General features: G+C 43.6%; 3 protein-coding genes and 1 long non-coding RNA gene across 7 annotated transcripts; 3 read left to right on the top strand and 1 right to left on the bottom strand.

Annotated features, from left to right (window-relative positions):
* Nucleotides 1-2390: 2390 nt before the first annotated feature.
* On the top strand, nt 2391-52175 carry METAP1D (methionyl aminopeptidase type 1D, mitochondrial). 3 transcript variants are annotated; one of them, XM_075756661.1, is made up of 10 exons: nt 2391-2505; nt 30205-30368; nt 32908-33057; nt 36476-36624; nt 37300-37342; nt 41165-41328; nt 49966-50063; nt 50733-50780; nt 51676-51754; nt 51887-52175. In XM_075756661.1, exons 1-10 carry the CDS (start codon nt 2457-2459, stop codon nt 51963-51965), a joined length of 1023 nt encoding a protein of 340 aa, XP_075612776.1. In that variant the 5' UTR covers nt 2391-2456; the 3' UTR covers nt 51966-52175. The 3 variants fall into 3 exon arrangements, with proteins under 3 accessions (XP_075612776.1, XP_075612777.1, XP_075612775.1); XM_075756662.1 differs by lacking the exon at nt 2391-2505 and adding an exon at nt 5266-5286; XM_075756660.1 differs by lacking the exon at nt 2391-2505 and adding an exon at nt 24831-24964.
* A 3414-nt stretch (nt 52176-55589) lies between these two features.
* DLX1 (distal-less homeobox 1) lies at nt 55590-59313 on the top strand. Its single transcript, XM_075756659.1, has 3 exons — nt 55590-56329; nt 56848-57047; nt 57463-59313. The coding sequence occupies exons 1-3, from the start codon at nt 56017-56019 to the stop codon at nt 57715-57717; spliced, it is 768 nt and encodes a 255-aa protein (XP_075612774.1). The 5' UTR covers nt 55590-56016; the 3' UTR covers nt 57718-59313.
* A 6286-nt stretch (nt 59314-65599) lies between these two features.
* DLX2 (distal-less homeobox 2) lies at nt 65600-67861 on the bottom strand. Of its 2 annotated transcripts, none has more exons than XM_075756658.1 (3): nt 67360-67861; nt 66934-67118; nt 65600-66661 (listed from the first exon to the last, which is right to left on the bottom strand). In XM_075756658.1, exons 1-3 carry the CDS (start codon nt 67679-67681, stop codon nt 66347-66349), a joined length of 822 nt encoding a protein of 273 aa, XP_075612773.1. In that variant the 5' UTR covers nt 67682-67861; the 3' UTR covers nt 65600-66346. The 2 variants fall into 2 exon arrangements, with proteins under 2 accessions (XP_075612773.1, XP_075612772.1); XM_075756657.1 differs by having other exon boundaries at nt 66934-67121; nt 67360-67850.
* A 458-nt stretch (nt 67862-68319) lies between these two features.
* Nucleotides 68320-74875, top strand: LOC142602264 (uncharacterized). The gene is made up of 3 exons (XR_012835929.1): nt 68320-68489; nt 71214-71260; nt 74805-74875. It is a non-coding gene; the product is annotated as an uncharacterized LOC142602264 (long non-coding RNA).
* The last annotated feature ends 47021 nt before the right edge of the window (nt 74876-121896 follow it).

The following is a 121896-nucleotide window of genomic DNA, read 5'->3' as shown; positions in this document are numbered from 1 at the left end:
CTCTCACTGAATAACAACGATGAAACATGTCAGTTGGTGCAGAATGTGGCTATAAGAAGTGGATTGTTTTCTTTTTGGAGGCAGTTCAAGGTATTGTATTGATCTTTAAACTACTATGTGGTCTGGATATGAGCTATAAGATAGGCTGCCTATTGCACTGTGGCAGCTGATTAACTGATGCACTTTTGCTAGCGATGCCTGTATAAGGCCACTGAGAGGATCACAGCACATTTTTTTTTTAATCAGAGAACTCTTGGAATTTGCTCCTTAAAGGCAGAAATACTCACAGTGTAACTTTAAAGTTCATACATTTTTTTTGGCTTTTTCCAGAGTACAGGGAGGTAAATAACATCAGCATTCCCATCTGCCTGGGGTATTCTTGTTAATTAAATTATAAAATTTGCAATGTGAAGTTAAAAACTGCTAACAGCAATACCAGGAGATAAATAAATCTAGAGATAAACAGTCAGCATCTCTTCTCATTTGAAAATTTTCTCACTTATCCCACAGGTTACCAGCGTGTGTGTACATGTGCATGTGCATAAAGATGCAAAGGTCATGATGTGTGTGAGGATGTAAGAAAGGATACTTACATTACTTCTACATTTTGGTTTCTTCCCTCTACTCTTGCAACCACTAACCTAATGCTTTCCATTCATTCTTTCATTTGGCAATTTGATTCCTTTAGGTTTAGTATTTGCGTGCCAGCTGTTGGCTCTATGTCCTGTAATGGTATTTCTCAAACCCTGACTAGACATAAGAACATAATTTCAAAATGTGTTTGATTGTTCATATAAGGAAGCCAAATGCAGGGAAGGAAACAAAAAACCCAATAAATGGACATTAGAAGTTTATTTTGGTTTCTATTTGACTGCAAATGAAACCTACTACACCAATACTGTGTAAGATGGTGATATTTCTTTAAAGTACAGTAATACCTGTACCACAAAAAGGTTGGAAAGGTACTGCTCTACTGAAAAGTTTGCTCTTTTAGATCTTTTCTAAATGCATGAAATTTGGCTGTGCAGATGAAATTATTAGAAAACCTAGTGCACTGGTGAGGCTGTAACTCGAGTACTGTGTTCAGTTTTGGGCCCCTCACTACAAGAGGGACATTGAGGTGCTGGGGCATGTCCAGAGAAGGGCAATGAAGGTGGTGAAGGGTCTGGAGCACAAGTCTGATGAGGAGCAGCTGAGGAAACTGGAGTTGTTTAGCCTGGAGAAGGGGAGTCTGAGGGGAGACTTTATTGCTCCCTGCAACTACCTGAAAGGAGGTTGTAGCCAGGTGGGTGTTGGTCTCTTCTCCCAAGTAAGAAGCAATAGGACAAGAGGAAACGGCCTCAAGTTGCACCAGGGGAGGTTTAGGTTGTCTATTAGGAAAAATTTCTTTACCAAAAGGATTGTCAAGCGTTGGAACGGGAAATGGTTGAGTCACCATCCCTGGAGGTATTTAAAAGATGTGTAGATGTGGTGCTTAGGGACATGGTTTAGACTATTTAATCTTTTTATTCACAAAAGTACAAAAAACATTGTTTGCTGTTTGGGTTTTTTTTAAAAGAGGGAAAATTATGAGGTAGCTCCACCACTCATGGAACAGCACGGCTGCAACTCTCCTGAGACTGAGTGCCACTTTGGGAAGTGCTGTCTCTCTGCCATGTTTCTGGTGGAAAGCGTACAGTCCCCAGGCCTGCCAGGCACGTATGTTATAAGGCTGAGCAGGATGGAGCCTACAGAGAAGGGCACTTCAGCAGAACCTCAGGGGAACAACAGCCTGAAAACCGCCAGACGTCCCATCGTACGACAGGCCGAGGCCGCCACTAACAGCGGCGCGGACCAGCACGGACACTTGAAACCTGTCACTCGCAAAGTCCGCCCCACTGGGCCCGCGGCAGAGCCCACCATACCCCACGCCGCCCGCCCCACCGCCTCGCTTAAAACCCCGCAGCTCCCCGCCGCGGAAGGGCGGGAAGGGGGCGCTCCCGCCCCGCCGCCACAGCTGAGGAGCAGCCGGGCTCCGAGCCCGCCGGCGGACGAGCTGCGCCCTGCGAGGGCTGGGGGGCAGTGAGGGAGGGCTGCGGGGGGTGTCTCTGTGTGTGTGTGGGGGGGGTGTCTGTGTGTGTGTGTGTGTGTGTCTGTAGCTGCCGGCTCCGGGGCGCCGCCCGGCTCGGGCACGGTGCGGGCGGTCCCGAGGGGATCGACTTGTCACGCACCTGCTCCACACCCGCGGGCGGGGCGGGGCGGGGCGGGACTTACCTGCCGGCACCCGCCTCCGCCTCAGGTGGCGCGCGCACAACGCTGCCCCCAACAGCCGCCGGTGCGGCCGCCACGCGCGAGGTGGCCCCGCGCTCTCACATCCCGCGCGCGCCCAGCGCGAGGCAGCCAAGGCTTCCCCCAGTCCCGCCCGCCGGCCCGGCCCGGCTCATCTGTCCACCCGCGGCCACGTGATCCCGCCTCACATGGGCAAGATGGCGGCGCCCAGAGCTGTCAACGTGCTGCGGAGCGGAGGTGAGTGCGCGCCGCCGCGGGGGAGGGGGAGGCGCGGGCCCGGCGCGGCGGTTTGCCCTTCCCGCCGGTCGCCGCGGCGCCGCTGTTGAGTTGGGGCTTAGCTTTGAAATCAGTGAGCAAAAGGTCCCGCCGCCGCCCTAGCGGGTAGACCGCCGCGCCTGCCGGGGGTGGCCAGAGACCCTCCGCCAGTCGGAGCGCTAGGGGTGCGGGAAGGCGTCCCGGGCCGAGGAAGGGGTGTCGGCGGGGCTTGGGGAGCCGCAGCGGGGTCCCGCAGCAGCGGCCGCAACTGTCAAGTCTCGACTTTTTTTAATGCGCGTTCCCTTGGCGCTCTGCTGGAGTCTGGGGCCGGCCTGGCCTGCTCACCTGGGCGGCACCTGCCGTCGTAGTAGTGACGGGTGCGGGTAGGCCGCAGGGGTATTTTGCTCTAGTTGTACTGTGGTGATTTTTGCTGTTACAATGTAAGCGTTTGACAGAAAAGTAATCTGACAGAAGTACACGTTTCTTCTGCCGACCCGTTCAACCACAGAACTTTTTACAGGCTGGCGCTTGGGTGCGGTCCCATCCTCCCTCATACTCTGAGCCCCTCCTAAAAGCACCTTTTCTACCACATACCCTTTCACAAGTGAATCACTCCCGTGTGTCTTACTGGCTTATTAACACATAAGAACAATTGTACAAGATGCTGTACAATTGTTGTTGGCTGAAAAATGTGTTATCTCATTGGCGTACAGTTACTTGCCTCTCATTCCTTCCCCTTGGTGTTTTATTGTCTCATGTTAAATAAGATTGGAAGCTCTTTGGGGCATACCGTTCTGTGAGTGTTTCTTTTTAGCTCCTGTTGTAAAATCTTGAATGTGTGAACAGAAGGAAATACCTCACAATGATCTTGATGAAAGACTTGTATGACTAATTTTTTTTTAAGACTGTTAAATATTTAGTAGAGTAATAGGGGATAGAGTGTTCCCAGATTAATTTTAACTTAAACGTTAAACTGAATGCTGTGTGCTTTCAGCTAAAGCATAATATTGCAATACTTTACAGCTGGCATAACAAAATTTCAATCCCTTTTCTCACATTATTGATCCTGATCTTCTACTGTACTTCTGTTTTTTTCATTCTATCCAACCGTCTTGAAAAACATTAAAATATATAAATGCCTTTTCTTCATGGTTAATCCTGAATTTTGCAGGGCAGAAGTGCCACATCATTTTTTTTCTCTAGTGGTGAAGGCTCATAGCCATAAGGAAATTTTGGTTTGACTGGTCTCTTGGGATCTGAGCATCAGCTGAACTCTGGGAAAAGCTGCAACATTTGGCCTTCAGAGTCTCTTATTTGTTTAATTTCTGATGGGTGTCAAAACCTTCACTCTTTCACATGCGTGGAACAGAATCACATTTTTTAGTATATAATACCATACAAACAATGGTTTCTTTGTTTGAATCTCAAGTTAATTGAAATTTAGCATGCAGCTTCTTCACTATTTGCTTCAGCAGTTCTGTGTCTGCAACCTTTTTGTTCTGGATGTTGTTTTGGTCATGTGTCCATGCCCTACCACTGCCTCCAGCCCCCTCGACACCCAATGTCTGTCATCCAGTTAAAAGAGCCAAACCATTTAAATTTGTTAAGCCATCATACCTTCCCTTCAGGCATCAAACCTTGTTCAGCTCCCCTAGTGGATATGCATTTCCAGAAGTTGAAAAAGCAAAACTGTCATAGTTCAGACAAGACTGATTAAACTAAATCCAATTTTCTCTGAATTGGACAGTTCAGTATAATTTAATTTGCAAATACTGAAAGACAGAAGTAATTTAAATTAGATTGCTGTTCACCTGAGGGAATCTATTCTACCTAAATTGAATGAAAATTACTTTTTTATAGCCTCTTGTGTGATATTTTTTCATATTTCTTATGTTTTTATAAATGATGAAAAGAAAGTTCTCTTTATTATGGAACTGTTTCTAGATAAGTGCATTTGAACAGCGTAGATCTTGAAAGTTTTTATACCGATTAAATACTTCCTCCACATATCAGAAAGACTTTGGCTAGCCTAAAAAATCTTTATTATATTTGAAAAAAGAAAATAAATTGAATGAAAGATTGTAGAAAGTTAAAAAGACAGTTTGTGCCTTTTCAGTAGGTATATAGGGAATTTATTTGAATAGTCTCTGCCTTGCTGTGAAAGAATCACAACATTGTCAACCCAAGGAGAAGGTACGCAGCTTTGTAAGAGTGTGAGCAGCTTGCACAAACCTTTGTGAAATTCTGTATGCTTAAACGCTGCATTTCAGAGTGGCCTTGCAGTGGGTTGAACTGCATTTTAGTTGCCAGCCTTTGTTGAAGAGTATTTGAAAAGAATTTTACAGGTGATGCATAGAAGTACAAACTGTGTTTATAATTTTGTAAAAGAAAGCTAAGAAACATCCAGAACATGGACACATCGAATCAGTGTGTCATGTCACAGTTTGTGCTTATAAATAGTACAGATTATATGGTGATTCAGTGGCTTGTAAATGGTCTCATTACACATTATTACAGTTTCAGGTATTACAATAATTGCATCTGTGATACTTCATTGGTAATAAAATAAAGTAGAAGACATCAAAGAACTGCATGTCTACAAATACAACTTAGATGGTTTAAGGCATAGTAGTCTCTTACTGATTTACTCATTTTAGGCAAGTAAATTACTGTAGAGTAGAAGCTCCTAATTTCTTGTAATGAAGTTTCAGGACTTTGAGCCACAGGAAAATAATTCATGAGAAGACATCCCTTGTAAAATGAGTGAGTTACTGTGTTAAATACTGATATAACTGATTTCTGATCTTGCTTCCTTATCTCTAACAATGAATAAGTATTCTGTAATAATCTATGCGGTGTATTACTGGCCAGACTTTTAAAGTTAAGTCACTGTAGACTGATGGGGTGTGATACATCTCCTAGATATGTAGTCTGTGTTCCCAGGCTGTCCATTTGGTTGTACACTGCCTTGTTAAGCCCCTTGTGGAACTGGGAATTTGTATGCAGGCTCCTAAACAGGTGCTGATAAACCTGGAAGCTGCTCTCGGGTAGAAGCACAGTATGTGAGATGTTGTGAGATGCTTTTCTTCTGCAGATGCAGAGCCTTTTAGAAATTATTGTCTTCAAAATTTTTCTAAGAATGTTACTCTTTTCCCCTCCCTTAGTAAAATAAAGAGGAGATACATAAACATGTTTTTAAACCTTTTTTAAAAAAAAAAAAAGAGTGAGGGGGCATAGCTGGAATTTGATTTTGTTGCAATACAGCTTCAAAGCCTCGCACTTCCAAGTTTGCCTGGAAATGCTCAGTCTCATTAGAAAACAGTCTTCTTTTTTTTTTTTTTTTTTTTTTTTTTTTTTTTAATGTTACTGAGCATTCTTATTTAGGCCATAGAGATCACAAGTTTGGTTCATGGGTCTTGTCAGTAATGTGTGGTTGAGTATTGTCTATATTTCATAGTTAGTCTAGGCAAAAATGAGTATTTCAAAGGAATAATAATCTCTTCTTCAGCAGGGTATTTTTATGAAAATCATCAAACTATTCTGAAGCATTACAGAAGTTAGAAATATTAGTTCAGACCCTGCAGAGAGTGGACTAATAGAAGATGTGGTGAGTGACTGGGGCAATATGAAGTGATTTGGTTTATGTCCTTTAGATAAAGTGCATATATGTAATTTTACATAGTGTTTTTCTTTGTGGTCAGACATGGCTTTGTCATTTAGGATGGTTAAACTGGTAGTCAACTTCTAAACTACCATTATATGTTGAATTCTGCATGTCGATGTAGAGAAGCGTGCTGTGGAGTCTCCAGCTGGGAGGTAGTTAAATAAATAAATAAAGTGCCTGCTGTAACTATCTTCAAATCTCCATTTCCATGGCTTTTTGATTTCCAGAAACATGGTCAAGATCAAATCAGTTACCTTACTGAATAATATCTCTCCAAAACTGTTGCAGATTCCACCACCTGCAAGGGGAGAGGACTGTCTTCACTCTCTGGGAATCTGTTTTGCAGCAGTTTCTGGTCTCCTACTGCCATTGTTAACCCACTTCTTCCATAGGCGGGACCCTGGACTTGCCAGCATGTCACCTCCTCACCCACACAGCCTACTACAGAGAATTTAGCCGCTTTCTGAATAGTTAGCAGAGCCAGTATCACAACTGAGTTGAGGCATCCTTCCCCCAGTGTGCTTGGTTTCCTTTCCTTTTATATTTCTTTTACTTTTATTCATGAAATATTTATTCATTATCCAGAATTCATCAAACACGTGTGGTCAGCTTTGTTTCATGAGACACCCCTGTGAAAAATAAGGTACTGAACTGTATATTAGGGACATGTAATTTTCATTACCTTAACCTTAATTTGGAGTTGATCTTTATCATTATGGATATTTAGCCAGTTTGTGCATTCTATCCAGATGGGAACCTGTTTTTTTTTTTTCACTCCCACATTGGAATTGGAGTTGACATGAAGCATTCAACCAAACCTAAGAAACTGAGTGAATTTGAGTTAGAAGGTGGAGCATTAATGACTGTCTCATACAGGACTCCTGTCTCTTCATTTATCTGTAAAAACTTCACTGAATCTTTTACCAAGCAGTATTTTTGATACACACAGTCTATATCTTGCGTTTTGTTAGTCTGCAGCCCTTGATAACACTCGTGGTCTCATGAAATACAAATTTTTCAATATTTTTAAGAGGAAGTGAAAGAAGGGCTCAAAATAAGGCAGTTTTCTTTTTTTTGCTGAAATAAAAGCATGCTTGCCAGATTCTTTAACAGCTATATGCCCCTGAATCAATCTGTTTCCGTCTTTTTGATTATGCGTTTTGAAATAGGAGTTAAATTTATTTTTTAAAAAATTGTTGTAGCTTGCCCATTGATAATTGTATTTAACCATAAACATCAACATATATGAGATTATTCTCATGTTAAGAATGAATCACAAAAATCTTCTTAGCACTATTAATATTCAATGCTGAAAGTATTTCTTCATCCCCATTAAAAAGAAACTTAGAAATTTACAACTCAAAAAATTAATCCTCACCTATGGTAACTTTCAATACTTTGAAGCTAATGCCTTTTATAAAATTAACCATAGCATGTACAGATAACAGTTTTGGGGAGACTTGACTAAATGTTTCCTGGTATTCCAGACTGATAATGAAATATGTCCTATAATTCTGAGGGTTTTTGGCAGATGAGAAAAAGTGATTGAAAACTTTTGCTAGAGAGTTTTCAAAATCAAGTGATGCTTGGCTGCACTGTGCAATATATGAGCTGGGCAATTAGCTGGAAGAAAGTATTAATTCACATTTTCCATTAATTTGTAGACAGACTCATGTCTCCAGAATTTAACATTAGCATTATCAGCTGCAAATGATGCACGGTGGAAGTTCAAACCATTTGATTGTAGTACACTTTTAACATTTTTCAAATGATCCTAAGGTAGTTTCATCCCTGTCTTGAAAATAATCAGGCAGACGAAGAATTATTCCCATTTCAACAGTGCAGCAATGAGTAACTCTAGGGGAGACATGCACTTTCATGGTTTGATGCACAAGAGGAAAAAATATTCCCCTTTCAATAACGTGTTTAATTGTTCTCCTCTTTCAGTTGAGAGGTAATGTATTGTTGGCAGCACACAGCGCCTTTGTTCTGACAAGACCTATCACTTCTGGCTGTGGGTGGATTTGTAGGGTGTGGTTTCTCCGTGACCTTAGGTTTCTCAATCAGCCTTAGCTAAGATTGCCTTTAAGCGGAGGAAAGTCATTAGCAGATGTCCAGCCGTGGCATGAATTGGATCAGCTTGTTGATCTACCTGAAAACCAGCCGCTGTGGTGATGGCTGTGTTGGGGTTGGCAGCTCCCCAGTCCGGTTTGATGCAGGAAGGAGGACAGCTTATAAAGCAGCAGCATTTTCATTTGCAGTTTCATTTAAGTCATCTGTATGAGTGACATTAGGCATTACCAGAGTGTTTTTAACTATTGGCTAGCTGCTGAAACTCAACATTTTCTGCCACATCAATAACTTTACTGACCCACGCCTACTCACGTAGCCATTCATTCCAGTACGTAAAGTCTTTTCTCCTTTGTAGGAAGGCGCCCATTGACCTGGTGCTGGAGCGTCACTGTTGCAGTTACAACTAAAATTCACATAGAGACAAAATTCATTACAAGTTCCTGAAGAGTGCTTAGTTTCAGCCTTTTGTGAATGCTTTCTCTGCTCTGCATGCCTTGTATCTTGGGTGGCCCGGTCCCAGGCAGTGTCCTATATCTGCCAGTACTTAGTCTGATAAATATATTGGACGGGTACATATTTAGATACCAGAAGCTAAGTGAGGTAAGCCTAGCTGTAATCCTTCAGACAAAATTGAATTGGAAATGTATTTTACATGTATCACTTTTCATTTTGCAGAGTTTTCCTTAAAGCTCACCTGGACCTTTTCCTAAGCAGAAATCTGCTGCTTTCTCTTTCCATTCCCATTGCAGAGCTCTGAAACTTTTGCACTGTCTGCCGTGGCTCACTGCCCTGGTGCGGTGATTCACTGTAAGGGCTGGTGTCCAGCTGCGGGTGTAGGCTACTGACCCTGAAGGAAAATAGCAGAAAGCTCTGGGAAAGCCTCTACCAAGAAAGTGGGATGCCCCATCACAGGGACTTGGCATGCTGCCGTGTTTCCAAAGTGGGTTTTACAATGCTCTCTCAGTCTTCAGAGTTAGACATGGGGATGTCCGTGAGCAAGGAGCACTCCCTGTTTGCATGGACAACTTCTGCGTCACCTGCCAGAGGCTGTCGTCCTCGTCTGGTGTTTCCTTACCTGGCTTCAGGTATAGAAGCAAAGGTTCAACATTCTACCATGTGATAGGGTGTAATAAAGTCTGAAATAGAAAGTCACATCTGTGATCCGTATTCCAGGTGCACAGTTCAGTGCTGGCTTTGGGCAGCACAAAGGCAAACTTTATCTTTTACTGAAGGGGTAGGTCTTCAGGCTCGCAAATGCAGTGTTAACCAACACACAAATTTTAGTGTTGCTCTGCAAAGAACCAAATGACTGATTTAACCTCCTTTATATTCATACAGCAAATCAATGAAATACAGGATACCACTTCACAATCTCTAGGGATTAAATTAAATTAAAAAAAAATTTACAGGCTCTTAAAATCTACACCAGAAGATGACCCTGCTGAGCCTATGTACAGGATCGAACTGCAAGTGAAGTCTCTGTCTTATTGGTCCTTGCATGTTCTATTACTTAAAACATCAGGAATAGTGGTAGAGTGTATCACAGGTCTCTAAGCTTGTTTGCTGCAATAGACAGTATTTGAAGAGAAAGAATGAAGGACTGAATCATCCCTTAAGAAATTCTGGACCTCAAATTGTGAATTATATTGTATTTTAGAGCAGATAGCTCCGCTATCCAAAATCACAGCATCAAATGCCCTATGAGCATATAGTATAACATTTTTTTGTCTCCCAGATCTCACAGCACAGAGCTGTGGCAGACAGAAGGGACTGAAATCGTGAGCTCTAGCTGATGGATGGAGAAACTGTAGTGCTGAGGGAGTAATTTGTGGAGGGTCTTGTGGCAGCGTGGTATCAGCAGGATGAAACAGGGCCTGGGGCTACCCTAATGCCTGCTGCTCCTAAGCTACCAGGCTAACACACAGTTTAACAGTGGACGTATGTGAAGTAGCTTTCTAGATTGAGGTAACATATTCCTTTTACTCAAGCTTTTGCACTGAATTACTCTACGTAGACCAGAAGCTGGATTTAAGGCATACATAGAAACAATATACCACACGTCTGTAAAGTCTGGGAATTGTGTGCTGTGGGTGTTCTCTAGCTGTGCAGGGGAAACTGAACTGAGCTGCTCTGGCATGCTTCCCCTCATTTCGTGCATGGTTTTCTATGTATAGCTAGAGTTGTAGTGTAAGAGTGAGGCTACCAAAAATATTTCTATAGTGTCATGGTATTTTCTTTCTTTACTCTGAAGACCTGGGTTTCTGCTGAAGTCACATTTAAGACAGGCTACTTCTGGTTTTGAACCTGTTCTGGTACTAAAGCTGCAGCAGAGGTCTGTGTCATGACATCTAAGTTGGTTTTCCTTTCCACGATATTCAGGCATACTAGACATGATGTTCTGGTTGTGACAGTTGTGAATCATGAGGAAATTTAAGCAAAAGCTTTTTGAGCAGTCTTCAGTGACAGTTCTACTGGTCCCCTGCAAACTATGATTTCAAAGTAGTGATTGATTGTACATGCAGTATGTAAAAAGCCTTTTTGTGCTAAAACCACCTGAAGGATCCCTAGTTACAATGATCTTCTCAATTCGTGATTGTATAATTTCCTCTCTCTTCCCCCCCCCCGCCCCTTCCTTCTCTGCTCCCAAACAACCACATTCCTACAGCACTTGGAAATGCACCTCTGGCAAGATGAACTCGCTGCCTCTTCTTCTCTTTGAGAGTTTGACGTGGTGATGTGCCAACCCTGGATAGCTTGCAGTACTTCTAGGGACCACATCCCAGTGCTGTCGATCTAGCAATATTTACTAGCATTAAAATTTAATTTGAAAATATTTTGAAGTAATGAAGTGGGAGGGGGAGTGGGTTACAGGGCGTGTTTTTTGTTTTTTTTTTTTTTGATGCTGTGCCTGTTCAGGCTGTGTGCATTTGTCCCAGTGGTTTCTTTCCTAACTATTTCTAATTAAATCAGTGTTTGTTAAAATATACTTGTATGCTTGGTCTAACTTTGATATTACATATGTGAAAAAGCAAGAGAAAGTATACCAGGAGCAGTCAGTAGGTTGTGTGCTCTCTGCTTTGCAGTTATCGCATCCTGTGGAAAGAGGCTGTTTGGCTACAGCAGTGTTTTAATTTCATTTTTTAGTTTTTAGTTACACATTTCTGGAGTCTCCTTGACCACTACTGTTACCTGATGGCGCCTATATTTCATCAAGTTTAGACAAGCAGTCTACCTGGACTTAGGCCCAGAGGAGCTGCTCTAAGTGATGAACATGATCCCCTCTGCCCAGGAATCTAAGACCCGTAGTACCAGGATTCCCAAGGGAATTGAAAGAAAACTGTTCAAGCCTTGCCTCCTGCTTTTATTATTTTCTTTGTTGTTTTTAGGTAGTATCGCCTTGTACTGATGAGTAGTGTACCTCTCTACCACTGAAATCTGATTTCAGTTTGTTGGTAATTAGGAGAAAAGATTCTTTTTAACCTAGACTGAAAACAGAAGCAGGGAAGAGCACAGGCAGCGACAGAAGTTACTCTGACATCTCTTGATTCCTGCTTACAAATAAAGTGACAAGTTATTAAAGAAAAAGTGTTGCAGCACTAGTATTATCAGGTTTGGGTTTGTTGGGGTTTTTTACTACACTATCACTTTTATGCTTCCAGTGTTTAGTGGATACAATTGCATATTTTAATTTTGTTCTTGCATGTTTCTCTTTATTTCATTCTGTTAGAAAAGCTGCATTATATAAACATTGTATATTATTTTAGCTGCAGAATATTATCATGGTGGATTTTTTTATTTAGAAAATGTTTTTAGGTTTTTTTTATGATTGAGAGTGAGTGTTAGTGTTCAATCTAATTAAATTTAATTGCATTTCCTATATGTTTTATTCTTAGTTTGCTGTTATATGGCTTTATTTTCATGAGGAGTTGTAAATTTGACTTTTTTTAAAAAAAAAAAAGCTTGGAGTTGGCAGTCAGACACAAGCCCACTTTAAAGCAATGAAATAATTATCTTAAAATTCTTCTAAATGTGGGGAACATGTAGTTTCTGCTTAATGATCAAGAGCTGTTTCTTCATGTTGTTTTGGATTGTGCGACCTTGTTAGGTTTTTTTCTTTTGTAAATTTAAAAAATTAAGGTGGGGAAGAATAATTAAAAGCTGCTTCTTCCTATTCTAGTTCTTATGTCCAGGTTGGCTGGACAGGCAGGCAGACCATGTTAATTACTCTTTTAGCTACATACATTTTTGCTGTTGTTCATTTATCTTTTACTGCTCCTGTAAAAGATACCAACTAACAGGTTATACCATTACTTGTAGAGAGAACTTCTTCCTTGATATCTTAAGAAAAAGTGTGGAAAAATTTACCTTCAACTATTGTTTGTTTTTCTGTTATTGTAACAGCTTGTCTGACTTATTTTTCTAAACATAAGCTGTTTACCCTGGGAGGAACTACAGTGGCTGGAGAACTTGTAAAGTTCTGGGATCGCGAATGGGAAGACTGAACAGATAAGGATTTTCAGATTTACTTATTTAAATGTAGTGACTAAAAACATCTGAAATAAAGATGTCATTACTAAAAATTCATTATTATTTTTCTCTGGGTAAGGGAGCATAAGGTCTACTGTAGCACAGTACAGGTATTGTATTACAGTTCACATCTTGGCTTCTTGTCTACTCCAAGTTTGACATTCCTGGTATTTCTGGGGGTTAAAAAAAAAGCATGAAAAAAAATCATATCAGATCTTTTTAAACCACAAAAATGTAAAAGTACAATCATGTGGCATATTCACATGAAGATTTTTTTATCTGTCACCAGCAAGGGGGAGAGTTACTGTTCTTGCTAGACAAAGTTCTGTCCAAGTTTTTGATAGTTAGAGGACACCTGAGGAGTGAAGCTGAAGTTGTTTTCTTGCATAGTGGCTGTGCTTGGAGGCCACAGGCTTGAGGTTTCTATTGTCTGTTGTAGGAATCTCCTGCCCCAGACACTGTGCAGCAGTTTACGAAATAAATAAATGAGAGAGGCAGCGGCTTTTGCTAACACAGAGGTTTTCTCAGCTCACTGCTTGGTGGCAAATCAGTTTGAGAACCTATGTCATGAGTCTCCCCCTGGTGTCTCATGGACTTCCCACTTCCTGGGATCAGTGGTCCTGGTGGGAGCTACCAGTCCTTGGGAGATCACCCACTTCAGAGCAAGAGGCTCTCCTGCTACTCTGCCACCACCCTTCTCACAGTAAGACAAATTCTACAGCTGCATGGTTGAACAGAAGGCATGATCTCAACACAGGATGGGGTTCAGGTCCTTCATGGTAGTAGGAGCCAGGAGCTAGGGCTTTTGGGGCTGGTGGTGTCCGTGGACTTGGATAAGCCATTGTACTTTCTGTGTCTTTCTACACCTATAATGCAGATATTTATCTACCTTGCAGGTGCGTTGGTTGAGATTAATGAGTTGTTTGTAAAGCACTCTGAAGATGAAAAGCACTATAAAAATGCTAAGTATTATTATGTATGAGCTCTTGAGTGCATAATGGCTGTTTGCCTGCCAGTATTTAAAGTAATTTGTTGCACACTAAGTATGAAAGGCACTGTATGAAGTCAAATTCTAGTTTCCATTTAAGAAAAGTCACTCGTATTTTGTGTTCAGCAGTTCAGGTCACACCATTGGTCTTCAGTGTTACCTACAGTGAAAACAAACTCTAGAAGATTTTTTAAGAGGAACTGTTTCAAAACTTTTAAAACCAGGTTATTATATAATAAGAGTTTGTTCTTAATTGGTCATTTCTTACCCTATCTATATGTCTTGGGGTTTTTTTTGCCAAATTTCCAGCTTCTGTCTGACCTGCCTGACATAACTTTTCTTTCCCTGACCTGTCCATCTCCACAGTTGTCACCAAAGCTCCTGTTCTTTGCACCGCTTGTGCTCAGTGGCTCTTGCCACGTTGCGCAGGTTTCCTCAGGCCTTCATGTGCTGTTGGTTGAGTGATCTTCAAGCTTTTTGAGCATGGGTTTTTCTAAGCATCCTCCAGTGGCGATGCGCACTCCCATGTAGGGACCTGAAACAAAGTGATAATGAACTTGCTTTCTAAAAAAGTCTTTTCATGGTCTTTGGATGTGGCCATCAAATTCCCAGATTTCCTTGAAGCACAAGTTGCAAACAACTGCATCTTGTTTATTATGTATCAGCACCATATAGTTTGTCCAGCTTGGATAATAAAATACTTAGTTTGGCCCCAATCTTGCTTTACTGCATCGGGTTAGAGATGTGAAAGAAACAAATGTCCCATTTTAAAAACGTTCACACTCATATATAATTACTTAAGTGCAGTGGCCTTCACTTCATAACGCGTGTCACATAACCAGAATAGTGCGTGTTTTAATTATAGGAGTAAAATGTGATAGAGTAAGTAAGCATGAAAATTCATATACCACAGATTAAGGTCCTGTAGTTTACTGGATACAATTCAGGCAGGAAAATATAGTATTTGGCTATGTTTAGTATGATAAGAAGTGACAGAGTTCTCTATTTTGTCTTAGTTATTGCATTATCTTACTATATTTTTAAAAGGATCTAGAAGAAGTCTTTTAAGGTAATATTTACAAGCTGCACTGTTCATTGGCAGAGGGCTTTCTCTGTATGATAACTGGCTGTTCCTCGGAGGTAGTTACTACAGATGTTCCTGGACAGGGCAAGTTTGAATTTTTTATTTTTTTTAATTCTCTTACGATAGTTCATATTAAAAACATTATTTGAATGGAAAACAATCTGGAAATGTTTTATGACATAGAAGAAAAAGCATGGAAAGTTTGTTTTGTTAAATGATCGATTCCCTGGGGAGTTCTCCTTTTAGAGCTCTTGTCCTTTCCAAATCAGTAGATGTCTTTCCCTTTACTTCATAATTTCTGAACAAAGAGGAAAATGTTGGAAACCAAGTGTTCAACAAACTGCCCTGCTGCATGGAAGCCTTAGAAAAAGGGAATAAAGGGCTCTTCAGAGCTCCTCAGAGGTCTTTTGGCAGGGGTACTCCGTAGTGTGCAGCCTGAGAAAACTTTCATGAGTGTTTTTGAAAGTCACACTGTTCTCCTTCTGGTTTAGATGATAACCAGCCACTCTAACCAGCTATATAAAGCCTCCAACTTTCACATTTTAAAGATGTTTACTTTCAGGTGTTTATGGTTAAAATACTGTTTAAAGCTATGTTTCAATTTTGGATCAAGCTTATTTTGAACCATGAAGGACTACTGCAGTAATGAACACAGTCTAAATTTATACATTAATACTTACAGCATATCACATGGTCTATAAAGGAACATGTACACTTCTCAGATTATCTGTTTCATGTTTAGTTGTGCATAAACTTAAATCAGGTCCTGCCTTATGTATTTTTTAAATTATGAAAATCAACAGACTTGGCATAACATCATTGAAAGAAAATGACAAAGAAATTGTTTGTTTCTCACATCAACTGTTCAGTCTCAGATTTTCTGATAGAGGTGAAGATAGAGGTGGAAGAAAGCAACAGCGAGCTCCTAGCCTTCTTCCACAAGCCATAAAAATGAAGCGCCGTCACTACAGATCTGCTTGTATGCTGCTTGGGTTTGTAGCTCTTGAATGTGCTTATAAACTCATCTAGAGTTGCTGAGTTGAGGTTCTTCTCCACTGAACAAAGTGGAGAGTCATCGTGCAAAGACATCCTGGTTTGACACTGAGATGAGGTGTTGCCCACAGTCATTTGTGCAGGTCTGAGAATCGAGTCACACTCTTGCATCATGGATGAAATGGTAGGCGGTGACAAGGCTTAATTTTATTGCCTTGCACTTTCTGAACTAACACTTGTGAGGTGACTAGGCAGGTCTTACCTCTCAGAACTATTTCTGGTTGTTCTGCACTGATTATTATTAACATACTTCTTATGGCTCATGACAGGGACTTAAAGGAAATGGATGTTCTTTAAAGAAATAAAGTAGTAGAACTTGTCTGGGTTTATATAGATTAGTTCATGCTCTGGCAGACCCTACTAATTCAGCAGAAGGTCAGCTCCTGAGAAGAGTTCTCTTCTGGGAAAGCCTAAATGGGTTCCTCAAGAAGATCAAGTTGTACCAGCAAGATTTATTTTGCTGGTGTAGCTCTCTACCAGTGTTCTTCTGAAAAGTATTGTTACATTGTCTAGGAGTTTTGGGTTGTAGAGTACTCTCTTTAACTACTACGTGTTTTCTGGCAAAACTTTAATTGCGGAACAATCCAAAGACTGCAGGAGAAGTAGCTGTTTCTAAAAGCTGCTTGATGAAGACAGTCTTGCTTTTGTTCATTTGGGGTCTATTTTGTCCAAATAACTCTTTTTTAAAAAACTGTTTCACAAAATCAGGTGTAGAATAAGGTAACTGGTAGACAAACTTTGGCAGCTTTTGCTGCAACAGTATCCCCTGCTGTGGGACCCAGCTGGAGGTTGGAAATGGATTGGTGGGAGGCTGCCATCTGGACGTTCAGCCAGCTGAAAATAATCTTTTGGGGTGACTGAGATAAAGGCATTGCTTCTCTCCTGTCCCCTCTGGTGTGACAAGTGGCGATGATGAACTACCGACACATTGCGCTGCAAGCAGGCACAGCAGAGGCGCGGACACGTTGCTTCTGCTGACTCTGCTGTTGCAGCCGGAGCAGCCAAGTCAGAGTCCACTACACAGTAGCCATTTGCTCAGTGAATGCGAATTGGGACCCCTGATGTTTATGAAGTTGTGGCCAGGGCCATAAAATTTGAATTCACAGTCGCATCACTTTGCAGCAGGCCATGCAGGTGGATTTAGATGAACTTCACGTTTTCCATGATTAAAATATGCAGCAGGATTCTTAGCTCATAATTGACTGAATTTGCTGATTTGGGGGTGACTTTAGAATCAAAAGGAGTTGAGACCTCCTTCCGTACATGTCTCGGCTATGATTTTGTCAATACACATAACTTCTGTTATCACATCTTTCATATATTTTACAGCCAAAGCTTCTCACTCAGAATTTATCCAGGCATTAGACCAAAGTCTTCCAAGAGACAGACCGAAGATACAAGTCAAACACAGAAGGTGCCTGGTTCTCCAGCTGGGCTTCTGCAGAAAGTTGTGGGAGCACCAGCGCTTGCTCCAGACTTGAGGCTTTTATACTCTGTTTTATAATTCTCAGAATAATTTATGACTCATCATGCATCACATCTGGATAGAGGTTTAAAGAACAACTTAACTGATCTGATTTTTAATGAGAAAAATAGTGCCTTTGCAGGTGAAATCACCAGTAAAATTGAGACATCAATGTTTCCCCATGCAGATCTGCAAGTTTAGTGCAAACCCGTCTTGACAGTGTTTGACTATCACCGGGGCCTGCCAGGATCACTGGCCCTTCTTAATAGCACTGATCTGTACTTCTTGCCACATGAATGGCTTTACTACTAGCCCATTTTTTATTTGTTTTTTCAGTCCTCCCCATGAGGAATGCAATATGTGCCTGTCTCTTGCATGACACACAGACAGCTCTGCAGCCTTCTCTTCCAGTCATGTTAAATTTTACTTAGAATTAAAAATGCTCTTTTTCTGTATCAAATTGATTGGGAAACCTTTGCAATTTTTTTTTTTCTTTTTATGCAATTATCTTTACAAATTTTGTCTCTTGTGTCAGTTCTGGCTCTGGAGCTCTATCTAACCAAAGCTCCAAATAAACATGAGTGACCTGTGTTCTGGTTGAAATTTTTCCTCACTTGCAAGCAGCTGGCTCCTGTCAGAGCAACTGGGAGATCCAGCTGTGGGCTCAGGTTGCTGCCCACACTGGTCTGTGTCTCCAGTGGGCAATACTATTGCAAATCAGTGTATTTAAACCACAAGCCTGTAACAACAACGACAAAAAAAAAGACGGCTGAGGTGGATGTTTGACAAATCACGCAAGCCAATCTAAAAGTTCTGAGTTGAGTTTGCAAATTAGTAATTGGTTAAGTGGGATGTCCCTCTGGGGAATTTCGTGGATTGTTGCCCAGCTTTGCAGACAAGGTAGCTAAGCCTGCTCTGAAGAAATGCCTGTCGTGTTTATCTGGCAAGTTAGATTATTGTCATCTTATGGAAAGCAAAACGTTTGTAGCTTCTTTTAGATTTACTATCTGTGCAGAGAAGAGCTGTGTAATTCCTTTTCAGTCTAGAAAAAGGAGTCGGAGACCTAACCTCTTGTGAAAACCCTTTGCTTACTCTGACTATCTTAGAAAATCAGACGGTGGATTAGTCCAATAAATGTTCAAAGTGAGTGAATAGCCCAGTGAAGATAGTTTAGAACTGAAGTATTCTTTTTTTGTTAAGTCTGCCTGCGTGGGGAGTGGCTGTCGTGGGCCTTGCCATACCCATCCTTGGAGCACCGTGTGCGGTAGAGAGGTGTTGTGTGGTGACTGGTACCTGTGAAGTGTGCATCAGGAGAAGTGACTGGGAGCAAGGTCAAGATTTGGAGATGAGAGGCACTGCCTAAAGGGCAACTGGACAGCATGATCCCCTCTCTAGGGATTAAGCAGCTGATGTAATTTGTGATTTATTTTCTTTGTTTTAGCAAGACAAGAGCTGCTTGCAGTTCCTCCAGGAAATCTCTCATGGCAGTAGCTGGGGTGTTGATTCTGGGGTATGGGGCACTGGAGAAACCCAGAGGTCCTCCTTTACCGCTCAGGGCTCCCAGCTAGCTCTTGAGATCCAAAGGTGATGTTTTCTCACTAGAAAACAAGGGGCCAGATGGGCAGGGCTGGAGCTAGTCCCAAAGACAAGCTTTAGAAGCTCACAGACATTGAATGTCAGTTGTATTAACTCCTCCTGATGTGCATTACGTGGGACAGGGCAGAGGGGAAATGAGTGTGCCAGATACTGACCTGAATGTGGGTTGTCACACCATGAAATATGCTGACCTCTCCTCCATGTTCTGGAAACCTAGAAAAGGTCATGATGAAGACTGAACCTTAGTCTTCATGGTGGTGGTTATTGTTTAATTTATTGTTAAATCAGCCACCAGGTCAGTGCCCACGGATGCCTTAGCTCTTTGCACTGAACAGTTACTGCATCCAGTTAAGGTGCCTGCTGTACCCAGATGTTTATTAGGTACTGGTGAAACACTGGTCCAGGGCATGAGGGTTGCAAATGAAGTCTTGTGAGGTTGGAATAGTTGGAAACCTCCTGCTTTGCCATATGTAGATTAGTTTACTTTAAAAGCTGAAGCTCAGTTCCTACTCCTCTGCATTTACAACCATGGATTGGAAGAGGAAGCACAGTGAAGGCTGTCAGAGAAAGCTGATAGCCAGTCCCCAAGCCATATTTTTGGTTTTCATATCTCAAAATCAGAAATTTGGGATTGCATTGGCAAGTGAGTGGCCAACATAGCTTCTGGAGAAGAGATGTTATGTGTGCTGTATCACTGACACCTGTTTAGCAAATTACAACTACTTTCAATGGTAGCCAAAGTTTCAGGGGTTTAAGTTTTTGTTACTGCAAAATAAACTGAAATATCAATGTCTGTGCAGATATCAGCGTGTCTAAATAGGGATGGATGCAGAGAGTGATCTCTGGTAAAGCCACTGTCCAGCCGCAATAAGGGAGGAGGTAAGGAGTCCCACTGCCCGCCTGCCTGGGGCCTTACAGCCTTCATATCACGTCTCCGAGAAGCTCGGACGTCCCGTGTGTTGTCCAGCAGGATCTGGCCTGTGGTATGGACAGGGCAGGGTTTCCCAGGCAAGCTCTGCTGGCTCTGTTACGCCGTAATATAATCAAACGTGTCATCTCTGCCTTTAGAGATTTTGTGCCATGTCAGTACTTTGTGTTTGAGGGAATTTTGATCAGTTCTTTTTTATAATCCTGATTTTGTATTAATTGAATAAATTAGTCTGAATGTTTGGCAGCTGCTCCTCCTGTTACTTTCTGCCTGTTTTGTACTTACTTTCTTTACCTTTTGCATTTATTAGAGCAGCTCCCCTTTCTGCAGAAGCACTATGTTGTTTATAAATTACCATTTTATTTCCAATCTGCTGTATATGAAATGGGCCATAGATGATGGTTACATGGCTTGAGAATAGAGCCCTTAATTTTAATGTGTTTTATAAACAATTGGCAATAAATGGCCTGATCCTGTGTCCTTTGACTTTAGTGGGAGTTTTCCGACAAGTGTATTTACGCAAGAACAGTCCAGCTGCCAGCGCAGCGTCAGCGGGCAGCACGCCTTTGCATTCAGTGCAGTTGCGTGTCCCCGTGCCAAGAACGAATTTTGCCGATTCAAATTTGCTCAGTTTGTCAACACACAAGCTCCCATTGAACTTGGCGGGACGAGAATCATTCTTGGCACGGGGCCGCGGGCAGCCCAGGGGTGCTGCCCGCTGCCGGCACTGGCTGTATCGAGAGCTGTGCACCGGCAAGAGGAGCAGCGCCCAGCCTTGGCTCCCTGGTTTGCAAGGCTCCCGTCTCCTGTCGCCTGTGTTTGCTGTTGTTTGACTAGCAGGAAGAGTCAGTGATAAAAAGAGGTTTCCTAGGTTAGTTTTCAAGGCGCTTTTTTTTTTTTTTTTTTTTCCTCTTTTGGTCGCTGTCAGGGTGATTAATGTGAATAGGAAAATACTGTTGACCCATTTAAATCATGTTAGACGACAGCCATTGCTCATCTGCATAATGAAATACACACTGAACATTACAGCTTAAGTATAAGAGCCATGAACTACAAAAATAATATTTTACTCATTTAGATTATGAAGTAAAATATAGGACATTAGTACTAATCATAGTATTAAATTTTAAGCCATGCAAATTGTAATTGTCAGTGAAAAAGAACTATAAGTTGAAAAGGCTATTAGCATTTCAGCTTTAACAGTTAATTTGAGTAATCTTTTTTTGTTGTTGTTTTTGCTAGTGTGCAGCTTAGAAAAGTCTATATGCAAAACATTTAATAGTAATGCAGTAGTCTTTGTTTTATATCATTATTTAACTTCGATCATTAAAGAAATGTTAGAAATATTAATTTGCAGTATTACAATGTATTGACATTTTATATTACAAAGAATAAACTGTAATCTTTACTTGGATAAAACCACATCTAAAAGGCAAATTATTAGTAACAGAGAGATGAAATAATTTTAAGCATTTATTTAAGTACCAAAGCAAAAACTGAAGCCTTTTAAAATATGGATTTTTGTCAAATAGAAACATCATTTTCAGCATTTTAAACTAAATACAAATTTTAAAGTACTGAATTTAGGCTGTCAGGTTTCTATGGTTACCTGCCTTTCCAGCAGTTTGGTGAGATGTGTAAATAGGCCTATGAGTCACTTGTAATTATTTGTTTTTTGTTTGTTATAGTTGTAATTCTGTGTTCAGTTTGAATCTAATATAGTTCACACCACATGCTTTGGTTTATGTATATTTTAGTGCATATGATTGACAGTGATTGAGCATTTCTTATGGAGTGCTTGGGGTTTTTTGTCATAAGTGATGTATGTTGGTACTTCTGAAAAGGTAAACAACTTCTTCCTGTATCACTGTTTATCAAACAGGGACTTTTATGATAAGAAAGAGGTCTTTGTAAATGTTAAGCAAGGAGTTAAGTGAAAGGTATTTAAAAAAAAAAAAAAAGAAAACAGCTCCCAAACATTATGCTGTACTCTTCCAAATTTGATCCATAATCCTATCATTATAATTCATTCAGTGACCCAAATGTCGCATATTTATGAATAAGCTTCCAAGTTATGCATTAATAGTACATACTAATGACTGACAGGTTTAAAAATAAATTTTTAATAAGGATGCTACAAGTTATCTGCAGCGAGCTCTTGATTGGAACATCTTCCCTGTGCCGAACATCTTCTTGAAAAAAAGAGTAAGAGCTTGTTTGCACCACCACCGCAACAGTTTAGTAGAAACAGCTGTAAACTCTTACACTTCTCTGCTTGAAGTCCGGGTTACAGGATATAATTCCCCAACCTTACACTCTTCGCTCTGGCGACAGAAACATACGTGTTTTTTCAGTAAAGACTTGCTGTCCTAATATAACTTGTTTTCATGTGCGAACAGGACAATACAAGTGATTAACAACATTTAATACAAGGCAAGAAACACTGCTGGCTGTCATTTTTACCAAATTAGTAGTAATGTAATCTTATTTTATTAAGGTATTCGTCCCAAAATCACTAGCAGTGTACACTTTTTCTAAAATTTTGAGATAAGACTGGCTTACGATTCAGGAATCATTTTGTATCCTTAGAGATTCAGCTGCAGGTGCATTGAAAATAATTATTGCAATGAGTCTTATATTTTGTGCAGGGAAAAGACTCATGACTGCCCATTCTCTTCCCATGTCTCAAGCTATGCAGAAAATCCTGATACAACACTCAGGAGTACTCCTAAATTTTCTACGCAAAGATTACTTTTATTTCAGCAGCGTTGCTCACCCACTGAAAGGGTTTCTGTGGGAAACGTTTTTTGTGGTGATTCAGACATGTTTTTTCCTTTTCAGGTGGAAATTTAACAGTTTAAAGTAGGATTTATTTTTAATATTTAACGCTGTATCAGACGTACACATAGGACATAAACATGCCAGTTGAAAAATGGTTGTTATACAGACCACCTGAAAAGATTTTATCCCAGTAGGATTCAATGAATGTTAAAGCTGTGGGTGGGTGCGTATTAACAACAAAATTAGGTATTGTGTGTGTGTGTGTAAGGATTATTTGAGTAGCTTATTATTTTAGTCTGAAACAACTGCTATTTTTTAAACTAAGTAACTTGTTCCAACAGTTGTTGCTTCCCTACAAAATCAAAATAATGAATACAATAACCAATCTTTCAAGCAGAAGTAATTTCCTTGATCTTTTAAAAAAACCTAAAGATAGATAGAAAGTGATTGAAAGATGTATTTAAATATGCAAACCTGAGTGGATATGTTTCTCATTCTAATTTATTCACTTTATGATAAATTAATTTACTCAATACAGGAATGCAGTAACATAAGAGGAATGTTTCTCCTGCTAGTCACAGAAGTTGAAACTTGCCAGATGCTGTGATCTGGAGCCTAAATTCCCCTGATATTAACTGTGTGTGAAACTCTTAATATTGCTTTGTTCAGCTTTTGTACCTGACTTCTTTCATTTTGCTGTGATACTGCTTTAGGCAACACTTTCTTTTTATTTTCTACTTGTGTTATTCTATCAGAGAGAGAAAATGTAGTAGAAATAACACTGGGATGGAAGGCTCTATTGGAGAGCTATAATGCTCTCTTCCCAAAGTTAAGCCTGTACAGCCCAGTCCCATTTTCTGTAATAGACAATTAATTTCCTTTGGTATATGAATGAATGTCATTCAGTTATACTTAGATGGTACTCTATATTATTTAATACCCTATAGTAAAATGAGGAAGTGCTGTTTAATAATGCCAGAATTTTACTGAGTCAGTGAATTTATTCCTTATACTGGCTTGGTGTGACTCTGTGTATATACGTATACAACTGCTCAGTTGGTCAAAGGGGTTTTTAAGGATATAAAATTATTTTTTTCTTTTCTTCTTGTTTGTTAAAGTTGCACTTTTGGTTGCTGCTGATAAAAGGTGGCACCGAGCCAGCTTCCTGAAGGAGCTATGGGGAGGGTCATGGCTTGTCATGACCTGGGCACCATTACTTGAATGTTGTTATTATTGGGATGAAGTACCCTTAGGCTGTCATCCTTCCTGTAAATAGAAGAGGTTCTGATTCTCTGTGGTTTCCCAGTTTACCAACTTGTAGAACAGCTATTTTGTTGGCTCTAAGTTTGACTGAATAGTGAATTAGGAGAACAGCACTATTCCAGAAGGCACTGATTCATCATTTTAGTGTGCTGGTCTAGACTAAGTCATAATAAGTAAATCCAAACAAGAATATGATTCTATATAGTTTATAAATTTGCACCCAATTAAAAAAGTAATTTGTATTAGCATACAGCAAACAAATTCCCTGGTTCCACTCTCCGTGAAGTAAGGGCAAAATTTTAATTAGCAGGGAGCATAACCAGCCCTGGGGGCCAAACTTGACTTTTCAGTGTCATTGAGGAGTCCCAGAACTGTCAGCAGAAGGGCTGACTCTGCTCCCTTGGAGTTGGTCGGCGTTTGGCCATTGCCTTGCTTTGTTGGCTCTTACGAGAGTATCAAGAACAGCAATTCTGTTAATGCCTTTATTAACTAAACAACTTTTGTCATTAATTTCCAGTTAATTTCAATAATTAAATAAAACAATGCCAATTAGAATATAATGTTTGCAAGATACTGGTCTATGTTTCAGTTTATCAGGGTACAGTCATAAGCGTGCAGTTGTCGAGGTTTTCACCAACGTGTTGCTGTTGTAACTGAAGTCACATCTATCCTGATGAATATTTCATTTCCCCAATCATGCTATTAAAACCAGAGTGTTTTTACCCTTTCATTTCTGTTTTCTCTTTTCCAGTACCATCATGACAGCTGTGGCTGCGTCCTGTTTACAAATTGCTACTAGTCACATTTTCAGTAGTCCTTGTGGGTTTTGCTTTCCCCTAATATGGGCAATTAGGAGGAAGTATTTCTCACGAGCATGGACTTGCTCTTCTTGTAATGACATAGTCCTGCAATCCAGGAAACAGTGCTGCCTGGTGTCCATGTCCACGATTTCCTGATGTGGGAAAAAAGTGTGGAAAGCATCTGGAGAGGAGGAGACCCCCTTTACCAGCTTGTTTCCTGTAAGCGAAATTGGAAGACCTTGTCTGTGCAAATAGATTTCAAAATAGAGTCTGCCCTTTGACTGTCTCCATAATTACACAGTGCTCTCTGTATTTTATTTGGCTGCCAGAGCAGTTAACCCCTGGAAGTAAGGGGCTGATGATGGCGTGCCAGCACGGGTATGCAGACATGACCATGTGAATACACTCTTGTTTGGAGAAGCCTGTCCTTAAGACCTCGTTACAATATACTTTTACCAAATTTAAAAATTATTATGTCTTGGATTATGTTGATTAAGATATGTTATATCCTTAATGTACAGAAAATGTGGAGGTATTAGTTGCAAAAAAGGAAAAAAAAGAAACAGAAAAAAGTTATTTTGTGGCTTTGATGTAATCAACATCTGTCAACAGAATGAATTTGCTTTTGTTTAATTTCAAGGGCTCTTGTCCTTCTACTTTGCCCAATCAGTTTCAACTTCTGCCTCAGGCATTTCCCTGTGTTGTTCTTTTTTTTTCTTTTCTTTTCCCTTTTTTTCTTAGCAAGTGCACAGGTTATTGCTTGTGAAATGTGAGCTGCTCTTCTGCTACACAGGTTACACAGAGTTGGAGAGAACCTTTAATCTTTCCCATCCTATTTTTGAAGCCTGGACATACCTTTGCAACACGGGGATTACAAAATCAGTGTTATATTAAGACGGTTAAAATTACAATGACAAGTAAAGATCTTTCAAAGTACAGCCATTATATTCGATTGAAAATTTGGAACATTTGGTAATTAACAGTAAAAAGCTATATATTCTTACCTAGTTGCATTGGTTGGATTTCACATATTATTACTCATACTGATTTTTAGTACCTCACTTTAAACTTTATTCCTCTGAAGTTTCAGCAAAATTAATATTTGCCCAAGAAGCAAAAATATGATATAATATTAAAATGACCTGAGAAGCCAAATTAAAAATTTCTAGTGTTTTACCCTCAAACGCATATATACTAGGAAAATCTCCACAATCATTCTTTCTTTAAGTTTAAAAAATATATATAGAATCACATATTTAAAAATGAGTTATCTGAACAATGCTTTTGATGTTGTTAATTGTTCATATATATGAAGTAAGATTTACTTTATCAAGAGCAAGTTGATTTTATTTCCTAAATCAGTTGGATGTTAATTCTTGTAATCCTAAATAATTTTGGTACTGTGCTTCCGTTGATACTATGACTAAATTACTCTAAAATATGTTAAATTTATTTTTGGCTCTTTTAAGATGTACCCGTGTATTTAGAACTTAGAACTGTCGTGAAGTTTATCCTTTGGTAACATTTTTGCTAATTGATTGGGAATTTGAAATCTTTCATAAATAAATACCAAAAAATGGTTGCTAACAGTCACATTTGATGAATTATATAGATGAACAGTTTTTTGCATGGCTACCCCACACCTCGTTCATTGAAAGCATAGCTGATAAATTGCTGTAACTGTTAAACAAGAAGCATTAGAAAAAGGCTTATGTGAGAGTTCATTTCTAACATATCCCTTTAAAAATACTTCCTGACCAGAGGAAAATCACATTTAAATTACTAAAATCAACTTAATTAAAGGTCATTAATAGAGATACACATAAAAAACTCTCTACTCTGAGTGAAATGGGAGCATTTCATTAGATAGTGTAGCATGCATGAACAGATAACAATTAAAATAGACCTAGAGTAAAAGGCTAATAAATATAGGGCACATTGTGCTGCAAAATCAGTCACTTAAAATGCTCCCACCCATCATGATACTCGAATTCTGTATTCAGCCCCTTTGGCTGACTCGTTTAAAAGAAAAAGAAAAGGTAATTTCCACACAAGATAAATTCATCTGGTAATTCGCAAAAGCTCTCAGTGCATATTTATATTATTAATACAAATTAAGGTATGCTGAGGAATCCAGCGGCTCCGGCAGGACATGCATGCATACAGTGTGCACACAGTGTGATTCACTGTCGAGTTAGAGGAGCAGTTGTGTCTAATTTTCTGTGCTTGGTACATCGTATCTGCTGATGTGATTCAGTAACAGTGGTAATAATTCTCCTTATTGCAGCTGATGATAGTAAATATTCTGTTATTTGTGGCAAGTGATGTAGCCTTACTGTTGGGGGAGAGAAGAAACACGTAAAGGGTCAACTTTGCATCCTCGCTGTGCTGGTGTGTTATAAGGCTACCCAGCTTCGAACTCTGGGCTCCTTCCGACGGCTGCAGCTTCCACTGGAAGCTGCAAAAATCCCACATTTATGAGCTATCTTGCAGTAATTAATATACACCGAAAGCTTAACAGAAAGGATGTGCTTGAGCGCCAGCGTTGCAGAAGTAAATAAGGCACTGAGAAAAGCCTTGATAGGTGTAAGGGGTGGGGAGGAGGGAATATCTGAGCCAGACTTGGAGAATACAGCCAGTTGTTCCTGTCTCCGGTGATTGATGATGTTGCTATATCAAATTAGCTGTGAATATGGGAGCTCAAAAAATAAAAGGAGCTGCGGAGACATTAGGAAGGCCTTCTTAAGGAAGGAAGTGTGTGGATGGAGTCCAGATTTTCATTATCAAACAGTAACTTCATTACATTTTAATGCCACTTTATTTCATTTTATTTTTCCTTTGTAGGAGAATATTTTCTGATGTAATTTTTTATATTTCAAATAAAGGTTTAGTTGTCCTGTGTTTATAATTCTTGTGATGTATTTTAGGAGCTGTATTATACTATGGTGATATTTATTTGGTTGTCGCATTTCACCTGTTCAAGTAGTAGATATTTTTATGTGTGTCTGGTTTATAATGAGTAGTTAGTAGAATAAAATCAAACTACAGTACCTTATTATCCTGTTATCTTGTGACAACACTTACAGTGTATCTTTGGGAGAATAGAGGTAAAAATTTCATTCCAAATAAAAAGGTATCCTTTCTGAATGTGGGATAGTTGATAGGCATGCACCCGTGAATAGAAACTGGTTTAATGTATTTAAGAGTGTGTATTTGGAACATTTGGGACTGTTATTGTTGAGTAATTGACAAACACACTTGCACCATTTCTTCCCCAATTAAACTTTTATGGAGTAAATAAGGTGCCCGAGCAGCATGCGAGCATTTGAAATACACGTTCACATATTGATGTCCGCATGGACTGTAGCTGACCACATCAGTGAGCGTGGGTTTTCAATATATTTAGAACACCTTCAGCTGTGATAAAAGCAAGGTACTTCCACTGCAGTCTATAAAAGAGCTACCTTAGCTTACGCTGGCGGACTGATTGCTAGTTACAAAACAACCAAAAGTTGCTGCCTCAGCAGATTCTGTGCTTCCGGCTTCCAGAAACGGGTACAAACCAGCCAGGGAGTTTGTAGGATGCCCTGGGCTCTTTGGATGCAATTAATACGTTGTGCAAGTTAGATGGCTTGGATTTTACTTTTTTTTTTTTTTTTTTTTAATTGGACAATGATTTTTTTCTTGTGAAGGAGACTGTAGGAAAGCAGTAGATTATGAGGTCGTTGATTCAATTATAATTGAAACACCACCAAACCAATCCAGTCGTCTGTTAACTGGGCAGCTCCGCTTCCATGTAAACACTCTCTTCCCTTTTGAAGCAGACAACTTCCATGGGGCTTCCTAGGTTATACTGAGAACTTGATCTGAGCCTCACTCTCCAAGTCTACCTTGTTACTTACCAACAATTTAAAAAAAAACAGTAAAAATTTTCTTGCATTGAGTAAAAGTCTCTATAACCTCTCAGATACCGGTAACTAAACGTAGCACTGATCAGTGTGCAAAGAGACCGTCAGGAACACTTCTAAAGCAAACCACATGCGACTATTTCATTCGTTTCAGAGCTCCAAAAAAGGTGCATAACTTGAATCTCCTGTATATCATGCAGTGCTGTAAAAGGGCTGTCTGTGAAGCCAAGTGTGCATGTGGAAGGATAATTTCTGCATCTGGACATGGTAAATGCATAAATGATAAAGGAAGGAAGGAAGGTACAATAAAATAAAAACATACTGATCTGGAAAAAATGCTTCTTCTAAGAAAAAAATAATTTTTACATAGTTACAAAATATGCAATAGATTAATTTCTTAATTTCTGTGATATAAAAATGTTTAGTTACTTCTATTAAAACAAAGAAACCTTCCTTTTTACTAAAGAGTAATTATTCATAATATGGGTTACTTGCCACAAAAGATTGCTCTTGTGTTTGTATACGTATGACATTTTTCAGAAGCAGATTAACTATTATGTGAAACTTATGTTTCAAAAAAACCCTCTGTTTAGATTGTAGAATGTTTGAGTAATGGAAATACGCACTACGTGTAATTGTGGTTTAATTGGGCAGTGTCAATAATCCTTTTGAATTTAGTATATTTCCCAGGTTTGATGCTAGCGTTGTCTTTTGTGATGCATTATTTTGGTTTTGATATCGCTGACAACCTTTGGGCCTCACAGCCCTTTTTTTTTTTTTTTTCCTTTTTAATTTTCTTTTTGAGGGGGGCAAAATGTGTCATTGCCCGACAACTAAGTTTGAGCAATGAATACTGTGATGAGCTGTCATCCTGAATTCCCATGTGAATTAAATGGAAATCTGATTCGAATATTCCAAGTCAGTTACAAATTTTAATCCCTTCAATTGCCTTTGGTCAAGATTAAAAATATTCCTTGAGGTTTGTTCTGTTGCCTGGCTAGGCAGGACAAATTAAGCCCGTTCCTTGTGTCTTGGCACAAATGATAAGACCGACATTAACTTGGTTATGCTCAAATCTATGACCAATTCTGCAAAAAAAACAGGTGAAAATATTGCCTGAAATCAACATTAAATAATTTTTTTTCTCTCCTATTTTCTTGCTATTGTCCCTTATTCACTGTTTCCCCAAACCTTGAACAGTGCAGCTCATAGCTGTGCAAATTGCTCTGAGCAGGGGCCGGTAGGAGCGTCACTCCTGTCTGTAAACTTTGGGGGGACTTTACCCACGTTACTTTTTAATGCATCGAACCAAAACAGATCTGGTATTTTATAACACTCTGAAGTATTGTTTGGGGAGATTTTTTATTGTATTGCTTCTTGGTGTTAATGCTCTTTCTCTAACGCTACAAGTTTGGACAATTTGAACTACCCTTGGGTACTACATGAGTTCTGTGGTTTGTTTGACATGATGCCCTTCTTCTTGCATACTTTCCATTTTGTAATGTGGTAGTAGAAAAAAATGTTAACCATTTTTAACTTTTCTGTTAACAGGTTCTATGACTGGCCATGTAATCTTTTCTTCGTGCAATCATATCTACCTGCACAGGCAGTCAAGCAATCAGCAGCGAAGATGCTTCTTTTTTCTGGGACAAAGAAATACTGCTTACAGTATAGTTTGGCCAGCCACGGTTTCTCCAGCTCACCCGGTTCCTGAGGTATTGCAATTTCTATTATCTAACCTGTTCTTCAGTCAATAGAGTTCGACTGCAGGCATGATCGAGTGTATTCGTTGTCCAACAGCTGGGGGTTTGGGTCACCATCTTGTTGCTTGGTCTGGTATTTGAAATAGGAGCACTGGTGAGAGAAGTTTTCAGCTGCCTACCATGTTAAACACAGTGGTGTATCTAGTTATTAGGGAGTTTAAACCTGGGGCTTGTTCAGTTAGGGTAGTATAAACGTGGAATATTATAAACATCTGCCAACACTTAACACTTCTGGGTCCAGATTCTCATTTTGGACAATTATAGATGGTCCTACCAGAAGTCAGTAGGAATCATTCATGATCATCCAAGTCCTTTTCTGTATAAATCTTTAGCAAGCTAATTATAAAAACGTTTATATTTTGCTGAAGGCTTTGTTAATTGGTTATGTCAGCTTTTGGAAGAAAACCTGCTGGTAGCTCTCCCACAACCCCACTGCACGTTCTAAACTTGTCTTTACTGTGCCTGAGTGGTTTTTTTTCTTGCAACATATTTTAGAGCCAAAAGGCACTTTTTCATGCAATTTTAACATGTGTTCCACTTCTGGTTTCCTTTTTTTTTTTTCTTTTTTTCCCCATTTAATTACAACTTACAGATTAACCATTTAGTATCTTTCCTTTAGCCAAAAGAAAACCAAACTACCCTTTCCAAACAGTGCTTTTCAGGATGTGTATTAGTACTTTTTTTATTTTTATATTTCATTTTATTATAGATTTCTTATGCAAAATATAGAGTATTTTCATGGGCCAGAAATACTAAAAAGTTAGAATCATAGAATCTTTAAGGTTGGAAAAGACTTCTAAGATCATCAAGTCCAACTGTGGAGTTGTTAGATAGGAAAGCAGATAAGGATGCTGGACGTAGGGCTCTTACACCTCAGAGGCTGTGGAAGCTCTGTGTGCAGGGAGAACATAGTTACATGTTTTGTATGTTTTCAAAGGTTTAAATATTGTAGAACTTACAAACTTTTTCTTCCTGTATTTAGAGGCTTCTTGTAGGATAGAGGGAGAAATATATTGTCATACTGAAAAGTTGTCTTCAGAGATCAGAGTTCTTAGACTGTTGACGTTCTTCAACTCTGAAAACTCGAGGGCAAAGTTATCACTTTATACAGAGTATGCCAGAAATCGCATTGAAATAACATGTTTTTTTTCCAGATGTTGGGGTGAAACTGTATATATAGACTTGTATGTTCACTCCATTGGGCTTCTCCCTTAACAGATCTTGCAGGTCAGCAGAGTCAGGTCTCAGCAATTACTAGATAAGTGCCCTCCAAGGGGAAAGCAAGGGTGCTGCTGTGTATGGACTTGCTAATACAGCAATTTATCTTTTCTTTTTCCTTCTAAATTAAGTCCCAAACTGCTGCAATAGGATGTTGTTAGGGTTGATATGCCATTAATTTGAACAAAATGTAAATCTGAAATTCTGTTGACTTGAATCCACTAAAGATAGTTTCACTTTTTATCAGACTAGGAATGAAATACGCATAGAAGTAACAATAGTCTTCCTTTTTAAAGTCCCACTAGAGCTAATTGGTTGCATCACTCTACTCCTACACCCTGATGTTGTGTGGCCTTGTGTACAGCCGAAGTGCCCACTTTTTTGCCTGCCAGCTTGAGTCTGTATTTTGTGAAGTCAGTGCGAAACTTGCCCCATGGCCAACATGGCAAAGAGTCAGCCTGGCTGTGGTGAGTGAAGGGAATCTTCCCCAGCCAGTGAAACAGCCCGTGACCCTCCAAGAGAAAGCACATTTCCACCTCTGTGCAAGATGTTACTGTTATTATTCATTTGTTGTGTTCATATACTTGTCAAGAAATTGTGGATTTAAAAAAATCAAAGTGAAATTTCATCTCTATATGATGGCTGAAACTTTCTGTGCAAAAAAAAAGTTTGTTACGCTTTCCTTGACACAGTGAATTGGGATACCCTTGGGATACCTATTATAGATGGGCAGCATATGAACTAGATTAACAAGTAAAAACTCTAAATTAAAGTAAGTTAAATCTTAAGGTTCTTAGTCAAAAAACAATCTCATGGAAGTTAACAGGAGTTTGGTCTGAGTGAGAAACTAAGGATTTGATCAGTTTTATATTTGAGCCTAATTCTGTATGTTTGTCCTGTCAGTTCCAGTGTTTAGATGCCTTTCGCAGAAAATGTGCCTCTCTGCAAAAGAAAGTAAAGAGTTTTTAAGTCTCTTTCTCACAGTTTTAAAAAACTTGCGACTGTCTGTGCTGGAAGTTGGCTGCGGTATCTGGGGTTTCAGCACTGGAAGGTTAACAGACTGTATAAGTCAGTAGTAACAGGCAATGTTAAGTTCAAAAGGGCAGTGGAAGAAATACTGAGGCAGCCTTGAGGGTTTGCCCTGATGGCTTAGGAAGGTCGATACTACGACAGAAAGGGCAAGCTGCCATGAAGCAGGAGGCAGTATCTGAGAAAATGATCCCATTGTCGTGCTCAGTTTTCTGATCTTCATTTTCAATCCTTTTTCTCCAAGCACATAAAGAAGCCAGACTATGTGACGACAGGCATTATACCAGACTGGGGAGACGACATAGAAATTAAGAATGAAGATCAGATTCAAGGACTTCGTCAAGCTTGTCAATTGGCCCGTCGTGTCCTGCTTCTGGCTGGAAAGGGCTTAAAGGTAACAATTACAGAAGTCTCATAACAGCTTGGATGTCTTTTATGCTTTCACTTGTTTGGCGGGGTTTTTTCTACTTTTTTTTTTTTACTTTCCCTTAGTGTGCATCCAACTTTAAGTTACATCCTGAAAAAAGAAGGATTTGTTAATTTTTGATTCAGTCCATGATATGGCTGTTTAATTATTTCTGTATTTTGGACTTATGTAGTACTTAGAGTGAGTTGCTGGCTGAGGCGTAGTGTCGCTCTGTAATCTCCCTCTGTTCAGATTGTGCCAAATCATATGAGTTTCTCGTAAGGCCCACACTACATTTTTCCCTTTCATTTCATGGCCCATATTCCTCATGCATCCTGCTTTCCAGCTCTGCATGTGTGCAAGTCCAAAGGGCTGGGCTGCCTCCTCCATTCCTGTCCATCCTTCAGCCCCTCGCTGTCCCGCAGGGTCCAGCACGACACAAATCGTAGAGCTGCTGTTGGGGAGAAAACAGCTGCCAAATTCTACACAATTTTCCAGAATGCATTGACAATAAAGGCTCATGGTTTCCAGTAATGTTTCTACAGTATGCTTTTTGGGATACCTCCCAAGTTAAAATGTACTGGGAGGAACCTTCTAGCAGGTTTTTGCAGATGAAGGAGTGCTTCTTTAGCCTTGCCTTGGTATTTCATGTAATAGCATACTGGATAGCGTAAAATGGGTTGAGTAGCTATGAGATGCAGAGATAGATGGGGACTGTAGGTCAATGCCATTGACTTAAAAGGGGAAAAAGTTATCAGTGTACTGTGCATTTTTCTTTCAGCTATCATCACGCTTTCCCAGAGGTTTAATTCTGGAGCTGGGGTAGCCAATAACAAAACTACCTGAAGCTTTAATCTTACATATGCTCGTGCATGTTCAATTTCTTTACGTGCGATTATTTCTCAGTACAGTAAAACTTACTCGTGTAAAGTTAAGAGCATATACATGTTTCTGAAGGGTCAGGGTGCAGTTTGGGTTATGAATGAGAGCAGTTTTTCACTAATAAACTTTGGTGGTTGTTATATGCAAAATATATGTATACGCAGCACAGTGTAGCTTATGATGCAGTTCATAGTATGTGCCAAGTCATACATAATATCAAAATGTTACATATATGTAATGAACATTTTGGAGAAAAGCAAATAAGGTAAGAATTGCATGCCCATAAGCTGTGGGACTGGGAAGGAGGTGGCACTTGGAGTTGCAGTGCTGAGACCACTGCCCTGGTCAGCCGCAGACAAGGGGTGAGCTCCCTTTTACACCTGTAAGTGTTTGGCCAAGACTGGGAGGATGCTCCAAAACCCTCCCTCATCAACAAGGAGCATCTTCTGCTTTCCAGCCTGACACTGCACATGGCCAGTTTATATCCATTTGTTCTTGTGCCAGCACTGCTCTTTCATTTAAACAGCTTCCTGCCTTTCCTTGAGTCTGTCCCCTTCACACAGTAATAGAGCTATTACAGCTTTCAGTGCGCCAGACTAAACAAACCAAGCTCTTTTAGGCTATTTTCATAAGGTAAACTCTACATTCGTATTTTATCTGAAGAGCCCCATCCCTCCACCTGTTCCTGTTGTCTTCCTGAACCCACCTTGCACACAGCCCTCCAAACCAGCTCTCGCCTGTGCTTTCACTAATAGCAGTAACTACCCCCAGTATAACAAAGGTGCGTTATGATGCATGGATGCAGAGGGACAAAGTTTGGGCTGAGCCTGGGTTTGATATTACCATTTACTGCCTGTGGGACTTAAAACCACAATATGGTATTATATATGATAGCATTTCCTGGGTTTGAGCTTAAAGATTTGGGAATAAAGCAGCAAATTCTGTGACACGGAAGTATTTTGTTAGATACCATCAGATTGCCCCATCCCAAATAAGAGATGAGGTGCACAGTAGGTGCATCCCCAACATTGCCCAGCTAGCAAAAACTCTTTTAAAAAAGTAAAGCAGATAGTGTTAAAAGGAGAACTTTTTGGTGTGTAAGCCTGCCACGCAGAAAGCACAGATCTGTCTGCTGAGTGTCCAAAAGCCACGTCAAATTCCTTGAGCAGAGCAGCAGCAGACAGCACCCAATCTGGTACATAGCAGTTCAGATTGTCTATGGGCTGAAGATGATAGATGGGTGAGTGAAGGCAGTAGCAACAAACCTGTATTTATCCAGAACCGATGGCTGCAGTATCCAATACAGACAGCACACCGGGGCTGCAATGACTACTGCAAAGCAGGGGGGTTGCACAGTAACCCCAAACCCTGGTCTTGAGTGGGTTCATCGCTCCTCATCTGCCCAACCACGTTTTCGTGCTGAACAAGATGCAAATAGATTTTATCCTCAACATAGTAGACAAGTGCACTCCGCTGTATTCACTGTGCATGATCACTGAATATTTCAATATATGGATAAGTATGCCTCCAGCGCCACAGCCTGCCTATATTCCACGTGTTACTAAAAAGTCCTCCAAAATCACAGCCGCTGTAGTGTATGTGTACGAAGTATGATTTTCAAAGGCTCAAAACTCATTCAAATCAAAATCAATTTGCAGAGGAACCCTCAAAGGCACTTCTTCTCAATGAGGGAGGTTTCCCTACCAAATTTCAAATTTCAGCTCTAACCATTCCAGACACAGAGTCGATCCAAAAAGAAAAGCGAGAAGAATGTTATTTTAAGCGTGTACGTTTTCCACTCCATGGATACTCAGAAATGGCTGAATGATTTATGAGAGGGTTTTTTTAATATGTAAAATCATGAGAAACAGATGAATCTAGAAAATGCCAAGCATAAAAATGAAGATTTCTAAAAATGATGGGTAAGCGCTTGTAGATTCACTGTGATCATCCAGGCTATGGTAACTTTAAATAAAATATCCTCAAGATACAAAGCCAAATATTTAACTATTTTATACAATTAAAGAATACTTGGAAAACAATTCCATAAAATGCACAAGTACATTATGATAAATGTACTGGGCAGTTACAAGAATTAAGATCCTTTTTTTTTTTTTTTTTTTTTTTTTAATAAAAAGGGAAAGTAATGTTGTGTTTTGAAGGACTGAAAGCATTGAAACCAGACATTTCTATAGCAGCTACTGAAACAAAATGCCATGGAAAATTGGTGTCTCTGAGAAAGCAAATGTGGGAAAAAGAACGGAAAGGAAGTAGGCAGTATTTTAGGTTTTCTAGGAACCTTTGAGTGCTCGTTTCTACTGCATGCTTTATTCAAAACCTTTTTCCCTTTAAAATAAAGGTCTAGTATATCAATAAAGTGTATCAGACAGTTTAGTGTTTTGTATCAAAACAATGTATTCGAAACATCCAAGATTTCATTGAAACGCTTGGCTGCAATCACATTCGGTGAGTATGAGAAACTTATCTTTGCTTTTTTAACGGGATGTTATGTTTGATATTTTAGGTTGGCATGACAACTGAAGAAATAGATTCCATTGTTCATCATGAAATAATCAGACAGAATGCCTATCCTTCACCTCTGGGCTATGGAGGTTTTCCAAAATCTGTTTGTACTTCTGTAAACAACGTGGTATGTCATGGTATTCCTGACAGGTATTTCCCCAATAATATACATTTTACCACCAGGGATGAAAATGTTAAACTGGCATTAATAAATTGTGTTTAATATTGAACATACTTCAGCTTAACTAAATGTCATATGTAAACCTATTGCAGATGCATATCATGTTACCATATAATGTTGATAGATGTTATAGAAATGTATGTGAAGTAGAAAAAAAAAATTATCCTGTTTGTCCAGATACTTTTAAAAAATAGCATAATGCCTTTAGAGTTTAGCATGTGGAGAAAAAATCAGTACAGTCTGATTTTTATTTTTTTTCCTCCAGCAAAATAAGTATAGGGTAAGGAAGAAATAGATTTGAATTTATGTGGTGGTGGTTTTTTTTTATTTGCAATACATTCAGCTACTCACAAAGTAAAATATGAACCCTAGTGAGGAAAAAAGAATAAATATAATGGTAGATTTTTTCAGGTGTTGATATGTTTTTCTGGTAGTTGTTTCTCATTTTATATTCAGCTACACTTGTTCTCTAAGTAGTGAGAGCTGAACATTAAAAATGGTTATTCTGTTTGCCTCTGCCTTCCTCCAGCACGAAATATCTACCCCCTGATTTTTTATGTATGTGTCATTAGGTGTTTATTCTTATATTTCCTTTGTTGGGAACTGTCTGTCACCATTATTTTTTTTTTCTGTTTATGTTTCAGTCGACCTCTTCAGGATGGAGATATTATCAACATTGATGTCACAGTGAGTAATTCATATAAAAAATAGTCTTTGATCAACTTTAGAATCACTAGTAGCAACAGGAAGAATAGTGGATTGGAGATGGGGGATGCACAGATGGATGTGCTGTTTACTTCTGAGCCAAGGCACAAGCAGCTGGTTTCCTTTTTTGTTTTTAACTGTGTGTTTATTCCAGCTAGACCCAGGCCTGACTTGAATTTAGGACTGGAATCAGATGCACTGAGATCAATGTTGGCCTAAGTGAAATGTCAACCCAATCCTGCTATGTGTCATGTTTTTGAGAAGGTGTAATTGTTATTGATCCACTGTGTAGTTAATGCAGAGCACCACAGTACTGGGCAGCAGCTGAAGATAGATATGTATGAGATGAGCTAACATGAAGAAAGCCAGCATTTTTCCTTCACTCTGCCAAGATTGATCTTCCTCTTCCTGCTGATTTTGAGTGGGGCCTGTCATTATCTTACTCTGTCATTAGAGGCTACATTGGCCTGTGTATGTCAGTCTATTTGGACAGCAACTCTTTTGCTAGCAGTGTTCCCTACATTTATTAAAATCCCTGAAGGTAGTGTTGTGTTCCATTTCTGGTATAAAAGCCCTGAACCTTTTGCGGAGAAACAGAAATAGTGTGATATAACCGTGACTTAGTATTTCCAGAGAATGGTCAATTATAGCTATTTAAATAAACACCGGCTGGATTTCTTAGGAGCAAGAAAGTACAGAAACTGGAAACCTAATTCGTGTTTCATTTATGAAAAAAAATTATTCATCTCTTGCAGAAGCTTTTTTTTTTCTTTTTACTGTGCATGTTTTTATTTTCCCAAAGTGCAGTTTATTTCTAATATGCACACAGACGTCTTTTGAATCCCACCATTATTTTGCAATAATATGTCACACACAAGGCAGTAACATCTCATAAGAAAAAGCTTTTTTAATCATTAAAGAAACTCTTGGTAACTTGATACTGTTTTCCATGGGCCCAAATTTCATACTGGCAGAAGCAAAGAAATCTCCAGCAGACCTACTTCTGAGCATGAAGTTCAAACTTCCTAAAATATTTTTTCTATTAAAATTAGTGTCAGTGACCTTTTTCCCATGGTATTACTCATGTGTGATCCAGAACTGGGTTTGTTGGGTTTTTTGCAATTTTACTAAATTCTTCCCTGTCTCCATATTTTCCAATGTAGAATTCTGACTATCAAGTGATATCAGTGTGACGTGTCATCTTTAAGGTGTATTTTTGGCCTAAATTTTTACTGTAGTGAACTGATGGATTTCTGCTCATTTTACTAGACTAAATCTGTTTGCAACAGCAAAGGATTTAACAATCTGGTTTCTTTGTATTTTAGGGTTTTTTGTTTGTTTGTTTGCTTTAGCTGTCAGGATAATAATGATTCCTTAGATTACAAAAAGTGTAGGTTCATATCACAGATACTTTCTGTGATAAACTAAACTGAACGTTTTTATATTAATGTGGTGTGCATATTTTTGTCCACTCTGCTTTACAAACAATATCTGACTAAATGTAAGTGGTGTTTTTCAAGATATATTTTTATTTGTTTTCTCTTTATCCTCATAAAATAAAATAAATCTTGAAGTTTCTGTGAATGTGAAGATTCCTGCGAGGATGGGAATTGCAGATTATCTTTGTAAAGATATTTTTGTCATTTAAAACTGAACTGTGTTGTGTTTGATAATTGCTCAGTTATAAAATATCTGAGGAAAAAATATTACTTTGCAGCATTGCTAATTATATTTTAGCTTATCTTTCATAAGCAAAACTGGGACGTTTCACAGGTGGACAAAATAAAAATCAAAGTAAATATTTCACAACAAATTGTTTATAATTGTGTGCAGGTTCTATAAAATGATTAAATAACATTCTAGTTATTAAGTGTAATATATATATATACACTGCATAAATTATTTGGAAAAAAATTTTGCATTATTAAGATGGTAGAATTTCATAGATGAAATACAAATTTTATTGGTCTGAATCATGTAGCCTTTAAAATGTATTTTAGTGTAGAAACAAAAGCATTATCCATCACTGAATCCTGAGCATAGTGCAATTTTCAGCCTGCCATTACCAGGTTAACGTTTCTTACAACTTGGTTCTTTCATTGACTTTTAAGAAATTAGTGTGTTATAGTTGCTGTGGTTATAGCTTATTAACGTCAAAAATATGTAATTCCAGTTGATGGGCTGCAGTAAATATTATTATTATTATTTTTAAACTCTCCTGTGTTTTAAATCTGTATTTGCTTTTCCAGGATGATGATGTTTAATGCTGGGATTTTGTGTGTTGTACTTGCTAGAGCTAAAAATGAACTAGTTCAGTTTAAATATGAACTAGCTAGATTAAAACCTGCCCAACGAGCATTAAATTATAAAAAATAGATTTAGTGGCAGCCTGGACTGGCAGAAGGTGTAGAGCCAGGGATTGCAGCCGCTCTCCACTGGAGTGGTGGCAACATGATTGGACCCTTGCTGGCACTCACCTTTTTTTAAAACACCCCTTGCTCCTAACTGCCTGCATTTTATTTACATCTTGGCCCAAACACAAACCTGGCCTTGGGATAAAATGTCTGTAGCCAGGTTTGGTTTTGTTTTTTGGTTGGTTGGTTGTTTTTTTGTTTTTTTTTTTTTTAGTTTGGAATGGACCAGAAAGAATGTGAGTCTGTCTTTCACAAATAGCTCACCAGTGGCAAAAGTTCAGTGCTTCGAGCTTGGTGAGTTATTAGCCCTAGGATAGTTACCCACTGTTCGAGGGGGAGGAAAAAATGTTTTAGAAGATCTAAACCGTGCACCATTATAATTTGTCTTTCTGGAGGGAAATTTGGCTTAGTCTTACAGTTATGTACCTGTCTGCCATACTGCAGAGCTGCAAACCCCATTTTAATGGGGTGTTGCAGAGCTCTGTAGTGCAGAGCCAGGGTTTCCTGTGCCTGGCAGAGAGTTTCTGGAGAACTGAGATTTAATGAATCTCTTTAATTTTGACCTATGAAATGTCAAAAAAAAAAAAAAAAAGGTACATAATTCATTCAATGGGGTGCCATGTTTTCAGCACACGAAACCTTGTGATGCCAGAATGGTATATTTATTCTCTTTCAAAATTCATCTCTGGAAATCAGAAATAAAATCCAAAATTAATGCCCCATTGTAGTTTAAAAGTGAGATTAAAGAAAACATACAGCAGCGGATGGTAGATTTGGCCCATGCTTTTCATGGGGCTTCCTCTGGGTGTTGGCAGCAGGGTACATCTCTCACCCAGCTGCGCACAGCATCACTTCAGCCCCTCACCAGGGGATGCCAGCTGCGGAGGTACGGGTCTCCCTGCAAGCCCCCGATGGGTCTCCCAGTGCCCACGGCCAGCACCAGGGCTTGATGTCCTACCCCTGTGGGGTGCGAGCAGGTCCCTGGCCCCAGGGGTGGACAGCCAGGGCAGGTGGGCACCCAAGGGCCTCCAAGGCTCCCTTCAACCCATGCACAGCCCCAACCCATCTTCTTGCATGCAGCCCAGCTAGCCTCCTGTCTTGTAGCTGAGCAATGTCACCATCTGGTGCACTGCTGGGCAAAGATGCACAACTTTTGCATTTCTTGAATTTTCAATTGGCAACCCCTGTGCACCTTGCAGTCTTTCACGCTTTTGTTTTTTCTCTCTGCAATGTTTTGCTTTTCCAATCTTATTCTTGCAAATACAGCTTACCTGTGGTCTGTCTGTTGCAAAATATGGCTCATTCCTAGAAAGAATGGATTTAATTAAGGAGATGATCTGTTTCTGGATGCAAAATGAGAAAATGTCCTTACATTTCTGCATATATTTAGGTGTATTACAATGGCTACCATGGTGACACTTCTGAAACCTTTTTGGTGGGCAATGTGGATAAATCTGGTCAAAAGTTAGTGGAGGTTGCCAGGAAATGTAGAGATGAAGCAATTGCAGCTTGCAGACCAGGGGCTCCCTTCTCTGTAATTGGAAACACAATCAGGTAAGCCTTATATTGACAAGTAAAGGGAGGGCTGGCAAGTGGGACAAAGGTTATTGGTGGTTTGGTATAAAGCTGATGACATGTTTTATGATTCAAAACCATCATTTCAGTCTGATATCAGTATGTGAACTGCCAAGCTATAATGTTGTTCCTTGGGTAAGAGAGATTTTTTTTTTTTAAAGTGAATTACACTACGGTCAGCAAAGATATCTGTAGAGAGAGTCAAAGATATATTCATAAGGTAAATTTAAATTAACAGATGTGATTTGCAGTGGGGCTTTGTTTATTTTTTATTTGTGTGTGAAACTACACCACATCTGTCTAACAATGTAAGAGGGTTAGAAACCATGTTTTTCGTTGTATTGCAGTAACAAATGTTACAAAGGAATTAGTCAACATAAATATGTCTCTTTGTTTAAAAAGTACAAAAATATTTAACTCGAGAGCTTCTGATCTTACAAAGAGCAGTGCATGCTAACATCACAGGGAAAAAAGAGCTCACATTCAGAGATTTTTCCCTATTTTGCATCTCTTCTTGCCTTCACATAAACGCAGTCATGACTCTTCTTCTGCTGGTGATTTTGAATAAAAGTACGGCTTAGTTTTTTGAAGGTACCTATGGATTATTTTAAAATGTTTGCCAAAAAAAAATAGACATATATTGTATACATTTCATTAAGCAATACTTCTCTGGACTATTAATGGTCCCAACATGCTATTGAATACATTCTGATTACTTAAAAGCTGCAAGGCTTAGTCACCTTGAAAGGATGTTGCTTTTTTTTTTTCTTTGTAAATCTTCAAATACTTTAAGGAAAAAAGAGAACAGCAAAATATCAGTTAGATGTATTTATAGCTTTAAAAATATTGTAACAGAGTCTGAATCAAACTTTAGTAAAACCTCTTTGGGTTATATCTGAGAAGCTTTTATTGAAGACTTTGTATAAAATTGTGTTTTTGACAGTTTTAAATTATAGGCTAACTAGCCTGGAGAAAAAGGATAGTGTCTTTCTGTTCTTTCATAGGAAATGTTGAATCAGACCCCTACTGGGAAAAGAAATTTAATGCATATCTCACTATCTTACTGTCCATGAATATAATAGAAGTGAATTCAAAATGTAGTTTTATTTTTGCAAATGGGATGAGTCGATAGATGCACCTCATATTTTTGAACACCTAGGGTTCAACAAATTTACTGGTGGTGCTCTTGCATTTTAACAAAATTTATTCTTGAGTAGAAGGGGGCACAGAACACTGGATTCTTATTCAAGCATTCTATCGAGCTCTGCATTCATGGCTGTGTCTAAAGGGCATGTCAGCCTTTGATTCTCTCTGAGAGGTAATTATCCTTTTCCTGTCACGGAACAACAAATGATAGCTAACTACAGAGGCACATTTGCAGTAGTCACATTCATCAACTGCAGAAAAAAAATTCAATTTAATTGTGCAACACAGCTGCACATAGGCTTTTTGAGCATTTCTGTTGTTCTCCCTGTCTTGCTATTCCTCCCTCCAGATCTATTTTTTAAACTTTTTTCTGGTTATTTTTTTCCCCCTTTTTGTCTCTTCTTCCATTTTTACTCTCTGTACTTTCTTGTTAAAGTAATTTTCCTTTGTGGCTCTCATTCTTTTTTCCCCATTGAAGGCTATGAATGTAGAAAATTATCACAATTACTCATATAATTGAGCCTCTTTGTAGCAAGTGCAACTCCAGTAGCCTTTCTCCATCATGAAAATGGTTTCATTATAGGGTTTTTCATATTCTCTGACACCATCTACACAGAGGAACAGGCGTGCAGATGAGATGTACTAGGAACAGGGTAGATCAGTAAGGTCACAGTAGGAATAATTAGCTCTGCTATGGAAAGAGCATCTAGGCCTTTTACTGCTACATAAATGTACTGTCCGTGGCTTTTAGTCACAAAAAAACTTACTAACAAATGGAGCTCCCGCCTACTACTTTGAAAAAAAGATTTGTATCAACACTACAATTTTCCATCATTAAGACTAATAACACAGAGCCTAGTATACATCAAGGGGAATAAAAAGAAAAATCTCACATTCAAGTGGCGGCTGGGTGCTGACCTTTGTTCCCTTTTTTTGTGTTCAACTTAACTCTTTACAAAAAAGAGCCACACGCCACACCAACATGCAGGTGAACTCCAGCTAGTGCTAGCAAAGCATGGCATTCAATTGGAAAATCTGATAAATCTCCATGCAGGATAATGCATTTCATTACAGATTCACTACATTAATTCTAGCTGTATTAAAAAAAAGAAAAAAAGAAAAGAAAAGAAAGAAAAAGAACAGAATTGAATGTGACATTGGATTTTTGCTGTGTTGGTATGGAGGTCAGTTTACTTTCAAAGTGTAAATATATATCAGCGCCCCCTTTGAAAAGCAGCTTAATCAAAGCTAGTAGCTGTTCAAAACTGCATATGAAATAGCAGGTCATTAACTTTATTTCTCAAGATTTTTTCATGTAGACAATTTAAATGTGCTGATTTGTTTAGAACTACTTTAATGCTGCCTCTGCTGAAAGATTGCCTTGGTTTGGCGAAGCTGTTTGGTTTTGGTTATTCGTCATTTGACATTTGCATTCAAACAGACATGTATAATACATACATCAAAATCTTAAGTTTCAGGAGAGTTAGATATCATAAATACCTGAGAACAAGCACCTGCAAGCTGAAAACATTTAGGCCCATCAGAATGGAAATGTGTCTAGGCTTCTTTCATCAGTATTTCTATAAAGGTGCTCAAGTGATATGCAGAATGTATCTTAGGCACAAATAGTCAGAATATTTCCTTTCTATGGTAGGTTTGGGAATAATTATATCGCAGAGGTAAGTTTACATTCAGTATTCTAATACAATCTTTGTTATTTCATGGATAGCATTTCCTTCTGCCATCAGCTACAAGTTGCCATTAAGAGATTGCATGGATTCATGAGTTACTTTGCTTAGAAAAATTTGAATCTTTACTAACCTGTTCTTATTGAAGGTGGTAGCAAAACTGTTGGTCAGCCCCACTGGAAACAGAGTTGGGCCCTATGTTCCATTTTCTTCTACCATTTCTGACATTTTTCTTTCAGATAGAAACAAATCTAGTTTGAAATCTATTTTTTAGATAGTGAGTTTAGGTACGTGGAAGTGTTGTGAGTGTAGAGAGCTAAAAAGCATAAACGTGATATTGTTAAATAAACCAATTTCCAACTCCTAGGAAAATATAGTAGTGATGAAAGTATTAATAAATGGTTTAAAATGTTTAACTCATAAGTATATGTTTTGATATTAATTTAGAACAATATAAAGCAGATTTTTAAAAAAATCTGTTTCTATCAGATTATGCACATTTAAACAATAAGTGGCTCAGGCAAAATAAGTCATTTTAATGTCATCTGTGATAGATTTTCCTTGACAGCTAGTGTAAATTACAATTACACTGCTTCTCTCTGCACATGAAAGTAAGCATTGCAATAAATTATCTTTTATTTCAATCCATCATGTCTGCTTTCAGAAACAGAGAACCTCAAATAAAAGTTCAGCACTATTGTAAGAAAAATACAGTAATTTGTGTTCCAGTTTGAAACTAAAATGTACCTTTCTTTCAAAAAACAATTGTTGGCTTTCAAAAATATTACTAATTATACCTCAACATTTATTGTCATTATAGGGAATCCCTGAACTTGTGCATTCCCTCAATCTACGATTACTACTTAAGAGAAAAATACTTTAATATTTTCCCACTAGAATTTTGTAATTTCTTAAATTAGATAATATGGTACTCTTCAAAATTAATATTTTTATCACGAGCAAACCTACTTTAGGCTGATGCTGTTTTCAAGAATTTAAAAAAAAAAGAAAACATGCCATTCAGTCATCATTTTGCTAACAATATATCTAAGAAAAACGTGATTACTTCTAATTAAGAAAAAAAAAAAGATGCATTGATACAGATCCCTAAGTAAGAAAACAATTATTGTAGGTCTGTTACTGCTTTCAATGTTTCCCAAACATGTTCACTGCCCAGAAGTATAAGATAGATTTGTTTAGCAACTTCAGCCATTTATGTCATGCTGCTCTGCAAGACCACTGCTGGTAAAGTTTCATCCCTGGGGAGAGAACCTGGCACCGTGGGGGAAGCATCCCTAGCTGGCAATCAGTTCACCAGGATGTTCAGCCTGGGGAGCGAAGCAGTCGGTGCCATCAGTGAATTCTTCCCTTGTGCCACCAAGAGCACAGAGAGGCAGTTGCTGTCAGTGCTGAAAATGGGATTTGTTTCACTTTCTTTCTTTGCTGAGGGCTTGGAATACTGGACCAGACCTGCCTTGAGCAAAAAGTGACGTTTGGTAAAAAGAAAAGAAAATGCAGATTTTGAGGTGTTTGGGGGTTTTTTCCCACAAAAAAAAAAAAAAAAAAAAAAGGGAGTTGCAGTCCTAAGACTGAATGGATGTTTTTTTCCTCTGGAGCTGGGATGCCTGTTATCCCATAGACACTCCTGGAGGTTATCTGCACTGGGCCAGCCCCCTAAGGAAATTCTTTCAACCTGCTTTTCAGCTTCTTAGCAGGAGGGATTTATCCCATTCGCCCAAGAACTCCTTTCAGGGGAGGCTTCAGAGTGTCAGGGAGTGCTTTGTAGAGAGTCAGTCCTGCCTGTTGCTGCTTTGTGGCAATTCCCCTGTTGGGCTGCTGGCAGGACAGCAATGCATGTCTCCACACTCATCCCTCCTTTTGGAGAATTAGCTGTTGTCTGGCAACATGGGAAGAGGATGCCCAGGAGGGAACTGACACCCAACTCTCCTGTCTCTGTCTACTCCTGGAAGCATGATACCACCGTACGAGAGGCTCTGCCTATGTGTTTAGGGGGACAGCCTGGCCCTCGGTGATGTTCCTTTACCAGCTCAGCTGCTGCCAGTCCATCTGGATACTAGATGCTTTGCCTGGCTTTGCTGTCAGCAAAAGAGGAGCAGCACTGCAGGTACTCTTGACTCCACAGCCACTGGACTGGAACACATGACAGCAAAACATAAAATCAAGTACTGGGCTCATTAAATGATTATGCTTTTAATCCTACCCAATTCACCTCTGCCCAAGCATGCAACATGGCTTGAAGAATAAAATGTGTGATGATAAATACTGACGATAGATATTTTTAACAATGATTATTCTGAAGAACCTTTTTTTTTTTTTTTTTTTCTTTCATGCTGTTGGTGCAGCGTGGCTTTGCTGCCCCAGCCTTCTCTCTGGAAGCAATTTGGCTGGGGCATGCCCCACAGCTGAGGGCAACTGGCAGACTGGCACATCCACCCAGCGGTGCTGCTCTCCTTTCCCACGGTGGGTGCCAGGCAGCCCAGCTCAGCCGTGCCGACTCCTGCCTCCCGCCTTCACTGCTTTCCCACTTGGAATCAAGGCTCCTCTGGCTGCGTGATTGTATGCTGCCTGTCTGCGAGGAGCAGTGCATAGAGCTGGGCTGCAATCTTGTAAGGTTGCCTCTTCCAGGGAAGGCTGGCAAGAAAGGCCACTGCTGACAGGTCCTGAGCCGGGCAGTGAGACAACGAGACCAAAATGTTGTGCTGTTGTCAGCAGCAAATGGTAAACTTGGGCAAAAATGCTCTGCTCCATGACATCCTGATTTTTAACCAGATTTCACAGACTGGGAGTCCTGGAGGCCAGAGAGGCTGACCAAGATCAACAGTTCAATTCACTCTTCTCAGAGCTGTTTCAAAGTCCTCCTGCCAGCATTTACAGCCAACATGTACATGTACGTTTACAGGATTACCTTTGCAAGTTGTAGCTGGAGTTAGTAACTTTGTTTTTTATGAAAGCTGGATCTTTTACTGTAACTCCATGAGGATGTAAGAGCTCACTAGGATTTTGGAAATACTCCAAAGTAAAGCTAGTAGTTGTGGAGTGAAATGCCCCATAAGGTGCATCTGAAGCACATACTAAAACCAGATTGACTTTCATACCTGCAGCTTATTTTTTCCACAGGTTTTCTCTGTATCACTTCAGGTTCATAGACCGTGTTACATTTTATGTAAAGAATACCCAGGCTCTGTATGTAGGCATTATTAAGTGGTTAGGAGGGGGGCACGGGTGTCTGTCAGTGCAGATGTCAAAGCCCCATGAGCTCCAAGATGCCCTATTTTGATCACAGACCGTAACCACTGAAGTACTGATGCCAACAGAGTTGTTCTCAAGCTGTTTGGCAAGAAAGTGGCAGAATTTGCCATTGAAATGCACAAGAACCACTTCTTTCACCGCGTGAGGAGGGGATACTGTCTTAACACCGCCTTCTGTGTGCCCCAGCACCCCGGTGCTCAGCACGCAGCTGCTACTGCCACCTTCCTCGGCACCAGCTGAGTGCTGGGGCGAGAGCTTCCCCTGCTCCCAGGAGAGTATGTAGCCGTGGTGCTCAGAAGAATACCTGCACAGAAAAAAAGCTTTCTGTCTTGCTACAGAAGATGGACTTTTGGGGGGGGAAATCCTGTAATAATTGCAAAACATCTCCAAAAAAATGACTGTGTTCTTTCAGTGGTCAGGATTGCCATGTAAGGACATCAGCAAAGCTGATAGTGGGTTTGTTTATGCTTTTCCAAAAAGACTTGCAGAAGAAGGTGAAAGAAAAGCTTATCACATGTTGCATGGATGACTTCTCTCTCTTCAGAGAATCGCTTCCCCGTATGGGAATCATTATCTGCATTGCTCTGGGCTTGGTCACCAGAGATCTTCCATTTTGTTTTGTGTATGTTTCTGTGTAATCTGGCTTTCTAGCTCCTCACTGTTCCCTGTGCTTCTTCCTTGGCCTTTAGCATTGTCCTAGCCAGCAGGCTGAGTCCCTGACCCAGATGTGACATGATAGAAAGGCAGGGGAGAAAGTCTTTTCTATTTCTCCTAGGACTTTCACTGCATAAACCTTCATGATTTTTTTCCCCACATAAATGATGTGTAAGGTAAAAGCCTGGACTTTGAATACAACCAAATGAAGCCCAACTTCTAGCCTTATCAGTAACTCTCTTTACCAGTACTTAGGAGTTTGGGGACAGCTAAACTTGAAATTGTCGTTCTTCTCCAGAGTTAATGAAAGAAATGTGACTAATCTTTGTATCAGGGCAATGGGTAGGTAAAGCTGATACACAAATCCAGTTAAAATGTGCTCTTAAGGTCTGAACACTGCAGCATTATTAACCATTGACCCAACTCTCCTCCTCTCACTGCCTTTTTGCCATGGTGGAGCACCATGTCCCTCAGTTGCAGTGGCATTAAATTCTGGGACAGTGACCCATGGGCACTGGAGCCAGCACTGCAGGGGCTGTGAAGCCTGATGTGCAAAGGGATTACTTCGTACAGCAAGCTGAGGCCATTTTGCACCTGAATAAGGGCCTCCCTATGGAGTTTAACATGCTTTGATTTCTTTGAGAGTTTACAGCTTTATTTGAGTTTCTTAACTTTCCTCCTTTTACACCTGCAGTCAAACTCTGAGAAAGTATTTGTTAGGATGTAAATATAGGTAAAGCTGAAGTTTTTAACTACCTACCTTGATTTAAAACAAATGAAGCTTTTACTGTTGTAGGCAAAATATATTCAGGCTAAGTGCCTTCCTGTCTTGCTCCTGTTTGCTTTTAGAAATAGTGTGGGGATGATACACAGGGACAGGGATAGCTTCCTTGTCACTTCTAATCCACCTCTAGGTAATCGCAAATCACAGATTTCTGTTTTGGATGTGGGCAGCCCTCTTGGCTGAGCTGCCCCAACTCTTCTGTCTACCGCTGCTTGAATAAGGGCAGAGCCTGAGAGTGAAGCCTGCAGGCTCAGCAGCCAGAGGACACCCCGCATTTCTCCAGGTCTTCTGGTTTTTAGGGATCAGGATAGGACTTTGCTTTCCTGACATCGGTAGGGATCGGTGCCAGGATGTGTTCCTGCAGGCAGCTCTCAGAGACGCTCCTCCCTGAGGCAGGCATGAAGGACAGGACAGATCTCTCAGGCAGAACTGAAATGCCATAATTGTTATGATTTGGTTTTGCTATGGTGTCGATGGGCCCGTTAGAAATATGTTGTTAATTAGCGTGAATAGATTTGCTGGAGTTGCAATACATTTTGGTACTGAATGTTTGCAGTATTCCAAAAGGGAAGCAGGCGGGCTCTTAACTCTCCTCGTTGGCAGCAGGACCCTCTTCTCGTGCAGAAAACTTACTGCAGGCAGTGAGTACATGGCCCAGCACGGGCTCTGCAGCTCGGGAGGACTCGGCAGGGGCTGCGGTTTGGTGGTGTGCTGGGGCCTCGGCTGTGTGACTTGGCTGCCATTTAGCTGTCCCATCTTAAAATGACTTCCCAGTGTGCTCGTGGAAAAGGTTGCCCTTTTGCTTAGACAGTAGGGCAGGCACAGGAGTGACCAGCCTCTGTTGGCAGGCACGTTAACTCTGAAACCTAACAATGGCTCACTGCTGCTAGCTCCGGTGGCTGCTGTGTTTCAGAGTGAGCACAAAGTGGTCACGGAGCACTGGGGTGGGGATGAGAGCTTGCGGGAGCCGGGCGATGCCGCTGCCGGTACCAATGTGGTGGCAGGGGCCGGGGCCGGCTAGTGGAGGTGGTGGTCGGGGTGTGCTCCCTCACGGTGTCCTCTTTGCCCCCGCAGCTTCGTGGCGCGGCGGGGCGGCTTCCAGGTCTGCCCCTTCTTCGTCGGCCACGGCATCGGGTCGTACTTCCACGGGCACCCCGAGGTGTGGCACTACGGTAAGCGGGCCCCGTCGGCCGGACCCAGCTCCCCGCCCCCCGCCGCCGCTCGCTCCGCTGCAAGTGATGAAATGGTTCCTGGGGAGGGAGGGTAAAACGGGCAGAGCCCTCCGCACCCACGCACGCTGCCGGTCCCGGCGGGGGTGCCGGGGAGGGGTTTCCACGCTGGCGGTCCCGGCGAGCAGCCCCGGCCTCTCTTTGTGAGAGTCGCGCGGGTATTTCTGAGGACAGATCGCTCGTTTAAGGGAGTCGCCGGGCCGCCTCCCCCGCCCCGCTCCGGGCGGCAGCCGCCGTGTGCCGCGTTTCCGAACGCCCGTACCCCTGCACCCCCGCGTCCCGCCCGCGCACGAACCGCGCCGGCAAAGTTTGTCACGGGACAAAGAAAAATCTCCGCTGAAACGTTAAAGTCCCCGGACCCGGCCTGGAAGGAGCCGCCGTCGGGGTGGTCCCGCTGCGGCCGGGGTGGGATCGCTTTCGGCGGGTGCTGAGTTCGTAGCGGGGGCTGGCGTGCACCCGTACCTGCCAGCCCAAAGGGGCTGAGGCCAAGTGCTGGTGGCGTTTACAAAACGAACAAACAAACAACAAACAAAACCACCACCACACCCCCCAAAAAAAACCCACAAAACCCCTCCCCAACAGCCATAACCGCGTTTTTATTTTCTTTTGTAGCCAATGACAGTGATTTGTTAATGGAAGAAGGAATGGCGTTCACAATAGGTTAGTAACTCTCTGCTATGGTTTTCTTTAAAGAAGCACAGATGGAGCAGCCCACATCCGTACCGTTTCTTTATTGGGGTGTAGAAGTATCCATGCAGATATGGGGATGTCAGCGACACTGACCCCTTAGGAAGCAAATTAAAATATAATTTAAAAAAAAAAAAAAGCATTAAGGAACCAATTGGGTGAAATAGTTTCCAAATGCTAAGATTCAGAACATGAAATGTTTATTATAAATCTTATTAACTGACATATTTGACGCCTATTTTTGTCAAGGCGGAGACTCAGCCGGCACACTTGGGCTGTGGAGGATGAGAAGGGTGCGATTGTGTCCCCGAAGCGGTGGTTTACCAGCGAGCTGCCTGGTGGCTCTTATGTCATTTGCTGCCTGCCAGAGCTGCTGTTTGGGTTTGGGGACTGCAGCGCCGATAACCAGTCACAGCCTCGCCCGCAGACTGAACGTGCTAAATACCAATCATGGAGAGCTGGTGGGGGAAAAGCCCTCTTTCTCACTGTGTGGCTAAATGGCGCGGCAATTAGAGGGAAATAAGAAAATTGTTGTTTTGCTGATTTAATGAACATTTTAAGCCTGTTTAAAAAAAATTCAAATATTTAAAACTATCTGCTGTTTATAAGTGTGGTTGGTGCTTTGGTTATTATCCACGGGGTCTTAATTAAAGCTTGATTAAAATTCCCCGCTTTTACAAAAAAGGAATGGGCAACTTCCTACCTTGATATTTCATCTTCCCTTTTAGTGTTGCGGGAGAGTGCCAGCCCAGGGAGAACGGGACCTGTGCAGAAGGGGAGCTACCTGCTGGGACACCCTTGCTTGCTTGCTTCACAGTCTGCACGGGAGTGCGACTAACTTTAGAATACATTGTTTTTCTTGTTGCAGAGCCAATAATAATGGAAGGATCCCCCGAATTTAAGATTCTGAAGGATAAATGGACTGCAATTTCTGTAGACAATAAAAGGTGCCTGATTTTATTTTATGATCTTTTCTAAGCCTTGGAACTGATCACTGACAGCTGGAAAAAAAAACGGGTGAGTTTTACAGGAGCGGTGGACGCGTTTGCCATCTAGTAACTGCTAAATGTGCATTTCAGATCAGCACAGTTTGAACATACCATTGTGATTACTTCAGAGGGAGCAGAAATCCTCTCTAAACTGGTGGAAGAAGCCTAAAGATGGAGCAGGGAGTGGAGGAACTCGCTGTGCTTCTGGGATTTCCAGTTTCACTCGGGACAGAGGTTTCCGTAATTTCTGTGGGGAGTGGGTGCTGCATAAGTCGCTGCAGGGGGCAGAAAAAGCAGCTTGAGGGGTTGGCTCTGGGCATAGTCCTTTCTGTGTGTTACCTGGTGAGTATTTAATAAAAGTCCCTTGGCTTGTTTGTGACCTTGGAAGCAGGCATGCACAGCCTGCAAGTGCAAAGAGTTATTTGGGGTGAGGGGCAGAGAGTCAGTCCCCTCGCTTCCAAATCCTATGTGGGACAAACATGTATCGGATGATATGGCCTGAGTGCAGCTGAGAAGACAGAGGAATGTAGTATTTTCTGTTTAGAGCTGAGCTATAGAGTCAATTTGCCTTCACTGCGATTAGCACAGTGCTGTTTCCCAGGCTGTAACTTCTGCTAGGATGGAAAAAAGTTTCCCGAGGGTGGCAGGCAGAGGCAGCAGCCTCTTCCCCCACAGCCAAGCCAGCAGCTCTCTTCCTTCCTGCCTCTACTAATTCCTCTTTGCACAGCACAAAAAGTGATTAAAAATGAGATGCGAAGCGCGCTTATCTCGAGATCAATAATTGCCCTCCTTGAAGAATTAGCCGGTTTGGGGTAATCACTGCTCTGCGGTGCCCACGTTAGTTAAGGGAGAGGCACTCTGCAATTTCAGCGTTTAACAGAAACGGCGGAGTTTGCGGTCTGGAGGATGAGCCCCGGCTCCTGCCCGGAGTTTGGGGCTGATGGTCCTCATGCGCTCCGGGTCCTGCTCGGCCCCGCGCTGGCTGCGGTCCTGTCCCGGGCCTACCCGGGTGGAGGCTTTGATTTGCACTTAGCCGATTGCTGACCGCTCCATCGGGCCAGACGTGCCTGGCCTTGGTACTTGGAGGCTACCGGAGCAGGACCCGGTCCTGTGAAGTGCGGGGTAGCTTTGGAGATAAGCAAGTGACATCCAGAAGTGTCCCAGACCCGCGGCAGCAGCGGTGCGGTTTTGGTACAAATAACTTGGCCTTAATTGTAGACAGATGCGGTCCTGTGCCGAGGCCCGGCCGGTTGCCCTTGCAGGCGACCGGGGCTCCCCAGCACCGGCTCCCTCAATGGTTCAGGGCAGAAGTAAGCTGCTTTCTTACAGCTTTGCTCTGCTGTTTGTTTTCATTCAAGCACAGCGAGCTCTCAGCTCGAATAGTTTCTAACAGCATCTTTTCAAAGAGCAGGACACCCCCCCGAACACGGCTGATACCGTGGGGCAGCCGCTCAGCTCTGTCCTAGACGAGCTTGGAAGGCCTCAAAACAAACGATGCAGCCAACAAGTTTGCAAATGCACAGAGGTTAATCAGAGCGCTGCGGCCGCGGGAGGCGAGGGACACCCGGCACCGCCCGGGGTGGGAATGTATTTTGTTTCCCAACACCCCGCCGCCCGGCCGCGCTGCCCCCTCCGAGGGGCGCTGAGGGCAGCTGGGGGTCCCAGGGGGCTTGGCAGCGCCGGGAGCCCCTGGATGGCACCGCAGGTGCTAAGCGAGAGAGATGGAAGCAGAGAACGGCTTCTCCCCGTCCCTTGCCCCTCCGCGTCCCGTCCCGCGCTTACCGCGGCGTGGGGTGAGGCGGGAACGGGGCAGCCCGGAGCAGGGAATGCCCCCGCAGCCCGGAGTAAGGGGGCTGTTGGCAGGTCCTGGTAGTCGCTGTTTGCTGTGAAGTCCCCCCCGGTAACTCTGATGAGACTGCGGGTTTTACCGGCCGCTGCGGAGCGGTGGCGGCCAGGTGCTGGCGTTGATGGCGCACGTTTGTAATCCTAATTATGAAGGAGACTGAAGAGGTGCCTCGGCTGTGAGGGGACAGCCAACGCCTCGCACAAGCCCTTCACGCAGGCGATCTGGCCGGGCAAGCACGATGAGAGCCCCGACGGGGCGATCGCCCCCCGCGGGGTCGGGGAGGCCGCGGCCCCTCCGCGCCTGCCGAAGCCGCACTGCCCGGGGCGGGCGTTGCGCGGAGGGGCGGCGGCGGCCCTGCTCCGGAGGACGGGTGCGAGCAGAGCCGCGCCGTCCAGTTCGCGGCGTTTTGGCGGGGCCGGCGGGACTGTGGTTCGCCCCGGGACTGCCTGCGCCCGGCCGACCGGAGGAGGTGGCGGCAGACCCGGTGAGCACGGAGCAGCTTTCCCTCCCCGCAGCCGCCGGGCTCAAGGCCGGCGAAGGTGCCGGAGCTGCCGAGGCGCCCCGTCCCCTCCTCGGTCAAGCGCGCAGACCCGCCTCGGGTGGTCACTTACATGGCCGGGGGGGCAGAGCCGGCTGCCGGAGGAGTCCGTGTGGGTCACACCGCCACTGCCCCTTCCCGCGCCAAGCCGCCGCGATTTTGTGAAAATTAACTTTGCGCATCGCAAGCAAAACAAAACAAAACAACAAAAAAAAAAGGAGGGGTGAGGAAGTAGAAGAGGCGTTAGGAAATGGGCAATTAAAACCGACAGAGCCACTAATGAAAAAAAAAAAAAAAAAAAAAGACCAGGAGCAGAGGGGCTCGGTCTTGTCAGCTTCGCACAGTCATTAGCCGGTTGCTTCAAGGACCGTCGCTGCCCGGCGGAGCCTGAACACCGTGCGGGCGCTGCCGGGGGTGCCCCAGCCCCGCTGCCGGCAGTGTCCGCCGGCGCCGGCGGCGGGGGAAGACAGGTCGGCGCTAATACCTCTACCGACATCAGCGCCGCGATTTGTTTTGAATGTTCACTTTTATTGGTGTTCTCCCTTTGCCAAAATGTGCTTGATTACATAGATGTGGTGCCGTGATAACTGCGCACCCTAGACAGCCTAGGTGTAACCGGGAAAGTTCAGCCCAGGCCAGATCAAATCCCAGGCTGTTTAATGCTGAAAGGCTGCGTGTTGCTATTAGTGTTAAATATATGGCTAATTATGCGTATGAAAATTAAACATCAGTGTTATGCTAATGGGGCCGCCTTCAGCTGTGGATCAGAGCACTTGAGACTAGCATTTAATCAAATGAATCAGTAACTAATACATCTGCACGTGTGAACTTTCACAAGATCATTTTCCTGTTACAGTCACACCGCTGAATTATGAAAGAAATAATTATCAACACTTTCTAATTATCTAACAAAGTAATTTGGGATTCATCGTGGGCTTTCTGGGGAGGATCTCCCAAGTCCCACCTCATTTACCGCTCACGCACGCGGAAGTTTTCAAATGCGCCGTTTGACCCGTTCATGGCGATTTTTGTTTCGTTGGCTTTTGGGGTTTGTTTTTCCCTTGTAAGAACAATAACGGCAATAACCGGGCGACGCGCTCCGGGAGGTGCGGGCCGCGCTGGGACCCGCGGGCCGGAGCGGAGAGCCCCTGCGCGCCCGCGGAGTGTGCGCGGCCGCGCAGGCGGGGACCGCCCGTTTTGTCTCCGGGTCCCGCCGCCGTCTGCCGGAGCGAGGGCCGAGCACCCCGGCAGCCCGCCCGGGACGGCGGATCACGGCTGCCGTCCCCTCCGCGCGGCGAGGGGCGGAGGAGAAGGGCGGAGGGAGACGCACTGCCTTCTGCCCAGCGGCGGGTCGGGACCCTCCGTCGCCGGCGGCGGGAGCGATGGGAGCGGCGGGCCCAGGCCGAGGAGCGGTGCCGGGCAGCCGGCGGAGCGGGGCGGAGGCCGCCGAGCGGTGCCGCCGGTGCCGTCGGGGCGTGCGGCCGGCGCTCGGGGACGCGCGGCGCTGCCAGTCCGGCTCTCCGCGCTCACCGGGGTCCGGGCGAGCCCCGAGCGCCTTGGACCAATCCAAAGCGATTATGCAAGACAGCGGACCAATCAGCTCCGCCACCTCATGAATATTCATAGACTTGGCTGAGTCAAAGCTTTTAGGCGAGTTTGTGTAGATCTACAGCATCATGCTTAGACTTTTCAAAGAGACAAACTCCATTTTCTTATGAATGGAAAGTGAAAAACCCTGTTCCGCTTAAATTGGGTTCTTTCCTGTCCTGAGAAACACAACAGACCCCAAAAAGGCAAGCTGAAGAGAGAACACACACACAGACCAAGCGACAAGAAATGACCATGACTACCATGCCAGAGAGTCTAAATAGCCCCGTCTCAGGGAAGGCTGTCTTTATGGAGTTTGGGCCGCCCAGCCAGCAAATGTCTCCTTCTCCCATGTCCCACGGACACTATTCCATGCACTGTTTACACTCCGCGGGCCACTCTCAGCCCGACAGCTCGTACAGCACAGCTTCGTCCTTCTCCCGACCGCTGGGCTACCCCTATGTGAACTCGGTCAGCAGCCACTCGACCAACCCCTACATCAGTTCAGTGCAGTCCTACCCCAACAGCTCCAGCCTGACTCAGACCCGGTTAGAGGAGACAGGTAGGTGCACTCGGCTTTGGGGAAGGGGGGGGGAGGGGGGGGAGGGAAGGCAAGGAGGGAGGGAGGGTGCTTGTATTAAAAAAAAAAAAAATCTATCGGGGGGAAAAATTAAATTAAATTACAAAATATTAGTCAGGAGAGGATGAGGATCACAGGGGAGCAGTACACAGAGCACACAATGCCCGGCTGGAAAAGAAATCAACCCAGATGTGCACGTATTAGTCTTCGTAATTATTTATTGCGTAGCACTATAAACAATGTATGCAATTAAGGGTAATTAAACCTAAACTGCAGCCTGTAAAAATAGCAAACTTTCTCTGGGAAGAAGCCTGGGCTGCCATAATCGCCCGAGCCTTTGTTAGCGTTACTCGAGCTTCACTTTTCTTCCTCCTCATTATTGTTATTGTTGATGTTGTTGCTGTTATTGTTACTATTGCTGCTGCTATTGCTGTTACTGCTATTATTACTATTGCTGCTATTATTATTATTATTTATTCTGCATCGTTTGTGGTTTGTAGGGGCCGAATCGGAGAAAAGCACTGTGGTAGAAGGAGGGGAAGTTCGCTTTAATGGGAAAGGGAAAAAAATCCGCAAACCCAGGACTATTTATTCCAGTTTGCAGCTGCAGGCTTTGAACAGGAGGTTTCAGCAAACTCAGTACCTGGCTCTCCCCGAAAGAGCCGAGCTCGCAGCATCTCTGGGACTCACCCAGACCCAGGTACAGCTCCGACTGAGCCGGACTCTCTCCCCGTGTCCTCTCCCCGTCCCCACAGCCGGCGTGGGAGACCCCCACGCGTGATGCAGACGAGTCACAACCGCGGGCAACGGGGCCCGGCCCGGCGCTACGCCCGCCCCGCCGCGGAGGCGCAGCCGGTGCCGCGGAGGCCCCCGCGGGGGCCTCCGCGGCACCGGCTGCGCCTCCGCGGCGGGGCGGGCGGGGGGGGTGGGGGGGTGGTGGTCTTGCCGGGTGATTTGGCATCACAAAATGGCAAAGGGCACAGCAGCCACGGGGGGATAAGGGGGAGAAGTTGGGGGGGGGGGGCACCGGGTGCGGAGGTCCGTCGGACCTCGGAGAGAGGGGGATGATGGACGGTACCGAGGGATGCTGAGCCCCGTCCCGTTCCCGTTTGCAGGTGAAGATTTGGTTTCAGAACAAACGCTCCAAATTCAAGAAGCTGATGAAACAAGGAGGGGCCGCCCTGGAGAGCAGCGCCTTGACCAACGGCAGGGCTCTCTCGGGCAGCTCGCCACCGGTGCCCCCGGTGTGGAATACCACCTCTGCCTCCGGTAAGGCCTCGTCGGGGACCCCGGGCACCTACATCCCCAGCTACACGTCGTGGTATCCTTCGGCCCACCAAGAAGCTATGCAGCAGCCGCAGCTGATGTGATTATAAACCCGTTTTCCCCTACCGCAAGCACTATCGGTCCCTAAAAGAATTAAAAATATTACGGGGAAAAAAAAATTAAGTAAAATAAAAGGAAAGGGGAAAAAAAAAAGAAAAAAAAAGAGGGGGAAAGAGAGAGAGGAAAAAAAAAACCACAAAAGAAACCCAAGCAAACAAACAAACAGGAGGTCTCTTGCCCATCCAGCCATTAGGACGCTGCACCGTAGCTCGGTGCAGGAGAGCACAGATGTGATGCGGGCCGGTTCCCACCGCTGACAGCTGACGGAGCGGCCCCGAGCACCGCACAACAGCCTGGGAGCAGAGCGAGCGCCGGCCGCGGCTTTCTGGGACAATCAGAAAAAGATGTTTGGGGGGGGGGGGAACCCCTCTCCTCTGTCCTGTCTGTCTGTCTGTGTCTGTTGAAATGTAGGTCATTTATTTACTACCCCGATCTGCCGGTCTCTTCAATTGCAAGGGGGAAGGAAGCTGTACGATTTCCAGAGCTTCTTTCCCTCGACGTTTTCTGTACCTTTCACTACTCATCTGTATATTTTTTGTTGTTGTTAAAAGGGGAAGACAGGGGTTTTATTTATTGACTTAAATTACCACTATGAGAGTGCTAGAAACAGACGGACAATCCGGCTTGCTGAGTGCACTGTTCGGACGCACAGTTTACTTTACACAAAACCACACACGGTCCCCCGGCCCCCTCCCCCCAAAATAAATCACCACAAGAGAAGGATGCGATTTTTAACTTTTACAATAACTTTTATACTTCGCTGGCCTGGAGAGGTTTGGTCCGAAAGATTTGCATTTCTCGCGTATTCAACAAAGGAAATAAATGCACATTGTTTGGTACTCTGAAGTGGAATCGCAGCAGCTGCCGAGCGCTTTTGCTGAGGTGAAGCGAGGCGCGGAGGACGGATCGAGAGCCCCGAGGGCGGCGGCGGCGGCGGGGGGGGACCCACCGGGCGGGCGGGCGCACCCGCGCAGCTCCGCGCAGCCCCGGCGAGGCTTCTCCGCGGAAAGCCGGCCCGAAGTCGAAATGCACAAACCGACGTGCAGGAGCTACTCGCTGTACATATTTTATTCTTAATTATTATTATTGTTCTGTAAACATGTTGCACAAATTTAGCCTTTTTTAATTATTATTATTATTATTATTATTATTATTTCCGTTCTGTTTCGTGTGGCTGTAAAACATGATGCTTTGTGTACTGAGATCTTGACATTTTACTTGTGAAACTCGAAAGATGTGATAAACTGAGCTCGGCTGTGTTTAGTGTTCTATATGTCAAAGTTTAGTTTTATATTGAGAATGTTAACTTATTGCTTTGTATCTGGGGAAGGAAAGAAAAGAAAAAAAAAAAAACAAAACCGACAAAACACACAAATCTTTGTACATAAGTTATAAAGTTTCTTTGAGACAGTAAAATTATGGTTTGGAAAAAGAGATACGCGTGCTCCCTGTCTCGTAGCGCGGCCGGGAGCGAGCCCCGGGCCAAGCTCCGCGCTCTGCGGCGGGTCGGCGGTCGTCCTAAGCGGGAGGCGAGGCGGGAGTGCGCCGGGGCAGGGGGGCAGCCTGCTCCCGGGTGTGCCCGGCCCGGCTCGGGCCGGCGGCGGCGGACGTCGCGAAGGGCCGCGGGACGCTCCGCGGGAGAGGCGGCTCGGGGCCGGAGGGAACCCGGGAACAGCTCCCGAGCCGGGAGGAGATGCGGGCGGGCCGCCACAGCCCCGGCCCCCGCCCCGACAGCCAGGACGGCGCATCCCCTCGGCGGCGGAGCCGTCCCGTTGGCGCCCCGGATTTTCCAGCGCCGGGCTCAGCCGTGCCCGCTCCCCGGGGCGGCCCTGCGCCGGGCGCAGCCCGCAGCCCCTACTGGGGATAAAGCGCTGCCGAGCGGAAGAGAGTCGGGAGCGGCTGGGCTTGACCGGGTGGCCCTGCGCGGCTCTGCGCGCAGGTTGCGCGGGGGGAGCGGGTGTGCCGCCCCGTGTGAGCAGCGCTAACCTCCTGAAATACGCCGCAGCACGCACCCGCTCCTCAGCGCGCGGGGCCGGCGCGCAGCCGGTGCGCGGCAGCGCAGCATCCGCCCGTGCGCGCAAGTGCGGCGCGGCTGCCCGCGGCGTCGTGCCCAGGGCGGCCCGCGGGGGTGCTGGATCCGGCCCGGAAAATACTGCCCAGCGCTGTATTTCCCGCCGTACCGCGGCCCGAGCCCGGTCCCGAGCAGCCCGAAGCCCCGAGCGGAGCGGGAGCGGGGCGGCTCCGCGGCCCCGCAGCGCCCAAGACCCGCGCAGCTCCCGCGGCGGCCGCAGCCAGAGACCAAACGCTTTTGACCGGACAGGAACGGGGTGGTCAAGCAGCTCGGAGCGCTTTAAAGATATATTAGCTTCTCCTAATTCAATAACGTCTTGCTAACAGTTCAAATAGAGAAATTATTAGTTTTCTCTCAGCGAGGCGGTCTTGAGTTAGAGTCTACTATAATTGTACATTTGAAAATGTTAATCTCAATACAGGCCTAATTAATTCTGCCTTGTTGCTGACAAGTAGTTCATCAAATATCTGATTCGAAGATTTTCATAATGAGGATATTAATTAAACTATGAATAATCCAAAGGTGCTTATATTGAAACAATACCTCATTACAATGATTAAGTCCTGATTTCGAATATTATACCTTTAACAATTGTCACCCCGCAAACACAACCTTATGGATGAGCCTGTAAATGGCAAAATGTAATTTTGGGATATATTTTTTCCTTGTTGGGGAAAAAAAAAAAAGTGCCCCTCATTTTCAAACACTTCTGAAATAGGTTACACACAGCTTAATGATGATCAAAATGACTCTTTTCTGCAAAAAAAGACCCCAAAGTGCGCGTACAGCTGCAAACCCAAGAGGGTCAGCATCATTTCACTGTATTCTCTTCTTGATTACAAGCCGAGCCCATCAAACACAACATAATTACAGTAATTTCAGGTTTATTTATTCTAATGCAGTTTCCCCATCTCTCTGGTAATTATGAGCAATTTTTTCGCCCAGGGAATCTTTTTGCATTAACAAAAGAGATAACGCACTGAAAGCCAAATTTGCTGTGCATTGAGAAAAGCGAAGAAAAAAAAAATAAAATAGGTGCGAGCTGCCATCTCTGCAATTCTCCTATATTGGAGCTCTGCAAATTGCTTGCAGGTGTATGGAGCAGAGCTGTCAATAGGAAGGGGCTTCCAAATTAGCAAATGCACAATGTTGAAGTAATGAAGACAGACTTAGCAAAATTGCCAAACAACAGATACCTCTTTAATATCTTCTACCCAAAAAGAAAAAAAAAAAAAAAATCCCTTTGGAGTGTCCCTGCGAACCCCCTTGAATGGCTGGGGATGTTGTACATGTGTCAATCTAATTGCAGAGCACAGAGCGGCCCCTGAAACTAGAAAAAAATCAAATATCAGAGCCCAAGTCCGTGTGCATTCGGAATTCGCTCCCTTCGTTTGACAGAGGGGGATAAGAAATCCCCGCCGCCGCCCTCTCCGCTCTCCCCGCCGCCGGCCGCCTGCCCCGCTCCCGCCACCGCCGCCGCTCTCTCGCCGGTCACAAAGTGCCATGTCCCGTCCCGCCCCCCCCCCCGCGCCGCTGCCCTCCCCTCCCGCCTCCCGGCTCACGGCTGGGAACCGAGCAGTAACGCTCCCCTTTGCAAGGAACCGACAAACGCACACCGCGAAACGCCACCGAAAATGAGCGCGCCCCGGCGCCGGTAGCCCCCGGCCCCCGCCGAAGCCCCGGGCGTCGAGTCCCCCCGCTCCGCCCCGGCACCGCTCTGCCCGCGCAGCGCTGCGCGGCTCGGCCCGCGGGATGCCCCGGCGCGGCTCGGCCGTGCGCGGCATCCCCGCCGCCCGGCCCGGCGCCCCGCTCCCTTCCCTTCCCTTCCCTCGCCCCGCCGCCGCCGGCGAGAAGTTTAGCGGGGAGACCGGGCCGGCGGAGCCGCTGCCGGGCGCTTCCCCCTCCGCGGCCCGCGCGGGGCATCCGTCCACGTCGCGCCCCGTGCGCTCACCTACCCCCGCGAGAAAGGAGCCTGTGTCGCCCCCCTTACCCCCTTACCTTCCGCCTCAGTCCCTGAGGCTCTGGGCACAAGTCTTTGCTTTACAACAAACCAAAGGACCGAACGCGGCTTTTAGCTACGAAAGTTACAGGAGCGAGAGAGTGTGAGAGAGAGGGAGAGGATCGGGGAGGCAGAAAGAAAGGGAGGGAAAAAAAAAAAAAAAAAAAAAAAAAGCCCCGAGCACAATAATAATATCCTGAGAGTGCAAATGTGGATTGAGATCCCCCAGAGATGCACATGCCTCTGAGCGCAGCAGCCTTTTTGCAGCTCTGCTCTTGCAGAATATGACTGAAATTTTCTGCTATATAGCCTCTGTCTTTATAGCTGATGAAAAAAATTGCAGATTATTAGCATAAATGTTTACTCTTCATTACGCTGATGACATTGTGCACTCGAGATCTTGGTAATCTTTGGGAAAATTATGAGTAATTTTTAAAAATTTTAAAGCAGCAGCAGTTACCATGCAATTCAGGCTAATTCTGCGTAGGCTCCGAACGGATATAATTATCGAGGAGTCAAGATGTTATGCTAAAAACTATGCATTGATATTCCCATTTATTATGTACATACAACTTTGACAATGTTGATGCTTGAAATAGCAGGAAATTGTCTTGCGCAAAAATTACAGTCCATATTAGGACATGTGAAATTGCGAAGAATTATATAGTAATTGCAGGCTTTCAGATGGGAGAGCCAGAATGCTCAAACTAGTGCAAATGTGGATAAAATTACAGATCAGAGCAAAAATTAGGGAAAAAAGGGGTCTGGGATTTTTCAAGTTGGCTATAGGATTCCGGAAGTGTCTAATGCCACATGATTGCTGCAGCTTTAGGGGAGACATTCATGCCTCAAATAACTCCTTTTGCCAGAGCCGCTTTAATTGAATTTCTCGTGCTTTTTCTTTTCACCGGGGCAAATGAGTAAATTGCCTGCCCACGGCACAAGCCTGGCCGGCCCCGCCCGTGCGCCGGGGAGGCAGAGGGTGCCCCTCGCCCGGGCGGCTGCCGGGCCGGCCCCCCCGGACCGGGCTTGCCGCGGAGCCGTCATTTACCCCGGCCGTCCCCTCGGGGCCGGCCCCGCTCAGCCGCCCCCGCCCGGGGCCCGACGCGGGGGGGGGGGGGGAGGGGGCCATCGGCCCTGGGACGCGAGGCGGAATGGGCCCAGCTTCCCCCTCCCAAACCCTTCCCAGAGTGCGGGGGGGTGTGTGTGGGGGGGGTGGTGGAGGGGTAAGGGCAGTTCTCGCCCCTCGGCTCCCCTGCTCCCCGCGGCTCTTCCCGGCCGCGGGCGGCCGAACCCCGCGTAGCTGCCGTCTTGTGCGGGGGGCACATGGTTCACAGAGGTGTCTGCCCCGTCCTATCGGACAGGAAAAGAGCATGAGAAAACAGATTACAAACATACACATATCTATACGTATGTATCTACGGTGCGTGCGGAGGTGCGGCGCGCCTATGCATCCGCTTGCCTTCGCCGTCCCCAGCACAGCGTGAGCCGTATCCCAAGCCCGTGCGAGCAGCGGGCGAAATGCAGAGCTTGGAAGGGCTCCGGAGCCGTGGGGAGTGGAAGCACGAACACCCCCACGCACGCACCAGGTGCGGGCAGCCCAGGGAAAGCTCCTGCTAGCAGGCAGCAAATAAATACTAATAAATAAATAATAAATTACTAAATAGGAGATAGAAAGTGCGGAGGGCAGAGAGAGACGTCCCGTCCCGGGGCGAGGCGTTCTGCTCCCGCGCCGCTGACAAGCGTCCCCCGGCTGGGCAGGGCCCCGCCCCGGGGACCCCACGCCGCCATCGGCATCCTGCCCGACCCCAGGGAGCCGAGCCACGCTCCGCAGCGCACCGCCGCACCGGGCCGGAGCCGCGCTGCAGGGCGAGGAGGGACGGCGGGGAGAGGACGGGGGGCTCAGGTGTTTGGGGGGAACTTGACTTCACAGCGAGAAGCGCCTGTAAAAACGACGACGACGGGGGTGGTGGGTGTCTGCTCCCGTCTCGGCCGTGTCCCGCGCCCACGGTGTCCTCTTGCCTCCCGGAGGAGCGGTTTAGCAAAACTCGTCACCCGGCCGAGGGGTGAAGCCCCCCCTACCCTCCCACCCCCGCCGGGACCCGCGGAGGCACCGCGCGCTGCCGAGAGCACAGCCCCTGCCAGACCGCGGGGGCGGGGGCGGGCTCCGCAGTGCTGCTCCCCACGCGTGCCCCGGCCACGAGTGCCCATGTCTCTGGAGGCGGCCCCGCTGCCTTCCCTCACCCGTCCCCCTCCATGCCTGCCGCCCCAGCGCTTCGCCGCCCGCCAGCGGGGAAACTCTTTCCGCGCGGACCGACCGGGCGGCCGCTGCCACCGGGTCGCCCCACGTCCGGCGGGGGGGTATGAGGCGGCGGAGAGGTGCAGGACGGGCCGCCCCCGCTGTTGCTCGGGGCGGCTCTGGGCTGTCCTCCCCGTCTACACCGCCGGGACAGCGGGCAGCTGCCGCTTCCCCCTTTGTCTCTCCCACTCCCTCCTCTCGCCTCCTTTGCAGCCGCCTCTCTCGTCCTCCAACACCCCCGCTCCTTCTTCTCTTTTCCTCACTCCTCCTTCGTCCCTCTGCCCCCCCCTTCCCTCGCCCCCAAGCCTGCCCCAAGTTCTCCGGGAGCAATCCGCCCTCCGGCCCCCCACTACCGGCGTGTCCCCGGTGGGGCCGGCGCCCCCGCGCCTTCCCCGGCCCCGCCCGGGCTCCTCATGCCACGGCCTGTCGGGAGAGTCACGGGCAGGCTGCACATTCCCTGCCCTGGGCGAGCTGGCCGGGGCCTTTTCATCATCTTGTCTGCAGCGAGATCATCCGCACCGGTCAGTCTCTCCCCGCACCCTCCCAGTCTGGCGGGGCCCTCGGGGCGACAAGGCGCAGAGACCCCCCCTCTCTCACCTCCCCTTACTTCTTCCAGCCGCCAGGACTTCCAGGGATGCAGCCCGGAGGGGTACCCCCCTTACAGTTACACCTTGGAGGGGCACAGCCGGGAGGGGTACGTCCGAGGGGCGCAGCCCAGAGGGGTGCAGCCTAGAAGGGGGTTCAGCTCGGAGGGGTGCAGGGAAGGGTATGGAGCCTCCCAGAGGGCTACGTCCTGGAGGGGTCCAGGCTTCGAGGGATACATCCCAGAGAAGTGCAACTTGAAGGAGGTGCAGCCTGGAAGAATGAGGGTTCAGCCTGGAGGGATCCGGCTCTCGCAGAGGGAATCAGCCACGAGAGGTGAAGCCTGGAGGGCCACATCCCAGAGGGGGTACAACCTGAGGGGTCCAGCCCTCCAGGAGCACATCCCAGGGAGGTCCAGCCGGTGCCTCCAGCCCTCGAAGAGCCACAGAGGGGCTCGAGGGGAGCAAAGCTCCCACTGACGCTACCGGCCTGGGTGCCACCGACGGCGACGGAGGCGAAATTTCTCCGGGGCAGGGCTGCGCCCGAGGACGAGCTGCAGGCGTACGCGGGCCCCCGGCCACGGCCCTGCCCCAAACCCCTGTGGCCCGTCTGGGATGCCGGGAGACGGCAGGAGCCAGTCCCGGGCGAAATGTCCCTGGCGCCAGCAGGAGCGGGGGGGGGGGGCGGCTCTGGGCTGCTGCAGGCAGCGCTGAGTGATTCATCGACTCGCCGAGAAGACTAGCAAGGGCGAGCTTTTATTGTAGACGGCAGAGGGGGGAAGAAGGGGGGGGGTTGCCCGCTTGCGGCAAGAGTTGCAGTAGGGGGTGGAGGGGACGCAGCTCTTCCCCGAGCGAACGCCGGGGTCCGGATCGACACCCCCAACCTCTCCAATCCCCAAAGAAACTCAACGCGGGCACCATGGAAACAATAATTTATTTAAATAATCTCTGCTTATTGTAAAAGAAACATTAAAGAGTGTTTAAGTTTTCCATAATAAATAACCAAAAATACCTTTTTTTTTTTTTTTTTTTCACGATTCTAGACATCAAACGGCGCAGGGGCAGGACCGGTGGCTGGGTTGCCGCCGCGGGGCGGACGGGAGGGCTCGCCGCGGCTCCGCGTCTGCCCCGGGGAGGCCCCGTCGGGGCACGAAACCCGCCCGGAGGCCCCACGCGGGAGCCCCCCCACCGGGGGGCCCGCTCCACCGCCTGCGACCGGCCCCCCTCGCCGGACGGTTTCGGTCACGGCTAAAAAGGATAACTTAAACACGGGAGGATCTCGTTTTAAATCTACATATAAAAATTATTTATCTTTTTTTTAACATTTTATTTTCTAATCCCCAACATCAAAGTGAGGTCATCCGCAAAGGCACCTATTAACTTTAAAAAAATAAAAAATAAAGTTAACCAAAGTTCTGCACCGGTGGTTTGATGAAAAAGCCGGGAAGAGGGACGGATGGAGGGGAAGCGGGTGCTTGTTCCGTAACGTGCTTATTTCAGCGGCGGGTGGGCGGACCCCGCGGGGCCAAGCGCACACGGGGTCCGCCGCCGGCGGCGCGACGGGACGGGACAGGCCGCGGAGCGGTTCCTCTCCGCCGGGACGGCCGGAGCCAGCCTTCACCAAAACACCGGTGCCGCACCTCGGCTCAAGTCTCTGCGGCGCCTAGAAGATGCTGCCGCCGCCGTGGTGGTGCGGGGGCTGCGCCGGCTGCGGGAGGGGGGCGGCCGCCGGCAGGTGCGCCGGGCCGCCGGGGGCCGGCGGGTACCACGAGTAGCTGCCGAGGAAGGCGGCGGCGGGGTTGGGGCTGGCGGTGCCGGTGCCGCCCGCCGTGCGCGGGTGCGAAGCGAAGTCCCAGGCGGGAGGTGAGGAGGAGGGCGGCGGTGAGGCGCTGCGGCGGGAGGACGGCTCGGCCGGAATCTCGCCGCTCTTCCACATCTTCTTGAACTTGGAGCGGCGGTTCTGAAACCAGATCTTCACCTGGGGGGAGAGGGGCGTCAGGCGGCCGCAGCCTCCGCGGGGACGCCCGAGCCGCCCGCGGCGGGGCAGGGACGAGCAGCTTTTGCAGCCCCGAGCGGTCCCGGCGCTTCCTCGGCGGCGCGGCCGCTTCCCCCGCCTCCCACCCCGGGGCCGACGAGCCACCGCGGGCCGGGCCCCTTTCCACGCCCGCACCCGACCCGGCGGCCCCGCGGAGGGCGAGCGGCCCCAACGGGGCGGGACGTGCCCGGGGCCCCGCGGCGGCATAGCTTTACCTGTGTCTGGGTGAGGCCGAGGGAGGCCGCCAGCTCCGCTCTCTCGGGCAGAGCGAGGTACTGGGTTTTCTGGAAGCGCCGCTGCAGAGCCGCCAGCTGGAAGCTGGAGTAGATGGTCCGGGGCTTCCGCACTTTTTTCGGCTTCCCATTCACGATCCTGATCTCCGGCTCGCACTCTTCCTTCTCTGCTGCGGCAAAAACGGCGGCGCCGGTGAGAAGAGGCGCCCCCGCTGCCACGGGCCCTGCCCGCAGCGCGGCATCACCGCCCGCCCCGTCGGGGCGGTCCGCCGCGGACGAGCGCCCTCCCGGCCCACCCCGGGTCCCCGGCCCCGACCCCTTCCTCGCCCGCCCTGGAGAGGCCGCCCGGCTCCCGCCGGCTCCCCCGAGCCGTACCCCCCCCCCCCCGACCCCGGGGCTCGGACGTACCGGAGTCGTTGTTGGCCGGAGAGGCCCTGCTGCCGTAGGGCCCGTAGGAGCCGTAGGAGCCCGCGTAGCCCAAGTCGTAGCCGGCCTTGGAGTAAGGGGCGGTGCCGCCGCCCGCGTAGGCGTAGGAGCCCACCGAGCCGTAGGGCGGCCCGCCCGCCGCCCCGTGCTGCTGGTTGTTGTAGTAGCTGCTGTCGGTGGCCGTGGAGACGGGCAGCGTGGGGGACTCCTGCGGCTTGTGCAGGCCGCCGTGCTGGTGGTAGCTGCCGGCGGAGATCTGGCTGGCGTGCATGTCCGGCACCAGGCTCTCCAGCACCCCGGTCATCCCGCGCCCCCGCCCGCCGGGGCACGGGCCGCCACTGCCCCACGGCCGTCCCCACCGGGGGAGAAGCGGTCAGGGCCTCGCCACCATGCTCGTCGCGCTGCGCTGCGCTCCGCGCCCGCGGGGCCGGGCCGGGCCGGGGCGGGCAGCCGCGCTCCCGCCGCCGCCAGCGGGACGGGCTCTGCGGCGCCGCGCGCCGCCGGGACGGCATTTAACACCGGTCACGTGGCGCGGCGCACGTCACCTAGCAACGACCAATGGGGCGCCCGGCCGCGCTGTATCCCCGTGGGTTGGCGGGGCGCGGGCACGAGCGGCCGCGGGGTCGCGCCCCGCGCGGCGCCACGGACCGTCTCGGTACGTCCCGCCGCCCTGGAGCCGGTACCGGGCCTTTTCCGGACTCGTCGTACGGCTCGTGCCACCGTCCCTCTCCGCCACCGCGGTCCGACGGGGCGGTTCGACCCCCGCCGGCGCGCGCGCTTGGGGCTGCGGTTCAGCCCCGCCGCTTCTGCCGCGCTGTGCCCGGTGTGTGCGCCCGCCCAGCCCGGCCGGCTGCCCCAGGGAACGGCCCGCGGCGTCCGTCTCCCTGTGAACGGGCATCCTCGCCCGGGCGCGGCTGGCGGTGGGCGCCGGTAGAACGGCAAGCGGCGGACGGAGCTCGGGGGGCCGCGATCGGGAGTCTCTCCCGGTTGTCCTGGCCCCGGGGGAGCGGCCACATCGGGGGAGAGCAGCGCACCCCTCTCCGTGCCGGGCTGGCAGCGCTCTCCAACGAAACCTCCGCAAAGTTACACGCGGACGGGGGACACTCCGTCTGGTACGCACGCACGTGTATTTTATACAGCAGTTGCTGACGGCACCCACGGCACATCCCTCCACGTGGCAGCCGGTTAACGGAGCGTTGTTGCGGCCCCGACACGACCGCGGGACCCGCGGTGCCGGGCACCCCCGAGCGGCCGCCCGTCTCCCTGCCCCGTCCCTGCCGGTTTGCGGCCGCACCGAGGACGGCGCCGGCCGTCGCGGGGGGTGGTGGGGGCGGGTGGGAGCGGCCGCGCCGGCCTCGGCCGCCCTCTGCCGGGAGCAGCGCCACGGGGCAGCAGCAACCGGCCGTGGGCGGCCGGCGCCACCCGGAGTGGTGTCCGAGAGGCGCAGGGAAATGGCTTCGGAACTGATATTTATTTTTCTTCTTTTTTTTTTTTTTTTTTTTTCCTCGCTCGGCTGTCGCGCCGCGGAGCGGAGCCGCTTGTCAGTAAACGTGTTTCTTTCACAGGGGTGCGAACGGGAATCTCACGGGTGTTCAGCGTGGGCCTCCGCGGGGATGGCGGGGAGGGAGGCGGCACTGGTGCAAATGGGACAAAAAGGGCGTAAAAGGGACAAAAAGAGAGACCGGCCGCCGCCGCGGCGTTACTTGCGAGGGTCGAGGGGGCCCCAACGCGCCCTCACGCGCCCCCACGAGCCCTGCACGAGCCGATCGCGTGCCCCCGCGAGCGCCTCGCCTGTCCCATCTCACGAGCCCCGGCGCGTGCCCCCTCAGGACTCCTCCTCGCGCTCGCCTCTTCCCGGCGGGGCGGCCGTTCCCTCACGGCGCAGGTGCCGGTGCCGGGCGGCTCCGCCGCGCGTCCCGCCCCCGCCGCGGGGCGGCCTCGCCCCGGCCGCAGCCCCCGCTGCGGTCGCTTTGAAGCGAGGCGCGGCTGGAGCCTGTTCGTCTGTGCCCGGGAGGGCGGCGGCGCTGCGGCGGGCGCCGGGCGAAGGTGAGCGGGGCCGGGCCGGGGCCCCGCTACGCCGGCGGCGGCAGGTGGCCCTGGGAGTGGGGCCGCGGGAGGCGGGCGCTCGGCCGGGCTGGCGTTAAGACCGGGATACGGCCTCCGAAAGAAGCGACCTGCCGGGAACCCGGGGTGACATAGCTGGTGCCTGGCGGCTGGTTTCCCTGGCCGGGAAAAAGCAGCGGCGTTTACAGAGAGCGCACGGCACCTGTGCCAGTGGCTCACATACTGCTGTCTCTCTCAAACATAGTATTTAATCCAAAAAAACACTGGTTTATAGAATCCACAGTCAGAGGCTACGGCTGTCCTAAGTTACATCTTTGTATGACTGTTTGTGTCCGTTGCTGGATAGGGGCCAGCACCCTGAAACAGCCGTTGACTGTCGTGAGAGAGAAGGGGAGAGGCAGACAGCATTTAGTGATTGTCAGCGGAGATGAGGGCTATCAGCTATTCTTCATTAGTCACAGTTTGAAGCATGCGAGATAGTTTAAAAAAAAACCCAACAAACAAACAACTACAAAGAGAAAGGACATGTCACCTTATGACTTTCTTGGAAATTTGTCTTGCTATGTGGCAAAACTTTTTTTTTTTTTTTTTTTTTAAGAAATAGTACTGTATATCCCCATACAAGTGCATGGTGACTTACACAAAAAGTAAAGGGCGTGGTTTTGTTTACTTCAGCTTATATGAGTAGTCTTTCTCATGCAAGTTGTTCCTCGTATGGTAGCACAGGGCTCACACATTTAAGTGAATTGTCACGTGGTAGCTGCTCCAGTGCCTTAGGGCTTTGTTCCTGCAATTTTTTTTTTCGTCTGTGTGGAGGCACAGACTCTGCTGGAATGACCACTGGAGAGTTACTTATGCATATATTCACACAGCCGATCTTGTAGATCTGATTTTATTATTTCTCATTTACCTGAACTTTGTTCATGAGTAAGGTGGTTGTTTTAAACACCAACTTGTATAAATAAGGACACAGCTGTCTACATGGTGAACAAGTTATGATGCAGGGAGGGAAGACATCAGGCAGCAGGAAGGAAGGAGGAAGGGTTGTACTAGGTAAAAGACAACTTGGCTACCATGAATGTTTTAAAACATGCTCCTCTGAACCATTCTTGGTATTAGTGAGGAGTTTTAAAAATAATAGCATCAGGCTGGTGCGTGTTTATGTGTTTTCACGTTCTCATGTCAGGCTCATAATTTTATTTCTACTTTTTTGTCTCTGCGAATTGTGAATGTTGTCTGGGTGGGTAATTAGAAAGGACTCAGGGAGACTGGGGTGTGAGGTAAAACTCAGAAGAGGAGTGTTTTGTATACCTGCTATCACTACTCGGCAGTCTTGCTTGGTTTTGGTATAATAGATCATGTGTTATTATTTATGTCCTGTGAGAAGGAATGTTGGAGCGATCCAAGATATGTGTCTTATGGACATTAGTCATTCAGTTGCATGTGGGAGAAAGATGCTTGCCTTCTCATTGCAGAGTTCAGTGTTCAAAAGTTTTGGTTATGAGGTTTATATAAATGTTCAGCACTTACTGCCAGAGGCTGCAAAACAATTGATCTGGCTTTGTTGTTGTTGACTTTTTTGTTTGAGAAGCATCCTCATGCTGCTAGGACTGTGGCCATATTTTGTTTATCAAGCATACTAAACACAGTGTGTACAAACACAAGAAAGAACCATCAGTCTTCAAAATCATCATCTCTCCAGTTGTATTTTTGTATTAATTAATTTTTTGTATTAATTAATTGGGGTTTTTTAAATATTTTTTTTTTAACAGACCAGTTGTATATGACTCACAGAAATGGCTACAGTAATTCCTGCCTGGTATGTTTTATTTTTTATTAACTATTATTTCTATGATTCTTTTCCTGAAACAGACTTCATCTAAGAAAAATGCGAAAGCACTTAAAGGCTGGCATCCTCAGTCTTTATACATGGTACAGGGATCAACAGAGCAAGTTGTTCCATGATGTTTTATCTCAAATTTGCCTTGAAGAGAACCACTTTCAGCATTAAGAGATTAATTTTTAATCCACTATAGTTGTTTAATATTATTTTATCTATTCTGATCCACATCTGCCTGAACCATTTCACTTATTTCAGTGGGAATGTGATGAATCTTGGGAAATGGGCCTGTTATTTGTGGTAAGTTACAAAACAAGTAATTGTACAGTAGTCTCTGCTGCAGTGGCACATTAACAAGTACGGGCTTCTTTTCATGGCTGTGGGAAATGCTTTCCAGTGGATTTATGGTGATACAGTGCATGGTATAGTACTGACCGTTTGTCTTCATAATAGAAGGGTCATTTAAATCACGTGCCACATGAAGCTGTGAGGAGGGTTTATGCTTGCATTGTACCTATGAGATCTGGTATTACACTCTGGAGTAATGGTAACAGTTAAATCTTCCTTTTCCAAGGGATTAAGCGTATCAGCTTTTAGGAAATTGTATGAGTCTTTTCAACACCCATCCGGAAGCTTGCTACCTGCTGTGCTTAGTTTCAGAACCCAGTGTCATCGTTTTCATCTCTAAAAACTGTTTATTGTCTCATCCATCTGTGTATCAGATTACTTCATTCCAAAAATCACAAAACTCTTCTGGGAGGAATATGCCCCCTTGCATGGCTTCCCAAGGTTTCCTTTCTTAGCCCCTTGTTGTAAACCGCTTATACAAGCATGATAGGAGACATGGGCTCTGTAAAATCCTTTCAGAGATGTTTATTAAGCTGTCTTGGCCTCAGATTATCTTTCTCAGTGAAGATTCACTGATAGCTCAGCACCTTTCTTCAGTAGAAACCTTTGCAGACTGAAGCACAAACTGTGACTTTTAATAGTGGAACAGTCCAGTGTTATTTAGCACAGGTGTTTCTCATTTGTTTCCTTGTACTATATTGAGGAAATGCACAGCCTGATGCATTGAACTGAGTGTCTAATATCCGCAGATTCTTGGGTCTGATTATTGCTACAGATGCGGGGGGAAGGAAGGTTTGTGTGCAGAATGTGAAGGCAGTAGAGCAGCAATCCTCCATGTGTGGCACGTGGGTTTATCATAAGTAATGGCACTGACAAAAACTATATGCTTTTTTCTATAGAAGGAGATCAGTAGAACAGCTAGAAAGTAATCTTTTTAGTAGTGTTATACAGGAATGTTAACTGGGCATGGGCTGGGCAATTACGGCTGCAGGTACATGTGCATCCCAGAGCAGGTGGTTCTGACCCCACTTTATAGTGGATTTGAGCAAATTCAGGTTCAGCCCACAGATAAATCTTTGTTGAAAGTGTTTTGTGTGTGAGTACTTAGATGGAAAAAATCTTTACTAAGAGCATGCAGGAAAAATACTTTCAAGATGAATCATTAGATAATTTCTAATATTGCTGTAGATGACAAGTGTGATAAAAGCTGAGAGGCGTATTTTGTGGGAACAGATTTAAGCTGAGTTGATCATTTGTGTTATTATGAACTCCCGTTTTGCACAGGTACTGGAGATTTTTTTGCTTTGATTGTAACATCTTGTATAATTGTACAACCTTTACCTGTGCAGTCTAAGCACAGTTCAAACAAACTGTTCAACATGGAGAATAACCTAGACTGCTTTGGTTTTAGTTTGTGTGATTGTTTTAAAGGTTCAGTTTAGTGGACAATGGTATTTGGAGCTGAGAAATGCTGTATCATCTCAGTGCACTTGGATTGGTTTTCATTTGTAGTGCCAGTGAACTGTCTGAGCTGCGGAGCGCAGTTTCTCCTGCAGCATGTTGCTTGAGCTGACACCTCCTGTGACTGGCAAATAACGAGATCTGTTCCTGCTGGAAAACGTGAATGTCTTGCTTGGAAGGATGTGATGTGACGTTTGTTTTGCTTTAAAGAAGGTATGCTCAAGAGCAGACCTCCCAAATTGATTATACAGCTGCAACACACTTGGGGTAAGTCCTAGATGGCTGCATTTCCATCTGGAATGCCACACTAAGTGGACTCAAATTATGGGCCATGCAAACTGCAGAGCCTCTTCACGGGAACACTTGGACATGTGCTCTGGGGAGAGCAGTGGATGTTGTCTACCTCGACTTCAGCAAGGCTTTTGGCACTGTCTCCCATAACATCCTCATAGGCAAGCTTAGGAAGTGTAGGTTGGATGTGTGGACAGTGAGGTGAGTTGGGAACTGGCTCAATGGCAGGGCTCAGAGGGTTTTGATAAGTGGCACAGAGTTGTAGTTGGAGGCCTGTAGCTGGTGGTGTGCCCCAGGGATGAGTACTGGGTCCAGTTCTTGCTTAACATACTCATCAATAACCTGGTTGAAGGGACAGAGTGTACCCTCAGCAAGTTTGCTGATGATACAAAACTGGGAGGAGTGGCTGATCACCAGATGGCTGTGCTGCCATTCTGCAAGAGCTGGACAGGCCAGAGAGTTGGGTGGAGAGGAACCTCGTGAAGTTCAACAAAAGGCAAGTGGTAGGTTCCTCCACGCAGCGAAGAATAACTCCAAGCACCAGTACTGGTTAGGGGTTGACCTGCTGGGAAGCAGCTCTGCGGATAAGGACCTGGGAGTCCTGGTGGACAACAACTTATCCATGAGCCAGCAATGTGCCCTTGTGGCCAAGAAGGCCAATGGTATCCTGGGGTGCATTAAGAAGAGTGTGGCCAGCAGGTCGAGGAGGGTTATCCTCCCCATCTACTCTGCCCTGGGGAGGCCATATCTGGAACACTGTGTCCAGTTCTGGGCTGCCCAGTTCAAGAAAGACAAGAAAGTATTGGAGAGAGTCCAGTGGAGGGCTACAAAGATGATTAGGGGACTGGAGCATCTCTCTCATGAGGAAAGGCTGAGAGAGCTGAATCTGTTTAGCCTGGAGAAGACTGAGAGGGGATCACATCAATGCTTATAAATATCTAAAGGGTGTGTGTCAAGAGGATGGGGCCAGACTATTTTCAGTGGTGCTCAGCGACAGGACAAGGGGCAACAGGCACAAACTAGAACACAGAAAGTTCCTTCTGAATATGAGGGAAAAAACTTCTTCACCTTAAAGGTGACAGAGCATGGGAACAGGCTTCCCAGAGAGGTTGTGGAGTCTCCTCTGGAGATATTAAAAATCTGCCTGGATGTTATCCTGTGCAACTGGCTCTAGATGATCCTGCTTTTGCAGGGGGGGCTGGACTAGATAATCTCCAGAGGCCCCTTCCAACCCCTACCATTCTGTGATTCTGTGATTTGGCACTGGCTATTCCCAGCCTTCATAGGTAGCTTAAGTAGAGATGGTGAATTGCTTGAAGATGTAAATTTAAAAGAAAATCTTCTTTCCTGTAGTGAGAAAATATTTACATGCAAACCACAACAAAAAAATTGTCCTTGAAGTTCATTTGCTTTTTGTTTTCAGAAGTGAAGTCAACATGATCAGAAGAGAGTGAGTTGAGATGATCTTGACTTGTGGAGCCACAGCTGTCCCATGAACTGGCTGGGGAACCTTCTCCTTGAGCTGTATAGCCGAAGTCCATTGTGTAAGTATGAAAACAGAGGGAGTTTCAGGCAATGAGTTGTTTGTAAGGAGCACTCAATCTCATAGGCTGCACACATATCTATCCTGAAATTGTTCCTTCCTTGGAGGGAATGGGATAAAAGGAACTGTGTTCAGATTCATGGGAGTTACTGGCCTTTTGTTTTCTTGTGGTTGCTTAGCTTACAATATTGGCAGGTGCTTTACACATGCATTTTATCTGATAGTATTTTTCCTGTTGGCAGAATGCCTGCATCTGAGAATTACATGGCTTTTATGAACACTGCTATAAATCCAAATAAATTAAATAGACTGTTGCCTTTGACTTGTATGCATGGCTGTCAGAGGTTAGTGTTGCCACCTAGACCAGCTCAAGCTCCCTAAATGTTTTTTTTGGTTTGGTTTGGTTTGGTTTTGTTTTGACTTGGAAACTATATAACCCAGAAGACAGATAACAGAAAATATTAAAAACTGAGGTAGAGCACAGCAACTGCTGAGGGAATACATGAAGTGGTAGGTGGGAAGTTAGCTAAGCAGATTCCATTGCCTTCAAGGCCTTCTTATATTATTAAGTGACTTTGCATCTGATTTGCAAAAGTGGTTGAACAAGTGGCTTCAAAATAATAATGAGAACGTTCACGTGTAAAGAATCTAAGTGGCCACAGGATGTCCCCACTGTTCCATGCTGATGCATCCTGATAGGCCATTTATCCTGCAGTAGAAAGCTTGACACATTTTTAAAGTGTGATACTTTATATGTTGGAGGTTTAGCATTCATTTTCATGTTCCCAATGCTTATTAATTGTCAGGGCAACCAATTAACATCTGGTCTGATAGAGGGAGAAGGGAAAAAGGGGAATACTTGGCTTGGATTGCTTGCTTTAGGTATGAGTTCTCTTTTAACTTCCAAAGATTGGAAACGGACAAGACCGGATTTTTTTGAAGTAACAGTTACTCATTCCATGTGAATGCAATTTGGTTGCTCAAATTAGAATGAGAATTTATTCAGAAAGGTAATTCTCTCCCCACTTTTAAAAGCCTGCTACAGTTGCTTTGCATGTTGACTAAGAAAGCAAAGGGGCATACTTAACTAAGTGCTTGTCTGAACAAGGCTGGTTGCATTGAATAAACTAAGGTGTGAAAGTAAAAGTAATGTTTTGGGGCTGTTAGGGTAACCTACTGTGGAAGTGATTTAATTTAAACAGAAGGGAGGCATTCTGCAGAATAAATGTATCCATGCAGAAAGCTGGTGCAGAGAATAGCTGCGATGATAAAATGTACACCCTGGCTTCTGAATAACATATGTGCCTCAAAACTCTGCATGTACCATATGTGATGGACCAGACTGTGGCTGGTGCTGCGTAAGGATATATGCAGGGAAAAGTATAGAGCATAAGGAGCTCTATGTGAGGGCTGGGACTGCATGTGAAAGCAGACTCCCGAGTCCAAGGCCATGCTGTTACATGTAGACTATGGCAGCGATGTTTTCCTTAGGCATTCTTTATAGCTACAGCAACTATTTCCAGTTGCTTCAGATTTTCAGCACCTCTGAAAATCACAGCCTGTGTTTTGAAGTCAGATAGTATTTGAGATGAGGAACAATAACGTTTTGGGTAGCCTGTTGTGCCTGAAAATCCACACAGTGAGGCTTCGTACGCTGGGTACAGACAGGCATATGCCCACATTCATGCTTTTCTTTTACATGGATGTGGCCATTCACTCTTCTGGGAAAGCCTGAAGAGGAAACTCTTCATCCATAAGCAATTTGTTGCTTTTGGTTGTCCCTTCTGCAGTGTAGGAAGCTGTGAATTACATTTTTGTATCGGTGGCATGCTTGACTTTTCTTACTGAATTGAATGCTGCAATATCAGCAGCATTCTGCAGCCTTGTTTGTCTGGTAGCTTCCAGGCTTGGATTGTCTATCCTATTTTAAATAGCTCTGTAGACCAGACTTGTCTAAATAACTACAGTAATTATGCTGCAAACAACAGATGACTGGCATTTCACCTAAATGTGTTTCCTTGGGAGTTGGTGAATGTGAGCTTACTTTCTTAAGAACTGCTCTAGAAGTAAGCTTGGAGTGCAGCACTGAGTTAACATGAAACTAAGTCTATGCTACCCTAATCTATATGATTGTTTAAGCTTTTGTTATTGAAAGGGCTTGGGGGTAGACAAATGCTTTCTCTTTTCCAGCAGGCTATGCCTTCTGGGTGTTTTATGTAGAAATATAAGTTAGCTTTTTTGTGTCTATGGTTTTCATGACCAGTGTGAAAGGATTTTGATAAAGGAGGCATATGCTATCATCCACTTTAGTATGTGCAAGATTCACAGTGGACCAGAGTCATACCACTGCTACCACTGCCTGCTTAGTCAGTTGACTCATTGCCATCAGAGGTAGCTTTGCATGAAAGACAAAACTCTGATAGAGTTGTTGGTGGGGCTAGCACTGTTTAAAACAATGGGACTCTTATGTATCCAGAGACTGCAAATCTTGACTTGGACCTAGTCTTTCAACTCTTACGTTGACTGACGTGAAGTGATCGGATGATGAAAGCTGATCACCAAGTAGATAAAAGTTTACAGTGCTTCTGGAGGCTGGAGTTGCAGTACAGTGTGCGCAAGCTACTTGTGAGCTGGGAAGGTGATGCATGGGCAACTGGGCTGTTGTACTCGGGTGGTCAGGTTTTGTAAGGAGCTTGCAGTGCTGCTAATTGAGAATCCTGTTGTATGGATCTTGGTGCTGGAAAAGTAACTGCATTACTAAGTGCACTGCAGCAAAGGAGAAGGCCACCTTACAAGCAGGGGATTTTTGTGCTGTAATTGAAGAACTGTGAACAGTTGCTCTTGAACAATGTGAGGCACACATTGGAGGAATAATTGCCCTTTTGACATAAACTATGCAATATATGGGTTGCATGCTTTCTTCATAATACTTTTTATGTCCCCTTGGCTGCTGCCTTCCTTTTTTCTTCTGGCATGTGCATACCCTTCTGGGGGGTATGGGGAATAATTAGTGCAATTTTTCAGTGAGAGCACCAGCTGCCTAGAGGTTATGAAATTCTCTCCTTTCCTCATTCCTGCTAGGGAATGAGGCAGGAGATGGTGTTCCTGCCTGGGTGGGTCCAGGTCACTTACTACATCTCATTCTGTGTATCTGGCCCTGTAAATGATAAGGAGAAGGTAGCAATAAGAAATGTGGTCTCAGGCCCTCTGCCTACAGTATGGCATTGCTGGGATGGCTCTTTTGGCTCTGTGTGTGTGTCTGTGTGGCACAGGAACGCAGCAGTGCTGAGGATGGAGTATAGCAGCTCCCAGCTTGATGTGGGAATGGGGATTTGGATCTTGCCATCTCTGACCAGAAGAGGTGTGTGCCATGTCATCAGCCAGCTTGAGCTGAAGAAAGAAGAACAGGGTGGGAACATTGCCTGTCCAGGTTATTGGCCTCTACGTTAGCTGGTCCAGTCTTGACAAAACCCAGGAGCAGAGACAGATAGGAAGGTGTCTTCATAGCCATATTGTCAGGAAAAAGGCTTTCTTCCAGGAGGTGGCACATTTCCACCAGGTTTGTGCCAGCACAGCTGTGTTGGCAGGGACACTAGCTCCCTGGCCGAGAAGAAAATTCTGTTTCACCTCTCATTCATCCAGTGATGAAGCCAGATCTTTCCTGGCAAATTATGGAAAGGTAAAATAGGTATGAGAGGAAGCATTTCTCTAACTGGTAACTAGCTGTGGCTGCCAGTTGGTACTCACGCAGCATACCTGTAAATGTTAAATTCTGTTGTTTTATCAATGGTTGGGGAGCTAGGGAGGGGAGAAGAGAATGCTGTCAAGCGTATAACTTAATCTGCCTCTGAAGGGGGAATGGGAAGGAGAGAGCACCGTCATCACTCAAGCAGGGTGGGGGAACAATGCATTTTGCAGTCCAGAGATTTGCTTTTAATTACATAAAACATAAAGCATAAACGCTGTTAAATTGAACCAGAGCTTGCTTTACTGTTACTGAACTTCATTTTTGTTATGTGCAAAGAAGACACTAATTAATGTTTTTGAATTCTAAATGTGTCCTCACTGTTCTGGGAAGGATTGGATAGAGATAATTCAGCAGTTTGTAAGAGTATCTGTCTTTAAGATGAACATATGTTTTTGTTGATCCCTGGTTTGCATGACTTAGTTAACTACTTAAGTTTCTTAGAGCTCTGCAGAGACTTAATAATAACATTGCATTGTAATTAGCAGTTCTTCAAGGAAATACCAAGCTTCAACAAATGTGTTACCATTGATGATTTGCTCAGTGAACGGATAGCAAAGGTAAGTAAATAAGCTGCTGTGCTAGCTTCTGTCCTGTTTGCCTGATGTGGTGCCCAGCAGTTACTTAAGCATATTATAGGGAGATAAATAAATTGGACCTTCCTTTTTTCAGGTGACAATTCTGACAACTAGCTGTTTTCTTGTTGCCTCTCATGCATTTTCTTTTTTGACGGCAGCTCACCTGAAGGAGTTGATGTGCTGTCTTTAACATGTCTAGTGTCTGTTGTTACGCCACGAAGTCAGTGATGCATCATTTCTTGAAATTCTGTTAATCTTAATTTCTCATTACTGTATCCATTCTTTCTTATGCTGTTCTTTGCTTTTGTTTGTTTTTTGTTTTTTGTTTTTTTTTACTGTAAGGGTGGGCCACATTCTCATGGGAGTTTTAAGGAAGCAGTTAAATACAACATGACATTTTAAAAACGAATGTACATCGTATCTGTTGCTTAATTGCACATTGGTCTATAACAATACTCAATTCGTCCACGTACACAAATGTGGGGTTTGCATTGACAGTTTTAACAGGAGGTTCTGGTAACTTGGGCTTTCTCCCTGGTGATGGTATTTGAAGGTGAAAAGCACAGCTATATACTTGTGAAAGGTGGCAGAAAAATCTCTTTTGTAATAACAGTGTTTATATTCTTGCATCCTTACTCCCTCCCATTATGCACTATTGAAAATGGATCATTGAGAAATTGGAGTCAGTGTAAACCACAACAGTCTTCATGAAAAACGTGAAAGATAATTTTAACAGTTTTGCTATGCAGCTTTAAACTGTGATTAAGGGTAATATCAGGAAATCTCAGGTGAGCCTCTGCAGAACCTGCAGAGGGAATAGCAACCATCTTGCAGACTTAATGCAGTTCCTTCAGGAGGTTGCCTGAAGGTAGTGTTTGGACTTAATCTGCACACAGCATTCATGAAGAGAAACATCCCTGGGTAATTCCCTATTTGCAGCAGTTATTTGCACTCTTCTTACAAGTAGAAGAGCAATACCTGAGATTTTTTCTACATGAAACCAAAACTTCAAAACCACGTTGTTACCAAATGTGCGTGGTGTGTTTGTATTTTCTCTGTCACTGGGGCATGGCAGCATCTCTTGCACAATCGCTACTGTGACAAGCTGATTAATGGATAAGTACTTTCTAAATGTGTCCACTTGGCTGCACTGTAGATTTATAAATGTTACCTTAAAAATCTTCCTCTCCTGGCTCATTTCCTAAATTAGTACTTCACCTGAGCTTGAAAAACTTTTAATTTCTTGGCATGTTTCCAAAGTTCTGGCATCAGGTCTTCCGTGAGAACAAGTCTTTGGAAAATCATCCTGAACACAGCATAAAGGTCTACAGCTTACATCCTCTGCCAGATTTTCATATCTGCTCTTATATAACATGTTGAGTACAGAAATTGTGAAGTTAAATGGTTTTGTTGTTCTGTCTGTGTGTCATGTTCAGCGTAGTTTTTGGGCTAAAGCATTTTTTTTCAGTGGTAAATCAGCTCTGGAGTTAGATTAGGGGTTATGTGAGCTGGGTAAAGCCACAGGGACTGGCACCCCATCCTGCTGGGGCTAACCTCCCTGGGATGCGACCTCTGACCCTGGGTGCGTGCATCGGGTAGGCAGGAGCCACAGGAGAGCCTTCCACTCAGCCAAAACAGCTGCAGAGGTTGACTCTGCACCATGCTCCCAGCTCCCCAGCAGGCCCAGCTGTTCCAGTGTCCACCGTGGCAGAGCACTGGGTCTATGGGGACAAGTGGGGCAAAGCCAGTGGGACTTGTGCACTATAGGGATATTAAGGATAGGTGAAAGGAGGTGAAAAAAACTACTTACTTTGTGATGGTTGTACAGGCTTTCCCTAGTTTCCATCCTTTTCCTCCCCCTTGGTGGTTTTCTGCAAAATCTACTGCATTGTGTGAGATGTGGCTGATCTCTACTGATCAGTAGCCTCATAATGCTATGTATGACCTCTTCTGGGGTGTGGGAAAATTAAAACAAAAGCAATGCACTGTCACAGATCTCTAGTATGATCTCTACCGATGGGTTCCCAGGCAAAGATCTGGACCCTACCTGATTTGAAAATTGTTTTGATTTGATAGGTGCTAACAGTTCTTGTTTTGTATCTCTAGCACTGAATATTGTAAATTGGGAATTACATTTCAATAGAATCCCTTCTTAGCATAGCAGAGCATAGCTATCAATTTATGGATTATTTAATTCAAATATTATCTATTATTATTACATATTGCTCCATCAAACACAGTATTAGCTTTAAAGACCATGCATAGAGGAACAGTGTTTAGCAACGCATAGCATTAACAAACATCATTACTTGGCAGCCTGACCACCCAGCTTATAATAAAGGCTTTGGCTTTCACATCAGTGAGATCTTTGTATTGCTGCCAGCATGCTTTCCACAACACTGCTTCATGGTTGTGTAAAACTTCTGAGAGGAGAAGACTTATGGAAATAACAGGCTACACCATTGTGCAACAAGATTATACGCTGCTTATCATAGATGAAGTGCTAAGTACTGGCTGAGTCATCAAAGAGATTGAGATTGATGTGTGCGTGAGTGGATGTCTGTGTGTTTAACTTTTTCCTTGTGTTCCTTGGTGTAATATTGTCTTAGCTGTTGAGCCTAATGTTTCACTAATACTTGCTGTATTTAGCTACTGCCAATTTTGACTAAGCACCAGTCACAACAAGGAGCAGAAACTTTCTAAACTTGTTCTTCCTTAGCTATCTGGGATACATCTGCCAAATTCCTTAAAAGATGTTTTATCCTTCTTACCTGATGCTTCCAGCTGTCTAGTACACATAGATTACTCCAAAAAGTGCTTGATTGTGATTGGAGAGTGATGTTTTTTACAACTATTTTAATTAAAAAGTTCATTTTATAAAATTAAATGGCTGCTTCTCTATTATATAGATGTATAGGACTTTTCCCCTTTTTCTTGTGCATATCAATGATGTTTACTTCAAGTACATCTTAGTTATTGCAATGGAATCAAAGACCTTACAGCATGTATCCGTATATCTAGGCAGAACAGTGGCTTGACTTAAAGCCAACAATAAAATAATTAATGACTTCAGCTATAAAAACTTAGAACAGTAGTTTCTCCAAAACACTTTCTTCTGTCTGGAAAATCAGGAGGCTCCTTTACAAAATAGTCTGGAGCATTCAGGAAACTTACAGGTGAGGTCATCCAAAAACTCTAGTGCTACCCTGAGAATAACCAGAGTCTGTGACAACTTTATCTTCCACCCCACAGTTCTTATTATCAGTGAGCATTAACACCTTTTATATTAGACAGAGAACATTAACATCTTAATATTACAGAGAAAGCTATGCAGTAGAAAATAATAACTTGCTATTTCCTGTACAGCTTAAAAATAGATAGCACGTATATTTAGTTATGTGCTGTACAATCACTTCAGTTTAACTGTACAAGAAACTTTTTTTGGCATTTGTTTCTTTGTTTAGCCGCTAAGACTTTGTTGAGGGGTTTTTTTTGTTGCTCATAGTGTTCAAACTGACAAGCCGTACTCTGCGGTCAATAAGCTTGCTTCCAAGCTTGACTGAGGTGCTGATTGGTAGTAGTGTCAGGGACCTGCAGCTGCTGTTGGCTGAAACACCGCATTTTCACATTGATTTCGGAAGGGTCCTGCAAGCCTCAGATGAGGTCACAGCATGACTGCAAAAGAGCAGTGAGTGAGAAGGAATAAAGTTCTAGGATCCTGATTTTTACACTTTAAGGAAATAAGGGAATCTGTATGTCTGCTACAAAAATATGGAATGAGAGCTGAGAAGAAACAAAGATGCAGCTGTAATCTGAAAACAGCAGCAAACATACTAAGAGCTGTCCTTCAGGGTTAGAGGGTTTGCTGACTTTTAGACCTCTGTCTGTTAGGTCATTAGTGCCTGGCTTCAACCTTTGATCTTTCTGCAATTCTGGAAGCTCTCTTCAGTTTTTTCCAACACAAGGCCAAAGTTGTGTGATTACAATGAGGCCATTGTACTAAACATCCCACATATGGACATAGCACTGAAGACTCAGAGAAGTGGTTATGTTGCAAGAATGCAACAATCCACATTGTACAATGTATATTCATCTCAAAACAGCCTTTATTAACTGAATAAGGTCTGATTGTTTTTTGCTTGAACAGAGGTTTTTTGCAGGAGGGAAGATGCACCTGAAGACAAGATAAGGGATGGATAATCTAAGTTCCCCTGTGACACAGTAGGCAGAGAGGAGGGGGCTGTTTGTCACGTCAGAACTGTTGGAGAGCAAAGCTTTTGGGAGAGAATGAGGAGCAGCAACATGAGACTCGGGACCAGCAGTGAACTGTGTTGTAAGTGTAATGAAATTTGGACACTTTTGCTGTAACTCCTAATAATGTTATGCCTGGAAAAACACCAGAGTTGATAAGTTCTGCACAATGGATTAATTAGAGACTTGACTAACTTGAACATACTGGTATCTCAGGGAGAAGCGTGTCCCCTGGGTGACAGGAGATGCCGAACATATATATTCCTTAAGAAGAGTTCCTCTGTTTAAATTTTAGGAAACATTTGGTTTTCCATGGTATTTGGTTGAGTTATGTATCAGTGTCTTTAGTGGTTTCTTGTGATTGCTATGCATGACTACGTTCCCTGTTGATTTTTATGGTCCAGGTTCTTGGCCATTTGGAGCATCACTGTAGATTTGGAAGTACAATGTACAAACTGGAAACACCACGGCTTCTCCAGTGTCTTTAGGGTTGTTCTGGTTGGTGGAGTAGGGCCAACCTGGGAGCTCTAACCTCTTTCCCTAGGCTGTGAAAGAAAAGGAGTTGGAAATAGCTTTATCATCTGATCACCCAAGGCTGCTCTCTTATATATTTGCTAACATGTCATTCCCTTCCTACTTCTAAGGAAATGCCTGATTTTTTTTAGCTTTGCTTTTATTGTACTCCACCACAACTGATGATCTGGACTATGGGTCTAGTCAGCTAACAGTTCCCAGGAGCACAGCTTTCAAACTACTTACAGCAGTTTCTTTCTTGTTTGTTACAGCAGCAGTTACTGCTTTTGGTTACCAGTTAGCTGTGTTAGTGCTTACCAGTTCTGACTGAAGCACAGACATCTTGTTGCTGTTGCAGCACCTGCTTGTCTTCCTCCTCATCTGTATCTAATTTAGATGGGCCCCCTCTGTGTTACTCAGAGCCTGCCCAGGAGTAGTGGGTGAAGCACTGAATCATGGAAACAGGAGCTGTGTGTGCTGCACTGGCAGGGTCTTAGAGCGTGTTGGGCCTGATTCCAGGACAGACTCATTCAAGCTCACTCTTGCCTCTCAGGCTTAACCACTGGCAGGCTCTGTCTTGTCCCACGTACCAGTGCCCGGACTTGCATGGGGTTATGGAGGAGAGTCCCAGGATGTCTGTGCTATAAACAAAGACGTAACTGTGGAGCTGTGGTGGGTTGACCCTGGCTGAGGGCCAGGTGCCCACCAGAGCCTCTCTATCACTCCCCTCCTTCATTAGACAGGGGAGAAAAAGTACAATGAAAAACTTATAGGTCGAGATAAGGACAGGGAGAGATCATTCACTAGTTATCGTCACGAGCAAAACAGACTGAACTTAGAGAGGGAATTCATCTAATTTATTACTAGGCAAAACAGAGTAGAGGAATGAGAAATAAAATCAACTCTTAAAACACCTCCCCCTACCCTTCCCATCTTCCACGCTCAACTTCACTCCCGGCTTCAACCTCCACGCCCCCCCCCCCACCAGTGGCACAGGGGGACAGGGAATGGGGGTTACGGTCAGTTCATCACACGTTGTTTCTGCCGCTTCTTCATCCTCAGGGGGAGGACTCCTCTCATCATTCCCCTGCTCCAGCATGGAGTCCCTCTCATGGGAGACAGTCCTTCACAAACTTCTCCAACATGAGTCTCTCCCACGGGCTACAGTCCTTCATGAACTGCTCCAGCGTGGGCCTCTCCCACAGGGTGCAGACCTTCAGGAGCAGACTGTTCCAGCGTGGGTCCCCCACGGGGTCACAAGTCCTGCCAGCAAACCTGCTCTGGTGTGGGCTCCTCTCTCCACGGATCCACAGGTCCTGCCAGGAGCTTGCTCCAGCGTGGGCTTCCCATGGGCCACAGCCTCCTTCAGGTGCCTCCACCTGCTCCGGCGTGGGGTCCTCCACGGGCTGCAGGTGGAATCTCTACACCCCCTCATCCTCCCTCCACGGGCTGCAGGGGGACAGCCTGTTTCACCATGGTCTTCACCACGGGCTGCAGGGGGATCTCTGCTCCGGCGCCTGGAGCACCTCCTGCCCCTCCTTCTGCACTGACCTTGGTGTCTGCGGATGTTCTTACATCTTCTCACTCCTCTCTCTGGCTGCAAAAGCTCCCTTTGACTGTTTTTCCTTCTTAAATATGTTATCACAGAGGTGCTGATTGGCTTGGCCTTGGCCAGCAGCAGGTCCGTCTTAGAGCCGGCTGGCATTGGCTCTATCAGACACAGGGGAAGCTTTTAGCAGCTTCTCACAGAAGCCACCCCTGTAGCCCCCCCGCTACCAAAACCTTGCCATGCAAACCCAACACAGGAGCCAAATACTGAAATCTTTCGAAGCTCTTGGAGGCTGGAAGGGCTGTGTCGTGAAATCCATTTCAGCCCGTTCAGTGACCTTACATCTCTTTTTTTCCCCCCATTTTTTTAAGGATAAAAACCAAAGGGAACCATTAGATCATCTGTCTTGGTCACTATCTGACACTTAAGTCTAACTACCAACTTACCTAGAAAACAAAACTGACAAAATGTGTAATAAACTATAATTAGAAGGAGTCCTAGGACTAGTGAAGGCATAACAACAGGAAAGTTAGGGAGTCACATTGTAATCAAGGGATGGTGTCTGAAATGCTACCATTTAAAAGAATAAAGAAAAAAATAGAAAAAGAAAAATCATCTTGTTTTCTTTGAGATCACTGCCAAAGATTTCTCTATTTGGAAATTATGTGCTTTTCCATTATTAAAAAAGGAACATGACAGCACAGCTAGGCTTCCTGCTAAGATTTGGTATCTTCATACATGGTCAGTAAGCAGAGAGTATTTACCAGGAAATGACTGAAAATCTTTCTGGAATATTGCAGATACCCTGTCCAGAGCCAGCTGTCTCTGGTAGTCAGGGTAGCAGTAGACCTCTAATAGGGTCCAGTAATTGGGGATTTATTTCAATTAGTGGCAGCCCTCCTTTTGGGTTCAAAGAGCTGGATCAGTAACTTTCTGCTGTCAGTCAGAGCACTTAATTTTACATCCTGCATCTTGCCATGTTCAGTCTGAAGAGTAAAACTATTTGTTTCACGTTGTTGTTATTTAAGCACTATGACTTAAGCAGCACATCACAGTGCCTGACAACATGGCATTAAAAAGTTAAGGTTCTTTAATAAAGTAAGGAACCCACAGCCCAGTGAATTTGGCTTGTCTTGCTGCAGCGTTGCTGTGCAGCTATGCATGCTTATCCTTGGCTACACTAGGTTTGGTCTGTGTGGGTTTGTGGAAACAAACAGCCAGTCCAGGGGGATCAAACTTCTTGTGGAAATTGGCTGCTGTGTTGCAGTGACTACCAGTTTTATTCAGGAATAGAAGAGGCTCATGTTGCTGAGTACGGTAAAGATCTGGTCTGTTTACTGACTGGGAATGGTTTGCATGTGCACATTGTTAAAAGTTGGTCATGGTATACAGAGTCCTCATTAGAGCTCAGTATGTAAAAGCTGCAGTCAGCATGCCTTGCCTGTGCCATTCAGAGCAGGTAAAGCAAGGTGGGACACTGAAAACCAAGGGCGGGCAGAATGTACCCACTGCAGGAAGAAGCATGCCTATTGCTCTTAAAAGCCAATAACTTGCATTACTAAGCCTAGGTAGTCTGCTGTGTGGGTGGAGAGTTGGAGGGATGGAGACACTGGAGGTGGTGTTTCTCTTCCTTTTTAATTTTCCACTGCTTAGCTGTACAAAGGCACTTCCCATATCCTGAAGCTGGCTGGGATCCCACAGACGTTGCAGCATTGTGTTTGTGCTACAAAGGGCAAACCTGCCCAAGCAACCGTAAAGTCATCCTCATCGTTTGAATCAGTAATGAGCCAGTGCTGAGGCATTCCTGTGCAGGGTGGGGAAGGGCAGGTGGACCCCGGGACATGGCCTGGGTGCTCAGCCCGGGCTGTTTGTGGTGACCCATTAGCCTCCCAGCATCACTGCTGTTCACCCTCGCATGGGGGGCAGGCTGCCTGAGTTAGTCCTGCTCCACTGTCCTGGTATCGCTCATTTCCACCTCATGTCATGCTTCTTGTATACCTGAGTGCAAGACCCAGAGACACTTGAGGTCTCGCACAGGTTGGCTGCAGTCTCATTTTCACCCCTGAACTCTCCCCAGGACCCATGGTTGGGCTTCTGTCAATACCTGAGGCTGCAATACTGGCTCCAGGGCATATTGAGAAAGCTTTAATAAATCCCTAATGGAAGTCAAACTATGTGAGGATGTTAGATAATCCAGCTATTTTCTATTCCTTTCCTGGTCAAGTTTGTCCTTGAACACCACACCTCAGGTTTGTGGTCACATCAGCCTGGCAGAGGCCAGTACCGTGGCTGAGAGAGGTGGTCCTGCTGTGCCTGGCTGCTCTCCTCTCTGCTATAGTGACCCCTTCGTGTGCTGGTTTAAGTATACTGTGGTAAACTGTGCATGTAGTAGTGTGGCTTAATAGTGAAATGACAGCCTAGGTGCCCTGAAGTAGTACATTTTTGTGTGTGGTTGGCATGCATGGCATTACATAAACTTTAAGGTGTGTCCAAGAAGCAGAGTGAGGCAATTGTGTGGCCTGAGTCATAGCACTTAGGTTTGAGAAATGCATTGCAAAATTTTTGAGGGGGAGACGGGGAAAAAGGGAAAATTGGCCTCCCCCCCCACGCCTTTCCCTGTGACTTGGGAACACACCTTTGAGCTGCAAGGGTTGTTTTGAAGATTTCAACACCAGGGTCTTTAAATCCCACTCTTTGTGCACTTTGCGTCTCTGGAATGACAGAACTGAGGACAAATTTTTCTTTCGCTAAGGCAAGTGCGAACTCTTTCTAAACAGGGAAGACATTTTAATACTCAGAAGCATTTTTCTGTGCAGATAAGTATTTAACAGCAAGGAGACTGTCATGGACTCAGGAAGGTCTGGAAACAAAACCAGCTATGTAAAAATTTAGATGATCTCTTTCTCTTTCCTGTTTTTTGTTCCTTTTACAAGATGATGCCAGACAGTGGCTTGCTGGACTTCGTTTTAGCTGCATGTAATATATTCCAGAGTAGCAGAAGACACAAAAGCCATTATACTGAAGGTGTAAATTAGCTTGTACTCAGGACTGTTGCCAGATCAGAGGACAGTGTGTGAAGCATACGAAATGATAGAGCTGGCTATGTGGCAATGATAATCACTCCAGGGAGAGGCTGCCACCTTTTTGCTTTAGCAGTATAAGAATTGGCAAGGAAAGTGCCCTATCTTGGAGCTGTTCACGAAGAGGAGAGAAAAAGGGCATTCAATTAGCATTTAGTGTCTCTAGCTGCCAAAATGTCTCACTTGAGCTGTATGTGACTGCGAGGCTGTGTACTCCCAGCAGCATGTTTCTGGAGCCCAAGGAGGCTGGGGAGGAGCTGGGAAGCACCCATCATGGTGCACTCCCATGCTGCAGCAGTGTGTGAAGGCAGGAGGTGGCTGCCAAGTGATAACTTCTGCTGAATGGTTGAAGCATCCGAACCATCTGTGGAAAGCTGCCTGGGATGTGTGTGGAGCTAAAATGAGAGGCAGTTCTGGTTTAAACTTTAGCTTCCAGCTCTGAACCAAGATTAAAGGAAAGACAAGAAGTGCAGGTTGGGCATGCTTAAACGTAGGAAGGAAAATTGGTTTTCAGATGACCAATATCTTCATCTTATCCTAGGCAGAACAACCTGGAAGCTATTGGCACAGAAATGTACCACCTCCAGACATACAAGACCAGCAGCCAGTTGAACAAGGCCAAATTGCCTTGTCTGGAATTTGAGAGTTTTTATCCACACTCTGACATTGTTCTGGATTAGAAAATAAGAAACAGAAGCAGCAGAATGGTGTGAAACACAGCAGTATGGGAGCTGCAGCTAAAACAAGGCTCAGTTAACTACTGTGCTGTCCATGAGTGATTGGCAGATGAAATCCAGGTATTCCCAGGAAGGCTTTGTGTGTTTTGAAGACAGAAATATAAAATCTCTGTGACCAGAAAAGTCTGCTTCCCTTTGTAATAATTTATTTTTTAAAAATTGCATTATCCTGACAGCTAGGAATCAGTTAGGGACTCTGGTGCCATTGTGTTTGGTCCTGGACAGATGCAAGGAGGTGCAGGCCATCAGTAAATAGCTATTGATGAACACAGTTACTTCAACAGATTTGCAAAGCTGCATTGCCCGTTTAAGTCTTTTTTTCTTTTGCAATAGTTTTATCAGAGGTTTCATATTAAATAACCAATTATATTTATTCTGTTTTCAAAAGCTGCTTGGTGGATCTTGTTTTGGTGCAGGCTGGTCTCATTTAGAATCTATGTTGATGGATATGTGTAGCAATAAGCTGCCCTTAAGATGCTGGAGTGTATATTAGCAGATTATTATCCTTAGAATTGTTACGTGGATTTTTAGGTATGCTTTAATCTCTTGCTGCCACATCCCTGGAAGACTGATTTTTAAATAGCAAAGCTGATTAAAGCTTTTTAAGTTTTGGGGTTTGTCCTTTTTTTATAAAACAGAAAAGGATGTATGCACTTTTATCTCAACCAGTGTTCACCTAAGCTGTGAGTAACTGTTTGCTTTCGTAGTTTAAAATAAAGCCTTTGTGATAGTGACCTGTTCCACAATGGTCAGCTGTGACTCTGGTGCTAATATATTTGGTTAATCATTAAAAGAATAGTATTGCTGACCAGTGACAAAGCAGAGTTTGAGACTGAAATAAAACTGCTGCGCAGGCTTAAGGTGGAAACCGATGTTGGAATAATAGTGACAGACACCAGCTGGTAAGAGTTGGCGTTCATGTCTGTTTACTTTTGGATGTAGAGGGAGAGAGAGTGGTTTGGAAAGAGGAAGAAAAGTACTTCATAAATCTCTACATGGTATGAACTCAGTCCAACCTATTTACTATGATATCGAACAGAATCCATTTAATGTAATGCATTCTTATTTACCTGCACTTGCTTAAAAATGGAAGTGTTTCTAACACAAGCACATTTTTCTGACCTTAAATGTTAACATTAATTGCATTTCCCACTATCCATACTCTGAATTGCAACTGAAAGACCTTTGATTTATAATGATGTTAAGCATCTCTTTCTATTTTCTGGGTTTTGTTTGTTTGTTTGTTTTAATAACTAAAAAGGTCATCATATTTAACATAGCTACATTTAGTAGTGATAGCATAGGATTCATCCTGCTGAACAACAGTGGATACTGGAATAAACCTCCATCATATAAGAAGTACAATTTTGTGCCTAAGGCCATAGTGGGATCTGGGTGGATGAACTGTAATTGTCCATTTTGCAGCTGAGTTAGGCAAGTATTTAGTATGGTCTGAAAAAAGTTGCTTCCTTTTTGTTTGCCTCAAATCTCCAAAAGTTAAATGTGGTGGATCTTATGCTTGACCATTTGTCTGTTCAGACTGAGAGTGCTCCAGTCTGGTATCAGTTGGAGTATCATCTTGTTCTCCAGTACGATTGAGAGTATTTAGCTTAATGGGGGAAATGAGAAACCATTTTGGTGTGGACACTGAGGTTGTTCAGAAGCAGCCTATGCAATGTGACAGATGGACTTTTGCAGCCAGCTAATATGATTTAATCTAAAAGATGAATTATGGATGGTGACTGGAGGAGACCGTTGGAGACCAGCCTATCAAACCAGAACTATCAAACATTCTCTTCTTCTGGGTAACTCAGCTTTTGTTCCTCACCTTCCATATTTAATGGAGTTTCCATGATTCAGCAAGCTCAACATTGAGAAAAAAGACTGTCTATAGGCAGCCTTATATGTCCCTTCACTTGTGTCTGCTATCTGTAAGTATGACACTGCTTTACAGAGGTTAAAAGTACCTCTTCCTGCACAGGGCATCTTTGGATCCTTTTTCCCTGGTTCATTTTGTGTTGCACGTTTATAATGTGTAGTCTAGTGCTCCTTGTGAACTTGCTGTGTGGTGCCCTGTCTAGAGGCCCCAGCTGATGCAGTGAGCCCAGGCCACTGGCAGCCAGCTCCATCTCACTGTCTGAGTTAGAGTCTGGGTTCATCATTCCCAACTGACCCATGTCCCAAGCGCTCAATCCAGTTTCTGATTGTTTTGTGGTTGAAGAGTGCAGATGCTATGCTTAGCTGTAGATGGGGAAGAAGGCCAGAGGATGCTGTGCCTTGTTTTATTACCTGGATGGAGGAGTTACTGCAGAAGTGCCAAATGCAAGTTAAATGCAAACAATGAATATGGCCTTGTTTCTTGGTACAGCTATTAGTAAGGAAATACTGGCTATCTCAGTCAACAATTTAATGTATGTTTTTGTCAAGCTAAAGGCAATAAAGCACTTTTAAAATTGCTCTCAAAGGGTACTTCTCATATATGCTGTGTGGATACAGGATAATGAGATTTAGAAAACTTCTAAGTAGCCTCTAGAAATAGAGGCACAAACAGCTGTAAGTTCCTATGGATGCTGAAAAGTAAACATGCTGAAAGGAAGGCTGAACACTAATATGGGAATGGTCATGGGATGAAAAGGATTACATGGATGCTTTCTCCGGCAATTGCTAGCAGCAGATTGGGGGAGGCATGTAAAACCAAAGGGAACTACAGATTGCCCCTTCTGTGTTCTCCAGTCTGAAGCAATCAGCAGCTGAAAGAGATCCTGGGGTGAGATGTTGCACGTGAACTGTTAAGTTTTACTAGCCACTGATCGACTTACTGTCCAAGAACGTGTCTAATCACTTTTTGAAAGCATTTATATTGTTGACACAGGATACCATGGAAGCTTAAAAGCTTAGCAATTTAAATATTCTTTACATGAAAAAAGCCTTTTTGTTTGTTTAAATTCTGCCACCTGATGAGAATTAGTAGTAGTGAGTGAAACCATTTATGAGAGACCAAATAGTCATATCCTACACAGCTTCTGTTATACAGACTGCCATCATGTCCCTTGGTCATCTTTGTAAGAGGAAAGGCAAATTTTACTTCTGGTACTACAGGCAGTGATGGTAGGGACTGAGGAAAGACAGCTCTCAGCTCTGTATGCCATTAAAAAAATTAGCTTTCTGTGCACGACATAGCAATGATAAGGAACTGTTGGAGCATACCAACAATTTGACTTCACTCCAGAAGGTCCTCTGTATGCAAGAGATGTGGGTTCAAGGGACAGCTGACACAAGGTAGTCATGAAGCAGCTATTTATTGGTGAGCATAAGCGTTATTAGGGATAACACCATATCCTGTGTGTAGGATATATCCCACATTAGTGATGCCTTATATTTTCTCAGCCATAAGAATGCTAGCTGTTACTATCTTTGTTTCACAGTTGTAGACTGATGGGAAAATCATAGTTTGACCCATTAGGGTGAAGAACCCTAAAGGACCCATGATGCCTGCATCCTAACCATTACAGCCCCTTCATCAATACACTCATGGAAACAGAATATTCCTTCAGGTATCCAATCTTAGGAGAACAGGCATGTTTGCACATATTTTGGACTATATTTACAAACAATGTTTTGGATACAAAGACATCTACTTTTACTCCTGGAAAAAATTGAATGCCTGACTTAGCTTTGATACCATGAGCTCCTAATAAAAGTTTCAGAAGAACGCTCTTATTTAATAAGAGATTTTTAAAAATTATTATTTGAGGTTAAGTAAAATTTGCAGTTGTACTTCTTTTGTGGTCCAGAGAAGGAAGTGGTGGTCATATTCTGAGAGAAAGTCTTAAAGCACAGCTTGTCTCATTGCCCTGTATTTTTATTCAGAAGGGAAGGACAGGCTTCTGAAGGAATGGAAGCAGTTACTGGGAAATTTATTGGGAAAAGTCTTAACAATTGCTTCAGTGTTTTCCCATTGTTCATAAATGACACAAGCCTGTCTACATCAAATGAAATATAACCTTGCAGCCTTATCAAAAGAAAAGCTGGAAGTGAAGTCCTGTGAACATTGCCTTCTGGAGGTTGTTTCATATAAAGCAGCACAATTTGCCTCCCTCAACTATACCATTTATTTGAAGAAAGCAGCGGGTTACTTGCTGAGCAATTTGTTACTCCCAGTAAGCTGCCCCAGCCCTGCGGAATCTGGGGATTGGTGCCCACTCTTCACAGGCTGGGATGCAGAACACTTGCCTTGCTACAAACTGTACTTTGCACCTTAACAATTTAGATGAGGAAGACCATCTTTAATTAGTTTGTGAGGCTGTTAGTTAGCAACTGCCAGTTAGTTGCCCCTTCCCAGCTGTAGAGAGGAGAGAGACAACTGCTGCTATCTCCTGGCATGGTAAACCTAAGTGGGAATAGCTTGAAGGAGGAGCAGGCGCACTGTAAGGAAATCTGATGCCCTTGGCATAACATAATCTGGCATTAGTATGTAGCTTTAAAAATAATTCTACAGAGGGGAGCACAATATTACCACAAAGTAGCTGTTGCAACATTTCTGCCAAACTTAGTTTTTCAGTAGCAAAATTAGTTTAAGGAATCCTTTCTAATCCTTTCCTTAAACTGCTCTTTCTTCTGATTTACACTTCAGCCACAACCAAACTTCTCCTTGGTTTTATTTAGTTTCTGAGTCAGACTTCTTCTTTCTCTTTTTAAATAGCAACCTTCCTAGTTTGGGGATAGCAGTACTACTGTACCCACCAGTTCCCCTCTTCTGCATGAACTCTTTTAGCCCTACATTGCACAACACTGCTGCCCTGCAGCGAGGGGTCCAGGTGCAGCTACAGCCTGTGAAGCAATAGCCTACAATCACACCTGTCTAAACACAGCTGATTCCTACCTGCTGTGATAACACCTCCAAGTCCTGGATCACCTTGAGGTAGTGATGAGACTGTTGGGGATACCCACCCAAAGCTGATTTCCTTGTTTGAGAGAGGAAAACAGTCTAGGGGGTTATAAGGTGTTTTGCTGGTTTGGGTTGCTGCTCTACAACACTGTGAGTAAGAGCTATGCTTTTCCTTTATGTTTCTAGCTGTAGCATATTCAGGAGGTCTATAAGCACAGCCTCTGTGCTTTGGCCTCTGTATCAGGACTCCACCTCATCTCATAGTTAGGTGTGTAGGCTGAGAGAGCAGTGCAAGACAAGAAGCTGCTCTGCTGGGTGAATGTGGTAGAAATTTAGGATAGCTTGAGTGCACCCTGGAATGAAATGAGTGTCCATTTCTGTCATCTGAACCTAGACAATTGGCAGGAGTTCTTCAGGCTCTTTCTTGCTGGTTAGCATAGCCAAAAGAGCTTAATATTTTATGTGACAACTGTATGACAGTATGGACCTTAGGATAGGATATAATATATGTAAACACTGAGTCCATTCTATGGATGTGAGCATTATAAAATTTGCGAGTACTTGATATAAGGCTTTGAGTTTTGCACTTTAATAATATAGTATATTAATATCTCTTTTACTTTCATGTAGCCAGGAAGTGCTGTTGTCATATTTGAATGAATCCTGTAGAAACAAAAAATGTTCTAGTATGCCTTTTGGAGGCTAACGAAAAGTGTCCATGGCACTGTTTGGCTGGGACTCTGGTCTCATTTGAGTAAAGACTGGGGTCGCTGAACTAGCACAGTTAGGTTTATTGGCTAACCAGCCAGCTTGCAGAGAAACTGCTTTTTGTTTTTAATGAGAAATGTCATGTTATTAGCACTATTTTGATGTGGAGGAGTCAGAATTGCTGAGCTTGTTTGGAATTTGCCCTTGATTCTCTTTATTTTTGGCCTTTAAAAAAAAAAAGTAGTAGTGACTGCATGCTGAAAGTGCTTACTGTATTCATGGCATAAGAACGCTTTTCCTGTGCTGCGTGTGCATTTTGATTATGATCCAGAGTCCAGGAGTGATTCATGATGCCTTTGTAATAGGCACCTGACTCACGTATATCATGATGAATCAGCTTCCTAAGCCTGATGCATACTGTTCTGTGAAAGAAACGTTCTTTGGCATGGTACACTGTGCAAGCACATGTTCCTAGTCTCCTTCATTCTGTGTTCACGCCATCAATTACTAAGACTGTAAATCCATGTCTAAATCATCTTACTGATTATGCAAATTAACATTTCAGAAAACCAGTATTTTGCCATTCATACAACTTATTGTATGAATAGAAATTCTTGGGCTGCTTTTATACAGCCTCAGGGTGTTTTAGTCTTTTTCTTGTGACATGTTACTACTAGCCACCTCAGTGGTAGCTTTGTCCTTGCGTCAGAATGGCTCTGCAAAGGACAGATTTACAAGTGGAAGTGTGTTGCAATATAAGTCAGACTTTCTAAAGCTTCACCTTCAGCTTGAATATAGTAGGATAAAGTGGAAATGAAAGTGGAGAGTTTAGCTTAGGAAAAACTACCCATATTTTGGAGGTTTTCTAAAGATTAAGCTGACTTGACTCTTACAATATTTTAATTAACCTCAGTGTGTTTGGAAGACTGAGAATGATTTCTCCTCTCTCCCCATTGGTGCAAGGAGAATTTGTGTCTGTTTGCTTTGAGCTATATGCTAGACATTGCCATGATGTCATTATTATAAGAATGAAATAGGTGACAAAAACTACTTAGGGAAAATGGCCATGGGCAGATGACCTTTTGTGAAATGTGAACTAGGCACAATTTTCTGTTTGCAGATACACTTCTTGAAACTGATAGTGATTATCGTAGGACATGATTTCTTAACAACGAAATACCTTAAATAACATAAAAAATAAAAGTGCATTATTTTTTGGAAGGGAAAGTCAAGCATACCTACCTTTCTGATCAAGTACAGGTAAATGTTTTTAGCTCTCAATAATTTTGTAGGTGCTTTGTTCTTAACAACAAGTATGATACAGGCATATGTTAACTAATGTTCATTATGTCGTAATGTGCTTTGATTTTGGGTGTCTGGTTTTGATCGTGAAGCATGAGAATTGCAGTACTAGTCTTCAAAGTGTGCAAAATACAGAAGTACTATATGCAATGTATGTACTTAAATGTTAGTAATAGAGTGATTGTATAGCTTGAAATTAACATTTTCTGGCACTTCTCTGTAAAAGATCGCTTTTCAGATGCCTATAACTTTGTCAAATTTTACTCTTTTGGACTGATATTTTCTATGTTTGATCTGTGCCCGAGGGTGAAAATTTATATGCATAAATTTTAGGGAAATTGTTTTTCTGAATGTGGTTTGTATTAGTTCCATAGAATGGAATTTAGAAATTTTTTTAAGAGTTAGGAAATAATATCTGAAGAAATCATGTTAAAAGAACATATGTCAAATGCAGAGTGAAGCATATTTAGGAAATGCCAGAATTAAATTTTCCTGTGTAACATTGGTTCAGTAGTTTAGATGGAGTGAGTGACAGAGGCATCAGCTACATACTTACTGTAGAGGGTAAAAATAAATACTGAAGGTGCAAATACTAAATGAAGGAGTGTTATGGAGAAAACAATGCTCCAATAATGTAATTAGAGACTTAGAGCCTAATGAGAATGCCTGAGGTTGCACATAGAACTTTTCTTTGGGTGTGCCTGCAGTCTAATTGACTTTTTTTCAATGAGTCATTTTATTAGACATAATAAACCTAAATGAATGTAGATAATTATTCTCTGGTTCAACTTTTGGGGTTCTGTAGAAATATGAACAAGAAACGTCTTTCATTGTTACTTTGTACTATGCAATACAATTAATCCTTGCTGGTATATAAACCTGAAACAATTGCTTGGATATAGTAAAATATTTTCTATTTCTCTCTTTGTGGTAATGCACACTGAAGCTTTTTAACGTTGTTATGTTAATACGTAACTGTCAGTAAGGTGTCTTGTACTGGATTTCATATTATACTTCCATAATGAAAGTAGCTTTTGTATACTCTACTGCTGCTATACTTGCAACAAAAGATGAAAGTGATTGATTCATAGTTAAAAGACTGCATTTACATTCTGTTGACTTATAAATGGGAAAGAATGAGTGGCTTATATCATTTATCAAGTATCTAATAACTTGGAATTCTTGAACATCATGGTATGATTTCTATACCATGAACATGGTATAAAGAGCTGTATAAACCTGCCAAAGATCTGAATGCAGATGCTCTGTTTATAGCTAGGTATTATTACTACAGTGGTAGGTCAGCAAATATGACATTTTTGCAACTTCTATTCATCAGCCACCAGTTTGGAGGCACTTAGCGGTAGGGGATGCTGCTGCTGTGGCAGTGGATCTGCCTGCAGCGGACTGACAGGGCCTGACCCTCTGAGCACTGGGAGCAAGAGAGATACCTGTCTTGCTGCTTCTGCCTTTTTGCCTTTCTTGAGCCTGCATTTTTTTAGAGGAAAACTGAAATGTGAGAAAGTCCAGCCTTTTTGTGAACTTGTAGATTCTAAATCCATGTGAATTTTTAGATATTTGTTTATATAAAGTTGTGTAATTATGAATAAAGAAAAAGTATTGCTAGCAATCGTCTGTAGTTGCACCTGCTCACGTGGAAGAAACTGCCCATAAGCAAGGTCAGACTCCTATCAAGAAAATAAGATTCAGCAAAAGGCAGCTGAAACAAGCAGGATCAGCTTCTGTTACTGCCAGAAGCAGAAGTTCCTTAAACAGAATTTAAAGTTCATGAGTCTGTGAGTGGAGTAAGAGGGGGAGTCAGATCCCCAGTTCTGAATAGCTAAAATGTCTCTCTAGCACATCACTTCTGTTGATGTGAGAATGTAACTGAAAAGAATATTGGAGGGGGCTGGAATAATTGTTTTAAGCCACTTTTATGGTTTCCCTCCAGCAATCTCCTGACATAGTGAAATGCAGCAGGGAGATCCACATGAGGTGATTCACCTTGCTTATAGGGAATTTACTGCTCTACTTGAAACAGCATGGATAGGAGCGTTGTACACATCCTGTTAATACCATCCATAGGGCATGCAATTCTCTCTTCAAACCTTGCAGCTAATTCAGGAACACTTCCAGTGTTGACAGGTGGTGGAGACAGTATTGCACTAATGGCCTTGCAAACATTCAGGACATCTGTGCTACCCCTAAACTTTAACCATATCTGGACAGATGGCTAACAGATCTCTGACAGTACGGGCTGTTGATTGTCACAGGGTTGCTGAGCTGTGATCAGTCCTCTTCTGATTGCTGCTAACGTACGTGAGGTAAACCCCTTGTACAGCATCATGAAAATGTTTTTTCTTATTTGAAAGAAAAGAAGCATGTGTCACTGTGTGCCCGCTTGCAGCATGGTTGCAGAAGCACAGCCTGTTTCTGTATCCTCTCTGTTACTCTGAACACAAGCTGTATCTCAGTCCTCAGACTAGCATTTGAGGCTTGTCAACCTTACATGCTAGTTGCTTGGGCAGAAGCAAGGAAAAGAAATACTGGCTTCGTGAAAAGCAGCAGTGTTTGGTTCTGGTAATTAGGGAGGGTAGGATTGATTTCCCTAACACATAGCAGCTTATACCATGCAGCTGTAGCTTGTTGCCAAGAAATGGATTTTGCAGGCCTAGACTATTTCTTCCTACAATTGCAAGACCAAATAGACAAGTTGTCCTGTAATATCCTGTGAGTGTGCTTAGAAGGTAGTGCGGTGTCTTGTGGGGCTACGAAATGCAATACAACTGAAGCAAGCTATAGAGTTTGTCATGGCTGGTCCCCATAGTGCAGCCCAGTAAGATGAAATTATACTGGCAAGGGGAAATGCAGGTGCTTGTCTTATAGCTAGTGTGCAGCACTGATGGCTTTAGAAATGCTTTAGGAATTAGAAATGCTTTTTGTGGGCTTAGGAGATCTTAAAAATAAGACAAAAAGCTTTTCTTTTTCTCCCCAGCCAATGCGAACTTGCACTTTTATCTACAGTGGAGTCTGAAATCCAACATTCTACTGTATTGTGTTTCTCTATAGACAAACAACTTTCTTATCAGTCTTGATAAGACTCACATAACCTCCTGTATTCAAAAGGCAATGTTCACAACTGGCTTCTAATTTAAAAGCCAAGATCTTATTTCCTATGAAGACTATCATGCTACATCAGCAGAAATTATTATTGGAAGACACAGTAATCTGCTTCCACTGAAGATGAAATGTTCCAGTGTGAAATTTTATTTTATGTTCCCAAGATGTCAGCTGCATAGCAAGCATTGTAACTTGCAGGAGGAGTTCGAGCATAACAGCTGATACATTTTTGAGACTCACATACATACTTTAAAGTTGATAAAATTCTCATTCTAATGACTTACTGCAATATTAGCGCCCTCCCCCTCTTTTTTTCCTCTTGGATGTTGCGCAGATATCACAGCAGCTGTGATAGTCATCAAACAGTGAGTAATGAATGTGGTGCAGCAGAAGTGAGCCTTGCCCAGATGGTGGCACAGAAAGCTGGAACTCCTCCCATGCAAGCACTGATCGCGCCTGGTCCTCTCTGCCTTTCCCAAAAGGATCTCTCTAGGTTATCAAGGCTTAAGTCATTTCAGTTTGAGTTTGACACAGATTTGTTGGCTCATGTTTTATCTGGGTCTGCCTGCTGTGTCTGGTAACATTTTTGCCTCACAAATGTGAGGAGTATATATCAAATATATATAGAACACTTATGCACTGGGTTTAGGGTAATGACAAGCTTTCTTAATATGGCTTCATGATTTTTGCCTAAAATAAACTGTGCAATTTTATCATAGAAAATAACCAACCTACAGCTGGAAGAATGAAACAGCTGCACTCTATTTCTGCCACAGGTCAAGGAGGGAGGGTTGTACAAAGCTTCTGGTGTGAAGCAGTACAATTATTTTGATGAATTTGAGTTGTATTGTAAAGAATTGTCTTGGTAATCCACTCCACAACAGCCTGGCTCTGTGTGAGGTGAATGATAATGCTGGACCAGAAGGAAGCATGGCAGAGTGGTGCTGTGATGGTTTTTGGCTGGAAATTGTTGGGGCAGGATGTCTGCTGATGCAGCTGTGGGCAGTGTAGTTCACTTTCAGTTTTATCAGCTACAAGTGGAAATGCTGTAGTACCTCCTGGACTCTTTTATTTCTTTTTTTCCCCCCCTCCCTGCCTTCAAAATAATGGCTGCCAGGACTGCGTCCTTGCTTTACTACCTTGTTTTACTTTTTCCAAGACTACAGCAGAGTTGCTATACCTTTGCAACAGCAAAGAGGCAAATCTGGCCTGATAGGTTAGTGGATGATGTCTAAGTGTAAGGTTGTATCATTATGACTTTCTGAAATCATGAACTATTTTTTCAAGGTTGGGTAGCCCGTTTTAGCTGACAGCACGTTGACTCAACGTGGTCCTTGGAAAATGTTATTACTTTATCTGGCTTGGCTTATTCAGGACTGTAAGTGGCTGGCTTGGTAGGGTTTTTTCCCCTCTGTGCCTCAGCTTTTCACGGGCACTGAGAACACTGCTAGGATAGGCCTTGGTAACTCTGTTGTAGGGCAGCGTTTTCTGTTCATGGCAATTTCTGATTACTTCAGCAAAAGCAACAGGGCTGGACCTGAGTTAGAAAGCATCAGTAGTGAGCTTACTGCTGTGCTGCAAGCCAGCTTGTGGGTATGAACCTAGGGAAGCAGTAACAGCTATCACAGCCTGTCTGGGCCAACAGTGACTGTAACTCATAGGGAAAGAGTCAAATATACATGGCACTGCCTTTTCCCCACACCTCTTCTCCCCTGATAGCTTTCCCTCCTCTGGCTGTTTTCAGCCCAGGCTGAGCTTGATGTGCTTTGTCTATCTAGCAGCACAAGGTAGGCTGCCTTCCAAGTATGTGTGTGTTCCTCCACACCACCCCAGGTCTGTTTAAACGTCTCCAGGGCATGGCTTGGCTCAAATCACCACAATTTGGTCAGCTATGTGAGGAAAAGCTGTGCATGTTTGTTCTGAACTGGCTCCTGATGGCTTCGTTTGCTGGACGCTATCTCAATATCAGAAGAGACCAGGAACAGCATTCTCATTTCCATTTTTTTGCCACTTGCTCCTGAAGCTATCACTTTCCCAGACTGAAGGATCATAACCTGCCCAGCTGACCCATACCTCTGTTCTTCCCTGTTGTCTCCTCTGAACCGTTCACTTGCTGAAATAAGTGGACTAGTTGCACTCAAGGTCTGGAAAAAGCATGGACTTATTCAGCAGCATAATGCTGTTTTCTTTTGCTCACTGTTCTGTTGTTAATAACTCAGTGGGTTTTTTGCAGTGGCCGAGCATTGAGCCGATGTTTTCATGCAACTATCATAACCCCAGGCCAGTCTTTAGAGAAGTAATGGCTAGGAGTATTCTCTTCCTCCCGAGATGAGAGAATCTGGTCTTTTATACAATGGGGATACTACAGTCATACATATTCTGATGAAAGTTTGGATCTAGTAATTTATAAACAATCACCTGGACATTCTGCGGCCTTTTTAAAGTGGCTTGCTTGTAATATTCCTATAAACAATACCACGCAAACCTGCAATTGCTACAACATCTTAGATATATCTTCATATGGATTTGTTTATAAAACCGCACTTTTAGTTTTATTGCAGTTGTCCAGGTCGTTAGAGACAGTCTAGTAATTGCATTCAGTTATGCTATGTGTTTGAATAACAAAACAAGTTAGTTAGGTATGTCAGCAGATATGAGACCTGTGAGCTTTGTGAGCCCTTTTTTTGCACATTATCAACTCTAGAGAATCATCCTTATTCATACAATCCTGGAAATTTATGCTTGACTGCATTTGCTGGAAACATTAGAAACACCTAGTGTGGTTGTTTTTTTTTTTAATAGGCTTATATGATGGGCTTAAACTCTGGAGTGTTTATTTCTAAAAGCATATGTAAACTGCACCTTGATGGATGGGGACTGGAAAGAAGCTTCCAGTACTGGCAGACTGTGCTCAGGCTGTCCTGTGTCATGTTGAGGAAGATTCAGAACATGAAACGCTGACAACTATTCCCTGAAACACTCGGCAACTGAGCAGAAGGTTGTCCCTGCATTACTGCTGTTCAGTGCAGGTAATAGTGTAGTGCCAAAGAGCTGTAGCCATAGGAGTGGTCAACACGGCATGATTATAACACAAAATTAGATGCAGAATTTGTGGTTGAATAATGGCATGATTAACAGATATTTCTCTCTCCCTCTATCTAAAACACATACATATAAATCTCATATAAATTTTAAATATATAAATCCTCTATCTGAAACACTTAGATGTGAAGTATGTTATTCTACCTCTATTAACTGTATGTTTTAACATGTTTCCACTGCCTAGTTGCTACTTACCTATTAAGCCTGGTTGAATTGGAAACAGAAATAGCTGCTAAACAGGGGAAGGAGGGTTTCAAGACAGTGAAAAATAGTAGGGCAAGATTTAGTAAGGATGGATAGCATTTGTGAGAGGGTAATGAAAGTAAAGAGTACATGTCCTGGTTTCATCTGAGACAGAAGTAATTTTCTTTCTAGTAGCTGGTATAATACTATGATTTGGATTTAGTATGAGAATAATGTTGATAACACACTGATGTTGTTGCCAGGCAGTCAAGGACTTTTCAGCTTCTCATACTGACCTGTCAATGAGAAGGTGGGGGGCACCCAGGAAGCTGGGAGGGGACACAGCCAGGATAGCTGACCCAAACTGGCCAAAGGGATATTCCATACCATATGATGTCATGCTCCATATATAACTGGAGAGTGGGCTGGCAGGCAGTTCAGCTTGAGAACTAGCCAAGTGTCGGCTTTGGTTGGTGAGCAATTGTGCTGTGCATCACTTGTTTTGTCTCATTATTATTACTGTCTTCCTTTTCTGTCCTATTAAACTGTCTTTATCTCAACCCACAAGTGGTTTGCAATGGCAAAGAAACATCTATGTTTCTACTGTGTGTCTATCAGATTCTTTCTCTTTTTCTTCCTTTTAGTTCACTGTAACTCTTGAACATATTGGCTGCAAAATTTAACAGGGAACGATGTCTCAAATACATTTAACTGCCTACAAATTTAACGAAAATCAGCAGCTGGGTAAAAGAGAGCAGCCTGATTAGTGCTCCCTGCTGAGAAAAGGCAGCTACATCTTGGCTCCCAGTTGCCTCTGCCACGCATCAGCCAGCTGGTCAGTGGGCACGCGCATCCCGCACCGGCCGGTCAGCCGGCACACACGTAGCTGTGAAAACATCATGGCCCATATGCCAGTTGTCTGGCTGAACAGTGCTGAGAGTGCTTGGGAATAAGTGGGTTAAGAAATCTAGGACATGTCTATAGGAAACAGGCATCATGTTTCCAGTGGCTCGTGGAACAACATGTTGATGTGATGTTTTACCTCTTGTCAACTAATGTGCACTTAGAAAGCTTCTAGATGTGTAATCTTGAGAAGCTCATAGTCAAGTCTCACATGATGGGAGAGGCTTTGAAATTACTGCTGAAGTAGGAGGAGTGGTCACTATTGTAATTGCAGTGATGTCAGCCAATTTATTCATGATGCATGTGCATTTTGCTTTTTATAAAAGAAAATTTTATTTATCTAGACATGAAGTGATATGAAATATTTCCAAATTATCTCTTTGTGGAGATGCTGCTGCCAAAGGAAAGGCGGAGAAATGGAGAAAAATGCAGTAAATACTGCCTTTGGCACTGCTTTTTTTTGATTGAGAGTCTATTTTCTTCAAATGTTTTTAGTGGGTTCTTCTATTACGATCTCATTTTTCAAACTCTTAAATGTATGCTACGTTATTTTTACTTGAATGAAGGAGTAAGAAATTTGGCCAGCATATTGTTGAGGAGATGCACTTTCCATTTTAGTTATGCTGATGCAATTTTTCCGTGTAGCCAATCTTTGTGGCATCAAGGCACTTATTCTTTATTCAGTTTACCCAGGTAAACCTTTCGTAATAGAACAGCATATCGGTGATGGTAAGATGATTTTTAATGCGGGGCGGGGGGGGGGGGAGGGAGGGAAACCCCTAATAAACCTATAAATTCTTTGAAGAACTGGGAGGGAACTGGAATTTGTTAGGCTTTCCAAAGCGATGGCCTCTCTGTCACTCTGGTTCAGGGGTGCATTGACCACCCTAATACAACATGCGTCTTCAGTCTGTGATGTTCCTATGTTTGTGCTAAAATGCCAGTTTCTAAAATCAGCGTGGTGCATGTTCCAGTCCCTGTTTCATGGCTTGAATCTGGGTATCTTTGTTCTGTGCTGGACAGAGTTGTGCTGGGGAGAGGGAACGAACCTGGTGGTCACTGCAGAGGCTGTGGGGACTCCTGCCTCCATCCCAGCCCCCTGTTATGGGGACAGTGCTTGCTAGTTTGCTCTTGTTTGGGGCTTCATAATGACCACACAGCTGATGGTGATCCTTATTGCTGTGGTCATAGGGGTGGTGATGCGATCTGGGAAATGATGCCATTGTTGTCAGCTTTTCTCAGCAGTGTTAGGAGATTATTAGCAAGCACTTGGGGATCTGTGTAAATAATGGGAAACTGTTCCCTCAAACACCTTTAAAACTAGTGTGATTATGAACAAGAGATTACTCTGGCTTGCAGATTAATTCATGATAGTTCCATTGAAATATACAAAAGTTTAAATATTACATGAACTATTGTAGTTGATTTTATGATAATTTGTCTTATGTTGGAAGTTGGAAGGCATTATTTTAATTGCATATATATGTGTGTAAACATACTGATGATTAACATAATCTGGGTGAGAGGTGGTTTGCTCTCATGCATGTGCCATGCAGTGATGTATTTCAAACTACAAAGGATTGTAAAATTAAAAATATCAATTTCTGCAGAATGTTGGCATCAGTAGGATATACTGGTTAATGATGGGGGTCAAGTATTTTTACAGTGGAAAGACTGTATCTTTGATACCTCTAGTACTTCTATAAATATGGCTGTATCTTTTAGAGTCGAGCTTGGAGAGTGTTTGAAAAATGCTGTATGATAGAAAACAAAAGTCTGACTTTACAAGTGCTATAGTAGCCTATGTTTACCCATTATTTTATTGGGAAAAACAGTTTGCTTAGCAGAATTGTAATTTTCAAATTTATTTAGCAGAGAGATGAACAGAATGCCATCCCATTATTTGGTGATGAACTACTCTATACTTACATCCACCATGAGCGAGCGTCTGGTCTTTTCCTAAGACAAATGAACAAAAGACTAACAGTATGTGTAGTGTCGTCATCTCTGCACTTCAGGAACTTTTGGAGCTTCACTTGATAGTACTTTTTTCAACAATAGAAGAGATGACTTCATGTTCATAGTCATGCTCACATTTGGCTAACAACGCTGTGCAGTCAAATACCCATTAGTCTCATCCAGTTAGATCTTCTGTATTTGCTTTTAAAATCTTTTTGAGGTTTTACACTGTTGTTTTTGGTCACCACCATAAATTTCATTAACAAGTTTCTCATTCACTAAGTCATGATCCAGCAAACCAGGGTTATGTGATACTGTGCTACTTAATAGGTTTTAAAATTCTTAAAACACATGGTTATAGTAATGAGTGGAGGTAGAAGAATATGAATGAAGGTATTCTGGATGGAAGCTGATCTAGGCTGACAAAAGTCATGCTATATAATTATCCTAGTTGGAAACAGTAACAGAAAAACAGCTAGGCAAAAAGGGCATTACTAGAGAGGGATGCGGAAAGGACTTTTTTATGTTAGTCTAGCAGGAACAAGTTTAACTGAGAGCAATAGAAAATCCATATGAGACTGGCAAATGTGTTTGATGTTTGTGATGAGATATTGAAAGAAGGGCTGCGCTCTGAAATGATGCTCCCTTTGCTCTGACTCCTGTCTTGACTTACAAGTTTGTCTTTTGTTAAGTACTGTATTTCTTTGTGCGTAGTAGGGAATGGAGTAGAAATGTAATGGTATGAAAATCTCTAAGTCAAGCAAAGCATAACAAAATTAACTACAAACTATTTAAAATCTGCTTTATCTTTGAAGAATTATGTTACTAAATAGTGAAGAACAGGCACTTTCAATGAGAAATTTGAAATTGGTACTCAAATCACTGTCAAGTCAAATCCTTAGGAAAACTGTGAGCCTTGCTTTGGTTTCTTATTAGAAACAGCTGGAAGAAATGCATTATCAACCTCCACTACTTCACTGATGTAAAATAGGGAAGAGTAAAGCAGATGCAAATTTTCTCGGCTTTCCTGTGTGGGAAGGCAGAGGTCAGTAAATTGATGTTCTGTGAGCTGATGCCCTGGGTTACTCTTCAGCGACTTCCTTGCATAAATAAGTTTTTTTTCGATTTGTCTGTGGCACAAATTTGCAAATTAGTTTTTCCTAAAATGTTGTTAATATATTTAACAACACTGATGGCAAGATAGACGGTCATTATATGGCCTGAGACACTGTTTATCCTATGTATTTGAAGATCAATGCTTTTCTGAACCTCAGACAGATTTAGCTTAACGCAAGAGCAACAGGGGAAGAGCTAGCTACAGAGAGAGAGAGAGAGAGATAAATGACAGGAAACTAAAACCAAACCAACCCACCTAGTCCCCCCCAAACAACAAAAAAACTCAACAAACACCACCCTAACCCAAACAACCCCTCTATGAAGGAAGGGAAAACACCTCAAATCACCCTATGTCTTAAACCTGTGTTTCCTCTATTTTAGAGGTATTTTACAAATTAAGTTTTAGATCCTTTTTTTTTCTTTCAACCTTCCTTGACCTGGAAGGAATAAATCTTAGTTGGATATTGCAGTTTGAAAAAACATATTGTAAATTGTATTGGCAATATTTTATCTTCTAAGAGAATGTAATTTTAGATGAACCTAAGGAATGACAGTCAACCATTTAATTGGCATTGTGTGCAAGGCAGAATGTACAAACTAAAGGTTACCTTAAGGTCTGGAGCTATAATTACCATTGACCAAAACGGACTTTTCATTTAATCGGTCCCCTGAGAAATGATGTTGCAAGGTTAAAGGATTACCATTTTTCAAGAAAGATGTCAATAAGGAATGAAGAGTGCTTACAATTTAACACTCTATCTTGTGTCAGCTATGCTTGAAATCTGATAAAGTCGAACCATTTAAGTATGAAAAAGAACAGTATTCAATACTCATTTCTACTAAAAAACCCCCAAAATACCCCCCCCCAAACAAACAAACAAAAAAACCTCAAAGAATTTCAAAGGTATGAAGAGAAGACATTCAGGTGTCTTTTTAAATATCTTTCAGACTTGATCACATTCTGGTGAGGTTTTTTAAAATGTAAATTTCTGAAGAACTGAAGTGGAAAAAAAATGTTGGAAGTGCAGGAGTATGTATCCCTTGATGCAGAATTGGATATAATGGCAGCTGAGATAATTTGAGGTGCTGAATTCACAGCTGTATAAATTTAGGAAGAGACAGGTCATGGCAACTTTTATATCTTTAACAAAGGCTTCTTAGCTCTAAAATGTGCTTCCCCCCTTTCATGGGGGTTCACATTTGGTTATGATGAGAAAATTCTGAGAAGCTGTTTACTAGACACTTTCTAGTGTTGAGGTGAAGGGTTGATTGATAACCTTGAAGCTAGGGTACACAGACCTGAGAAAATACATACTGTAACAAATGTCCTGTGCAGCCTGAGCATAGAAATACAGTTAAAATCATGTACATAAAGACAGTTACTTCTAGCTTTGAATACAGGGCATTAGGAGGAAAAATGTTGGAGATCCTTCCACCTTTATATAACTGTATGCATAGTCCCTATGCAAATGGAGTCTCTGACTTTTGTTAATGAACTGAAAGCCTTTTAAGTAGCTCCTAGATAATTTTGTGGCATGGCTTGATTCACATAAAGTAGACAAATCTAAACATCATCTAAAATGAGACTGCATCTTCTCTCTGTGGGTTTTTTCTTTGTTTTCATACCTTGAGATAATGAGTGTGATAGTTATCTGAAAGTGGAAAACACAGCAAAGAGGAGGCACATTAACAGTGTGTGTTGAAAACCCTTCCTGCTCCTTCCAGGGAAGCTGTGCTGTTGTCGGATGCTGGAGCAGCAGAGTCATTTCTAAGCTCTGGTGCCTGCCTTTCAGATGCACGTCCCCCAGCAGGCAGGGGTCATGCCATGCCACCATGTGAAAAGCACAGGGCCACTGCTGCAACACTGTGCCCCTCTTTTGCTGCTGGTCAGGAAACCTGTGTGGTTTTGGTTTTTTTTTTTTTTGTTCGGTTTTTTTTCTATAGAATCATAGAATCTTTAAGGTTGGAAAAGACCTCTAGGATCATCAAGTCCAGCCGTTATTGCTGTCACCCTTTCTTTCATGTCACCTCCTTCCATCTGCAAACGATGAGTGTGGTTTTGTCCACTAACCTAGCAGGGTAATCTAACAGATAGGTAGTGTGGGACAGGAGTTGGCTCTGCTGTAACTTGTTCATGCAGCAATTAGCACAGTGAGGCCTTGGATTAGCATAACAACTGCTATCTTGGTGAAGGCTGGATGCTTTGCTGTGGATCTCCAGAATTAAAAGCACAGCATCTGTGAGGATCTCAAGAGTTAAGTGCAGTAGCTGTCAGACTCCCATCCTTGTCACATGGAGGGGCAGTGCAGCTGAGTGATGGGCTGCATTCCTGCACACAATAGCACTGGCACCTAAGAGGCTGCTACAAGGGGCCAATGAAGGGAAGCACAAGTACTGCAAATTTATTTATCTGCAGTGTGGGAAAAGTGTGGTTCCTTGCACTTTTACCCCTGAGGTTGGGTATGGCCTATATATAAATGCTGTCTCTATCTAATTTGGTTAGCATCTCAGTGATTCTCAAGCTACTTTCCTTGACCCACATCTGATTTTCAAATCAACTGCAAGATTCAGGATGTGATAGGGAAGGATCTTAAATGTTCACAATGAGCTCAGCTTTCCAGCTTTCAGTAAGCTAGAAATACATGTTTAAGACAAAACATGGAAGTCTTACAAATCATCAGTGAATGCCCATGTTCTCTTTTTGAGGAAGTACGCTTTGGCTTACACATCCCTCTCCGTACAGAGTTCCCCCCGTAGTCTTGCTAGACAGTTTGAAAGTGATTACCTTGGTAACGCCACTTCCCATGGCCAAAAAAGCTTCAGGCAGCTCTTAGTATTGCCTTTGTGCTCAATGCTCTTAACAATTACAGTATAAGCCCCTAATTATCCTGCTTCACAACAACTTTCCTTCTCTCCTGCTGGAGTGCTTGAAAGGGTGAAGTAAGTAGAATAAAGCAAGGATTTACGTCTCTGAAACTTGTTCAAAATCAAGTCCTCGTGAAAAACTAAAATGCATTACAAAAGAAAAATGTTTTGATTATCAGTTTCCTGCTGCTACATCCTCCTGTTTAACACTAGTGTACACACACACACACTCTCTTCCTGTAACTCTCAGATGGGAATATGAGTGTGATGCCTATTAAGAATATAATCATGGAACTACTAGACCCAAAAAGGGTGTGGGTAAGTGGGAGCAAGAAAAAGTGGTTGTCTGGTTTTGTTTTCCGAGTTCCTCTTGTGGTCTGGTTTTCGTGTGTTGAGCATCCAAAACTGTATGGAGGTCAAAGAAACTGCACCTACTTGATGTTTCTGAAAATTGGGTATTAGTTATCCTGCTGCATCCTATTCCAAATATTGCTATCCTGCCTGTGTCATGGCAATGAATGTCTTGCAGTGAGTCTGACAAATGTGTGTTTGTCCCAGGATTGTAAAGCTATAGTTCCATAAGGAAAGCTGCGAAGGTGAGGAGATACAGAGTTCGTGACCTTCAGCTCAGAGGCAGCAGCAGGATGCAATATGCTCCTCTCAGTGCTGTCTTGCCCTGTTTCAAGAGTTGACATTGGACACTTTCTTAACTTAGATTTGAGACTGTTGTAACTGCTTTGCAGTTGAATTATAGGACTTGCTCTATTAATAAAAACAAACCAACCCCACTCTGTAGTAGGTCTCGTAACTGAGGAAAATACTTCTGCATGTAATAGACCTTGATGTGCCCTCACATTTAAATGATTGTAGCAGAACACGGATTTGTGTTTCAGGATCTACTAGAGAGAAAGCAGGAACCTTTTGTTAGCATGAGATTGTTCTGTTTTCATAGGTAATGTCTAGTATTATGACAAAAAAATCTGTTAGTATTTGTTAGAAAAAATCCTGCTTGTCTTTACATTATTAGGAAGGCATATGTCTCAGTTAGGGAAGCAAAGTGACTATTAAATGCTTCTTTTGTTGTTGACAGAAATTCCATGTTCAATTGTGATGTGTCAAGTATGAATGTAAAAGATCTGCCATTCCACAATAGCTGTCTACAATATATCCCGATGACAGTGAAGCCAAATTAATCTGCTGCATGTCGGTCAATATTTGCAATTGTTTAGAGAGTTTTCTTGATGGACATTTATATAAATAGTGGTTCATTGTCCCTTAAGTGGATGTCACCTCCTGAGAGACATAATCTCCCATGGGAGAAAAACATTCATGGCAAACCTATCATCAGTCCATAGACTGAAGGACATTAATTTTCTTTTTGTTTCACTGTGAATACCTATTCTGTGTGCCCAATGCTGATTTTTTTTCACTTTCTGTAATATACGATTGCAATTGTCTAGTTTGTGCTGTTTCTTAGCAGAATTTGGGATTGTCACATTTCACACATCAAATCCTTCATACAAAGCGGAAAGATATGTGTATAGATTTTTTTTTCTGTCCACAATTGTTATTGGAAATTAACAATTCTTTTTTCCCTGTGAAATACATGTCAAATTTTAAAATCAAGACTATACAGTTAAAATGGTAAGATACTAAACACTTCTGTGAAATTCAAGAACTTACGTGGTCTTGGACTAATTCACAATTGTAGTTCGCAATTCTGATATGTTATGAAAGGGTCACCAGTATGTTCAGCTCATCCTTAGCAGCTTCCCCATCTTTTTAGGTCTTCTGCCAAACCCTTCCATAGTGCTGACAAGAGCCATCTGTACTCTTTCTCTTTTATAACCCAGGCATCTGTAAATCACCAGGCTGTTCAGTATTGAAACCTGCTTACATAGCACAGGAATAGGTGATATATTTTTGTATGTGAGCATTTATTTAGGAAAGAACAGTATTTGGTTAACAGAGTCTCACTGTGCACTTTAACAAATTTATCTTTACTCTGTTTCGCTAGATTATAGGTTTAACCCTATCCTTGTCAACCACCGTGTTTCACATAAAATAAGTAGTGGCTTCACATTCCTTAAATGTTCCTTTGAAAACTTATCTAAATAAATGTCTTTGCTTCTAATACCTTTGCTCCTAATACAAAGTTTTGCTTCTGGCTCTTCTGGTCTTCCATTTTTAAAATTAGTTGTGTTAGGAAACCTCTCAAAGGAACTTCCATCTACACAAGTGGATTTTATTTATAGAAGAGTGGAGTTGGTTCCTCTGCAGGAAGGATGTATTTCTTCTGTCAGAAACAAAGAAATAAGCAAATTAAAACAAGGAAAAGGTCTATTTTCTCTGTGCTTACTAATTAAAGAAGAATTAAAAGTCAAAAGATGGGCAGGGGAAGGGAGATGAGAGTTTCATTTGCTGTTTGGCTTCAGTTTGTAACTGGTTTTTTGGCTCATTGTTAGGAAATCCTCTTCCTGTGCCCTTAGTGTCATGAAACAGCAAGAGGGAGAAATCTTGGGGTCACAGATACCTGTGGAAATGGTGTTAATTTCAACCACTGAAGAGTGAGTTAGTTACAATGCTCAAGAAAGTGACTTGACCTTCTGTTAGCCCCAAAAAAACAGAGAGAGAAGAACTGTTGTGACAGTGGGATGCTTGAAAAATGCATCCTGAAACCATCCTTTTTCTTTTGTGTTGTGAATAGTTCAAGCTTTAGGAGAATGAATTGTATCCTGACAAGCTTGCCTGTCAGTCTGTGACACCAGTAACATCCAGCACTAAGGCAGCTTGTCTTCAGCCTCATGTACTTGCCAGCTTCAAGGCACAATACATGAGCAAGGCTCTTGTGAAGCAGGACATGGTTGTTATCTGTGCCTGCCTGATTCATCATGTAACACGTTATAGATTTGTGGGTCACTTCTTTCACTCTAGATTGTCCTTCCCGCTCGACCTCCAGAGCTTCCAGACACCTGAGGATTTCACAAGTAGGCTGTGCAAGGGAAAATCCTGTTGGTAGGAAATCTAGTTCAAAGGTGGGTTTTCTGTGCCAGAGAGGCATGTTTTCTCTGTTTCTGTGCCTTGTGATGCTTGGGTTTCTTTTGCAATGATTTTACTTACAACATTTAATAACTGATCAGTCCTTAAAAAAAACAAACAACAAACCTAAAAGTAGAGTTAAGTGGTTTCTTTGTATATACATGTCTGTGTGTATGTGAGATTAGTTTTGTTTAAAGCTAGTCAGGAAACAATCATTAAACAAAATTTAAAACAAAGCAAAACATGTTTGTGGGTTGATTATATACAGAAACCTCTGGAGCACAGCAGAAAGTAGCAGAATAAATAGACAAAAATAAGACTGGATTGATAAATAATTATAGCAGTATTTGAAAGAAGGGTAGTTTACAAATAAGTATTGTGTTGTGTACACAGCGCTAGGGTATTCCATGGTGCTCCCGTGATATTTGCACCGGGCTATGTGGGGCTGTCGGTATCTTAGTACTAGGAGCACTAATGCTTCTCGGCACCCCTACAAGTGGAGGATGCGCTATCTGGCATGACATCCGAGGGACAGGAGAATGTACCTTGTTCAAGGTTACCCAGGAAGTCCAGCTGTTGAATTCCTGTGACTGGAATTAATTTCCTATTGCAGTGCTGGTGGATTCCTCTATATGCTAACCTCTAGACAATTGATACATAGCAGAATAGCTTTGCAAGTTTCCAGATATTGGAGGGTGATGTGGCACATTTAGAATGACCCCTGCAGAGGGTGTGTAGTCTGGTTCACATTAATGGGTAGGGCTAGAGAAGGAATTAGTCTGCAATGCACAGCGGTAGGACTCTCTGGAGTCAGGTTAATAGCTTCAGTCCCTGAATGCCCATTTCCTGAATCCACTCTCAGCTCATGTGCAAGAAATCTTGTTGCCACTGCTGCACCGAGGATTGTCCTGATTGGTGCTGCAGTTACTGACATAACTTTGGGTGGGCCTCGTTTCATATACAAGAAAGCTTTCTTGTACAGCAGGTAAAATTTTACCATTTTTAGGACACTTGAACAAAAGTCATACTAAAATGCTTTATAAACTACAAGAATAACTTATTTTTTTCTCTTGCTATTACTGTTTTATTAAACTCCCTATTAACAGCGAGAAATTCACATTGCAACATGTTGGTTCATGACTCATCCTGGGATATACTATCTGTTGGATTGTGGCCCTAGATGAGGCAGAGGAGTGTCTCGTAAGTGGCTTTTATCAATAAATTAACTCAAAAGTAATATTCCTACTTCACCAGTGCTTTTTTGTTCGTTTGTTCCATTTGCCCTCCACCTCTCATATTAAAGGAGATGCCAATGACAAATAATTTTGGGCAGTACCCAGTTTCTGGTATTGCTTGGGTGTCCATAATATTTCTCTGCAAAGCAGCCTCAGGGATTGTCATATCCCCCACCCAGTGGCTTGCAAGGAATGCATTGGATAATGACAAACTGCAGTGCACTGTGCTCAGAGAGCTAATGAGGTGCTTTGTTCTTCAGCATCAGTACATGTTTCATCTACACCTTTCATGTACAGAAGTGGAGTGTTAACTGACATTATATGTATCTAATAGGAAGTGAATTTCTCATACAAGTGTAGGTACTTATATCCTAACCATAATGATTTCATTATGTCCTCCAAACTCAGCATCAGACTGTCCTTACGTTTTGAATGTAAGGTAGGAAATTACCAAAAGGAATTGAGGATGCCCTTCTGAAAGGGTGTCATAGAGATGCTGTGACTTGTTAGAAGGAACAAGGGTGTGATACATGCTCAGACATGGTTTTATAAGCCTTTCCTTGACACTAAGCACCTCTATTGAATGCTAAGGCTGTATTTCTACAAGGTGAATGTAGCCGTATGATAAATGGGCAGGAAATAGAATTTCAATTGTGTCCTTTTTTGCTTTTTCTATGTATTTAGAAAAAATATCTCATTGTGCTCCTTAAAAGGCTGTTATTTTCAGACCACAACTCTGGGTGGGATTGAATGGCGAAAATATGCATTTTGACTCTTAAGAAAATGATGCGTCTCCTAATACTATCAAAGTGGAGATCAGCTGTTGGAAAAGTTGAGCATTGCTATCTGTGTAAAAGGATGCTGTTCTGTGTGCTATAAAATACACCAACTTGCTCAAGTTGTCTCTTTTATTGTATAGACTCTTACTGTATGTTCATCACTGCTGTGTCTGATCATCCTGCAGTAGTAAATGAGGTGATGCGGTTAATAACTGCTGTGTGCTCTTTCACTGTTCTCTTGCAGGGAGAGAAGTGTATGTAGTGAAATGGGGGGTTTTTTTGGTTGGTTGGTTATTTTGGTATGGTTTTTTTGTGGTGTTTTTTTTTTTAAACTGTGTGTATATACAGGCTTGCACATGTGGCTATGCACTTGTGCTGAGAGGTCAAGATCTAACAAACAGTGTGGTTTGTGACATTACACAATCCAGCTAATTCTCAAGATAATTTTGTCTTCTGCCCAGCTCAGCCTATTGCATAGTGTTGCTTTTGCCAGAAGAGCAAAACTGGCTGTAGAGTTCTTGACCTCTAGAGCAATGCTGGGTAGTAGGTAGTGGTCCAGTCTGAGGTTATTTTGATGATGATCTACAACCCTAAAGAAAAATCTCAATGATGTAAAACTAACTTTCTTTGCATGTTTGAGTCAAACTGCCCCTCTGCTTCCCTCCAGATTGATACAAATTTCATTGATTTTTTTTATTTGCACTAGTATAAGTTCTCATCACCCCATCCCTTTCCCCTGTGAGTCACGTGGTGGAAATGAAGGGTGCTGCCTGAAGTACAGATGCTCTGAAAGAAGGGTGGCTGGTTGTGTCTGCTACAACTGCAGGAAAAGTTTTAGTGTTTGTTCTTGCCCCCTACACTGTTCATCTCCTATTCCTCTGTTGCACTGCCATAGGCAGCTCTCTTACAAGAAAGTAGCTTAAATGCAGTATTAATAACATGAGTAGTACCAGTGCTTAGATGTGGGTGGGAGATGGGATAAAGGATGGAGACAAGTTGATGCAATATTTGCAGAACAATAGAGATGAGAGTGATCAAAGGCAAGCACATGGCTGGGTCACTTTGGTGGAGTACTCCTGACACATAGCTCTCTTCATTTGAGCTGCTCTTAGCAGTTTTCCAGGCTCTTTGGAGCGGGAGTTGGAAGCATGCCCAAGGAAGGTGTTTCACCATTATACGTTAGTTTTTATTTACTGCTTGACAGCTGAGGGCCAAAGAGTAGAGCCTGTTCTTTGATACGTGGCTGACTTACTACTTCTTTGAAGTCCTCTCATCAGCAGGAGTTAAGCTTCAGCCAGTCCTGAGGTCTGAGATACTGAATGCCTCTTTGGTAACTTTTGAAGCTACTACAGCCAGAAGCACCATCAAACTTCCAAATTGTTTGTAGAGTGTATCATGACCCATTTGAGAAAATAAGAAAGTTAGGGAATAACAGTGAAATGTCCAAGACTTACAGTTGCTCCTTGTTGAACAAATGGCGTTACACTGCAGCACCTCAGTTTTCCTCCCTGCAAAGAAGGGGGTCATTACCCTCATCTGTAGAATACCTTGAAGCTGACAGCTACAGTGGACTGTAGAAGTGTTTGGATTATTTACTATTTATCATGATGTTACTGTTATGGCTACCACTGCTATAATCTGATGTAGATTCATTTATATAATTAAACTATTCTATTGTCAACAGAGATTTGATTTACAGCTTAAACATACTGGTATATTGAGACAATGTAGAAATTTTCTTGTGACTTCCTGTGGCACAAACCGATTGCTGTCCTGGATTTTAGTGAGGATTACTTAATGAAGCGATGCGCTCTGAATTTGAGTAGCTGTTCTGTTTGGTTTTTGAGGAGCACTGTCCTCTGGAAGTTTAGTGTACATATGCTTAGATGTTTTCGTAACAGCTAAAATGAGTCTGGCTTAATGAGGTGTTCCTATAGTCAAGACCATACCAGCTGGTGTAGAATAGACATTGGTAAAAACACTGGAAGGATGAAGTGCCAAATGTTACAACTCAAGAGAGAGGCTTGAGAGAGACCTTGAGGTTAAGAAGGAACTCACTGTTTACTCAGACGTTTCCTTACAGAAACTGTGGAAGTCAGTAGTTTTTGTGAGAAGGAAAGGATTGATGGTCAAAGGTGAAATGACACTGGTGAAAGCTGAACTACTGCTTGATCTATGGCAGCCACCCACAGCACACTGAGCACCAAGGGCTGCTGAGGTATCATACTGGTATTAACCATGGAAAAGGGTGGATGGTCTGGTTTTGAGCCAGTTATCTTCTAGGTTTTCTAAATATGACCCACAATGCTGTCATCTTGCTCTGTCCAGGGAGAGAGTTTGCTCCAGGAGAAAGCTTGTATTGTTTTGACTAAAAACTCTAATGCCCAAAGGGAGAAAAATGACCCCTTTTCTCATCCAAGATGTGTATTTTGTAGTAGATTGATTTTGTGACAGTTTGATAATGGGGTTTTTCCTTAATCTTGTTTTTTATTATTACTCTCCCTAGCTATTTTGAATGGTGTTTGAAGATGTTCGTTAGTCATGGCAGTGCTGTCATTTCAGATGGGTTTGGTGAGGCATCCAGCGTGTTAGTGCCTGTGCGCTGGCTGCCTCCTGCTCTAGCCAGCCACAGGATCATACCAGTTTGGCACAGGAATAAATAGCTTTACCTTCCCCCATCTTACAAATCTGCTGAGTGGGTCAGTCTGACTTCTTTATTTCCTTGGCTTGCTTCCTTCCAGCTTTCATTCTGCTGTGCCTTTGAAATACACAAGATATGGTATAATACCAGTTTTACAGAAGGAAAAAAGAGAAAGAGAAGTGACTTGTCTGTGTTCAGGAAGTAAGGCAAGAGACAAAAAAACACTCTCCTGAATTCCCAGAGCCTGTCTGGTAGAGCCAGCACAATCCCCACTCTGATAGCTCCTCTCTCTGCCTCTTACCATGTCTTTCTCATACGCATTTGAAGAAAGTTTCAGGACTGTGCGCTTCCTTCTGCACAGCTTGATCTCAGTTTTCTCCTGTAGTAACCAAACTGATTTGAGATTCCCAGGTCCTTTTAGCTATAACTGCCTTTTTTTCTTTGTTTAGCTACAATTTAAATACCAGCCGAACTGTGTCAGAATTGTTACTTTCCATGACTACTTCTGACTACCCTCAGCTGCTTTCTTGTGTGGGCTAATAGAGGTGCTTGGGAGCAAAGTCTAGTAATGCAATTTGCTCTTTTACTACATTTCATTCCTGCTCTTAACCCGTTCGCCTCCTCAATAGCAGTATCTGGGAAGCCACACTTCCGGTTTAAGATTAAAGACACTTCAGAAATTACTTCCGTAGCATTGGAAGCTAATGAAAGAATTTTTGTTGCACAGGTTACCAAAAACATTTTTAGCACATATGCAAATATCCTTTTGCAAAAGAAACTGAGTGTAGACAGAAGTGATGGGGAAGAAGGAGGAACAAGCCCTGAACTTAATTGTTGCTGGGACTGTAGTTGGCTTCCAGACTATGGACTGATCACTGGTGTTGTGGAAGGCTTATCTGAAGGTGACAAATAGTACTATTTTTTTGTCAATAATGTCCAGAAAGTTAACTGTATACATTCTGTCAGTGTAGGTGTGGATTAGATTCACCAAATTCAGAACTTCAATTTGTATATGCACTTGTTCCACAGTTGCATACATTTTGAATGTGGGGTGCCTGATGCATCCCTATCTCAAATGAAACCTATAGCATAACAGTCAGGGCATGCAGCAGTTAAGAAGACTAACAGGCTGGAGTGCAGCTATCATAACTTCAGAGCATGTCACTCTGAGCGGAAAATAGGTACCTAAAACTATAAAGTGCCTGATCAACCCTGGATCTGTGCTGATGCACAAGTGGGTCTCTAAATGTTGCAGTGCAGCATTTTCCAGCCACTCTTTTTGGCTGTTTCTAATTGCCTAAACTTGTTCATGAATTTTTATGCTTGGATGTTGGCTACACAAAGGGATAATACACTGATTTTATTAATTTTATATATTTATTTACTTTCCGGCTCAGTTAAATGTTCTCTTCTGCTTCAGAGTGTACTTGTCTGAATTTGTGTGTATTTTTAATGCATAAAAATGGCTTCATAGATAAATGTTTTTCTTCCATGCCAGTCTACTACTTCACTTGTCTCCTTAGTGGTTCTTGTTCTGAGGGCAGGAAAGAAAGGGATGAATGAAATCTCCATTTTATGCTCAGTTAGTTATCCAAACCCACTTTGCTTTGTCTAACAGCTTCACGTTTTTCACTAGCAAGATGCCTCAATCATAATTTGATCTTTAGAGATGATTTCCAAGAACTGCTTTACAGGCAACTTTTGTGTATCATTTAAGAGGTTCCTCCATCAATCTTAACTGACATTCATAATCTGGGAAAGAAAATTGTGCAACTGAAGAGCTCTTTTACACTTCTATGGTATAAATGTGACATCACTCATTCTTTCAGTGTTTGTGGTGTGGTTTGGTGGTTTGTTTTTTTTAATCCTTTGCAGAAGTTTAGCAGACACAGTATAAACAAGGTTTCTAGGTAATGCAATTAAGTTCCGTGTTTTACTGCAGTGATTAAGATAGAGTGCTCTACCGTGTCTGACTGTATTGCTCACTGCTTTCCTTTCATTCCCAGATGTGAATTCTTATCATACCCTTTGCCTCTTCCACCCTCTGCAATTAGGTCAGCTAAAGTAAAGATAAAGTTCCTAGAATCAACCATATTCCATTTCATGATTGTTCTAAAGAAAAATCAGACTCTCTTTCATTGCATGTTTGGGGCACCTCAAATAAATAGCAGGTCAAATTACTAATCTATTAGCTCTTTGTCTGCTATGGTATGCGCAGTTAGTCATGAAATATTCATGCAATTGAGAAAAAAGCTTGGGGGGAAGGCAGCTCCTGAAATGAAACCACAGTATCATAAGGTCAATCAGCTTGCTGCTCTTAGATTTAAGCGCAGGTCAAGCCTTTCATCCTAGAAACTTTACCCAAGAGTTATTTACTTTCAGCTGTCAAGCTTGTTAAATGATTACCTGAATCAACAGTGTGCATTTTCTTTATTAGCTGGAAGATTTTTATAAATTACTTTTTTCCCTAAAGGATTACATTTTTACAGTACATGGTTCTCTATATGTAAGCTTTTCACAAAAGTCCTAATCTGGCATCAAATTAAATCCATTGGCAACTCCTGTTGACTTCAGTCAGAACAGTATAGCGCCTGTCTGTCTTTGAGCATTTGAAGAAAGCACATTCAATGGCACGTAGTTATAAGATTACTAGGTTTAAAAGAATATGAAATCGTATATGCGCATAAATACAAAACTAGATGTACTCTAGTTGGAGCTCCTACCCAGCCCTGGAGAATGAACAAACGCATGATGAAAGAGGAGATAATCTACATTTTAAATATAAAGAAAAATAAGAATCTGTGTTAAACCCATGCTAATATTGTGTTCATTATTATAGTATCAGAGTACCTTCTTCTGTGTACTAGTGTTACATACTTTTTTCTGTTCTTGTACTTCCTCATGAGCATGAAAAATGTGTAAGGGAAGGTTTCAGTTTGCGAGTAATTTTTCCTCTTAAATGCATGTATGTACTAGGGAAGGTGAGAAGAATCCCACTTGTAATCTGGAGCAAAAAGTGACAAGGTTGGCTCCAAGGTTGGTTGAAGGAAATTTATTTCAGGGATTCAGACTGATGCTTGTAGAAGCTTGCATCTTTTTCCATTACGTCAGTTTTGGAAACTGCAGATTAACACCTGAGACCCTGATTTTATATTTATTGGCCAGTATGTTGTGCTCTGAGGATGCACACTGAAGTATCTTGTAGCACTTGCAGGTGTCTGGATTTTCGACACACTCCAAGACAGGAATGACTTTCTAATTCTGGATGGAGTCAGACTAATCAGAAACATTGACTGAGGATACATAAAATTGTGGAATCATAGGGATGTTGGCTAGAAAGGGCATGTAGTCCAGCATCCCTCTCAAGGCAGAATGATTGCCATTGGGCCAGCTCTAGTTATCTCTGGTTGCATCCTGAAAACCTCCAAGGATGATGATTTAACCTCTTCCAGGTTCTCCAGGGTGACCTCTTGCTGGAGATTTTTCTTTTTTTTTTCCTCCCCAAATATCCAACCTGAATCTCCCAAGCTTCAATTTTCATTTGCAATTTGTTGTCCCATGTTACACTATTTGTTACTAAGGGAAGAGTTTAGCTCCATTATCTTCATAAGCACCCTTGAAATAGCTGTAGGCTGCTGTTAGAACCTCCTATTGCCTCTAGCTAAGCTTAGACTAAATGCATTAGAAAGTACAAAATATTTTATAGGCAAATTTCACTGTAGTAGAAAATATATCTTGTGGCAAATGCCACATATACACATCACCAGTGGCTGTTGAAGCTGATGAATCATGGTAGAATGGAAGCGTGATCCATAAAACACGAAATTTCCACTGGCTGCCAGCCAGTGTTTTTCTTGAACAATTTAATGCTCCACCCTGTAGCAGGATACCCTGCCCAGCGGTAGGGTCAGGAAGTGATACATGGATTTGTTTTTTGAATAAGAGCCTTCACTGGCATGAAAAAAAAAGTGTCTAAATCCAGCTGCCTTTGTGCATCCTCCAGCGGAACTGACACATTCTCATAACCTGTTCCTTTTTAGTTAATGGTACGTGCAATCATTTGGTCTAACACACTACCATTAGAGATGGTGGAGTTGTGGGGAAATGGAGCTGCTGTTGGGTCCAGCTGCAGTGTGTTATTTCTAAAGAATTGTGTAGAGTTAAACACCTTCACGTTATCCATTTCCAGATAGCACCTGCAGTGTTGTTGCTGCGATGTTTATGGCAAAGTGTACAGTAGTTCAGTAAAGGTTCCAAGAGTCTGAATAAAAAAGATTTGCTGCATAACTTAAATCACCAGACCAGTGGGAATTTTTTGGCCCGCCATAAATCCTGAAGAGGTAAATACAATGAAGATTTAGATATGCTGAATTGTAACATTTATCTCAGATTACTGCATTGTATTAAAATGCTAAAGTGAACCTGTTTGCAATATGTGCTGCTTTTAGGAAACTGATGCTGGTTGAAGAAATGTTTTCTGGGATATTTACATACCATCCATTTCTCGTGCCATCCCATTGACTATGCCTTACAGTAAAGCATTATTGACTTTGTATTACGGAAGTTATGATTTTTAATGGGAAATACCCTTTTTGTTGCCAGGATGTAGAAAAAATACATGTTACGCTTTGAAAAGATGATTTCGTATGTAGTTATATAATCAGGATTTCCTTGAAGAA

The sequence above is a fragment of the Balearica regulorum genome, chromosome 6 (assembly GCF_011004875.1).
Source record: "Balearica regulorum gibbericeps isolate bBalReg1 chromosome 6, bBalReg1.pri, whole genome shotgun sequence".
In the NCBI taxonomy this organism is placed as follows: Eukaryota; Metazoa; Chordata; class Aves; order Gruiformes; family Gruidae; genus Balearica; species Balearica regulorum.
The sequence above is the reverse complement of the archived record's forward strand: the minus strand, read 5'-3'. Positions and strand labels throughout refer to the sequence as shown.

Bases quoted from the DNA above. Each gene is read 5' to 3' on its own strand.
- DLX1 (XM_075756659.1), top strand. From the start codon at position 56,017: ATGACCATGACTACCATGCCAGAGAGTCTAAATAGCCCCGTCTCAGGG. The intron at 56,330-56,847 runs GTAGGTGCACTC...TGTGGTTTGTAG, and splicing joins GACCCGGTTAGAGGAGACAG to GGGCCGAATCGGAGAAAAGC. The intron at 57,048-57,462 runs GTACAGCTCCGA...TCCCGTTTGCAG, and splicing joins TGGGACTCACCCAGACCCAG to GTGAAGATTTGGTTTCAGAA.
- METAP1D (XM_075756660.1), top strand. From the start codon at position 24,901: ATGTGGGAAAAAAGTGTGGAAAGCATCTGGAGAGGAGGAGACCCCCTT. The intron at 33,058-36,475 runs GTAACAATTACA...TTGATATTTTAG, and splicing joins TGGCTGGAAAGGGCTTAAAG to GTTGGCATGACAACTGAAGA. The intron at 36,625-37,299 runs GTATTTCCCCAA...TTTATGTTTCAG, and splicing joins TGTCATGGTATTCCTGACAG to TCGACCTCTTCAGGATGGAG.
- DLX2 (XM_075756657.1), bottom strand. From the start codon at position 67,681: ATGACCGGGGTGCTGGAGAGCCTGGTGCCGGACATGCACGCCAGCCAG. The intron at 67,122-67,359 runs GTACGTCCGAGC...TTTTTGCCGCAG, and splicing joins TCCGGCCAACAACGACTCCG to CAGAGAAGGAAGAGTGCGAG. The intron at 66,662-66,933 runs GTAAAGCTATGC...CTCTCCCCCCAG, and splicing joins TCGGCCTCACCCAGACACAG to GTGAAGATCTGGTTTCAGAA.